This window comes from Aquarana catesbeiana, linkage group LG13 (assembly GCF_042186555.1).
Source record: "Aquarana catesbeiana isolate 2022-GZ linkage group LG13, ASM4218655v1, whole genome shotgun sequence".
NCBI classification, from domain to species: Eukaryota; Metazoa; Chordata; class Amphibia; order Anura; family Ranidae; genus Aquarana; species Aquarana catesbeiana.
The window spans coordinates 198,980,553-199,124,731 of NC_133336.1; the positions used below are offsets into that span (position 1 = coordinate 198,980,553).

General features: G+C 44.9%; 1 protein-coding gene across 1 annotated transcript; it reads right to left on the minus strand.

The window, feature by feature from the left end:
- Positions 1-2,603: 2,603 nt before the first annotated feature.
- Positions 2,604-118,788, minus strand: LOC141117607 (uncharacterized). Its single transcript, XM_073610540.1, has 11 exons — positions 118,655-118,788; positions 95,687-95,757; positions 75,812-76,162; positions 70,090-70,161; positions 53,580-53,674; positions 42,663-42,690; positions 38,452-38,483; positions 32,395-32,419; positions 28,073-28,104; positions 25,130-25,201; positions 2,604-3,670 (listed from the first exon to the last, which is right to left on the minus strand). The coding sequence occupies exons 2-10, from the start codon at positions 95,733-95,735 to the stop codon at positions 25,172-25,174; spliced, it is 714 nt and encodes a 237-aa protein (XP_073466641.1). The 5' UTR covers positions 95,736-95,757; positions 118,655-118,788; the 3' UTR covers positions 2,604-3,670; positions 25,130-25,171.
- Between the last annotated feature and the right edge of the window lie 25,391 nt (positions 118,789-144,179).

Here is a 144,179-nt window from a genome sequence, read left to right on the forward strand (position 1 = left end):
CTACTAGTGTATGGCCAGCTTTGGAGAAAGGGTCATAATGTTTTCTAAGCAAAGGGTTTGATCACTATCCTTCATACCTCAAAGAGGCTGAACTGTGGTCAAAGATTTCTGCCTGTGTAAGGACAAATATTGTGGGTGGGAGGAATAGTGTTTCCATTGTTTGTCTCAGTTGGACATATAGTGCCCCATCGTTGATGTCAGTGGGAGAAGTGCCCCATCATTGGTATCAATGGAAGGAACAGTGCCCCATCATTGGTATCAGTGGGAGGAATAGTGTCCCATCATTGGTAACAGTGGGAGGAATAGTGCTCTGTCATTGGTGTAAGTGGAAGCAATAGTGTCCCATCAGTGGTGTCAGTGGGAGGAATAGTGCCTCATCATTGGTATCAGTGGGAGAAATAGTGCCTTATCATTGGTGTCAGTGGGAGGAATAGTGCCCCATCATTGGTATCAGTGGGAGGAATAGTGTCCCATTATTGGTATCAGTGTAAGGAATAGTGTCCCATCATTGGTATCAGTGTAAGGAATAGTGCCCCATCATTGGTGATATCGGTGGAAGGAATAGTGCCCCATCATTGGCATCAGTGTAAGTAATAGTGTTCCTATAATTGGTGACAGTGGAAAGGACAGTCTTTCCATCTATTGTGTTAGTGGGAGCTGTAGTGCCTCATCATTAGTGACAGTGGAAGAGCTGAGGTTTATTTACTAAAACTGAAGAGTGCAAAACCTGGTGCAGTTCTACATAGAAACCAAACAGCTTCCAGGTTTTATTGCCAAAGCTTAATTGATTAAGCTAAAGTTGGAAGCTGATTGATATCAGTGGGAGGAATAGTGTCCCATCATTGGTGTAAGTGGGAGGAATAGTGTCCCATCATTGGTGTCAGTGGAAGGAATAGTGTCCCATCATTGGTATCAGTGGGAGGAATAGTGTCCCATCATTGGTATCAGTGGGAAGAATAGTGCCAAATCATTGGTGTCAGTGAGAGGAATAGTGCTCCATCATTGGAGAAATAGTTTCCCATCATTGGTGTCAGTGGGAGGAATAGTGTCCCGCCATTGGTGTTAGTGGGAGGAATAGTGCTCCATCATTGGAGAAATAGTATACCATCATTGGTGTCAGTGGGAGGAATAGTGTCCCGCCATTGGTGTTAGTGGGAGGAATAGTGCTCCATCATTGGAGAAATAGTATACCATTATTGGTGTCAGTGGGAGGAATAGTGTCCCATTCTTGGAGTCAGTTAACAAAATAGTGCCTCATGGTTGGTGTCAGTTGGAGGAGGAATAATTTCCCCCATTGGTGTTGATTAGAAAAATAGCCCCCCCATTGTTGGTGTCAATGAGAGGAATAACGCTTTATCTTTGGTGTCAGTGGGAGAAGTAGTCCCTTCCATTGGTATCAGTGAGAGAAATAGTGACCCAAGGGCCAGTTAAAGGCTAAATTTACTAAAGGCAAATAGACTGTGCACTTTGCAAAGTTCAGTTGATCCGGAGCTTGGTAAAAAAGCCCACATATTGTGTATGCCTTTGTTCGAAATGGTACTTTTTGATCCGAGGGTTGCTTCATCAGAGTAACAAGGCAATTAGCAACTCACATAAATAGAGCTCTATTTATGTAAATTGCCAATTTTGTAAATTAAAGTGCTTTACCAAACTTATTACATTCAGATGGTGCTGCTTGTCTCTTTCCCTTGACTATTTATAAGGACTATATACTGGACTTATTTACAGTATTTTATTTATTTTTTCTTAATCCTATTTCATCCTTTACATTTTATAATTTAACAAGTTGGTACTGGTTTTCTTCCCTCCTCTTAGAGAGTCACTATCTTTTGTTTTTTGTACTCACCAGTAGGGATGAGCCCGATGTTCGAGACGAACGTAAGTTGACTCGAACATTGGGTGTTCGCCCGTTTGTCGAATTGCAAATATTATGGGGCGGTCGTGGGAAGTTCGAGCGCTGCGGAACACCCCATAATGCACTGCGAAATTGCAGTGCATTGACGTCTCGCAGCAGAGCGCACTGTGATTGGCCAAAGCATGCACCTGAAAAAAAAATATATATATATAGAAACCGCACTAGGGAAACCAAAGTAGTGGTGGCAAAATAATTACCAACCATCCACTAGATTGGGAGCCGCAATAAATATGTACAACATCAAATACAAAAGATATAATGGAAAAAATAAAAAATCGCGCTACCCATAGATAACTAACCAAAAAATGTGCAATTGATACTGAATGTGATCCCAAATCAATATACAATCCTATGTGAAATTGGTCAGCAGTGCAAATAATGCATATAAGTGACTAAATAAATACCACATGAGAAACAAACAAGAAAAGAACATATGAAGTGAATTAGTGTTAAACACTAAAATTCATTGGCAATTAATAAATTAATTGGCAAATAATAAATTAATAAGTAAAACACACTAGGTGCACAAATAAAATTAATGTAAAAAAAAATATATAAACAGTGTAATATAGCATACACCAGTGATTGGTGAAATAAAAGTCCATGAATAGAGAACGAACTGTTTTCAAACACCGTGTGAAATTCACCACCAATATCAACAGGAATGCGCCCTTACCAAAACACTGTGGATCAGGGAGAGCATGTATTAAACCATAGACTGGCTCCACAGGACAGCAGGCAATATCCCAGGTACTGGAAGGCCACCTCACAACCACTCAGATCAGCATATGGATGACATGGTACATGGAAGAAATAGACGCTCCAAATAGTGTAAAACCAACGACAATTTATTATTTAAAAAAAGTAATGCACTTACAAAATAGTAGAACAAGAGAAGCAGAAAGTCTGATGCGCCGACCAGAGCGCAAGCAGACAGCCTGTTCCTTCTGGATACACGAATGGAGTACGAGGTGACGTCAGTGCATCGCTTGGACGGGACCTCCCCCCGGGCCAACCACCAGTTCTAGACCTTCTGTTCCCCCGGTAGCCCAGATGAACAATAGAGAAATGAGAAATCTATATTGACAGCCTCAGCTGTGCATGTTTCCCTATGAGACTGTATAGAGGGGGTGTGTTCATTCTCTCCACTCAAATTACACTCATTGGCTAATGGTAAGCCCAATCGCAAGGCCGTCTTAGAAAAATGTGATGTCTAACGCAACTGGCCAAGTATGGAATGTGCAGATTAAACATGATGGCTGAAGACAGGTCAATAAAGCTTGTGATCTCACAGATGTCAGTGGATATCACAGTCCTATTCCAACTGCGCACATCTAAGGTCTTCATTGAACAGTACAGCGGAGAGAGTGCTGTTGTTCTTTGCTAAAGTGACAAACCTACGAGCAGCAATCACACCTAATATTTTTGTGGGGTATTGATGAACTTAGCTGCCTTGCCCTCAAAATGGCTCATCTGCTTGAGAGTTATTTCCAATGATATCCACTGCAGACTCGTGACCATGTGAGATGCTCTCTGTATTCTAGCTTCAGTGGATTATAGAGGAAGCATGGCCTTTTTTTGTTTTTTTATTAGTACAGTTGGAGTCTTGCCTGGATGGCATTGCTTAGCAATTAGCTCACTGATGGGTTCCAGAGTTTGCTTCACATAAACATGACTTCAAGTTGTCCAGTCTGGCGGTAGATGAAGGCCCCATCAAATACTGACCACCAAAAAGTAACAGGTTGTTCATTTGCTCTAGAAAGAGAAAAGAAAAAGTAAAAAACATAAATATAAAAAGATTACATTATTATTGTTAATACCCAAAGTTGATATTTCTGCTATGGAAGCTTGCTTATTGAATGCCACCCCAACCCAGCTTCTCGTCTTTTAAAGACTACAAAAGATATATCTTCCCCATTGGGCGTCTGCCTGTGCTATATCTGACCATAGCCCAGCCATTGCAAAAAAACACAGTCTCACTTCTTATTCGGCACTGTATGTGTTGCAAAATGGTTGCCACACGTAAGCCGACATTTCATTGACTCCTGGGGAAAATAGGAATTATTATTTGATACCGATATAGCAAATTTGGGTGCAATGATCCTTCAACAGTTTAGCGCAGCCTAGAATAGGATAACAATAAGTTCAAGGCTTACTTTGATTGGTTAAGTTGGACAAGTGGGCAGATGATGTCTCAAACTTCACCTTGGTCAATCAGAGGAAGCCTTGTATTTCATTGATAAAAATAAAAGGCTTCTCCTAAATGGCAGAGATGCAGCACAGGCGACTTTATCTACATCTGACATCAAAGAGGAAGTATATCATACTGTTGCATCTTAAGCTGGCCACACAACAATAACTGCCCGACTCCATCGATTTTTTTTATGTTGGATGGGAACATAAAAAAGCCCCCACCCCCCCATGCTGATGGCATGTGACCTAGTATGGTTCAGGAGGGGGGGGGGGCGCTCACTCCCTCATCCCTCCCTTTCCTGACCTGCCGGGCTGCATTCCTGGATAAGGGTCTGTTATGGATTTTGGGGACCCCACGCCGTTATTTTCTTTCTTTTTTTAAATAGCCGGAGCAATTGTAACCGCGAGTCAATTTAAATGTGATTTGACTTGGTTTATTTTCTTTAGAAATGTCATTTTTGCTGCAGCATGTGTTATACATACTACAGATGCGTCACTTTACAGACAGACTAAGAGGACCCCCCAGGCACTGTATTTAACCACTTAACCACTTAAGGACCGCCTAACGCCGATTTACGTCGGCAAAGCGGCACGGGCAGGCAAAATCACGTTCGGACCCCCCCCCGGTGCCCGAGGCGGTCCCGTTCTGTTCCCCGGCGATCCGAGATGAGGGGGAGGCCATCCGTTCGTGGCCCCCCCCTCGCGATCGCCGCCGGCCAATGGGAACATTCCTTTGCTGCTGTATGCTAAACAGCAGCAAAGGAAATGATGTCATCTCCCCTCGGCTCGGTATTCCGTTCCAGCGCCGAGGGGAGAAGACATCAATGTAAGTGCACAACACACTACACACACAGTAGAACATGCCAGGCATACAAAACACCCCGATCCCCCCCCCCGATCGCCCCCCGATCCCCCCCCAATCACCCCCCCCCCTGTCACAAACTGACACCAGCAGGTTTTTTTTTTTTTTTTCTGATTACTGCATAGTGTCAGTTTGTGACAGTTACAGTGTTGGGACAGTTAGTATTACCCCCCTTTAGGTCTAGGATACCCCCCTACCCCCCCCCTAATAAAGTTTTAACCCCTTGATCACCCCCTGTCACCAGTGTCACTAAGCGATAATTTTTCTGATCGCTGTATTAGTGTCGCTGGTGACGCTAGTTAGTGAGGTAAATATTTAGGTTCGCCGTCAGCGTTTTATAGCGTCAGGGACCCCCATATACTACCTAATAAATGTTTTAACCCCTTGATTGCCCCCTAGTTAACCCTTTCACTACTGATCACCGTATAAACGTTACGGTTGACGCTGGTTAGTTCGTTTATTTTTTATAGTGTCAGGGCACCCGCCGTTTATTACCGAATAAAGGTTTAGCCCCCTGATCGCCCGGCGGTGATATGCGTCGCCCCAGGCAGCATCAGATTAGCGCCAGTACCGCTAACACCCACGCACGCAGCATACACCTCCCTTAGTGGTATAGTATCTGAACGCATCAATATCTGATCCGATCAGATCTATACTAGCGTCCCCAGCAGTTTAGGGTTCCCAAAAACGCAGTGTTAGCGGGATCAGCCCAGATACCCGCTAGCACCTGCGTTTTGCCCCTCCGCCCGGCCCACCCAAGTGCAGTATCGATCGATCGCTGTCACTTACAAAACACTAAACGCATAACTGCAGCGTTCGCAGAGTCAGGCCTGATCCCTGCGATCGCTAACAGTTTTTTTGGTAGCATTTGGTGAACTGGCAAGCAAGCCCCAGGCAGCGTCAGGTTAGCGCCAGTACCGCTAACACCCACGCACGCACCGTACACCTCCCTTAGTGGTATAGTATCTGATCGGATCAATATCTGATCCGATCAGATCTATACTAGCGTTCCCAGCAGTTTAGGGTTCCCAAAAACGCAGTGTTAGCGGGATCAGCCCAGATACCTGCTAGCACCTGCGTTTTGCCCCTCCGCCCAGCCCGGCCCACCCAAGTGCAGTATCGATCGATCACTGTCCCTTACAAAACACTAAACGCATAACTGCAGCGTTCGCAGAGTCAGGCCTGATCCCTGCGATCGCTAACAGTTTTTTTGGTAGCGTTTTGGTGAACTGGCAAGCACCAGCCCCAGGCAGCGTCAGGTTAGCGCCAGTACCGCTAACACCCACGCACGCAGCATACACCTCCCTTAGTGGTATAGTATCTGAACGGATCAATATCTGATCCGATCAGATCTATACTAGCGTCCCCAGCAGTTTAGGGTTCCCAAAAACGCAGTGTTAGCGGGATCAGCCCAGATACCTGCTAGCACCTGCGTTTTGCCCCTCCGCCCGGCCCAGCCCAGCCCACCCAAGTGCAGTATCGATCGATCACTGACACTTACAAAACACTAAACGCATAACTGCAGCGTTCGCAGAGTCAGGCCTGATCCCTGCGATCGCTAACAGTTTTTTTGGTAGCGTTTTGGTGAACTGGCAAGCACCAGCGGCCTAGTACACCCCGGTCGTAGTCAAACCAGCACTGCAGTAACACTTGGTGACATGGCGAGTCCCATAAGTGCAGTTCAAGCTGGTGAGGTGGCAAGCACAAGTAGTGTCGCGCTGCCACCAAGAAGACAAACACAGGCCCGTCGTGCCCATAATGCCCTTCCTGCTGCATTCGCCAATCCTAATTGGGAACCCACTGCTTCTGCAGCGCCCGTACTTCCCCCATTCACATCCCCAACCAAATGCAGTCGGCTGCATGAGAGGCATTTTCTTTATGTCCTCCCGAGTCCCCCTACCCAACGAACCCCCCCAAAAAAGATGTTGTGTCTGCAGCAAGCGCGGATATAGGCGTGACACCCGCTATTATTGTCCCTCCTGTCCTGACAATCCTGGTCTTTGCATTGGTGAATGTTTTGAACGCTACCATTCACTAGTTGAGTATTAGCGTAGGGTACAGCATTGCACAGACTAGGCACACTTTCACAGGGTCTCCCAAGATGCCATCGCATTTTGTGAGACCCGAACCTGGAACCGGTTACCGTTATAAAAGTTAGTTACAAAAAAAGTGTCAAAAAAAATATATATATATATAAAATAAAAAAAAATAGTTGTCGTTTTATTGTTCTCTCTCTCTCTATTCTCTCTCTATTGTTCTGCTCTTTTTTACTGTATTCTATTCTTCAATGTTTTATTGTTATTATGTTTTATCATGTTTGTTTTTCAGGTATGCAATTTTTTATACTTTACCGTTTACTGCGCTTTATTGTTAACCATTTTTTTGTCTTCAGGTACGCCATTCACGACTTTGAGTGGTTATACCAGAATGATGCCTGCAGATTTAGGTATCATCTTGTATCATTCTTTTCAGCCAGCGGTCGGCTTTCATGTAAAAGCAATCCTAGCGGCTAATTAGCCTCTAGACTGCTTTTACAAGCCGTGGGAGGGAATGCCCCCCCCCCACCACCGTCTTCCGTGTTTTTCTCTGGCTCTCCTGTCTCAACAGGGAACCTGAGAATGCAGCCGGTGATTCAGCCAGCTGACCATAGAGCTGATCAGAGACAAGAGTGGCTCCAAACATCTCTATGGCCTAAGAAACCGGAAGCTACGAGCATTTTATGACTTAGATTTCGCCGGATGTAAATAGCGCCATTGGGAAATTGGGGAAGCATTTTATCACACCGATCTTGGTGTGGTCAGATGCTTTGAGGGCAGAGGAGAGATCTAGGGTCTAATAGACCCCAATTTTTTCAAAAAAGAGTACCTGTCACTACCTATTGCTATCATAGGGGATATTTACATTCCCCGAGATAACAATAAAAATGATTAAAAAAAAAAAATATGAAAGGAACAGTTTAAAAATAAGATAAAAAAAGCAGAAAAATAATAAAGAAAAAAAAAAAAAAAAAAAAAAGCACCCCTGTCGCCCCCTGCTCTCGCGCTAAGGCGAACGCAATCGGCGGTCTGTCGTCAAACGTAAACAGCAATTGCACCATGCATGTGAGGTATCACCACGAAGGTCAGATCGAGGGCAGTAATTTTTGCAGTAGACCTCCTCTGTAGATCTAAAGTGGTAACCTGTAAAGGCTTTTAAAGGCTTTTAAAAATGTATTTATTTTGTTGCCACTGCACGTTTGTGCGCAATTTTAAAGCATGTCATGTTTGGTATCCATGTACTCGGCCTAAGATCATCTTTTTTATTTCATCAAACATTTGGGCAATATAGTGTGTTTTAGTGCATTAAAATTTAAAAAAGTGTGTTTTTTCCCCAAAAAATGCGTTTGAAAAATCGCTGCGCAAATACTGTGCGAAAAAAAAAAATGAAACACCCACCATTTTAATCTGTAGGGCATTTGCTTTAAAAAAATATATAATGTTTGGGGGTTCAAAGTAATTTTTTTGCATAACTTTTTCATGTAAACAATAAGTGTCAGAAAGGGCTTTGTCTTCAAGTGGTTAGAAGAGTGGGTGATGTGTGACATAAGCTTCTAAATGTTGTGCATAAAATGCCAGGACAGTTCAAAACCCCCCCAAATGACCCCATTTTGGAAAGTAGACACCCCAAGCTATTTGCTGAGAGGCATGTCGAGTCCATGGAATATTTTATATTGCGACACAAGTTGCGGGAAAGAGACACATTTTTTTTTTTTTTTTTTGCACAAAGTTGTCACTAAATGATATATTGCTCAAACATGCCATGGAAATATGTGAAATTACACCCCAAAATACATTCTGCTGCTTCTCCTGAGTACAGGGATACCACATGTGTGAAACTTTTTGGGAGCCTAGCCGCGTACGGGACCCCGAAAACCAAGCACCGCCTTCAGGCTTTCTAAGGGCGTGAATTTTTGATTTCACTCTTCACTGCCTATCACAGTTTCGGAGGCCATGGAAAGCCCAGGTGGCACAAAACCCCCCCAAATGACCCCATTTTGGAAAGTAGACACCCCAAGCTATTTGCTGAGAGGTATAGTGAGTATTTTGCAGACCTCACTTTTTGTCACAAAGTTTTGAAAATTGAAAAAAGAAAAAAAAAAATGTTTTTTCTTGTCTTTCTTCATTTTCAAAAACAAATGAGAGCTGCAAAATACTCACCATGCCTCTCAGCAAATAGCTTGGGGTGTCTACTTTCCAAAATGGGGTCATTTGGGGGGGTTTTGTGCCACCTGGGCATTCCATGGCCTCCGAAACTGTGATAGGCAGTGAAGAGTGAAATCAAAAATTTTCACCCTTAGAAATCCTGAAGGCGGTGATTGGATTTTGGGGCCCCGTACGCGGCTAGGCTCCCAAAAAGTCCCACACATGTGGTATCCCCATACTCAGGAGAAGCAGCTAAATGTATTTTGGGGTGCAATTCCACATATGCCCATGGCCTGTGTGAGCAATATATCATTTAATGACAACTTTATGCAAAAAAAAAAAAAAAAAGTGTCACTTTCCCACAACTTGTGTCAAAATATAAAATATTCCATGGACTCAATATGCCTCTCAGCAAATAGCTTGGGGTGTCTACTTTCCAAAATGGGGTCATTTTGGGGGGTTTTGTGCCACCTGGGCATTCCATGGCCTCCGAAACTGTGATAGGTAGTGAGGAGTAAAATCAAAAATTTACACCCTTAGAAATCCTGAAGGCGGTGATTGGTTTTCGGGGCCCCGTACGCGGCTAGGCTCCCAAAAAGTCCCACACATGTGGTATCCCCGTACTCAGGAGAAGCAGCTGAATGTATTTTGGGGTGCAATTCCACATAGGCCCATGGCCTGTGTGAGCAATATATCATTTAGTGACAACTTTTTGTAAATATTTTTTTTTTTTTTTGTCATTATTCAATCACTTGGGACAAAAAAAATAAATATTCAATGGGTTCAACATGCCTCTCAGCAATTTCCTTGGGGTGTCTACTTTCCAAAATGGGGTCACTTGGGGGGGTTTTGTACTGCCCTGCCATTTTAGCACCTCAAGAAATGACATAGGCAGTCATAAACTAAAAGCTGTGTAAATTACAGAAAATGTACCCTAGTTTGTAGACGCTATAACTTTTGCGTAAACCAATAAATATACGCTTATTGACATTTTTTTTACCAAAGACATGTGGCCGAATACATTTTGGCCTAAATGTATGACTAAAATTTAGTTTATTGGATTTTTTTTATAACAAAAAGTAGAAAATATCATTTTTTTTCAAAATTTTCGGTCTTTTTCCGTTTATAGCGCAAAAAATAAAAACCGCAGAGGTGATCAAATACCATCAAAAGAAAGCTCTATTTGTGGGAAGAAAAGGACGCAAATTTCGTTTGGGTACAGCATTGCATGACCACGCAATTAGCAGTTAAAGCGACGCAGTGCCAAATTGGAAAAAGACCTCTGGTCCTTAGGCAGCATAATGGTCCGGGGCTCAAGTGGTTAAGGACCGTTTCTTTATTGTGAAAGATAATGTTACGCCGAGTAAATTGATACCCAGCATGTCACGCTTCAAAATTGTGCCCGCTCATGGAATGGCGACAAACTTTGACCCTTAAAAATCGCCATAGGCGACATTTAAAAATTTCTACAGGTTACCAGTTACCAGTTTTGAGTTACAGAGGAGGCCTTTTTCTTTCTTTGATATGCGGACGCGACTTAAGTATGCGCTCGCTTCTGCGCATGAGCTCGGTGGGACAGGGCGCTTTAAAAACTTTTTTTTTTTTTTTTTTTTACTTTTTATTTTGACACTGTCCTTTAAAAAAAAAATGGGTCACTTTTGTTCCTATTACAAGGAATGTAAACATCCCTTGTGTAGCAGGTACCTCTCCAGGCTGATTGCATCTATGAGGGAGAGAGATGCCTGCTAGCAGCTGTGTGGGCTTTTCACCCCCTTCCTTTTCTCTCACATACACAGAGACGCACAGAATTGCTTGCTCTGTAGCCTCCCCATTGGAAGAGACTGACAGCCAATCCCAAGGAAAGTGCAGCCAAGGGAAATGCAGCAAAGCATTGTGGGCTATGTAGTCTGGAGAAGGAAGTGACTCTGTCAGCTGGATCAGCCCTGAACTACATGACAGACAATGCAAAGCACACAGAACTGCCTACTGGGAAAAAAGGGGGGTTTTAGGAAGTGCTGAGGTACAGTAAATGAGGAGAGGGAAGTGCTGAGGTGAGAGAAAAGAGAGCGGGACAGGTTTTCCACACAGCACTATAGACAGGCCTGTTTTCAGCCTCTCTGGACACCATTCAAATACTGTCAGGAGAAGGTCTGTGTGTGTCCAGGAGTGAGAGACTGCGGCCTATACCTCAGAGAGCTGCATCACCTGCCTCTGAGGGATCTATGGAAGACAGCCCTGCTATTCTAGCAAGCGGACCGGGCTGTGCTTCAGAGTAACTGGAAGCCACCTGCACTTCAGTCATTTGGGAGTGGCAGCACGGCATGACGGCGCCATTTTCACCAGACGGGAGACATCGGGAGGGAAGTCCGGACGAAGCCTCACAGCCTCTGAGTCTATTGTGGTGAGAGGGCACCTGCCCATTCCAGTAGAGTGCACAGTAGAGTGCACCAGACGGGAGACATCGGGAGGGAAGTCCGGACGAAGCCTCACAGCCTCTGAGTCTATTGTGGTGAGAGGGCACCTGCCCATTCCAGTAGAGTGCACAGTATTGCTGAGTGAGTTCTTTTACAGACTGCTGGTGAGACTTGTAGTTCCACGGAGGTGAATCCACTTCTTCACAAGCATCATACAGCTGAACTCTGGGGTTTGTTTGTTCCCTGTGCTGCAAGTTATTTCTTCTCCTTTGCCTTGCGGATTACAAATACTGCAGTTTAAACTACAGGCTAGCTGAAGATATCTAGAGTCAAAGAACTTTTACCATCTTCCTTTTATGCCAAGCTCTGCTGCTCCATGTGCAGGGTTGATTACGGTATTACAACCTAGGGGGAGCCATTTTATTGGGACATCCTAAAAACTTTGCACGGTGTTATTGTGTGCATCTGTTGTGTTCGTTTATGCTGGTCTGTGTGCTGAGGCCTCAGGGGACGAATATCCAATACATGCGTTGAGGTTGTTGGATATTCACCTCCCTGTGTACCTGTTCACATATACCTTTTCAGGTAACGAAGGTACACATTCTGTAGATTGGAATTAGGTGATATTTCCTATCAGTTATAACTTGTGTGTTCATGCCATTTTATTATGTCTATTCTTTATCTCAAGTAAATATTTTTGAGTGGTTCATTGATATTGTGTGAGTCTCTATTTACTACCATAGCTGGTGACGTGACGGAACCCAGGGCCTCTGTAAATATACTTCATGGTTTATCTTTACTGTGTTTCCTCTCCATTGCTGGGTTCCACACTAATATTATCAAGTAGATGTGCCAGAGGCGTTGGGCCCGTTCTTGGGGTTAATGCCCGTACACACGGTCGGACATTGATCGGACATTCCGACAACAAAATCCTAGAATTTTTTCAGGACGGATGTTGGCTCAAACTTGCCTTGCATACACACGGTCACACAAAGTTGTCGGAAAATCCGGTCATTCTGAACGCGGTGATGTAAAACACGTACGTCGGGACTATAAACGGGGCAGTAGCCAATAGCTTTCATCTCTTTATTTATTCTGAGCATGCGTGGCACTTTGTGCGTCGGAATTGTGTACACACGATCGGAAATTCCGACAACGGATTTTGTTGTCGGAAAATTTTAAATCCGATGGAAAATGCGTGATGGAGCCTACACACGGTCGGAATTTCCGACAACAAGGTCCAATCACACATTTTCCGTCGGAAAATCCGACCGTGTGTACGGGGCATAAGAGGCAGAGTACAGAACCAAACATACATTAACCACCTCAATACAGGGCACCTTCACCCCCTTCCTGCCCAAGCCATTTTTCAGTTTTCAGCACTGTCGCACTTTGAATGACAATTGCGCGGTCATGTTACACTGCACCCTAATGAAATTTTTATCATTTTTTCCCCACAAATAGAGCTTTCTTTTGGTGGCATTTGATCACCTCTGCGGTTTTTACTTTTTGCGCTATAAACAAAAGAAGAGGGACAATTTTGAAAAAAACACAATATTTTTTACTTTTTGCTATAATAAATATCCAATTTTTTTTTTTTTTTTTAACAAATGTTTTCCTCAGTTTAGGCCGATATATATTCTTCTACATATTTTTGGTAAAAAAAAATTGCGATAAGCGTATATAGATTGGTTTGCGCAAAAGTTATAGTGTCTACAAAATAGGGGATAGATTTATAGCATTTTTATTATTTATTTATTTTTTACTAGTAATGGCGGCGATCTGCGATTTTTATTGTGACTGCGATATTGCAGCGGACACATCGGACACTTCTGACACATTTTTGGGACCATTCACATTTATACAGCGATCAATGCTATAAAATTGCATTGATTACTGTGTAAATGTGACTGGCAGGGAAGGGGTTAACACTAGGGGGCGCTCGAGGGGTTAATGTATGACCTAAGGATGTGATTCTAGGCTATGTGGGGGAAGGGGCGTGACCGGATGCCGTTGTGAGCGGGTGCGCGTGTGAGCTCTCTCCTAGCTCCGGCCTACATGCTGCTCAGCCCTGTCCCTAGTAGCTCAACCCAGCCTGCTATCTAGCTTGCTGCCGGACTATTGGTTACTCGACCTGCCTCCCTGCCTCTGATGATTGCTCCCTGCCTCCGATGGCCACTGTGACCGGCCAGCTGCACCTTATCTTCGGGAGTGGGGGTGTACCATCACCGCTGCACCGCGCTGCCGTGTACTGGCCTGGTTTCTGCCCAGCTCGCTTCTCGCACGGGCCGTGTTGCGGGCCCCCCCCCCGCTGTAGCTGGAGTGGTCGCTTAGCAACGCCCGGGGCTCCAGCGAGAGCCGAGAGAGCCTCCTGTGATCCAGGCAAGGAACCTGGGAGCCTCAGCCAAAACGCCCTGCTTCAACTCCAGCGTCGGTCCCGGCCTCCCTCCCCTCGCTTCAGCCACAGCTACAGCAGTAGACGCCAGCTAACGGCAACAGACACCAGACGCACGTGGAGAGAGCTGCCTTGAAGCACTTCAGGACAGGTACGAGAGCTTTTTGGCTTAGTTTAAAAAGCCCTGGGGCTGTAGAGGAGGACTTTATGGTACCCTGTAAAAACCATACCCTGCCATACCTGCTAACGCTACACACCTTTACAGTAGTTGGTAAATGAGTTTCTGAAAGTGCAAAAGAAGGTGAAGCAGGGAGAGAGAGGGAAGAGGAGCGCAGAGCGCAGAGAAGAGTGTAAAGAAGCAAGGAAAGCGGTGGTTGAAGGGGGAAGGCAAGAAGGGAAAGAAAGAAAAGAAGAAAGTAAAGAGAAGTCCAATTAAGTCAGAGTTGGGGCCCCAAAGTCGTCACGGTTACCTCAGAGGGCGTGTTGCAGGGGGAGCGATAGTAGTAGCCTTTGGGCATATCACTCAGTAGATAAGGGGCAAATTACTGTTGGAACCTCGCTTTTTCAGTGTCCCCAATGATGACCAGGAAGAAGGGAGAGGAGCCCCAACAGTCAAACGAAAATACAACAACACAGGCAGCCCGCTCTGTTAAGGATAAGGGGGCCCTGGCAGCGTCAGCCCCCCTAGCGGCGACAGCTGCAGCAAAATTAGAAAAGTTTGTGCATACCCCTGCTCATACCCCCGTTAAAGGTAATCAGCTCCCTCATGAGAAGACACAGACAGGTCCACCTGGGGATCGGAAAAGCGTGGGCAGAATGTCAGCAGCTCCAGCTGTACTATCGGCTGGTACTAAAACCACATCAAATAAAAAAAGCCCAGAGATAGCCCCCCTGGAGAAAGTAACTGTACCAATCAGCGGTGCTTCATCTGGTCCTACTATAGCAGCTGAACCAGAACCCACATTAAAGGAGGTACTAGCCACAGTGAACTCATGTAAGGGGTCTTTGAACGACCTGTGTGACCAACTGGGGGGCCTCAAGGTAGAACTACGCTCTATGAGCCAGGAGCTTCAGAAGGTACTAGAAAGGACAGCCCTTATAGAAGAAAGACTGAGCCAACTTGAGGATACAGTGTTTCCGATGCAACGGGAATTTAAGAATATACAAACACAGTTTGAAACGTATAGAAATAAAATGGACGAAATGGAGAACAGAATGCGCAGATGCAATGTTAGGGTCTTGGGTCTCCCTGAGGGAAGTGAAAGCCCCCGTCCTGAAGTATACATGGAAAATCTGCTTAAGGGATTCTTTGGGTCTGATACATTCTCACCTTACTTTGCCATCGAGAGGGCGCATCGAATCCTCACTAGGCCTACCGCATCAGGGGGACGCCCTAGACCAATGATTCTTAAGCTGCTCTGCTACAAGGATAAGGTGGCGTTAATGCAAAAATCAAGAGAGAAAGGAGATATCTCCCACAATGGCAGCAGGATTTCACTGTACCCCGACTTCTCCCCGGAATTGCAAAAAAGAAGGGCAGGCTTTGTGGAGGTGAAGCGTGCTTTATGGTCCCATAAAATTCCATATGCCCTGCTATACCCAGCGCGATTGCGGGTAGAAGTTTTGGGGACAGTCTACTTCTTTGATGCAGCTGACAAGGCCTCAGCATGGCTGGAAGACTACAAAAAGAACTTATAATCCTAGGAAATCAGGAGAGCTGCAAAAGAGGAGAACGAAAAGGGCAAATTAAAATGTTGCAGTATTAAAAGATAAATAATGGGATGGGGCTGGGGGGCTGAGGGAGGGTTTATTAATTTCTTGTTATTTAGTGTGAGCCGGAGGTGGGGGGGAGTGTGGGTTGATGAGTTTGTGAAAGTTTTAAATGTGTGATGGTACACGATCAAGGCTGCGGGGTGTTTTGTTTTGCTTTTTTCTTTTGTTTTACTACTCTAGGGTTCCCCCTAAGGATGATGACATAAATATAGGGAGGGGGGGAGGGGGGCAGGAGGAGGCTAACGGGTGGGTATGGTTGGTATTAGGTGTGATAGGGAGGTATGGGGTAGATTGGGTCACAATAAAAGCTCCTAGGGCCAGCCGAAACAGGCATGGGTGGGGTAAGGGAAAGTCGCTAGATAAAGAGTTAACTAGTCCCCATGTGGGACCCAAACACATTAGTAAACAGAAGCAGGGGGGGGGGGAGGGTAATAAACTAAATAAGGGATTGTGTTACTCATATATGCATGCGGAGAGAATTGGAGTAGTGGAGGTTTGGGGGGGACAGGGGGGGAGGGGTTTTTCCCTTCTCCCTTTTCTCCTCGTGCCCCTAAAATATAGTTCCAGCACTGATGGTAGGCCTAGGAATCATAGAAGAGTCATAATAAATGTTAAGAAGCTTGGCGTGTTTAAGTGGCTTATATTGTATACCTCACAACATGGTTGTTTCTTATTCTCCTGCTAAAAATTTTTTTTTGTTTTCTTATTGATGCTTAGTGTGATTGGAATAGGTTCATGGAACGTTAGGAGATTGGGCGATCCCGATAAGACAACTGCTGTATTATCAGAGTTGGAGGCCCAGGGTGTTGATCTGCTCTGCTTGCAGGAGACGCATCTGACAAACGAAACCAGGACAAAATTTGGGGGTAGGAAATTCCAATCGCAATTCCACTCTGTCTACTCCTCCTACTCGAGAGGAGTGAGCATATTGATTAAAAAAGGGGTGTCATTTACCTGCAGGAGTGCGCGGATCGACACGCTGGGCTGCTATATTTTTCTACACTGCCTGTTAGACGGTAGAGAATTTGTTATTGCAAATATATATATATCCCTCCTCCTAGTAAGTTGGAAATCCTATACTATCTGTTAGAATATATGGAGAACAAGACAGGGATCCCATTGATCTTGGTTGGCGACTTTAACACAGTCCTCGATAGTCGGCAGGATAGACTTACACCTAGTACCCGGACAGGGAGGGCAATGGAGGGTAGGCTTAAGCAGTTTTTAGAAGAAGTGGGGTGGTGCGACCTGTGGAGAATCCGCAACCCAAATGTTAGACAATATTCTTGCTATTCAGGGACGCACTACACACTATCTCGAATAGACCTAGCCATAGGCAATAAGGAAGCGCATCCCCTAGTACATAAAATAGACTACGGCCCAAGAGGATTATCAGACCATTCACCCTTTAAACTGCTGTTACGCACCGGGGATAGACAAATATATAGGCCTTGGTCAGTAAACCCAGTATGGTTGGAGGTAATAGGGAACATGGAAGAAATTTCTACTTGTCTAAAGGAGTTCATGTTGTGTAACTCAGGCACAGCGGCAGGGGGGGTGGTCTGGGACGCTCTAAAGGCCTTCCTCAGAGGGCTCTTAATCCAGCAAATAGCAAGGGCAAAGCGGAAAACAAAAACGCAGGAAGATCGCATTAGAAAGGAGGTTACAGACCTGGAAAGGCAGTATGTTTTGGGCCCCACCATAGAGCTAAGGGAGTTATGGGTTAAGAAACAACAGGAATACAAAGCGGTAACAATGAGAAAAGCTAAAAATAAAAGACTTTTCCAGAGGCAGAGATTTTTTGAGGAGGGGGAAAGAGTGGGCCGTATGCTGGCCGTAGTGGCTAGTACCAACTCCCTGTCCTCAACAATCTCCGCGATTAGATCCCCAAAGGGGGAGATCGTGACGGATCCTGTGAAGGTCAGGGAGATATTCTTCGACTTCTACAGTTCCCTGTACAAATCGAAACAGCCCACAGAAAGAGAGCACTGGATAAACTACTGGAGGGAATTACATTACCAACCTTAACCACACTAGATAAAATTAATTTAGAGGCCCCTATAACCCTAGAGGAACTAAGAAGCGCTGTGGCTGCTATGCCCAATCATAAGTCTCCAGGCCCAGACAGACTCCCCCTGGAAATTTACAAATACTATGGGGAGATTCTGCTCCCCACTCTCCTGAGGACACTAGAGGAGGCGTTCACAGGCGGAGGCCTCCCTTCCTCAATGTCAGAGTCTAATATTACACTTATCCAAAAGGAAGGGAAGGATCAACTAGAGGTAGCGTCATACAGACCAATTTCTTTGCTTTGTTCGGACATCAAAATCCTAGCAAAGGTATTAGCAACCAGACTAAGCAAATGTATTAACAAACTGATACACCCAGACCAAACAGGATTCATCCCCCATAGGTCTACCAGTATTAATATTAGGAGAGCATATTTGAACTTGCAGACCCCAGTTGTAGACAGGGACCCTAGAGCAATTATGTCTCTGGATATTGCTAAAGCTTTTGATAGCTTGGAGTGGGGCTACCTCTGGGGAATAATGGACAAATTTGGGTTTGGCCCGATTTTTGTCAATTGGGTAAAAATCTTGTATAGTCATCCATCAGCTAAGCTAAAGATCAACAACGAGTATACAGATAGTCTGACATTGGAGAGGGGCACAAGACAGGGGTGCCCGCTATCGCCCCTCCTGTTCGCCCTGGCAATGGAGCCGCTGGCGGAGGCTATAAGAAGGGCACCGGGCTTACGGGGTTTTAGGAGGAAGGGTAGCGAAGAAAGAGCCGCACTTTACGCAGACGACGTCTTGGTATTCCTGGGTGATACGGGTCCATCTCTGGAAAAAACGATGCAACTGGTAGAAGGATTTGGGAAGGTATCGGGCCTAGTAGTTAACTGGGACAAATCTTCATTACTACAGATCGACCCAATCAATAACCCCCTCCTTGATGGTCTCCCTGGGCTAAAAGCAACCGATAGGATAAAGTACCTGGGAATAGTAATGGCTAGCGACCCCAACGATTACATTCGGGATAACCTGGTCCCTCTACTTGCAAAGTTTAGAAGAAAATGCGACATCTGGTGTCGGCTTCCCCTGTCGCTGGCAGGTAGTTCAAACTTGATCAGAATGATCTGGCTGCCACAAATTCTCTACATTCTCCATAACTCCCCGGTATGGATCGGGAGAAAATGGTTCATAAAAATAGACTCTTTATTTAGGGATCTTATCTGGAAGAAAGGCCAGGCTAGGATTAAATTGCAGATACTGCAGCGACCTACCTGGGAGGGAGGTTTAGCAATTCCCCATCCGTATGGATATTATCTAGCTGCCCAAATGCAGCATCTAGGGGGCTGCGAATTCTTGGGTGAACCAAGTGCTAGCAATAAAATAATGCTGGAAGGCAGCCCACACAGACGCTTGGTAGATGCACTCGAGGCCGGCTCTCTCCAGAGAAAATTACCAACATTTAAACTAGTAAATAAGACCTGGCAGACAGTTAAGAAGATCATGGGGTACAGGGGCATTACTGAGTATTCGCCCATATGGTCTAATGAATCCCTGGGGGAATTAAGGGCTATAGAAAAGAACCCTGTTTGGGAAAGCCATGGAATCTATAGACTAGCGCAGCTGTACACCGACACTAACCTGAAATCCTTTATGGAACTGAGAACGAAATTTGGAGTCCCATACAATACATTCTATAATTATCTGCAGATCAGGCACGCTCTGAGTACCCAATTTAGGTCCTCCCCTATGGAGCGAAGTAAAACACTGCTTCTAAATAAGGTTGTTAAAGAAACAAACACTAAGGGGTTGATTGGAGTCATGTATACACAGCTAGTGGACAAGATATTGGCTCAAGGTGTGTCTGTTGGGTCCAGAGTGGGTTGGGAGGCGGACATGGGGGAGCTGTCGGACGCCCAGTGGAAAAAAATACTGGAATTTGGGCAGATGGTGTCCGTCTCTCCCTCACAGAAGGCCTCACACCTACTCCTTCTACATAGAGCATACTACACCCCTAGAAGATTATATAGATTTGGGAGTAGACCAGACGACAGATGCCCTAGGTGCTGCAGGACAGGGGATCTCATACACATGGTTTGGAGATGTCCAAAATTGGTAAGATACTGGACGGAAGTGGTCAGGACAATAAACCGCAGATTCAAAGTTAGCTTGGAGTTAGACCCCAGGGTATGTGTGCTGGGACTGGTGGGAGATAATATGGGTCACACCAGCACAACCACTGCCATAGATAGATGCCTATATCAGGCGAGAAAGCTGATAGCACAATCCTGGCTCTCAAAAAAAAACCCCATCTATGGAGGAATGGCTTAAAACAATGGATTCCTTGGTCTGGACAGAAAGGACAGTATACACTAAAAAAGGGAACTACAGAAAATTCATTGGTATATGGAAGCCCTGGCTGCAGGAGCTGAACACTCGATATTTATTCTGAATCAACTATCCTAGAACCTCCGACGAATGCGGGGGCGAATAATAGCCCAAGCTGGAAAAGCCAGAGTGCTGGAACAGGCCCCATTGGGGCTTAAACAATTATAGTATGCCGCGAGTCCTAGTGTTCTCGATCCTAACTTATGCGCTGACTATAAGATAAGGGAGGGGAGGGGGCTGGCAAGGGGATTAGAAGATAAAGGGGGGGGCGGGAAAAGTAGGGAGGTTAAGGGAAAGGAAAAAAGGGGGTAAAAGTAGCACACTGTAAAATACTACCACTTATATATATATCAACGTTTGCAATCACCATAGGGCACAGCAGACATGCGAGGTATTGTGTTTTACTATAGTGTTCGAATTATGTCTTACTGTTTTTGATAAATGCACTTTAAACCTAATTTGCCACGTAAAGTATGTAATTTTTTATATTGCTACAAAAAAATAAAAGTAATAAAAAAAAAAGATCCAGGTAAAGATTTTTTTTCAGACGTAATAAAAAAAATGTGATGAATGGGGGCCCTGCATTTATGTTAATGTTTTGTGTCCATACGGTATCCTGTACACTGTATAAGACAAAAATATAATTAAGACACTTTGTATGGAATATATGTTGAAGGAGTCCCATACAGTGACATGCTAAGTGGAATACAATTGCTGTTTTATCTACAATGTACATTCAAGACAGTTTGTATAATATATTATCAAAATAGAGTCTACATTAACATCTGTAAGGTACTATCACTTTTTTTTTGTAACACAGAATTGTTAAGACAGTACACAACTGGTTTTGGCAACAGTGTAACACAGCTATTTCTTCATTTATGAAGCAACAGTTTCTTTTGCATGAGTTTGTGTCAAAAAATAATTACAATCATTCAAAGAAGACATCCATTTATTGATTAATTTGTTTTCACCAGTGAAATCAATAAAATGATACACCTCAAAAAAAAAAAAAAAAAAAAGGAGGTGATTCTAACTGTGGGGGAAGGGGACTGACTGGGGGAGGTGACCGATCGGTGTCCCTATGTACAAGGGACACGCCATCGGTCTCCTCTCCTCTCTGACAGGACGTGGATCTGTGTTTACATGCACAGATCCACGGTCCTGCTCTGTTACCCGGCAATCGCGGGTGCCCGGCGGACATCGCGGCCGCCAGGCACGCGCAACGGGTCCCGAGCGAAGCAGCGGGCACGCGCGTGTGCCCCCTAAGGGCGAGGACGTCATATGAACTCCGCCCAGAATAACAGAAGCCTCGTCCCGCCGTGATATGACGGTGGGCGGTGGCTTAGTGGTTAAGCAGCTCCTCCGGGGGTAGCGCAACACTTGTAATAGAAAAAAAGCATGGCAGGACATCTTAAATGTGAAATATTGGGTCAAAAAGACGTTATATTTACACTAAAATGCAATTTAAAAAATTTAAATGTCATTTTTTTTTTTGCAATAATTTTTTTTTTCCCCCCATTAATGGTGTAGAGCCCAGTGGGGGCCATCTTTCCCTCACTCGGCTCAATGGCTGTCAGGGGAAAGGACGTGATGGTGGGAGGGGGGGGGCCCTCTCTCGCCCCTGATAAAAGTGATCTTGTGGCGAATCCGCCGCAGACACCACTTTTATCTGAAAACAGACCGCCGCTGAAGAAGAGGATACCGGGGTTATGGCAGCTAGCAGCTAGTTGCTGCCATAACAACAGTATTTCTTTTCAAACAGCCGACGTACAACTACGGCAGGCGGTCCTTAAGTGGTTAAAGGAATTATTCATTTCTATTGTTTCACTTACAGTGGGGTTCCCACTGTAAGTGTAACAATAAAAATGAAAAATTCCTTTAAAGGATAACTCCACTTTTGTGGGGGGAAAAAATTGCAAAAAAAGAAAAAATAATATAGTGTATATGTAGCACTAACTCACGGTGGAGCTGCTGATTTCTAGCGGGCTGTTACTGTCACCTTTTTTACCTGTAATTTCACCAACACCAACTTAGAGTCCATGCTGAGCTTATTATCGGACAATATAGGCACCAGTCACTTGGGTACGTTTCCAATGCTTTAATAGGAGATAACTGGAAGAAGTTGCAGGAAAGAGGTAGAAGAAGAGTTGCAGGGAGATTCAAATACCTTTTCTTGGTGTAGCAATAAGGAATTGAAATCTCAGGGATGAATGTATCCTCAATTCAGGATTGAATCTTTGCCCGCCCAGGTAGGTCTCTCTCACTAACCTAGCAGCCGGAACGCAGCACGAACAAAAGTCTCTGCCACAGACTTGGGTAGAACAAAACTGCACGATCCTCTGCCACAGGATGTAGTAGTTTCCGATGAACAGCAAACACAGTACCAGAACCTTTAAGCCGACCCAGCAGTACTTGTGCGGTAGATTAATTCAAGATGCGTCCTCCAATCGAGTCACCAGGCCCTTCTTAAGACCAGCCTCGCATGGTCCCTTCCAAAATGGGTCCTCCCCTGGATCTTCCCGATTGTCCGGCTTCTTCCCGCAGGACAGACAGCACAGGACAGGACCATCCCAGCTATAGCAGGCCCCAGAGAGGCTTCTGGGCTTATCCACGCGGCTGCAGTGACGCAACCCTCCAGCCCGGAGGGCTGCAAGGTTTGGACTCCCGGCCCTGGGGGCCGCGAAGTTAAGACTCCAGACCTCCACTCTCCCTAAAACACGGCGTCTGTCCCATAAATACCCTCTCCCAGAATGCAACCCGGAGGACCACCTCCGCCGAGTTGTCTATGGGACAGAAGAGCACTCATATACTTTAGCTTGTTGCTTTCCAACACCGACCCATGGCGACAACGACACCCACAGGCAGAATGCGGAACTGCATGTAACACAGCCAAGCTGGAACAGAGGCTAATCTAACAATAAATTGAATCTGAACTATGTACAATACAGGTGACCCATTAAATTTACCTAAGTGGTAAATTAGAAAATCTACCAGCGCTACATATACAATTGCGACACAAGTCATATTGCAATTGAATGTTATTAAAAATGACCTTTCCTTTTCAATCTGCAACCACTGTAATTTTTTAAATGCAATATGGCTACCTGGAATTGTTCTGTTCACAGAGTGTGTACTGACCACTCCCCAGAAACATCATTTCCTGCTTGTGTGATTGGCTCACCAATTTTCCCAGAAGACTGCACTAAGATACAATTTAGATTTAAGGCATCCCCTGCAACAAAAATGTCATTTTTGGTGAGATACTCCCTGTAGGAACACGTCTAAAGGGATGCAGGCCCAGCAGATTTCCTCATTAGTGCTCTGCAGGTGCACAGCTGACTAATAATTATGAAACCACTCCCATTAGACTCCCACTGAGCACAGAGACACAGAGGAACAAACATTGATTTCTTCAGAACAACAAAAGTTAGGAATCTGCAAAAAGGTTGTTAAAATCCTTTACAATATACATAAATCACCCAGGGGGAATGTTTTTTTTTCTCAACAAACGTGAAGTTATGCTTTAAATAAAGTGCCTGGGAGGTCCCCTTAGTCTGCCCGTAAAGTGGCGCTTCTGTAGCATGTATAGAATATGCTACAGCAAACATTAAATTTCTAAGGAAAAAAAATGCATGAAATGACATTTAAATTGCTGGCAATACATTACCATTGTACCCCCCACCCAAGTCCATATCAGGCTCTTTGGGCCTGGAATGGATAATAGCAGGAACCCCATGCCAAAATTTAAAAAAAAAACAATGTGCCCCCCCAAAATTCATAACAGACTCTTATCCGAGCACGCAGCATGCAGCCCAGCAGGTCAGGAAAGAGGGGGATGCGAACACACCCCCCCTAAACCATACCAGGTCACATGCCCTCAACCTGGGGGGTGGGTGCATTGGCGCAGGGGGGGCTCTGCGCCCCCACCCTAAAGCACCTTGTCCCCATGTTGTTGGGGACAAGGGCCTCTTCCTGACAACCCTGGGCTGTGGTTGTCAGGGTCTGCGGGCGGGGGGCTTATCGGAATCTGGAAGCCCCCTTTAACAAGGGGGCCCTCAGATCCCACCACCCCCCCCAATTTGAATGGGTATTGGGTACATAGTACCTGTACCCATTGATCAAAAAAGTGTCAAAAAATAATAAAAAAACACACACACAGTTTTTGACAAATCCTTTATTAAAAAATTAAAAAACAGTGTCCCCCGATGTAGATCCATCGTCAATCACGACGCCCACCGACCCAAAAAAAAAGAAAGAAATTGCTCTTGCTGACACAGAGGCTCTATGCCTAGTGCATTCTTCTCCGTTTGACAGTTCTTTTATAGGTAAGGGGCGGAGCCACCTGTCTATGTCACCCAGTGGCACCACCCCCAATGTCATGGAGGGCATGTGAACTGGTATGGTTCAGGAAGGGGGGGCACTCGCATGTCCACCCCCCTTTCTTGACCTGCCGGGCTGCATGCTCGGCTAATGGTCAGGTATGGATTTTGGGGGGGGCCCCCATGCTGTTTTTTTATTTTTTTATTTGGCATGGAGTTCCCCTTAAAATCCTTACCAAATTTGAAGGGCCTGGTATTGACTGGGGGGGGATGTTGTTTAACATTCTTCTGTTGCCGGGCAATGCCGGCATTCTTTTCTTTACATTCATCTGTCATTGGGGAAGCCCGCTGTCAGATGATGACTCATCGGTTGTTAAGGACGCGGGCGGCCGGCTTAACAACCGGCTATTACTTCACATAGAATTCGAATCGGTCGATCTTATTTCAATACCAATCCGAACTCTAATCGTTCTGAAAAGTTTGAATTCGTTAGAAAATTAATAAACGGAACTAACTTTAACGAAAATTAAACGAAATTTACCGAAAACGGAACAATTTCCGAAAACTAACAAAACAAATTCCAAAACGAAACGAAATTAGTAACATAACAAAATTAATCCAAAACGAAACTAAACAAGTTTTTCCGTTCTGCACCTGTCTAAATTTACTTTTACCTGGAAGGGCCTAATATCATGGAATCATTGTAAATGATTGATCTATTCCTCTTCCTTTACTCCTTCCTCATTCTGTCAAAGGCAAAAGAAAACACATGATAGATACCTTCGCTCTGCAATTATCACCTGGACATTTAACTTTAAAATAACTGCACAGTTGTCTCAGCGGAATCACTAATTTTCTTTGCTTACCAAAAGGTGAGGGACATACAGGCTAAACAGTTGAGTGTGGGGATGAAGGAGAGTAATCCACTATTCTGAACCCCTTTGCACCCAGTCTTGCATCACAATAAATGGGACTATATGCCCAAGGGTGGGACAGACTTCCCAATCCTGTGACCAGTGTGACCGGCTGTCACAATATTTTCATGATTGGGAGCCCGTCTCGCCACCCCCCCAATCATAACTAAAGACCGCAAGCTAGAGTATCTATGACAGCTTGGTCACTGTGCTGGGAGCACACAATGACCATGGTCTCAAAATAAAAAACTTCTAGAAGCCATCCATATGTGTGGCATGTGGGTGTTAAAGCCCACCATCTTTGTCATTGCACATATGCATTATTTGGGCGGAGTTTAAATTACATAAAGTTGCACCAGTAATTTGGGTTCAGGTCTCTGATCGTTTAATTCCAGATACAGTATAGCAACCCTGTTCTCATAGTATACTTAGAATTTATTCTGGAGATGGATACAAAGTAGGATATTTAACCACTTCAATACCGGGCACTTTCCCCCCTTCCTACCCAGACAAATATTTAGCTTTCAGCGCTATCGCGTTTTGAATTGCACGGTCATGCAACACTGTACCCAAACTACCTTTTTTCCCCACAAATAGAGCATACTTTTGGTGGTATTTGATCACCAAGCATTGTTTTTTTTATTTTTGCGCTACAAATAAATCTTACTGAAAATTTTACATTTTGTTTTTTGTTTCTGTTACAAAACTTTGTTAATAAGTATGTTTTCTCCTTCACTGATGGGCACTGATGAGGCAGTACTTATTAGCACTATTGAGGCGGCAATGAGGAGGTGGCACCGATGATGAGGCACTTATATGCAGCACTGATGGGCACTGATAGGTGGCACTGATAGGTGGCACTGGTGGGCACTCATAGGTGGCACTGATGGGCACTGATAGGTGGCACTGGTAGGTGTCACTGGTTGACACTTATGGGCACTGATAGGTGGCACTGATGGGCACTGATAGGCACTCATGGTCGGCACTGATAGATGGCACTGTTAGGCAGCACTGATCAATTGGCACTGGCAGGCATCACTGATGGGCACTGAGTGCCATTCCTTTTGGGCATTGTTTGGCATCCCTGGTGATCATGGGTGGGCATCCTCGGGAAGACTGCGCTGATAAGCAATCAGCACAGACCCCCCTGTCAGGAGAGCAGCCGATAAGCTATCCTCTACTCGCGTCTGTCAGTGCAAGTGGAGGAAAAGCTGATAAACGGCTCTTCCTATTTACACTGTGATCAGCTGTGATTGGACACAGCTGATCACGTAGTAAAGAGCCTACGTCAGAGGCTCTTGACCAAGATCAGAGATGCGGTGTGTCAGACTGACACAGCACACCACCGATCTCCTCGCTGCGCGCCCTCGTGGGCGCGCGCTGGCTTTTTATCCTGCTGAACGTCATATGACACCTAGTCAGGATAACTCAACCACTTTCTGGCCATCATTCTGCATACGGAGGGCGGGAAGTGGTTAAAGAAGCAGTTTAGAACTGATGGGACTGGGACCACTGGGACTTGTGCCACTCTCACAATGGTTTTAGCCCATTAGTAATAGGTAGTGGTAGAGGGGTGCTTGACATGGATTTTCACGGCTTATCAAACTGTGGACAAGGTCATTGCTTGAGTCCAATTGACCTGTATTCAGCAGCTCACAACAAAAATGGGGACTCCCCCAGGAGACGATATTTGCCCGAGTTGATAAATATAAGTGTAATAGATGTGACAAGTTGGGGTTTCTTAGCTCAGTGGTAGTGCAAAAACAGTGAGTGAGTTTACTCCACACCAGATATAGTTTTCAAGGCTTTCCTTTCCACTTTTAGTTAAATGCACATCAAAACTTCACACAGGTATGTCTTCCCACTCAGGGAGTTCTCACCATCACTGCAAAACATAATATTCAGCCTCCTGGCTCTCTTGTGGCAGCTTTACTGCTCCAAGTACTTCTTCGGGGTCCCTCCTGAACTTTAATACCTTTTTGGTCCTCTTGACTATGGAATGCATGTCAGGGTTTATGCACAGACGCTGCACCTCAGCTCTGCATCTTCCTTACAGCTTCCTAGATGTTTCTGTCCCTCGTGGACATTCTCTATAGCTTCCTAGCTGCTCATCTGTCCCTCATGGACTTCCTCTCAGGCTCAGGCACTTCTCTGTCCCAACCTGGACACAATGCATGGTGCATAGCAGCACCTTACACTGCTCCCTTCACACACTCTGACCTCCCTCGGTTGGGTGGGGCTCAGAGCTCTATCTCTGGTTTGCATAAAAAGCCAGCACATGCCTGTGCCATCAGTGTGCTCGCTTCTCACACAATCTGGCGTAAACCACCATTTTACAGAGTAGCACGGGGTCACCCTGCTACATAGGCCAAAGATGAAAGATAATAGATGAAAACTCATCAAGTCCAAAACTATATTGTTTAACTGGTTATAACAAGAAGAGCAAGGGACAGCCAACATGTTTTTTTCGTGAGCCCCCGAAACTCGTTGGCTGTTGCTTCCCCTGCTTGTTTTAACCAGTTGAATAATAAAGACCTTGGACTCCTAAGGATTTTTCATTGGGCACTCTTGTTGACTTATTGCAGTAATAAAAGATGGATTCTTTTTTTTTAAAGAAATTCAATTTCAGACAAAACTATTTCATTTTGGAAAAATAGAGAAAAAGAATTATAAGAATTTGCATTGATAAATGTATTTGCTTACCTGGTGAGAATTGTTGGATAAAGGTACCATCTCTTTGAAGGGAAAAATAGAAAAAATTGGTTACAGTACTCAAAATGTCCAAAACTTAGCAAATGTGAAGGATACACTTTATTATGTCATCTTAAAAAGAAAAAAAAATGAAGTCTTCCCTTTTTAAACAGTAGTGTTTTCTCTTTAGTATTATTTTTTACCTAGTTTGTTTATTTTGAGTAGAATTTCAGTATGCAGCAATGCACATTTTTATACTTGTCCCCTGCCTCAGCTTTTGTTTTTCATTATACCCATATCTGAAATTTTCTACTTTACAACCGTAGTGAAAAAGATGTTACTTGACCATCCTTCATTTTTAATCTTGTGAAATGGTTAGTGGGAGGGGTTAGGTCGGTGAAATCAGCACATTGCTGCTGTGACACCTACGGCAACAGTTTTTGACATTTTGCAGACATCTTGACTATCTAAGTTTTGCAACTTTATCACGTGTTAGTAATCCTCACAACTACTTTGTGCATCAAAGTGGATTATACCGTGTTTTGTTCAGGACAAATTGGGCTTTTATTTGGTAGTAAATGGTAATCAATATCTCCTGATTCTTTTTTATTATCAAACGAAAACTGGGCCAAAATAGTAAAAAAAAAAAAAACATTTTTTTTTTAATTTAGCTGTATATATCTTGTTACTACCATAACCTACCACCAAAGAACAATTCAAAATAAATTCTCCTGTTCCTGAAGAATCACAGCGATACCACATGTGTGTATGTTATTTGTTGTTTGTACCCGTAGTACAGCTCAGAAGCATTTTGCTTTTAAAAAAAATAAAAATCCTAGCCAAAATATACTGACCCTGACCTTTGACCCGAACACTAACCCTGGCACTAATCTAGATCAAACCTTGATCTAGTTATTTTTTTCTTTATTATTTATTTATTTATTTTTTACACACACTTTTTTCCCTCTCTGCAAGGAAAGAGAAATATACATTAGGGGTTAGTTACGAAAGGCAAATCCACTTTGCACTGAAAGTGCACTTGGAAGTGCAGTCGCTCTAAATCTAAGTAGATCTGAAATGAATGGAAGCTCTGCTGATTTTATCATACAATCATGTGCAAGCTAAAATGCTGTTTTTTTTATTTTCCTTGTATGTCCCCCTCAGATCTACAGCAACAGCACTTCCAAGTGCACTTTCAGTGCAAAGTGGATTTGCCTTTATTAAATATCCCCCATTGCATCGTTCTTCTCCATTCACAGAGAGAGAAACACAGGGGTGGGATTCACAGTGACTGATCACTCTGGTAGCCAATCAGAGGCTACCACAGCAATCAGGTGACTCGGAATAGGAAGTTCTGGGTCCCAATCGTTAGTACGGGGCCCGGGGCTCTGTGCTGGGAGCGCACTGTATGGCCTTCCCCTCACTTTCCTCCTCTGCTCTATCCGGCACTCAAGTTGTGTCAGGAAACTCATCATCATCACTCCCTCCATCCTCATCATCACTGGAGCCAACTTGGGGGGGACGGGATGGACATGACTGCCAATTTGTTGTTTATCAGTGTTCTCCCTTCTCTGTAGGCTCATTTTACTCCCTTCCTCTACCCCAGAACCAACATCAGAACCAAATAATGGCTGTGCATCCTCAATAAGCAAGTGGCTGACACTGTGTTTTAAGTTCAGATGACTCCTCCATGCATGATGCTGAGTAGCTGTGGACAAGGAGGCAGAATAGGCCACTCTGGCAGCTGCGGTGGACGGTGCACTTGTTTCAGCTTTGGTCATGGAAAATGAGGTGGATGATGATGGTTTAGCAAGCCAGTCCACCACCTCCTCTGCATGCTGTGGCTGGATAGCACGGGCAACACCACTAAACAGAGAAAATGATGCCCTGGCTGAGGACGGACCACATCCACCTTTGCCTGTGCCATGGGAATGTCTACCTCTCCTTGTTGGCCTACCACACATGACTGAGGGGGGCTTATTACCCAAATGTAAAAGAAACTGGGAAATGTGTGATTGGGTGCACTCTTGTGAATGAAAAGTGGAGTTTGGTGCACTTTAAATTGAGGACTGCCCCTGACAGAAATGTAAGAACGATAAAAAAATAATAATAATAAAAAAAAATAATGAAAAAGGGGAAACACCAGCATCGCAGTCAGAAAAACTGTGTCTGACAATAAAAAAAAAGGGGGGGGGCAGGGGACAAAAAAAAAAAAAAACAGATGCAGCAGCCGAAAAAAAAAAAAAAAAAAAAGGTATACAGCAATGTATACAGCACTAAATGTTATGTAATGCTCTGTTAAACACTGCACTACACTAACACTACACTGTGCTCACACTATACTAACACACTATACTCACACACACTACGCTGACACTACACTATACTCACACTACACTAACATTCTACACTCTGAGTCACAATAACGCAAACTCACTAGTAGCAAACTGAGCCCTGCTCTATCTCCAACTTCACACTGCAAAAAGATCTGGTGTGAAACAACCTTTTATAGTGTGGGGTGGGACTATGAGCACTAAGCCATGGTTCTGACATCATGACTTTGTCCAGTCATGGCTCTGACAGTGCTCTGTGCCCTGATTGGGAAAAGCCCTGCACCCGACCAGCGGTCAGGCCTTCCTCCCGATGGAGACACCAAAAGTCAACTTGTTGACATTTGGAATGCAACTGACAGCTCCACATTGATCTGGTGTCCCATAATACTGTATATGTCACCCATATAAAAATATTAAAGAATGATCAGTACACCTAGTTGCTTAGGATCCTCCAAAAATTTTGTTTGATGTTTGAAGATCTATAGACAGTTTACAGAATTCTGACACTGTCCATGGTGGGTGACGGGCTGTCTTATAGGAAAGCTCAATTAATATAAAAAAAGGTTGGCAGCAAGCTGATCAAGTTGTTTTACAGGATTCTCCAAGATGCTCCATTTTCTTTCCTTGACCCAAGGTTTACCTAGTAAAATGGGAACTGCACAAATTGTCCCTAGAACTTAGTCCCCCTTCCTCCCCTTCCTATTTCCCTTTCCATGTTTTCTGTACTTCAGACAGTGAACTTTTCTATCATTAACAATTAATTGATTATTCTCAAAAGGGTATAGAAATGTAAGTACAGTATGGTAGCCTTTTTTGAAAAATATAATACAGTACAGTGGCATGGTCAACTTAAAGTGTTGATTGACCCCCGTACACCCGAAGAGTATGTCCAGTGTATAAGCTTCCCTTGCCCGGTACCAGCATGGTCCAAGATCCCTCAGCCCACCCAGTCACTTGTCGAGACACCAGTGTAAGGCGTATAAAAGTATAGGACTTTTATTGAAGAACAGACACAAGTATATACAGTATCTCAAAAGTGAGTACACCCCTCTCATTTTTGTAAATATTTTTATTCTATCTTTTCATGTGACAACACTGAATTAATGACACTTTGCTACATTGTAAAGTAGTGAGTGTACAGCTTGTATAACAGTGTAAATTTGCTGTCCCCTCAAAATAACTCAACACACAGCCATTAATGTCTAAACCGCTGGCAACAAAAGTGAGTACACCCCTAAGTGAAAATGTCCAAATTGGGCCCAAAGTGTCAATAGTTTGTTTGGCCACCATTATTTTCCATCACTGCCTTAACCCTCTTGGGCATGGAGTTCACCAGAACCACTGGAGTCCTCTTCCACACCTCCATGATGACATCACGGAGCTGGTGGATGTTAGAGACCTTGCGCTCCTCCACCTTGCATATGAAGATGCCCCACAGATGCTCAATAGGGTTTAGGTCGGGAGATATGCTTGGCCAGTCCATCACATTTACCCTCAGCTTCTTTAGCAAGGCAGTGGTTGTCTTGGAGGCACATTTGGGGTAGTTATGTTGGAATACTGCCCTGCGGCCCAGTCTCCGAAAGGAGGGGATCATGCTCTGCTTCAGTATGTCACAGTACATGTTGGCATTCATGTTTCCCTCAATCAACTGTAGCTCCCCAGTGCCGGCAGAACTCATGCAGCTCCAGACCATGACACTCCCACCACCATGCTTGACTGTAGGCAAGACACACTTGTCTTGTCTTTGTACTCCTCACCTGGTTGCTGCAACACATGCTTGACACCATCTGAACCAAATAAGTTTATCTTGGTCGCCCTCAGAGGGATGCAGAGGGATTAGGGAGGTGGGGAGGGGGCAGACTTTAAAAGGAAAAGAAGCAGCTGATTGGTTGTTTTGTGCATAAAAGATACTATCCTTGCTCTAGTTTTTGTAACGGAAGTCAGATATTAAAGGAAAACTGCCATATTTGAGTAAACAAATGTAGTTATAGGTTTACTTACTGGTGTTGTTTCCAGAACTGTGTTGCTGCAAAAAGAAAAGGGAAGAATTAGGAAACATTCTGAAAATGTAACTGGTAAAAATTAAAATAGCTGTAAAATTAATAAAAGGACAAGCTTTAAAAATTTGGAACATCCAAATTGAGATGGTCTTGTAACTACTATTGCACATTCCACTATATTACAAAAATAATAATGGAGTAGGGATGGTGGGGGCCCATTAATAATAGCAATAGCTATAGCATGTGTGCAGACCTGGAAACTCAGAGATCTCACCACCAAATTTTGCAAAATGGTAACCCCAATCTCTGCCCGCTCTATCCCCTTTCTAATCCTACCCCCAAGCTCCTCCATCCCCTGTCCATGGTCATGATCCCCAATCTCCTCTATCCCTTTTCCATGTTTACCTCCATCTCTGCCTCCTCTAAGCCCTGTCTATAGTCTTCTCCATATTTGCCCCTATATCTCTTGTTCATGGTCACCTCCATCACTGTCTGCTCTATGTCCTGTCCATGGTTGCCTCCACCTCTGCCTCTTCTATCTGCTGTCCATGGTCACCCAACTCCTCATTGCCCAACCTCCTCTGTCCTCAGTCATGCCTCCTCTATCCCTTGTTCATGCTCACCTCTGTCTCTCTTTCTTTATGCCCTGTCCATGGTTACCTCCATCTGTCCCTCTACTAAACGCTGCTCAGGGTCCATCAAACCCCCCCCCCCCCATGTCCCAACCTTCTCTATCCTCTGTCCATGATAACCTCCATCTTTGCCTCCTCTATGTTCTGTCGGTGGTCACCTCCATCTCTGCCTCTTCTATCCCCTGTCCATGGTCACCCAGCCTTCCATTCCCCAACCTGCTCTATCTTCAGTCCATGATCACCTCCATCTTTGCCTGTTCTATGTCCTGTTCATGGTCACCTTCGTCTCTGTTTCCTTTATGCCTTATCCATGGTAACCACCATGTCTGCCTCTGCCAGGGGGCGTGACTTCCGCTGATACGACCGGATGTGAGCGGCAGAAGCTCTGAGTCAGCCTGAGTATCCGACAGTATCCTGATTGGTATCTACTACAAACGAGACCCCGACAAGCGAACGAATCCGGCAGCGAGATGAGTACTAAGCAATAGACAGCTGATCGCCTTAAAGAGTACGCGAGGACGGAGAAAACTGTCGGCGTGCGGAGCCCTCCGCAGACAAGGAGCAGCGGACCATCGGCACTAGAAACCCAGAAAACTAGCATGCTTTCGTCCCAAGCTGAGAAGCCAGAGAAAGCCACGAAGCTAACATTGGAGCAGGTGAGCGGACAATTAATGGTGGCCATCCAAGCAAGCAGTGCCGGACTGACAGGTAAAATGGATGAGATTAAAATGGACATTGGATTTATTAGGCAAGATCACCTCCATCTTTGCCTGTTCTATGTCCTGTTCATGGTCACCTTCGTCTCTGTTTCCTTTATGCCTTATCCGTGGTAACCACCATGTCTGCCTCTTCTATCTACTGCCCATGGTAACCTCCATGTCTGCCTCTTCTATCCCCTATCCATGGCCACCCGACCTAACACTTTCCAAGCTTCTCTATACTTAGTCCATAGACACCTTCATCTCTGCCTCCTTTATGCTCCTTTCATGGTCATCTCCGTGTCTTAATGATAGGGGGTGCTGAGTGATTATATTATATTCCTTATATGTCATATTTTACTATATACTACTCCTAATGTCTGGGTACATCGCACCAAACCCCGGCCCTCCCACACCCAATTCCCAACACCCAAATTGGCCATCTACCTGCTCCAACAGTAGTCGTAACTTCAACCTTCTCATCCCAATTCCCCTGATTCCACAAGTTGGCTCCCCTCTTTCATGTGCCCTCTGGAATGCCCGCTTGGTCTTCAACAAACTAGCTTCTGTCAATGACCTTTTCTTCTCCAAATCCCTTAATCTATTTGCTATAACCGAAACTTGGCTCCAGGAATTCGACACTACCTCTCCAGCTGCCCTGTCCCACAGTGGCCTCCTCTGGACTCACTCCACCAGACCCACTGGACGAAAAAGAAGGAGGTGGTGTCTTTTAACCTAACACAATGGACACAAACCACCACTCACTCCAACAGCAACACTCTCGACCTCGTATTCTCCCATCGCTGCACTCCCTGCAATCTCTCTAACACACTCTTTCCTCTATCTGATCACAACCTTATTCGTTTCACACTCTCCTTGTCTCCTATAGCCCATGCTGCCAACCCACAAACCACTACCCGCAGAAACCTTCGCAACCTCAACCCTTCTCTTCTTCATTCTGCTACTGGTGGCCTTTATGACGAAATCCTGCCCAGACCTAACCACTTCCATCTACAACAACATGCTGTCATCCTCCCTAGACATACTTGCTCCTCTTTCTGCACGCAGAACCAGGCCCCATCTGCCACAACCCTGGCAAACAGACAACACCAGAAGTCTCAAGAGACACAGCCGTGCTCTTGAGGGAGCACGCCGTAAATCTAAATCCCTGCAAGACTTTACCCTCTACAAATCTGCCCTTCTCAAATACAACTCCTGCCTCCACACTGCTAAACAAACCTATTACAACACTCTCATCAAAACCCTCTCATCCAAACCTCGTCAACTATTTTCTACCCTTAATTCCTTACTGCACCCCCCACTGCCCCCACCCACCAACTTGCTTACCGCTCAACAGATTGCCAACCATTTCAATAGCAAAATTGACACAATTCACAAGGAGATATCCAGCATTCAAATTCCTCCCCTACCCAACACATCAGGTCCAACACCACACTCAATACTCTCCTCCTTTTGCCCAGTTACCACAGATGAAGTTGAAAAACTCCTCTCCATAGCCCACCTCACGACCTGTCCCCTGGACCCTGTCCCCTCTCAATTACTGCGACCACCTTCCCACTCTATCCTCAACTCCCTAACCCACATCTTCAACCTCTCCCTCTCCTCCGGCACCTTTCCTTCCCCGCTAAAACATGCACTGGTTATTCCCATACTCAAAAAACCCTCACTAGACCCCACCTGTTTAAATAACTTAAGACCCATCTCCCTTCTCCCGTTTGCCTCCAAGCTCATCGAACGCCTTGTCCATGACCGAATGAGTCGCTACCTCATGGACAACAACCTTCTCAACCCCCTACAGTCTGGCTTCCGCCCACAACACTCTACTGAAACTGTCCTACTATAACTCACCAATGACCTACTAACTGCTAAAACCCATGGGCACTACTCCATACTCATACTTTTAAACCTCTCTGCTGCCTTTGACACAGTTGACCACCTGCTCCTTCTCAGCAAATTACACTCCCTTGGCCTCCGTGATTCTGCTTTATCTTGGTTCTCCTCCTACCTATCTCAGCGCACTTTCAGTGTCACTTACAACTCCATCTCCTCCACTCCCCTTCCACTTTCTGTTGGGGTATCCCAAGGCTCCGTCCTTGGGCCTCTCCTATTCTCACTCTATACCTTCCCTGGGCCAGTTGATAAACTCCCATGGCTTCCAATACAACCTCTATGCCGACGACACCCAGATCTATCTCTCCACTCCTCAACTCACCCCCTCGATCTCCTCACGGATCTCAAACTTACTGAATGACATATCGATATGGATGTCACACCACGTCCTCAAACTCAATCTTTCTAAAACTGAGCTTGTTATATTTCCTCCTTCACGGTCCCACCCCCCCGTGACTTCACCATTAATATCAACAACACAACGTTGGTCCCTCTACACATGCCAGGGTGCTGGGTGTAATCCTTGACTCTGACCTCTCCTTCAGCCCCCATATCCAATCACTGGCTAAATCCTGCCGCCTTAACCTCCACAACATCCCCGGAATTCGTCCCTTCCTGACTAATGACACCACAAAGCAACTTATTCACTCCTTGGTTATTTCCCGCCTTGACTATTGCAACTCTCTCCTTAATGGCCTACCCTTACGCAGGCTATCCCCCCTTCAGTCTATTATGAATTCTGCTGCTAGACTAATACACCTTACTAACCGATCCATGACTGCTGCTCCTCTCTGCCAATCCCTTCACTGGCTTCCCCTACCCCACCGTATAAAATTCAAAATGCTAACCATAACATACAAGGCCATTCACAACATCGCCCCTATCTACATCGCTAACCTCATCTGCAGATAACGCCCAAATCGTCCCCTCCGCTCCTCCCAGAACCTCCTGCTCTCTAGCTCCCTTGTTACCTTCTCCCATGTTTGCCTTCAGGACTTCTCCAGAGCCTCTCCCATCCTCTGGAACTCCCTGCCCCAGTATGTCCGATCAGCCCCCAACCTGTCCACCTTTAGGAGATCCCTGAAAACTCATTTATTCAAGGAAGCCTATCCCACACCCACCTAACAACTGTCCCCAAACCACCCCCATCAAATCATTCCCTGCATCTATTACCTTTTGTACCACCTCCCCCTCCCTTTAGAATGTAAGCTCTACGAGCTGGGACCTCCTGTACCTTTTGTATTGAACTGTACTGTAATTGTGTTGTTCCCCCCTATACATTGTAAAGCGCTGCGTAAACTGTTGGTGCTATATAAATCGTGAACAATAATAATAATAATAATAATACATTTCCAAAAAATAAAGTGAAGATATACATAAAGTGCAATGAGAAAAAAACATATATAAATTGGTAGTGATCAAAAAATCATTAATCAAATTATATTTTATAAGTCCATATTTCCAATGATGTGTCTTGATTAGTAGACCCACACCGAAAGCAAGAAGAAATTCCTTCACCATATATATTGAATCCACCCAATGTGCTCTAAATTGAAAGCTGCTCACCAGATGGATGTGACAACTTTATTTAAAAAAAAGGGTCTAATGTGCTTTTGGGAACTCCTGGATAGGATACCCTAGGTTACCAGATGGCTTCCCTGTAATGTGACCTGCTCTCCACCAAAATATCCCATATGGAAGAAACAAAGAGACACTGCAATACTGTTTATTTAAAATCATAAATAAGACATGAAGGTTGTCTGCTTACATTTATGTGTGCCTTAGCTTGGCACTGAGGATAGCCTGCAGAGATTGTATTATAGAGCCGCTTGCCGCTGGGCTCACATCCAGAGCCGGCGTGCGTTCCACTCAGCATGGAAGAAAACTGGAAGTTGGGACCCAGAAGTGACATGACCGGAAGCGCCTCGACGTACGTTTCGTAGTTAATACGTCATCTCTTCCTGGTGAGCAGCTTTAGAGCACATTGGGTGGATTTAATATATATGGTGAAGGAATTCCTTCTTGCTTTCGGTGTGGGTCTACTAATCAAGACACATCATTGGAAATATGGACTTATAAAATATAATTTGATTAATGATTTTTTTGATCACTACCAATTTATATATGTTTTTTTTCTCATTGCACTTTATGTACGGTATATCCTCACTTTGTGTATAATATTTGTTTGATATAAGGAATTATTGCACTTTATGCACATATTCACTTTATTTTATGGTATATGACATATAAGGAATATAAAATAATCACTCAGTGCCCCCTATAACTTAATCTTGTTTTCAATAGCACAGTGACGGGTTCACTGTTTTTTTTTTTGGGAGCAGTTTTGTACAAAAGGTTTTAGTATATTTTTTACACTGTTTGGCGCAAGTTTTCTTTTTTTCTCATCTTCATCTCTACCTTCTCTATCCCTTGTTCATGGTCACCTCCATCTCTGCCTTCTCTATGCCCTGTCCATGGTTACCGCCATCTCTGCCTTCTCTAGTTTGAATAGGGTGAGGAAGAGTTAGAACCCCTGTGGAGTTTTGTTTGTATGTCTCTATGTGTCCGGCTTCCCCTCATTTTCTGTTCAGGGAAAAGATGTCAGCAGAGTAGGAAGTGAAGGAGGATCTCCCGATTGGTGGACAAAGAGAGCAGTAAAAACCTGACAGGGATTCCAACCCTTTCACTACTCTCTAAAACCAATAAAAAAAAAGTTTTCACTAGAATTGGGATTTAATGAAATTGGTAAATATGAGAAGCTAAAGGGAGGAGAGAAAAACATTTTTTTTTTATATATATACATTCTTAGATGCTTACCTGAATAGAAACGCTAGCTAATAGGACCATCACTTTGAAGGCAAAAACAGAGAAAAAAATTATTTAAAGTACGCAAAATGTACAAAACTAAGCAAATGTGAAGGACAAACTTTACAGCAATGAGAGAAAAAGGAGAAATTCCTATATTTACACAATATTATTTTTACTTAGTTTTGTAATTTTAGGTAGAACTCCATTCTGGAGCAATCCCACTGGCTGGTGGGAGGAGTCCGGTGAAATCAGAACATCTCTACAGTGACACCCACTGCAACAGTAACATTTTGTAGACCTCATGACTATCTAAGCTAATACACCCAGATTTGCCTAATTGCGAATTACAGAAATTGGTAAATCAGTTGCTGTGTGTTACTGCTGCAGAGGATTTTTTAAAATCCACGATTTTGTGTACACAGAAAGGGGGTGGTTTCTGTAGGAACTTTTTCCCATCTAGAAGAAAATGGCTCTATGGAAGTTGTATGCACCACACAGCAGCAGTAAATGATGACCTTTGCAGCACAGGAGTAGTGATGAGTGAATCTGCTTAATTCAAGGGCAGGTCCTGCAAACATCCAAAGCACCATGTTATTGAGGACAAGGACCTCTTTCCCGAATCCCTAGCTCAGTGGATGTGGGGATCTGCAGGGGGGACTTATCATAGATCCCCCCCCCCCCCTCTATGTGAATGGAAGGAACACATATTACCCTAGTGTAGTATTACACCTAGTTATTCATTCACACAAACAGAATTCAAATAAATACACAGAGAGCTGCCGAAAAAAGTGGGACAGAATTAAGTGAGGCTGCAGTTCTGCCTTAAGCTTGCAGGGACTTTTAAACATGTACTTAGAGTCACTAGCCCAGAAAAATCCTTTAGGAAGTAAGAATAAAAAAAAAAAAAAAAAAACTCAAAAAAAGTAAGAATGAAGTCACATATCCTGATTTGCAAATTTGTTCTTGCACAGTGACCAAAGTTCTAGCTATGTCTACGACAAAAGTGATTGAACCTGTTCCAGATGGAGCCACCAAAAGTCGGCGTATTGACATTTGGAATGCAACTGTCATCTGGTCATTGATTTGGCTTCCCACAATATGTGTCACCCATTAAAAATACTAAACAATGATCAGCATACCTAATTGCCTGGGGACACCTAAGAATTGGTATACCTTTCAGAGGTTTTGACCTTGTTTACAGAATGCCAACACTGTTAAGGGTCAGGTGACCAACTGTCTTACAGGAAAGCCTGATGAATGTAAAATAAAATGATCAACAGCAAGCTCAGAGCCAGTGGATACTGTTCCATTTAGCCATCTAAATTGTTTGCAAAGGATTCTACAAGAAGCTCGATTTTCTTTCCTCAGCCAAGTAAATTGGGGCCTGCCCAATTTGACCCTAGACCTTTGCCCCCCCCCCCCCTTCCCCAACTCCCATGTTTTCTGCACTCATTACATTAAACTTTTCTATTATTAACAATGACCTCATTATTTTCAAAAATGTATAGAAATGTAAGTATGTTGGACCGTTTTGAAAAAATATAAGGCAGAACAGTGGCATGGTCAACTTGGAGTTCCACCCACTTTTACAACTCTTCAGCATTCCTTACTAAACTGCGCACTGTAAACGAATTGGATATTTTTAATTTTTTTTCTCAGCACCTCCTGTATATTTGCTGTATTCATTTTTCACTTCCTCCTCCCTGGCCGCGGCCCATCGCATCATTTCCTGTTTGCAATGCCTTCTGGGAAGGGGCGACAACTTCCTCTGACACTGCTGTTGCTATGGAAACCTGACCTGAAACCTAATACACTGCTTGTGCTGCACTGAGCATGTGCGAGATCTGCAAAGTTGAGATCCAGGAAGAAATACAGTCTGGCTTCAGATGCCCACACTTAAGATGGCCACGGCCTGCTGTAAGATTGTAAAATAACAAACTACTGCTATAAACTAACAAAACAGACCTTAGTTTACAGACTAACTTTACTAGAATACATTAAGCTTGTGTATTATAGGGGTATTTTTATTTAAAAAGTATAATTTCGGCCGGAACACCACTTTAATAGTGTAATATTAATTTTACATCTTGACATCTTATGTCTCTTTTTAATATAGACAATGGTAACAGAATTATGAAATTTGTTCCTGCAAGTTAAATAAGTTGTGCATATTCAAAAAACTTTCTATATTTTTTACTATTAATAATGTACTATCCTTTACTGTATCTTGAGATGTACATTCATTCTGATCATGATCTGAAATAGAATTAAACAAAAGTATTGCTTTTTATTTTATAGTTTTCTTTTACTATGAAATGTTTGAGGGTCTGTAAAATCTCAGGTTCATTTAAAGGGGCCCTGCCCTTGTAAGGTAACGATATTACTTTGGTTTCTTTATGCTTCTCACAAGTCTTTGTTCAGTCCCTTTATGCTTTATGGCCTCAACCCTTCAAGGTATGATTCTACCCCACCCTTTCCTGGCTTCTGCTACCCATTGAGACTGCAGCCTTTGACAGCTGACTGACATGAGGGCAAAGCTTAATCCAAACTTGGAGAGAATAAAGTTCCAACTACCATCTGATCCTTATGCTGATCATGTGCTATACATTCTGATTGTACAATCTTCTTTAGATCTACCATCAGCTATGTAGTACATGGGTCTGCCTTACTGGATACTAATTAAATAGATTTGTGAGGTTTGTCCTCATATTATATAGTTTGAGTATATAGTTGAATTTACACCAATCAATCACAACATTATGACCACCCACCATAACCCATCAAAGTATGGACTCCCCTAGACCTCTGAAGGTATGCTGTAGCATCTGGCACCTAGCTGTCAGTAGAAGATTCTTTAGGTCCTGTACGTTGCAAGGTGAGGCCTCCGAGGATCTGACTTTTTTGCAGCACATTCCACAGATGTTTGATTGGATGTTTGATTGGATTGAGATCTGGAGAATTTGTAGGCCAAGTCAACACTTCAAACTCATTGTTGTGTTCCTAAAAGCTTTCTTGAATTCATCAGTCCAGGCCACCTTCTTCCATTGCTCTGTGGTCCAGTTCTGATGCTCACATGCCCATTGTAGGTACTTTTGGCTGTGGACACAGGTCAGAATGGGCACCCTGACTGGTCTGCAGCTACGCAGTTCCAAACACAACAAACTGCGATGCACTGTGTATTCTGCCATCTTCCAATCAGAATCAGTCTCAACTTTTCCAGAAATTTGAGCTACAGTAGCTCTTCTATCGGATCAGAAAACAAGGGCCAGCTTTCTCTCCCCATGTCCATCATTGAGCCTTTTATTGCAGAGTCTACCAGACAGGTGTTGCCTGACATAAAACCTTAGGTGGTCTGTTGGTCCTGCCGCAGCTGCTGTCAGCCTCTCACTGAGTTCTACAGGCTGCCAGCAGGGGGACTGGATGGTGCACCTGTGCCTTTGGCCCACACCTAAATGCTGGAGCCACATGTACAGAGGCAAAATAGCCATGGGGCCTAAAGCAGGAAAAAGTGATCTTGAAGCATAAAAATTGTCTATACTTTCCAGATGACTTCTCCTACACTCAGAAAAGCTAAATGTAGGCATGCCAGTGTGAATAAGGTCTAATGCCCCGTACACACGGTCAGATTTTCCGACGGAAAATGTTCGAGCTTGTTGTTCTGGCTGTGTGTAGGCTCCATCGGACATTTTCCATCGGAATTTCTGTCACACAAAATTTGAGATCTGGATTTCAAATTTTCCGACAACAAAATCTGTTGTCGTAAATTCCGTTCGTGTGTACACAATTCCGACACATAAAGTTCCACGCATGCTCGGAATCAAGCAGAAGAGCTGCACTGGCTATTGAACTTCATTTTTCTCAGCTCGTGTTGTACGTCACTGCGTTCTTGGCGGTCGGAATTTCCGAAAAGATTTGTGTGACCGTATGTATGCAAGACAAGTTTGAGCCAACATCCGTCAGAAAAAATCCATGGATTTTGTTGTCGGAATGTCCAATCGTGTGTACGGGGCATTAAAAGCATCTAAAAGAAGAGTGTTGGTAGTGCCCAATAAAATTCTAACTGTTGATTTTTTTTTACTGCAGAAAGGAATAAGGAAACCGATTGGTGGTTATATGCAGCAATGATTCTATTCTGCCTCTAGTTTTATAACGAAAGTCTGGTATTCATAGAAAGCTGCCTTATGCCAGAGTAAAAAAAATGTGGATGAAGATTTACTTACCATATCCGTTTTCATTTTTTTTTTTCTGCTAAAAGGGAACAGAAGAATTAGGAAACATTATATGTACATAACTGGTAAAGGTTAAAATACTTGTGGCATTTCCTTCTTAGTTATATGCTGAAATGGTATGACTCTTGGAGACTTCAGCAGTGAAAACCGTCTGCCATAGTTTCTGGCTGCCTCAGGAAATGTATAGGTTCTGCCAACCTTGATGTGGTTTTGTGACCATGGTTGTGCATTCCACTACATTAAATAAATAATGTGGCTGGGGTGGTGAAAGCCTTTATAATAGCCACAGCATGTGTGCAGACCCGGGAACTTAGCCCAGAGATCTCATCACCAAAGTCTGCAAGACACACTGAAATATTACTTTTGCACATAAAGGAACTTTGAGCAAAAAAATAAATACATATAAACAAGAAAGTATCCAGACAATGAAACCTGTGCAATAATGTTCAGTTCTAGTCAATTGACCCTATAAATAAGGCATTGTTACATTTAAATGATAATAATCTAAATTAAAAAACTTCAAAACATCCTCAGTGAATGATTGTCTGCTACTCCTCTCTCTTCTTCTCCTGTTAGCTTTCATCAGCTTTTATATTGACTCATTTATCCTTTGTCCCATGGTCACCTCCGGTTTTGCCTCCTTTATGCCCTGTCCTTGGTCACCTTCCCTGCCCCTTTATTCTTTGTCAATAGTAACCCTTCTGTTGGTTCACCCAAGTCTTCCCCTTCTATTCCTTGATTATTGTAACCTCTCACTTTGCCTCTTCTATCCCCTGTCCAAAGTCAACCCCCCCTCCCCATTCTAACCTCCTCACCTCCATCTCTATCTCCTCATCACAGGCGTGCGCAGCCTATTGCATTAGGGCGTGCACCTGAAAGCTCAAGCACACATACGTGTGTATATGTATGTATGTGTATGTATATATATATATATTAATGACATCCCAGTCTTATGCCCTGTACACACGGTCGGATTTTCCGACGGAAAATGTGTGATAGGACCTTGTTGTCGGAAATTCCGACCGTGTGTAGGCTCCATCACACATTTTCCATCGGATTTTCCGACACACAAGGTTTGAGAGCAGGCTATAAAATTTTCCGACAACAAAATCCGTTGTCGGAATTTCCGATCGTGTGTACACAAATCCGACGCACAAAGTGGCACGCATGCTCAGAATAAATAAAGAGATGAAAACTATTGGCTACTACTCCATTTATAGTCCCGACGTACGTGTTTTACATAATCGCGTTCAGAACGATTGGATTTTCCGACAACTTTGTGTGACCGTGTGTATGCAAGACAAGTTTGAGCCAACATCCGTCGGAAAAAATCCATGAATTTTGTTGTCGGAATGTCCGATCAATGTCCGACCGTGTGTACGGGGCATTAGTCCATAGGGTTCAATATTGATTTGGCCCACCCTTTGCAGCTATAACAGCTTCAACTCTTCTGGGAAGGCTGTCCACAAGGTTTAGGAGTGTGTCTATGGGAATGTTTGACCACTCTTCCAGAAGAACATTTGTGAGGTCAGGCGCTGATGTTGGACAAGAAGGTCTGGCTCGCGGTCTCCGCTCAAATTCATCCCAAAGGTGTTCTATAGGGTTGAGGTCAGGACTCTGTGCAGGTCAGTCAAGTTCCTCCACCCCAAACTCACTCATCCATGTCTTTATGGACCTTGCTTTGTGCACTGGTCCAAATAATTTGGTGGAGGGGGTAAATGGTGTGGGGTTGTTTATCAGGGGTTGGGCTTGGCCTCTTAGTTCCACTAAAGGGAACTCTTAAAGTGTCAGCATACCAAGACATTTTGGACAATTTTATGCTTCCAACTTTGTCGGAATAGTTTGGAGATGGCCCCTTCCTGTTCCAACATGACTATAATGGTGTGAACCTCCTAACTAAAAAGTTGTTGCACTTGAAGGTAATTTGTATTGCAAGTATCTGTTTCCACCATCCCTGCTAAGGCAGCACTGATGGGCACTAATAGGCTGCACTGATTGGCAGCACTGGTTAGCAGCGTTGATGGGCACTAATTGGTAGCACTGATGTGCACTGATAGGTGGCACTGATAGGCAGCACTGATTGGCACTGATAGGTGGCATTGATGGGCGGCACTGATTGTCAGCACTGATTGGCACTGATAGGCTCTGATTCGCAGCACAGATGTACACTGATAGGCTGCACTGATAGGCAGCACTGATGGGCACTGACTGGCAGCACTGATGGGCACTGATGGGTGGCACTGATGGGCACTAATTGTCAGCACTGATTGACACTGATGGGCACTGATATGTAACACTGATGGGCACTGATGTGCAACAATGATGGGCACTGATATGCAGCACTGATGGGCTTTGATTGGCAGCACTTATGGACACTGATTGGCACTTAAAGGCAGCATTGATGGGCACTGATATGCAGCACTAATAGGCAGCATTGGTTGGCACTGATTGGCAGCATTGGCTGGCACTGATTTACAGCATTGGTTGGCACTGATAGGTAGCACTGACTGGCACTGGTTGGCACTGATAGGCAGCATTGGTTGGCACTAATAGGCAGCACTGGTTTGCACTGATAAGCAGCACTGGTTGGCACTGGTTGGCACTGATAGGCAGAATTGGTTGGCACTGATAAGCAGCACTGGCACGGATAGGCAGTACTGGTTGGCACTGATAGGCAGCATTGGCTGGCATTGATAAGCAGCAAGGGCACTGATAGGCAGCATTGGTTGGCACTGATAAGCAGCACCAGCACTGATAGGCAGCATGGGTTTGCACTGATAGGCAGCATTGGTTGGCACTGATAGGCAGCATTGGTTGGCACTGATAGGCAGCACTGGTTGGCACTGATAGGCAGAATTGGTTGGCACCAGAAGCGTCGTCAGGGGGTGGCTATTGGGGCTACAGGCCCTAGCCTGGGGCCAATAGCCCCGAGTCTCTTGTCCTAGTCCAGAATGCAGGGGACAGGGGCGGACTGAGCCGTGGTATCGCTGGCTCCGGCTCCAGCTCCGCCCCCGTCTCCACCTGACTAGGCCGTTAAGTGGCTATAGCAACCAGTGACGTCACTGCCCACTGTGCCCACACTGCCCAGCATTCAAAGTGGAGGAGGATTGCACTTCCTCCTCCTCCGCGCTAGTGCTCATGGGGCCTGCGGCTTTCCGGACTGGAGCATCCCTCTGGTGGCGGCGTGGAGTGCAAAGCAGCAGGGAGAGGGGTTCCTGGGCAGCCGGGAAGAGCCCAGGAGGGAGAGAGAGAAGACACCGCCACCCTGAGCAACATCCCCAGTGCCTCCCAGAGCCTGCACTCCACCTATCAGTCCTCTCCCAGCGCGCTGTGACTGGAACAGGAAGAAGGCGGGAATTACAATTCGGCCACCGTGAGACATCGATCAGCGCTCGGGCGGGCGGCTCTCCTCCTCTTCTCTGACTGCCTCGCACACCAGCACCACGGCTGAGCTGCTGCTGCAGGACCTGGACACATGAAGTCTGTCTGCTTCTGGTCAGGTAGGTCAGTCAGTGTGTGTATGTCAGGTACCAGGTCAGTGTATGTATATCAGGTAGGTCAGTGTATGTAGGTCAGTGTGGGTCAGGTAGGTCAGTGTATGTCAGGTAGGTCAGTGTATGTAGGTCAGTGTATGTCAGGTAGGTCAGTGTATGTAGGTCAGGGTAGGTCAGTGTATGTAGGTCAGTGTGGGTCAGGTAGGTCAGTGTGGGTCAGGTAGGTCAGTGTATGTAGGTCAGTGTAGGTCAGTGTGGGTCAGGTAGGTCAGTGTATGTCAGGTAGGTCAGTGTATGTAGGTCAGTGTATGTCAGGTAGGTCAGTGTATGTAGGTCAGTGTATGTCAGGTAGGTCAGTGTATGTAGGTCAGTTTTGGTCAGGTAGGTCAGTGTATGTCAGGTAGGTCAGTGTATGTAGGTCAGTGTAGGTCAGTGTGGGTAAGGTAGGTCAGTGTATGTCAGGTAGGTCAGTGTATGTAGGTCAGTGTAGGTCAGTATATGTAGGTCAGTGTGTGTCAGGTAGGTCAGTGTATGTAGGTCAGTGTGTGTCAGGTAGGTGAGTGTAGGTAGGTCAGTGTAGGTCAGTGTGTGTCAGGGTGTGTAGGTCAGTGTGGGTCAGGTAGGTCAGTGCATGTCAGGTAGGTCAGTGTATGTCAGGTAGGTCAGTGTATGTAGGTCAGTGTATGTCAGGTAGGTCAGTGTGTATCAGGTAGGTTAGTGTATGTAGGTCAGTGTATGTAGTTCAATGTGGGTCAGGTAGGTCAGTGTAAGTCAGGTAGGTCAGTGTATGTAGGTCAGTGTGGGTCAGGTAGGTCAGTGTATGTCAGGTAGGCCAGTGTATGTAGGTCAGTGTATGTCAGGTAGGTCAGTGAAGGTCAGTGTGGGTCAGGTAGGTCAGTGTATGTAGGTCAGTGTGTGTCAGGTAGGTCTGTGTGTGTCAGGTAGGTCAGTGTATGTAGGTCAGTGTATGTAGGTCAGTGTGGGCCAGTGTAGGTCGGTGTGTGTCAGGTAGGTCAGTGTATGTATGTCAGGTAGGTCAGTGTGTGTGACAGGTAGGTCAGTGTATGTCAGGTAGGTAGGTCAGTTTAGTGGTCAGCATTGATGGGCACTCACCGGTAAGCCAGGCAGCAAGTGAGCTTACCCCCCTTCACACAACCCCTCCGCCCAACCAAAAAACCCAGCGCCATTAGAGGCCCCCCCCCTCCCGTGCTGGCCTTGGACTTCAGGATGAAGCCCCTGGTCTTTTTGCCACCTAGCAACGCCCCTGGTTGGCACTGATAAGCAGCACTGGCACTGATTGGCAGTACTGGTTGGCACTGATTGGCAGCATTGGTTGGCACAGATAGGAGAGAGGGGGAGTTTCACATTCAGGAGATCGTGAGAATTGCCAGAGCTGTTCAATGTATGAAACTGTCAGATAATGACACTGCATGCAGGGAGAGAGATCAGCTGTTAAAAGTCAGCAGTGATGTTGGTGGTGGGCGGGACTGAACAGTTACCAAACACCAGCCAATGGGTCTGGGCGGGTCACTACATTTCTCTGGCTCCGCCCCCTCTATAACGCAGCCCAATCATTGGCTGGTGTTGGCGCTTGGTACATCGTGGCTGAGTTGTGATGACTTACAACTCAACTGCGATGTCGGGGGTGGGCGGGACCAAGCATTATAAACACTGCTGCTTGAGCTGCTTCAGAGAGGGGGCGGGGCCACATAAATGTAGCGGCCCGCCCAGACCCCATTCCATTGGCTGGTGTTTGATTGCCATTTGGTCCCGCCGACCCCCGACATCACCCCGACATTTTGACAGCTGATGTCTCTCCCTGCATGCAGTGCCAGTATCTGACAGTTTCATACACTGAACAGCTCTGGCAATTCTCACAATCTGCTGCCTATGAAACTGTTTCACAGGCAGCGTGAGCCACACACTCTCTTCGATGCAGCATTTTGGGGAAAATCTCTGGAGACAGCATGGGGTGATTAGGGTGTGCCCAGGAACACCCGGCACACCCCGTGCGCACAGCCTATTAGGGGTGCTGAAATTAATCGCTGCACCGATGCATCGCGATTCGGGTGTCCCCGATGCGGCATCGATGCATGCGACCGGTAAAATCGATTTCTTGCCCCGCCCCTCCCGGGAGAGCGCTCCGTGCGTAAAGCTGTTACTTAGTGTGTGTATATGCCGCTCATGTGACTCCCGGCCCGCCTCTCTCCTCTCACGTCTCTCCTGATGTCAGCCCCGCCCACTGACTGGAGCTATCAGGTCAGAAGAGAGACGGGCGGGGCTGACATCAGGAGAGACGTGAGAGGAGAGAGGCGGGCTGGGAGTCACATGAGCGGCATATACACACACTAACAGCTATACGCACGGAGTGCTCTCCTGGGAGAATTCCCTGCTGACCTCAGGAGAGACGTGAGATGCGAGAACACCGGCGGCTGGAATGGAGATCGGGGGGGAGATGGTGAGCAGGCAGATTGCCCTGCTCATTACAGGCTGCCACCAGCACCGGCAGAGCAGCATGCAAGTACAGAGGGGGGCGCTGTGATCCGGGGACACAGGCATGTAGTGGAATCTGAGGTGTCACCTGTGATGAGTAATGTCATTGTCACTGCAGGGGAATGGGCTGTAAGGAGGAGAAATATAGACAGGAGGAGGAATGGTGTGATATCTTTCTGAATGTGATGACAGCTCAGGAAGGGACACAGGACACCATTAGATTGTCAGAAATAAATACACAAATGTCTGCTCTTATTATTCCCAGTATGGTGCTGGGGTGATACACACTGTGTTTTGCTTTCTTTTACCAGTCTGACCATCTGGCAGGTTGTGTCACAATCACCATTCAGCTGATCTACATAACCCAACACAAGTCCATATCAGAATTGTCTTCTATGTGCCTTCATCACACCACAACTCTGCATTATTGTCCGCAGTCTCTGACCATCTCCTGTGCCATGTCCGCAGTCTCTGACCATCTCCTGTACCATGTCCGCAGTCTCTGACCATCTCCTGTGCCATGTCCGCAGTCTCTGACCATCTCCTGTGCCATGTCCTCAGTCTCTGACCATCTCCTGTAGCATGTCCACAGTCTCTGACCATCTCCTGTAGCATGTCCACAGTCTGACCATCTCCTGTATTATGCCTGCAGTCTTTGACCATCTCCTGTACCATGTCCACAGTCTCTGACCATCTCCTGTATTATGATGCGCACCCCTACAGCCTATGCTGCTCATCTTCTGTCCATAGTCCCCCTCATCTTTTCCTCCTCTCCCCACTGATCATGGTCATGGTCAGGTCACCGCCTCTGTTCTCCAGGATTACTTCTCTCCCTGCCTCTTCTTTCCCATGCCCATGTTCACCTTATTCTCTGTCTATCCTGTTCCTCTCTCTATGGTCACTTCCCTCTCTGCTTTCTCTATGACCTGTCTATGGTTATCTTCATTTTTGCCCCCTTTATTCAGTGTTCACGGTCACTTCCTTCTCTACACCCTGTCCTTGGTCACCTTTCACTCTGCCCTCTGTATTCCCTTTCCATTTTTTTCTCCTGATCTGACTTCTCTGTCCCTTGTGCAATTCTTATATCTATGTCCATGGTGATCTCCCTCTTTTCCTTCTCTATTCTCTGTCCATAGTCACCTGCCACTCTGCCTAGTCTATTCCCTGTTAATTGTCATCTCCCACTCTGCCTTCTCTCTCACCTATCCATGGACACCTCTTCTATTAATAGTCGCTTTCCCTGCTGCCTCTTCTATTTCCTGTCCATTATACCTTCCTGCTCTGGATCCTTCATCCCATTCCAGTGGTCACCCCCATCGCTACTACACATTGTGCATGGTCACCCCCTCCTCTGCCTCTTATATGCCTTGGCTATGACCACCTACATCTCTGACTTTATCCCTGTCCTTGGTCACCTCCAATTCTGGCCCATTTTCCTTTAGCCAAAATTCGCCTTTCTCTCTAGTCTTCCATATATTGCCAGCTCTCACTCTGCTCTTTTCCCAATGGTAGACAATGACCTCCTGATACTCTATCACCTGTCACCAAGTGGGTCTCATTCTACCTTCTATTCTAGTCTTTCATTTTTTTAACACATTCAAGTCCTGCTTTTTAATCTATTGGTAACATTTTATTATTGGCTTCTGTTTTTCCTCTTTTCTCTATGCTTGTTGTTTAGTAAACAGCTCTTGGTTTGCCTCCTGTCCAATATTATCACAGAGATCTCACCAACAGACTCCCATAGATACAAGAAACTCTCAACTGGATTAACTCTCCAGCATCCACCAAAAACTAAATTAAAAGCTTTGGGTTGAATGACCCTGCAAAGTAAACTTGTGCTTGTCCATCACCAGGCCCTAATGCTTTCATATGGAGGTGGGGTGAGTGTGTACATTTATTTTGTAATGTAGCAAGGTCCTGGCCTCCTTTGGTTTAATAAGAAACTCCAGGGCCAGAGACAGCTGACATCCTTTTGTATAAGGTGGGTTGTGAGGCATGGTGGATATAAAGTAGCTAAAGTTATCGGGTTCCAGACACTTCTTGAATGCAAAAGAGAGTTTATTTCTATTAACAAACTTTTGAGGGAGAGAGGGTTAGGGACAGGACACCCTATAGGTAGTTGCAAGTGCAAGACTCCGAGACTTCAACAGGAGGACAGCCATGCAGGAAAAGGCATCCAGCAAGATGCCACATCTGCATGTGCAGGAATGCTGTCTCCTATGGCAACAGACTTTAACAGTTCCTAACACAAAGTGTAACAGTTCTTTCACTTCCACTACAATCACTCCTTGTAGTTTTTCAGCCGACTGAGCTCCCGGTCTCTCACTAGACTAGACTAGACTAGTCGATTCACTGCCACTGAATTCCTTGAGCTCCTCCAATCTTCACGGTGGTATCTTCCTCAAGCGTCACCCCCGTCTCTCTGCTGGGTCCCTAGCTTGGCACTCCAGATAGCTCTCAAGCTTCACCCCACTGGCCTGCTTGGTTCCTGGCTTGACACACAAGGCTGCTCTGCAAGCGTCACCTCCGCTGGCTGGGTCCCTGACTTGATACCCACTGAAGTTTCTAGATTCTTCACCATCCCCGGTTGGTGAGAATGCTGCTCCGGTACTTGCTTCATTTACTCACTGCGGTCCCTGGTAATAAGATAGTTGGTCCCTTAGTGGCGACAGCATCCCCTCTACCTCTGACCACAATAGGTTCTCGGCAGAACCGTCACTTCTGTTTGGACTGCAAGCCGCAATCCCAACCCTGCGCTGTTCTCTTGCTTCTGGGTAGGCCCTCAGACAGCCTAGCAGCCAGATGTGCCCGGGATAGGCCCAATCTCCGGCCTAGCAGCCTGGGTAGTACAACACACGTCCACCCAGACAGCCATCTAGGTGGCACAGAACACAGATGACCTGACTCCACCCAAATATATAGGTTCTCCCAGCAGGCCAAGGAATTCAAGAAAACCCCTGCCCACAGGCTGAGATACCCCATATACCCATAATCTGACCTTACATTGCCCTTCTCGTATTTAATACCACCAGGTACCTGGCCACCTAGCGGTGGAAGAGAAAAGTGCAACAAGGCCAGACTTAGGGAGAAATCAATTGATCTCTAACAATTAGCCAAGATGACTATTCCTGGAGAGTAAATTGTGAGGAGCAACCCTGAGTAAACTCCAGGGTGCTACAGTAAATGACCCTGGCTTGGGCAGCGAGGCTTTGTACGCGCAGACGCACTGCGACCTGTGTTTGCAGTGCCATTAAGAATACATAGGCACCTGCATACAAGGGTAGTAAAGTCATCTGCGATGTGGGAAAGGTGCATGGAACGCACTTTTCCCACACCGACATTCTGGTGTGAACTGGCCCTGAGGCAGATAGAGAGGCAAATGAAGTGAAGATGGGTACATCCCCTACCATCCCAGCATCTCACTAGGGGATATTTTGTCCTGATGTACAAGTAAATCAGAACCTATATCAATAAAGTTTACATCTTTAGCAGAATGTCGGTGTCCACCTTTGACAGCTTACTAACTAATGTTAGACCACGTCTGCAAAGAATGAATACTAAAATTAGGATGTTTGAGAACCAACATGAGAAGAAATGCCAACATTTCAGGAAGAAAAGGGGGAAGTGTGTCATTTTCTGCTGCTAAACGTACCATAGCTATCTGAAGCAAAATGCAATGTGCGTTTATCTGTAGATAGCTGTAAATGGTCGGCCTTGGACACAGCACTTAGCTTAAGGCAAACCTGCCATGGATGAAACATGGAGTCAACATTTTGAAAAAGCCAGCAATGGCAGCACCCATATTTCTAGCTTGAAACAAATGAGTTTAAGGCCCCTTTCACACGGGTGGATAGAATTCAGCTTTTAGCTACGGATAGATGAAGTTATCTACCGCAGCTAAACTAAGATAATGCTTTCCTATGGCCCCATTCACACACTGCGTTTAGCGACGGTTTTGTTACATGGGGTTTTGTGTGGTTAGAAAAAATAAATTTGATTGGGTCCAGGACCGATTTATCACAGCTATCTGTACATAACTGCAGGTAATCGCAGTGTACTATTTCACCTGCGGATAGATGAGTCAACAAAGAAAGAAAAACAACAGGAAGCACATCAGAAATGGCAAGAATGTTCCACCACAGCTAAACGCAGCTAAACACATGTAATCGCTGCTAATCGCAATGTACAACTGCAAGTGATCGCTGTGCCTGAAGACTAATGCCCTGTACACATGGTCGGACTTTGTTCGGACATTCCGACAACAAAATCCTAGGATTTTTTCCGACGGATGTTGGCTCAAACTTCTCTTGCATACACACGGTCACACCAAGTTGTCGGAAAATCCAATCGTTCTAAACGTGGTGACGTAAAACACGTACATCGGGACTATAAACGGGGCAGTGGCCAATAGCTTTCATCCCTTTATTTATTCTGAGCATGCGTGGCACTTTGTCCGTCGGATTTGTGTACACACGATCGGAATTTCCGACAACGGATTTTGTTGTCGGAGAATTTTATATCCTGCTCTCAAACTTTGTGGGTCAGAAAATCCGATGGAAAATGTGTGATGGAGCCTACACACAGTCGGAATTTCCGACAACAAGGTCCTATCACACATTTTCCGTCGGAAAATCCGACCGTGTGTACGGGGCATTAGAATTTCAAAATAACAAAGCATGCTTTTAACAGCAACAGGACAGTCCCCGTGTGAAAGAGGCCTAAGTCCAAGGTAGAGTTATTCAGAGACATGATGTTTGGTAGAACCATGTAAAAATTGTAAGAACAGACGGAGATGACAAGACAAGTAACACATAAAAAATCTCTCTACTAATAATGACTACATTCAATTCATTAGTGGCACAGAAACCAAGAACAGATAATAAAATTGTGATTAGAAAAAAGCAAAAAAAAAGCAACTTACCTTGCATTTCTTTTTATATACACATATTAAGATGATTATGAATATGAATATGAATATGCAGACTATGATCCCAGCGATGGCACCTGTATTGTCACCTGTCATATAAATAAAAATTTATAAAATGTATATTTTTTGCAAACACAGAAAAATGTTTATATAATGTAATGTACACCCTAAAGAGACACTGCTGAATTGAGTCCTATTTCCCCCTAATGCCCCGTACACAATCGGGGCATCAATGCACCGTACACATCGGAATTTTGGCCCACAAAAGACCGATGAATGCGACCTTGTGTATGCTCCATTGGCCCTTTGCTGGCCGAATTCCAGCCAGCAAAAGATTAAGAGCATGTTCTTAATTTTTCGGTCGGAAAAAGTTCCTATCCGAAAATCGTCTGTGGCAATTCCGACGCGCAAAATTCCTACGCATGCTCGGAAACAATTTGACGCATGCTCAGAAGCATTGAACTTCATTTTCTCGGCTCGTAACTTCAGCAAACTTTTGCGTGTCCATGTGTATGCAAGGCAAACTTGAGTGGAATCCCAACAAAGCCGTCATATCTTTTTCCAACGAGAAGTCCGATCGTGTGTACGCGGCATAAGAGCACAAAACCAGAATTTCCGGCACTCTTCCATTGGCTCCAAAGAACATTCTAGAGGGGATCTTTTGGGGTTTTTTTTATTGGGGAATGATGAACATGGATAGAAATGGGGAACATGGGATACCCCTAAAATGCTCCACTTCTGGCTTTACTGCACAGAACCTCTGACTGCACTGGACACAAAACAAAGAATGTCCCACTGGATCTCTATGTTACTGGTGATCTGTACTCCTTCCAGACGCAGTCACTGGTCCTCAGCACTGAAGATTATTTACTCACATAGCCACTGGATCATTGGTTTCCTCCTGCTGATATTCATCAGCCTCTTCCTAGAAAGAGATGTAGACTCACACCATCATAGGAAAGCTGTGCTCTCTCTCACAATTTCCTCTTGGCTTTCTTCAGTGTGCTTCTCCTAAACCAAATTGATCTCTGGCTGGCTTTCTTCCAGACTTCTGCCCCAGGGGGCAGAGCCCCTGCACAGGGGTCTCCTCCTGCAGAACTGGACACAGGAACACTGCCCCTGCTGCTCAGGCCTCAGACTATTTATGTGCTCTCTCACTACCTTCTGGGCACACCTCCTCAGGTATTGGCTGGAGTTCCTTAAATACTCAGGCTGCAGACTCTGTACTTCCTCCCTATATGTTCTAGAATTCTCAAGAAAACATGGGGAAGTAACAGAGCAGCAGCCTGTGAAAAACTGAGCAGCCCTAAGCAATCCACCCCTGCACCTCTGATTATAGTAGGGCTAGCTACATTTACCTAGCAAAACATCAAAAGTGTGCTAGTGCTACAATAAGTCATCAAAATTGCAACAAAGTACACTGTTTATATACAGTTGGGCGAATAGTTCGGGCCAAGCAAAAGTTCGGCCCAAACATCGCCTGTTCGCCCGTTCGGCCAACACCTGAATTTGCGGGGCGCTTGGCGGAATGTTCACCCGCTGAGCACCCCACAATGCACTGCCTGCTGCACAGTGCATTCTAGGGCCCTACCTGGATAAAGTCTTTGCCAATTAGGGCACAGAGCACTGTCAGAGTCCTGATTGGACAAAGTGATGATGACTTTGTCTAATCACGGCCAGGGGCGTTGCTAGGTGGCAAAAACCAGGTACCCGAAGTCCAAGTCCAGCACCGGGGGGGGAAGGTGTGTTACCTACCTGACATACACTGACCCACACTGACCATTACACTCACCTACCTGACATACACTGACCTACCTGACATACACTGAGCTACCTGACCCACACTGACCTACCTGACATACACTGACCTACCCGACATACACTGACCTACCTGACCCACACTGACCTACCTGACATACACTGACCTACCTGACCCACACTGACCTGACTGACCCACACTGACCTACCTGACTTCAGGTGACGTGACCTCCTCCTGCAGCTCAGCCGTAGTGTGTGGCACACCCGTAGAGTAGACAGCAGGCACTCCAGGCAGCCAGAGCCATGACACACGAGAGGAAAGGAGAGGAGAGAAGAGCCACCCGCCCGAGCGCCGAGTGGGGATCTTCTGACAGTGGCGCGGCGGCTGCATTGTAATCCCCGCCTTCTGGAGCCTGCAGCGCCTATGATGGACGTCACATGTCCCCTGGTCCCTGCATTGGTCCAGTGGGACATCCATTATAGGCACTGCAGGCTCCAGAAGACAGGACCTGCTATGTCACTCGGCTGCGCTCTGGTCAGATCGGTACCCGCTTGCCAGCGGCTCTCGGGCTCGGGGCTAATAATATAACCGTGCATGCCTGAGACCCGGGGCTTTTTTGGGGACCCACTTGGGGCTCCAGCCCCCTGCCAACGCCACTGATCACAGCTTAATGCTCATAGTCCCACCCCACACTATAAAAGGTTCCTTCCCAAAGGAAGCTTTTGCAGAGTGTTGCTGGAGTGGAGATAGATAGAGCAGGGTTCTGTTTGCTACTAGTGTGCTAGTGTGTTCACTTGTAGAGTGTTAGTATAGTGCAGGTTTTCTCAACCAGGGTTCTGTGGAACCCTTGGGTTCCTCTAGAGCAGTGGTTCTCAACCTCCCTAGTGCCGTGACCCCTTGATAAAATTTCCCAAGTTGTGGGGACCCTAACAGTAAAATTATTTTCGTAGCGTGGGTTGTCAGCACCCAAGGCAAGACAAGTAATTTGTGCCCCTAACCAATGGCATCCCTGGGGGGGGGGGCAGAGGGGGCCCTGACCCCCCAACATTATGCTGTACCCCACCATGTGCCCCCCCCCCCCCCCCAATTTAAAAAAATATTTTTTTTATTTTTACAAAAAGGCAATGTCTAAGAGGGAGAGCGTTCCCAGTCAGCTCCTGCGGGTGATTCCTCCCCCTTCCCTCTGCTCGCTGACACTGCATAATGCGAGCACTCACACAACCACGGCTGCCCGATCTGCTCCTTCCCCTGCATCCTCATTGGCAGGGAGAAGAGCGAGTTGCAGGAAGGACTCCACCAGGACTCTCAGTTACTGAAAAAACAGACTGATTTCTCCCGTCCTTAGGACAGGAGAACCAGCCTGTAAATTCCAAGAGATGCCAGACCAGCGCTGTCAATAGCAGGGGCAGGACAGCAAGAGCAGGCTGGGGAACCCCACAGTGGCAGAACACCAGGGCCCGGTGGCAAGACAACCTTTGCAACCCTGATATTTCTCCCACTGCTTTGGACCCTTATATTTTGGTATGCTGGTGACATATATCTCTTGTTTTCTGCCACCCTGGGGGGGGCCCAATAAAGTAGGAAGGGAGCTCACTGCACAACATGTGAAAGGGCTGTTGTGGGATCGTAGTAAAGGGCCCCAGTATATATATAATATATATATATATATATATTTGCATTTCATAGTTGCTCCCCAACTTTTGTCCCTGTCCCCCCATGTGCCCCCCCAAATATGAAAGCTGGAGATACCACTGCCCCTAATCCATGGACATTTAGCACTCCCTGAGTCCCTTCCACTTGTACAGTATTAAAACCCCTTATGGTACATTTTAGGATGTACCACTCTTTCTCTTTGTTCTCCTTTTATCCCTCTCTATGCTAATTACTTGGTTTTTTTCGCCCATCTCTCTCTAGCCATCTTTCTTGTTCTTTCTCTTATTCTTTCCTCTCCCTCCCATGTATTCTCTATTTTTATTCCTTCTCTTACTCCTTTGTGTGTGTGTGGGGGGGGGGTAATGGGATGGGTGGCAGTGCTGGCGGGAAGTTGGGATGAGTGGCAGTGCCAGTGCTGATGGGGGATGGGATCGGTGGCAGTGCTGGGGGGGGGGGGGGGGAGTTCTGATCAGCCAACTTAGGTGCTCTTGATCAAGGTCATCTGCTGATCTGAGAACTGTAGTGGGGACTTTTAATGGCAACAGTATTCACAGGTAGTGTTACCGACTTTGTGGTGTCTCGTAGCATTGACACCTATGCCGAAATCAGGAGATAGAGTCCTGCTGGGCGGCCGCGAAAAAGGCTGGGAGAGCAGCGTGGGCTTCAAGAACAGCCCGGGATCCGGTGACCCCTGGCAAATCGTCATTCGACCCCCAGGTTGAGAACCACTGCTCTAGAGGTTGCTAGGGGTTCCCTGAGCAATGGGTAATTTATGCCTCTCAGGTAAGTTCTCAAGGGCAACATTGATCTTTTTAGTTATCTGTAAGAGGGTAATTCTTCCCAAAAGGTTGAGAAAGGCTGTTATAGTGTGTAAGTATAGTGTAGTGTGAGGGAAAGTTGACACATGTACCATGCCTGGCACATGTCCTAAATTTGGCGGTGCAGCATTTCTTAAACAGGTACCCAGGGTTGCAAGATCTTCTAAGGCAGGCCAGAAGAGTCTGTAGCCTTTTCAGGCGGTCATACACAGCCAGTGTTCAGTTGGCTGATATTCAGTGAGAATTCCACCTGCCCGTAAACCGCCTTATTTGTGAGATGCCCACCAGGTGGAACTCAATTTTGGCAATGCTGCAGCGACTGCATATGCAGCAGAGGGCCCTCAACAAGTACCTGTGTGAGTATGGCACAAGGACAAGCTCAGGGCAGTTCGACTTTTTTTCCCCACACCAATGGCTGCTGATAAAGGATGCATGCACTGTACTGTCACCCTTTGAGGAGGCCACAAGGATGTTGAGAAGTGACAATGCATGCATCAGTGACACAATCCCCCTTGTGTTCCTGCTAGAGCATACTCTGCATGGCATTATGGACAGGGCACTCAAGGCAGAGCGGGGGGAGGAAGAGGAGTACTTTCTTTCCTCTCAAGGCCCCTTTTATGCAGACACTGGATTTGTGACGCAACAGAACACTCAAGAGAAGAGGGAGCAAGAGGAGGAGCATTCTGGCAGTTTTGGAGGCATTGAAGCAGAGAAAGACATACATCAAACCTTAAGAGATGGTTTTTCAGTCCCCAGAAACCTTGGGAGTAGTACATGGCTGGGATGCAGCAGTTCCAAATATTATAATCCTCAGTGGCTCCAAGGACTCACAAACTTGCGGTGCATGGGCTCCCTCATTCTTCAAAGCCTTCAAAAGGACCCGAGAATTTGTGGCATCAAGGAGGAGGATCATTATTGGTTGGCAACCCTCCTTGACCACCATTACAAGGGAAAGTTTAATAACTCATCCTGCCCTCGCAGAGGGAGCACAGGATGAAATATATTGAGGACATGTTAAAGAGGAGTCAGCAACCTCCCACCCCACCTATGATAAGGGAGGGTGAAGAGAGGGAGGATGAAGAAATAGTGCAATACTGGTTGTGGCCTTCAACTGTGGAGGTTGATGTGGGGACCAGTGTCCCAGAAAGGGAAACAGCAGGAGAGAGCCCTTCCAGTTCAGGAGTTGAGATTCTTCCACATCCTGAGAAGGCTGGCAAGATTGAAGTTGAATGCACTAGTCCACCCCCCGAATGTGGTGTAGAAGACTTTATTAGTTTTTTTTTACGGAGATTTACTGCTACCTGAGCCAGATTGCCCCCTGAAGCTGAGATCCTATCACCAAGTGGAGAGGCTGGTGAGGGTCAGGTGTCTACCTTTGATCCCACTGAAGAAGCTGATCTTTCCATCCCAGGGTTTAACCCTGCAGTCTTACCTACCAATTTTACGTTGGAGCCTTGTGCCTCTGTTGACGCTGAAAACCCAAAGATGGACTCTGTTTCCGTGTCTGAAAGTCAGTCACCTATTGGGTTGAGGCGGAATATAAATCCCCAAAAGACTTGACTATGAAGTCCTGGGAGAGAACTCTGATGAATTCATCCCAAGACACACCTCTAAGCCTGATCCCACTACCATCAATTGGGGGTGACCTTGATCCGACTTCTGACACTACTGGGTGGGCCACAGCAATTCCCCTGGCCTGCCAACAACCTGATTATAATTTGACTAATAATGTATATAAATGGTTCCAGCAGAATCCAAAAGTGCGTCACTATCTACTAAGCTTAAATTGTGGTTGATGTTGTTATAGATTGTGTAGCATATTTTTATTAAGTTTGACTAAAGAGTTCTTTATAGCATTCCTGCCTCTTTGGAGGACCAAAGATTTTAAGTGGGGGGAGGATGTAGCCAGGAGCCTGCACTATCAGGGGACACTCTGCAGCACTCACTACAGCATGGTTGTTCACTCTAGTGTTCAGCCTGGATCCTATGTTGTCATGTCCTGAATGCAGAGGGGAGCAAAGGATATAGGGACATGTAGTCTGAAAAGCCCAGTCTACACTGAAATCATGATGCCATGGACTACAAGTATCAGCTGGCTGGATTGGGAGAATAGAATATTGGGAGAGATAAAATAAGAAACAAATGGCCCCTTACAGGCCAGTTATTGTTTGTTATTGATGTTATACTGGTGAGGGGACACACTTGATGCCTTTTCTGCTATTATGCTATGTGCTAGGTGTCCCGTGTGCCCCTGTGCCTTTAAGGAGGGGTGGGGTATCTCTGGCTCACCTGCCCTCTAGCTGTCCATTAGAATGCATGTGCTTCCACTGTGGAGGCTCTAAAATATTTCAAGAGTTAGGACTGCAGAAATGTTGGGGTGCCTTGGAGTGGCTCTTCAGCTTACGCATGTATTTGCTAATGTGTGCTAACCTACCCCTGTTTTTAACGCAAACTGTTAGGATAATTTGGTTGGTAGCAGACTGGTTGATGAGTACAATTAGGAATTTACTTTGGTTTTGTTTTGTATGCATTGCACTTCCATGTGCTCCTTGCTGTGAAGGCCAGTTATAGGTGGGGGCAAGGGCCATTTGTTAGTTATAGATGTTATACTTGTAAGGGCACACACTCGACACCTTTGCTGCAATTGTGCTATGTGCTGGGTGTCCAGTGTGCCCCTGTGCCTTTAAGGAGGGGTGGGCTACCTCCGGCTCATCTGTCCTCTATCTATTTATTAAAATGCATGTGCTTCCACTGTGGAGGCTCTTATAAAATTTGCAAGAGTTAGGACTGCAGAGATATTGGGGTGCCTTGGAGCTAACCCCTGTTTTTAACACAAACTGTTAGACAGGATAATTCGGTTGGTAGCAGACTGGTTGGCGAATTGAGCTGGGATTTTTTTTTTGGTTTTGTTTTGTAGAGGTAATATAAGGCCTGTGCGGGTGCAGGATCACTCTCTTGGTACCACAGCCGGGATCTGCAATCAGTGACTCGGCCGGTAAATTGTGCTATGACCGGGTGGCAGCCTGTGCTACAGAAAGAATCATCATGAGCGGGTGCATCTATTGCCAGCAACATCTGATCCACTCCAGATCCATCTGATCGGTGACAGCGCGGCAATGGAGGGCTTTAATTTCAGGTAAGTTTCACATAATGTGCTAGTACGCGATGCATACTAGCACATTATGACATTACCTTGCAGGTTGCAAAAAACAAAACAAAAAAAAACGCAGTGGTTTATTACCACTTTAACTTGAGTTCAAAGTTTACACCTTACTGGGGCTGTGGTGTCAGGAGATTAAAGGGAGAGGGCTGACTGAAATCTAGTCATTCCTCTACCTTATTTCTGCCTGTAGCCAAAGACTATATTCAGAAACAGACTCTGCTGATTATATGTTCCCAAAGTGTTCTAATTGTTAATTTCTTACTTGGCTTTGCCATCAGGTCTATTACCATATCTAATTACAAGGGATGAGCCGAACATACCCCCCCCCCCCCGCTTCTGGTTTGCACCAGAACATGCGAACAGCCAAAATTTGTGCGAACACCGTTAAAGTCTATGGGACATGAACGTAAAAAATTAAAAGTGTTCATTTTAAGGGCTTATATGCAACTTATTGCCATAAAAAAGTGTTTGGGGACCTGCGTACTGCCCAAGGGGACATGTATCAATGCAAAGCATTGATTTTAGGAATGCTTAAAGTGAAACAATAAGAATGAAATATTCCTTTAAATATCGTGCCTGGGGGTCCCCTTAGTCTGGCTGTAAAGTAGCGCCTCTTTCCCGTGTTTATAACAGTACCGTAGCAAAATGACATTTCTAAAAGGAAAAAATGTAATTCAAAATTGTTTGCGGTTGTAATGTATTGCCGGATCCCGGCAATATACATAAAACGTCATTGAAAAAAACGGTTCCCTAATATCCATACCAGACCCGAAGGGCCTGGTAATGGACTGGGGGGGAACCCACACCGTTTTTTTCAATGACGTTTTATGTATATTGCCGGGATCCGGCAATACATTACAGCCGCAAACAATTTTGAATTACCGTACTTATTGGCATATAACATGCACTTTTTTCCCTTAAAATCAGGGGAAAATCGCGGGTGCGTGTTATACGCTGATCCCCTGCGATCCCCCACTGACTGAGCGGAGCGACCACCTACCGAGATTTGAAAATGGCGCCGCCGGCGCCGAAATACACAGAGCCGGTCCTCGGCTCTTCTCGGCCACTTTCGGCTTCACTCGAGCGCCGCCCGAACCTAGCCGAGTGTACTCGGCTAGGTTCGGCTAGCTCTGCTCACAGTCACGCCCAGTCCCGCCCTATGTTGGACACAGGGACTGGGCGTGACTGTGAGCGAAGCTAGCCGAACACCTCGGCTATCTGTATATTTGCGGCGCTCGGCCCCGCTCACAGTCACGCCCATCCACGAGTGGCCGAAAGTGAACGAGAGCCGCCGAGAAGAGCCGAGGACCGGCTCTGTGTATTTCGGCGCCGGCGGCGCCATTTTCAAACTGCAGTGACACTGACATGTCACTGCAGTTTAACTGCAGCCTGGGCAAGGCTGCAAAAGGACACAGAAAAGCTTCAGATCGGCACTGGCAAAGCTGCAAGGCTGCAAATGGACACTGATAAGGCTGCAAATGACACCAAGGCTGCTGACTGCAAGGCTGCAAATGACTGCAAGGCTGCAAATGACACCAAGGCTGCTGACTGCAAGGCTGCAAATGACTGCAAGGCTGCAAATGACACTGGACAAGCATGCAGATGGAAGCTGTGCAAGGCTGCATTGATGGGCATTTAAATGTAAGTTTTTTTCCTTAAAACATTTTTTTCCTTATAATTCCCTCCTAAACTTGGGGTGCGTGTTATACGCCGGCGCGTGCTATACGCCGATAAATACGGGTACATTTATTCCTTTAGAAAAAAAAATGACGTTGGGGTCCACCCAAAATTCATACTAGACCCTTATCCGAGCATGCAACCTGGCAGGCCTCAGGAAAAGGGGGGGCAAGACAGTGCCCCCCCTCCTGAACTATACCAGGCCACATGCCCTCAATATGGGGAGGGTGCTTTGGGATCCCCCCAAAACACCTTGTCCCCATGTTGATGGGGACAAGGGCCTCATCCCCACAACCCTTGCCCGGTGGTTGTAGGGTTCTGCGGGCGGGGGGCTTATCAGAATTTGGAAGCCCCCTTTATCAAGTCCCTCCTATGTGAATGGGTAGGGGTACATTGTACCCCCTACCCATTCAACAAAAAAGTGTCAAAAAAGTAAACACGACAGCAGACAGTTTTTGACAATTCCTTTATTAAAAAAAAGTCTCCCGCGATGTAAATCTATCATCAAACACGACACCGACGGTCCTGAAAAAAAACAAAACAGGAAAACGCTGCCTCCTTGCCACTGACTGCAGCCTTTTCGCGGTGACAGCTGTTATATAGCCATGGGCCATGGGTTACCATGGGTTATATAGCCATGGGAATCAAAAAAGGGGGACCAATAGGGAAGGGTAGGGGAGGATGCTCTTGATATATAGAATATCAAGTGGAAAAGCGGTTACTTAGGCAATGATTGACCAGAGATAATTGCATAAAAATACTCAATTTATTAAATGATTTAAAATCCACAAATTGTGTTAGAGGCAAACAAAGAGGACATGCTGACAGTATGAATATGGTACAAAAAACAACAAAAGTTCCAAGGTATGGCTATACCTTAGGCAACATTAAAAACGAACACACATACAAGACGACACCGACACGGTCCGGACTTCAATATGCTGTTCGGCAGCTATTGGGTCGAAATTAGTATGGACAAGCACAATGGCTAGACCGTCAAATTAATGGTATAGATTTGAGTTATGCTGCCGAGAAGCATATATGGGAGGCGGGGAGGGAGGAAGGAGAAGGAACTGTAGGGGGTCGTTGGGGTTGATGGCTTGACAGCCGGCTGTCAGGAGGGATGGTTGACGTAAATAAAGTTCCTAGCTGTGTCCAGCTGTGGCGGATTAATTGTTGTTGTTGCACTTGATGTATTGAGAATGTATAGCTAAGTACACTTATTGGTCAAGATAGTCTGCTAAGGAGATGTACATAGCTCAGGTCACCACATCGTCCGGAACACACTTCCAATAGTAAAGCACTGCTCACAAACATAGGATTTGAGTGTAGAGCCGATAATAGTGACAGCTGTATAGACAGTTGGCAGCAGTGCTTATAATATAGTAAGGCAGAAGTATGGTTGTTTCCGCTCATACGTTACCACTCTACTCGGTTCAATGAAGGGAGAGGGAGCCCCGGACACTCTGGAAACAAATCCTCTTCAGTGATGAATGGAGTTCCGCAGGCTTCGTATGAGCGGCTGGTGGTAAGGATCAAGTACTGTGCCTTTAGTTTCGTGGTGGATAGGCGTCCGTCTCCTGCCTGGCCGGTCAGGCTTCCTGGATCATAGCCCGTGTGTGGTGCTTGACACCCAGCTGATAATCTCAGCTGTTCCGCTCCTCACAACCCGCCTGGTGGAGCGTGGCGGCGTCGTGATGACGTCAACGCGTTTCGCTGTACTTGGTAGCGTAGCTTCTTCCTGGACGTTTGATTGGTTAGGCCAACGCAAACGTTATATTGTGTGCTTGGCAACCGTATAACCAAGCAGCTGTGTGATTAAACATTAAACGTTGTCCTTTGCCATAGTGTGATACGGAGCAAACGTCCATTTGTTATTGGTAATTATCTTCAAAGTCAAATATAGCCAAGACATGCTTCTATCAGGAAACATTTACTATATTTTTAAGTACTTAATAAGACATTTTGGACGATATGCTATATGTAGGGGGAAGAAAACATAGTAAAGGGAGTGCGGACTGCTGCTGGTTTAAAGGAGGGGGAGAAGGAAAAAACATACAGTCACACAGAGTATCACATTGTGGAACAGTGAAGACAGATAAGGGGCTCGGGGCCAATTTTAAGAAGTAGTCATTTAGAGAGATGGTTCACACCTTCTGCTGCATTATTAAGGATGCGTAATTGGTGCACGTAAAGGTCATTTATGCCCTATGAATAGGGTCACTTTGCTCTTGGGTGATCATTAATGCTCTAAAAAAGGTTGTAAATTCAGCTCGGTGTTAAGGCCTAGGGGGACAAGGGACTTTAGCCGGTACACCCAGCGCTTTTCTTTTTGTAGTAGCACCCGGTCAAAATCGCCTCGTCGACTTGACAGCTTGAGTGCATATATACCTTTTACCTGCATACCTTTGACGTTTCTGTCATGTTTTATTGCAAAGTGTTTGGCTAACGGTTTATCCGGAATTTTTTCTTTGTCTTTGATCTCCCTTAGGTGCTCACCAATACGGACTTTAAGGGGTCTTTTGGTCTTACCCACATAAATTTTCGGACAGGGGCAAGTTATCATATATATGACCCTAGACGTAGAACAATTAATCAAGTCTCGTATTTGGTAGTTTTTTTGTCCCAAGGAGTCAGAAAAAGTAGCTGTTCTATGGACAAGTGGACAGATCTGGCATTTATTGCAAGGGAACATCCCTTTACTACGTGGGTAGTTGGTTAGCCAGTTGGAGTCAGGCATTTTAGTAAATTCGGATTTGACCAGCAGGTCTCCCAGGTTTTTAGCTCGGCGGGCCACCAACTTTGGTGAAGTGCCAACTATATTAAGCAGAGTTGGTGAGATGGCGAGGACCCCCCAGTGTTTTTCCAATATGGAGCGAACCTCCATCCATTGGGGACCAAAGGTAGTAATTAGCCTATACGAGACTTGATTAATTGTTCTACGTCTAGGGTCATATATATGATAACTTGCCCCTGTCCGAAAATTTATGTGGGTAAGACCAAAAGACCCCTTAAAGTCCGTATTGGTGAGCACCTAAGGGAGATCAAAGACAAAGAAAAAATTCCGGATAAACCGTTAGCCAAACACTTTGCAATAAAACATGACAGAAACGTCAAAGGTATGCAGGTAAAAGGTATATATGCACTCAAGCTGTCAAGTCGACGAGGCGATTTTGACCGGGTGCTACTACAAAAAGAAAAGCGCTGGGTGTACCGGCTAAAGTCCCTTGTCCCCCTAGGCCTTAACACCGAGCTGAATTTACAACCTTTTTTAGAGCATTAATGATCACCCAAGAGCAAAGTGACCCTATTCATAGGGCATAAATGACCTTTACGTGCACCAATTACGCATCCTTAATAATGCAGCAGAAGGTGTGAACCATCTCTCTAAATGACTACTTCTTAAAATTGGCCCCGAGCCCCTTATCTGTCTTCACTGTTCCACAATGTGATACTCTGTGTGACTGTATGTTTTTTCCTTCTCCCCCTCCTTTAAACCAGCAGCAGTCCGCACTCCCTTTACTATGTTTTCTTCCCCCTACATATAGCATATCGTCCAAAATGTCTTATTAAGTACTTAAAAATATAGTAAATGTTTCCTGATAGAAGCATGTCTTGGCTATATTTGACTTTGAAGATAATTACCAATAACAAATGGACGTTTGCTCCGTATCACACTATGGCAAAGGACAACGTTTAATGTTTAATCACACAGCTGCTTGGTTATACGGTTGCCAAGCACACAATATAACGTTTGCGTTGGCCTAACCAATCAAACGTCCAGGAAGAAGCTACGCTACCAAGTACAGCGAAACGCGTTGACGTCATCACGACGCCGCCACGCTCCACCAGGCGGGTTGTGAGGAGCGGAACAGCTGAGATTATCAGCTGGGTGTCAAGCACCACACACGGGCTATGATCCAGGAAGCCTGACCGGCCAGGCAGGAGACGGACGCCTATCCACCACGAAACTAAAGGCACAGTACTTGATCCTTACCACCAGCCGCTCATACGAAGCCTGCGGAACTCCATTCATCACTGAAGAGGATTTGTTTCCAGAGTGTCCGGGGCTCCCTCTCCCTTCATTGAACCGAGTAGAGTGGTAACGTATGAGCGGAAACAACCATACTTCTGCCTTACTATATTATAAGCACTGCTGCCAACTGTCTATACAGCTGTCACTATTATCGGCTCTACACTCAAATCCTATGTTTGTGAGCAGTGCTTTACTATTGGAAGTGTGTTCCGGACGATGTGGTGACCTGAGCTATGTACATCTCCTTAGCAGACTATCTTGACCAATAAGTGTACTTAGCTATACATTCTCAATACATCAAGTGCAACAACAACAATTAATCCGCCACAGCTGGACACAGCTAGGAACTTTATTTACGTCAACCGTCCCTCCTGACAGCCGGCTGTCAAGCCATCAACCCCAACGACCCCCTACAGTTCCTTCTCCTTCCTCCCTCCCCGCCTCCCATATATGCTTCTCGGCAGCATAACTCAAATCTATACCATTAATTTGACGGTCTAGCCATTGTGCTTGTCCATACTAATTTCGACCCAATAGCTGCCGAACAGCATATTGAAGTCCGGACCGTGTCGGTGTCGTCTTGTATGTGTGTTCGTTTTTAATGTTGCCTAAGGTATAGCCATACCTTGGAACTTTTGTTGTTTTTTGTACCATATTCATAATGTCAGCATGTCCTCTTTGTTTGCCTCTAACACAATTTGTGGATTTTAAATCATTTAATAAATTGAGTATTTTTATGCAATTATCTCTGGTCAATCATTGCCTAAGTAACCGCTTTTCCACTTGATATTCTATATATCAAGAGCATCCTCCCCTACCCTTCCCTATTGGTCCCCCTTTTTTGATTCACATATTATCCGGGTTACAGCAATAACACCGCATCTGGTGTGTGGTCAGAGGATGATCAGTATTCAGACTGATCAATAGCTTACACAGCACTTGCTTTTTTCCCATTTCCCCATCCCCAATCATTAGTGTTATATAGCCATGGGCCATGCTAGCCCATTTACTGCACCCCACATTGCTTTTTATCTACTTTTTATGATTTTGTGATCACTTTTAATTCTTGTCATTTTGATATATTCCAATAAACCTATTGGTTTGACCTGCACTATTTGGAGCCCTCCTTTTTTTTCCTATGTTTGTTCGTTGGAGCCCACAAGGAGTTGTCTTGAGGTACACCTAGCGGAATACCACAGTGCCCTTGGAGTTCGCTGCTGGGAAGTGTTGTATATGTTGTAATATGTTCACCGATTTATGTGGGACATTATATTATTATATGTATGTACACATACAGTCAATATTGACCAGGCCAGAATTCAATTGACAATGGTTGATTTGTCCGAGCCAACTGAATTTTAACATAGCAAGGGGACAGCTGAAGACCCTTTGATGTGTTAATCTTATGCAAGTCTATTTGAACATTTCAAAGGGTGTTCAGGTGGTATCTGTTAATCTAATCTAATTACACATATCTAAGGGCACTTGTTGATATTGATATGCGGGAGTGCAAATTGGGGCGGTTTATGACTACAGCTGTTCACGGCTGGGGGTGGTTGTCTGTCTGAAAGACTAAAGCAAATCAAAGTCCTAAACTGAAACGGCCAATCAAATTGCTCAGCCATTCAGTGTCTAGTGAAAATAACATGGCATTTAGTCTATAGTTTAGGATTCTCTGTCTGTTTTTTAATTATGAAGGCACAAATCTAGGAATATGGGACTCTAAGTTATAGTTACCCTGTTGGAATTTTTGTCATCTGTGGACTTTGGACCTTGTTCTGTGTTGGAAGTCAATAAAGTGCATCTCTCTGGAAGAATTGGGTTGCTGCGGAAGAGTACTTACTAAATTAATTATACTACTACACATATTAGATCACTACAGGAAGTTGAGGACCCCTCATCGGATCCACCTCCTGCATACAACACCTGACTTAGATCCTGCTGGATCACAAGCCCTTCCGACCCACTGTTGTATAACATGTGGGTCCAGAACAGCTGGTAAGAGTACCTATCTTATCTTTCTAGAACTACTACAGACAACTTGTTTTTACTGTCCACTATTTTGGTATCAACCCAACAGAAAGAAGCACATCCTGTCTACCACTTTATTTCTCGTGGACTTTATTTCTTATGATTTATCTCCGTTTTCCCACCCTTGGATGCATGCACTTCCCGTGTTTTGCATACTCTTTTTTATAATTAAAAATACATTTGTAACATTGTGTAATTTTATTACATTTCACTACATGTATTGGTATTTGAACTTTTACACCCATGCCACTATACACTGTGTAGTCACATACTATTGTACTCCGGCATTTGCACTTTAGAACGCTACACTATTTTTACCTCATATAACCTACACTGCCTGCATTGACTGAATATAGAGAATCTACACTGAATATCTAGTCTACACTAAATGCAGAGTATATATATATATATATATATATATATATATATATATATATATATATATATATATCTATATCTATAGATATATATATAGATAGATAGATAGATATACACACGCATACTAGACTGTATATATATATATCAAATACACTGCCACTAACTAACCTGCCTGCCTAATCTAGCCTAATCTATCTCCGTCCACACACTATACATGGCCGCTATGTAGGCAGTCTTATATAGTGTGGGGCATTGACTTAGTCCCCCTGAGCCATGATTGGCCAAAGGCACCCTGCCTTTGACCAATTATGGCTCTCTCAGCAGACTGCGCTGTAATTGGCCAAAGCATGTAGGTCAGGTGCATGCTTTGGCCAATCATCATACAGCAAAGCACTGAGATCTCGCAGTGCATTATGGGGCGTTCCGCAGTGCTCGAATTTCCCGCGAACACCCCATATGTTCGGTTCGTTTCTAGAACAAACACCCAACGTTCGAGTCAATTTTACGTTTGACTCGAACCACGGGCTCATCCCTACTAATTACTTGTATGTTACACATGCTTTGTTGCTGAATTAATTTACCATTAATCTGTCAGTAAACAAATCTAACTGGTTTACTTTACATGTGTGTGCCTTTAAGTTTCTTTGTTTACCACGAAAATGTCAGAAACCAGGGTGTCAGAAGTGTCGGTGGACTTGCTAGGTCAAGGCAACCAGTGGGGTACTGAATCTTTAAGCGGCTCTCACAGGGGTAGCGTTACATAAGAAAGAAAAAAAAATCTATTGTATTGGCCGGAGGCAGTTGTACAGCTATGAACTGTACCCCAATACATGCTAGGAGTCGAGCGGCTCCACAGGTTTCAAATATTCACAAAAATTAGAAAGCCACAAAATGTGTTTATTTGGCTATCAGGGAAAGAAACGATTTTTAACAGTTTGATTATTTCATTTGTGTTCTCTAAAAAACAAGAGATTCCCATCCATACTTACTGGAAGGTGGATCATTATAAGTATGATTATACCCCGGTGTAACCTTTGGCTCTACCACTTCTGTTTCATCCTCTTCATTTTAGACATGAAAAAAGGGAGAATGTATTAGTTTTGAGAGCAAGGGCAAACAATTCTAAAACACTGAGAAGCGTTCTGTCATATGTCTCTTTGCAGAGGTCCTACTACATGTCCCCTGTTGAGTCAAAGCTAGAGCTCTCCAGTCAAAGAAGCTCATGCTTCCTGGTCACTGTAGAGTCCTGCTCTGACTCAGCTGGGAGTATGTCACACCTCTACAGAGATACCACTGCTTCCACACAGAGATCAAGGGTCCTACTCTGCAGCCTACTGACGAGGACAGGCTTTTCTACTGTGGCGGCTTTCAAAAGAAAAGCAACTGTAAGCATTGGCGTCCGCAGAACTTTTTTTTAGGGGGGGCATCATTTTAAGGTCATCAATGCCCCACCCCTTTTTGACAATGTAAGGAAGGGGAGGAGTCTTAGTCATTATCACATAAGGCACAGGCATGCAAAGGTTTGAGAAACCTGATGCTTAATAGAGGGATCAAGCTGCCATTGTCTGATGAGCAATTTCTAATCGGTTTTTATGTTTACATAGGTTTCCACTACTGACTTTTCTTTCTGAAAATGCCAGCACCATGGCTCTGTTGTTCCAATATTTATATTCATTAACCTGGAGGAGGTATGCAGATAAGAATTTTTAACTTTCCTTAAACTTTTCTAATCTGCATACAGGCTCTGGCTTAGAAAGCATTCAGACCCATGGGTCAGCATTACAACCAGGTAAAAAGCATTTTTAGAAGGTTAGCAATGATACCTCCCGCATATCTATCATAAAATAATTAAGTTAACACCTTGACCGCAATTATACAAGTAGTGCTGTTAGATGAGCTCCAGAACATGGATACAGACTGCCTCCCCTCAGGCAGGTGCTGGTGTAGGTGGACAGCTCACACTCGGCTCTTTAGGCATTCTCCCTTCCTTCGTTCAGGCTCTGAGCTACGCTGCCTGGAGAAGATGGAGGAGGTAAAAATGACCAGGCGTGAAGGAGGAAGAAGTTCCTCCTCTGCTCTGAATGCTGGGGCCTCACCTCGGCCTCATGACCTGACGTCACTGGTTGCTAGACACCAGGCGGCAGGCGAGTCTAGCAACCAGATCAGCGGGCAGCAGAGAGCCCAGCAGACGGTGCAATAAGAGATTCGAGGGAGTCAGGCGGAGCCCCTGCTGCTGAATGTAACAGTAAGTGACTGCCACAGCTTTGGTCCCCCCCCCCCCGTTGCCACAGCTTGAGGTGCCTAGGCTCAGTGAACCCTGGGGACTTGCCCAGGATTGGCACTGAGTGTCCGTGTGCGGACACCTTCCTCCAGGGGTGGCACTTGCGCCCCCATGCAGACGCCCATGACTGTAAAGTGCCCCCCCATGCGGACGCCCATGACTAAGGCTTTGCACACCTTTTGTTTTGATTACTTATTTAGCTGTTTTAAATTGAAAAAAAAATGAATTGGGCTTTAAAGTGGACCTAAACCCATCGATATGACAGTTGCCAAAAAATGGTTACATTTCCGGCATGCCGGGAAAGCTAACTGTCACATTTGCTTGTGCCCTCAACCAAACTGTCAAACCATCAAATAACTGGTGTCATAAGTGATCACATGTGCAGCACCATGACAGTTGCAGATCAAACAGAGGCTACCATGGCAGCTTCCTTGGCTGAAAAGCATAGGAGGGTTTAGTTCTGCTTTAAGAAATATATGAACCCAGAGCAAATATCACAAGGGTGGGCCCCTTATTTCCTAAAATCACCACCAACCCCCCTCCCTCCCCGCACCTCAAAAAGATACGCACTCGAAGGGTATAGGCCTACTTTCCACTGTAATGAGCACAGCGGGATTCCACTTGCAATGGATGAAGTTTGAAAGGAGAGGTCCAACTGCACCAATTACAGTGACTGGCAGCTGGGCTTATAAGCACAGAGGGACATAGTTCATTATTATTCCAAAATTCAACAATAGCACCTATCTGTTTTAATGTACCATGTCTGCACTAGGTCATCTCTATAGTGGCCATACCATAGCATATGATCACTGAAGGGACTAGTATCTTCAAAGATGTGAGTTCTCCTACACCATCTCATATATAAGTTGCAATCAAAAATGATAAAAATGAACAACAAAAAAAAATTATACCCTGTTCATCCAGGTATTGGAATCATGTGATCTCCTCCCATGTAACAATGCTCGGGTCCAGCAGCCAATGGCACATGATAGAGGGAGTGACATCACCTTCTCCCTTCTTTTTTTGACACCAAATAAACCAAGGATTTTAGTGCCAGCTATAATGAAGTAGTAAGGAGTGGGGGAGCAAATAGAAGGAAGGTGTCAGTGGGTTTGGTGTGGGTGGCTTTTTTCACACTGACAGTTTGCTCAACAGTAATTGAGCCAGGTAACAGCGTCTCTTAAAAATCCATCAAAACTAAAGGCAAAAAGTTTTTCTTCATTTTGGATAGAGTAAGGGAGGGCTCTAACACCTGTCAGTTTTTGTCATCTGTGTCCCATTGGGAAAAATTTCCTTCACTTCCTGTCCAATAACCAACAGAGGAAATGGGCACAAATCCCTTCAAAATGAGGGGATCTCTGTTGTCACCAGACCTAGTGTCCCCCATTGGAAGATGTCCTAACTCTAATGCCCTGTACACACGGTCGGATTTTCCGACGGAAAATGTGTCGATAGGACCTTGTTGTCGGAAATTCCGACGACCTTGTGTAGGCTCCATCACACATTTTCCATCGGAATTTCCGACACACAAAGTTTTGAGAGCTTGCTATAAAATTCCGAACGTGTGTACACAAATCCGACGCACAAAGTGCCACGCATGCTCAGAATAAATTAAGAGACGAAAGCTATTGGCTACTGCCCCGTTTATAGTCCCGACGTACGTGTTTTACGTCACCGCATTCAGAACGATCGGATTTTCCGACAACTTTGTGTGACCATGTGTATGCAAGACAAGTTTGAGCCAACATCCGTCAGAAAAAATCCATGGATTTTGTTGTCGAAATGTCCGATCAATGTCCGACCGTGTGTACAGGGCATTACTGTTTTGGGGACAACCCAAAATTTGGGATTTTTGTCTTTTACTATCAATCATAAGTGTTTACAGGACAAATAGAGAGGGTGGATTTCCCTCAAGGGCACAGAAAGCAATACAAACCTGACAGGGGTTCTAATCCTTCTCCACTCGAAAACTAAGACAAAAGGTTTTGTCTTTAGTTATAATTTAATTTCTTCCTATCCCCATTAAATGCATGACTCTGATGCATTTAATCAAAATTTTGTAAAATTATCACAAGTAATAAGTCTCAATTTATTGCATCATTAGTGAGGTGCTGGAAAGATGAGGCTGCAGAGAGAAGATAGGAAGAGGAGGGAAAGCCTATGTGAGGAACTGGAAAAAGGTGGGGAGGTTGTTATGAGGAGCTCAGAAGAGAACAGGATGTTGTAGTGAGGAGCTGTGAAGAGTATGGGGAGGTTGTAGTGAGAAGCTGGGAAGAGAACTGGAGGTTTTAGTGAGGAGCTGAGAAGATGAGGGGAGGTTGTAGTGAAGAGCGGAGAAGAGGATGGGAGGTTGTAGTGAGGAGCTGAAAAGATGAGGGGAGGTTGCGGTGAAGAGCAGAGAAGAGAAGAGAGGTTAAGGTGAGGAGGTAAGAAAGGAGGGGAGGTTGTAGTGAGGAGCAAAGTAGAGGACAGAAGGGTGTATTGGGGAGCTGAATAGATGAGGGGAAGTTGTAGTGAGGAGCTGAGAAGAGGACAGGAGGTTGTAGTGAGGAGCTGAGAAGAGGACAGGAGGTTGTAGTGAGGAGCTGAAAAGATGAGGGGAAGTTGTGAGGAACTGAGAAGAGAGGGGAGGTTGTAGTGAAGAGCAGAGAAGAGAAGGGAGGTTATAGTGAGGTGCTGAGAAGAGGAGGGGAGGTTATAGTGAGGAGCAGAAAAGAAAGGGGAGGTTGTAATGAGGAGTTGAGAAGATGAGGGGAAGTTGAAAAGAGGAGTTGAGAAGAGGGCGGGAGGTTGTAGTAAAGAGCTGAAAAGAGAGGGGAGGTTGTAGTAAGGAGATGAGAAGAGGAGGGGAGGGTGTAGCGAGGAGCTGAGAAGAGGACGGGAGGTTGTAGTGAGGAGCAAAGAAGAGAGGGGAGGTTGTAGTGAAGAACAGAGAAGAGAAGGGAGGTTATAGTGAGGCGCTGAGAAGAGGAGGGGAGGTTATAGTGAGGAGCAGAAAGGAAAAGGGAAGGTTGTAGTGAGGAGTTGAGAAGATGAGGGGAAGTTGAAAAGAGGAGCTGAGAAGAGGGCGGGAGGTTGTAGTGAGGAGCTGAGTAGAGAGGTGAGGCTGTAGTGAGGAGCGGAGAAGAGGATAGGAGGTTGTAGTGAGGAGCTGAGAAGAGGACCGGAGGTTGTAGTGAGGAGCAAAGAAGAGAGGGGAGGTTGTAGTGAGGAGCGGAGAAGAGAGGGGAGGCTGTAGTGAGGAGCTGAGAAGAGGAGGGGAGGTTATATCAAAGCACTGAGAAGAGAGGGGAGGTTGTAGTGGGGAGTGGAGAAGATGACAGGAGGTTGTAGTGAGGAGCTGAGTAGAGAGGGGAGGCTGTAGTGAGGAGCGGAGAAGAGGACAGGAGGTTGTAGTGAGGAGCAGAGTAGCGAGGGGAGGCTGTAGTGAGGAGCGGACAAGATGACAGGAGGTTGTAGTGAGGAGCTGAGTAGAGAGGGGAGGCTGTAGTGAGGAGCGGAGAAGAGGACAGGAGGTTGTAGTGAGGAGCTGAGTAGAGAGGGGAGGCTGTAGTGAGGAGCGGAGAAGAGGATAGGAGGTTGTAGTGAGGAGCTGAGAATAGAGGGGAGGTTGTAGTGAGGAGCTGAGTAGAGAGGGGAGATTGTAGTGAAGAACTGAGAAGAGGACAGGAGGTTGTATTATGGATCTGAGAATAAAAGGAGGGGAGGTTGTAGTCAGGAGCTAAGAGGAGGAGTGGAGGTTGTAGTGAGAAATGGAGAGAGGAAGATTGAAGGTTGTAGTGAGGCACTAATAAGAGGTGGGGAGGTTGTAGTAAGGTGATGGTAAAAGAAGGGGAGACTGTAGTGGGGAGCTAGGAAGTATGGACCTGAGAAGAGGAAGTGAGGTTATAGTGAAGAGCTAAGAAGAGGGAAGGAGATTGTAGTGAGGACTGGTAAGAGGAGGGGAAGGTGTAGTGAGTAGCTTGAAAGTATAGAGAGCGGAGGGTAATGAGCTGAGAGTAGGATGGAAAGTTGTAGTGAGGAACAGGTTGCTGGGAAGTATAAAGAGGGTAGAATAATGAGCTGAGTAGTTGGGAGGAGAAGAGGAGGCTATAATGAGGAAATGGGATGGCAGTCATAGTTCCTCATTGTAGCATCCTAGAAAAGGAGGATAGATTGAGGACAGAGCTGTAGGTTAGTTTAAAGAGCTGGAAAGACAGAGGTTACAGTGAGAAGCTTACGACTAAGAAAGGAAAAAAGGAAGCTCGTTTTTTTTTTCCTTCCACTATTCAAGGTGTCTTTACATGGTGAGAAGGTAAAGGCAATACTCAATGGCTATGCTCTGTATATTCATGCCTAATAAACTCCAAAGTACATAAATTATTTTAACCTTCTTGATTAAAATTACACATTGTTTGTGTTGTATTTAGGTTTTCAAAATGATTACTCACCAGGAAGTTTTACAACATAATACCATTTAGTTTTTGAAAATGTGTTGTTTGTAGATGTATTCCTATAACGTATTTGTGCTGTGTACATTCCTTCATCTTCTCTGGTTGCGGGAAATATTGTGATTGAAGATTCATTACAGGAATAAACTCTTGGTTTATATTGTTCATTTAGAAAAGCAATAGGATTGTTCTTAGAGGTTTTGAAAAGAGCATTGTCTTTCTTTGCCCAGGACACCCTTTCCACCTCTATGACGGCATTATCTTCTGCTGGCACAGTCAAAGTAATATTTCCTCCAATCTTAAATGGTATTTGCTCCTTGTTTTCCGTACTTTGTGTATCAAAGAGCACACCTAATAAACAAAATGAATGTCTGATTATTAAAACAATATGTTACTTCTGTAGCGCACCACCTTAAGGGCCGCAGATAACTGGAATCCCCCACCCTGCACAGCCAGGCACACTGAATTTCCACCTTATTTCCAAAGTCAGAGAACAATCTGTTTTTTTGTTTTTGTTTTATTGAGGGATAATAACTGGGATAGTTCAGGGACAACTCTTCCTATATACAGTCATATATATATATATAGATATATATATATATATATATATATATATATATATATATATATATCTATAGATATATATATGTCTCTATACATGCTCCACTTCTTCCACCAGCACTCAGTTGCTTGCAGAACCCAGCTGAGACACTTTGAAAATCTGACAAAGCACTCAGTCAGATTTAAAAGCAATAGCTCTTTGTAGGAAGGAACCCGAGGGCCCTTAGTTATGTAGCAAAAGTTCAGTGCTCAGCTTTCATCACTCGTGTGGCTACTGATCCCAGCACCACCTCTTCAGGCACTGCCAATCCACCTGGCTGCAGCTGCCACTTTCACTAGCCCTCCATTTTAAAGGGGTTGTAAACATTAAGGTGACAAACCTTTTGTGATGCAGCAGCCCCTCAGAGCCCCCCTTTTACTTACCTGAACAAGTTCTTTCCAGCGACGGGGACAAGCACACCAGCTCCAGCCGGTGTCTCAGGTCCTGGTCGGATAGATTGATAGCAGCCTAGTAACAGCATGGTGTCATCTGCATAAAGCATGAGCTTTTAATGAATCTGGCCGTATTTAACCACTTAAGGACCGCCTCACGCCGATGTACGTCGGCAAGGTGGCACGGGCAGGCAGAATCACGTACATGTACGTGATCTGCCTCTCGCGGGCAGGGGGTCCGATCGGACACACCCCCCCCCCCCCCGGTGCTCGAGGCGGTCTGCTTTTGTCCAGCGGCGATCGGAGGTGAGGGGGAGACCATCCATTCGTGGCCCCCCCCCTCGCGATTGCCGCCGGCCAATTAGATCATTCCTTTGCTGCTGTATGCTAAACAGAGGAAAGGAAATTATGTCATCTCGGCTCGGTATTTTCCGTTCCGGCGCCGAGGAGAGAAGACTGCACTGTGAGTGAAAACACTACACACACACACAGTAGAACATGCCAGGCACACAATACACCCCCCTTTACCCCCACGATCCCCCCCCCGACCACCCCCCAATCACCCCTCCCCCCCCTGTCACACTGACACCAAGCAGTTTTTTTTTTTTCTGATTACTGCATGGTGTCAGTTTGTGACAGTTAGTGTGGTGGGACAGTTACTGTCAGCCCCCTTTAGGTCTAGGGTACCCCCCTAACCCCCCTAATAAAGTTTTAACCCCTTGATCACCCCCCGTCGCCAGTGTCGCTAAGCGATCATTTTTCTGATCGCTGTATTAGTGTCACTGGTGACGCTAGTTAAGGAGGTAAATATTTAGGTTCGCCGTCAGCGTTTTATAGCAACAGGGACCCCCATATACTACCTAATAAATTTTTTAACCCCTTGATTGCCCCCTAGTTAACCCTTTCACCACTGTATAACTGTTACGGGTGACGCTGGTTAGTTCGTTTACTTTTAGTGTCAGGGCACCCGCCGTTTATTACCGAATAAAGGTTTAGCCCCCTGATCGCCTGGCGGTGATATGCGTCGCCCCAGGCAGCGTCAGATTAGCGCCAGTACCGCTAACACCCACGCACGCAGCATACGCCTCCCTTAGTGGTATAGTATCTGAACGGATCAATATCTGATCTGACCAGATCTATACTAGCGTCCCCAGCAGTTTAGGGTTCCCAAAAACGCAGTGTTAGCGGGTTCAGCCCAGATACCTGCTAGCACCTGTGTTTTGCCCCTCCGCCTGGCCCAGCCCAGCCCACCCAAGTGCAGTATCGATCGATCACTGTCACTTACAAAACACTAAACGCATAACTGCAGCGTTCGCAGAGTCAGGCCTGATCCCTGCAATCACTAACAGTTTTTTTTTGGTAGCGTTTTCGTGAACTGGCAAGCACCAGCCCCAGGCAGCGTCAGGTTAGCGCCAGTACTACCGCTAACACCCACGCACGCAGCATACGCCTCCCTTAGTGGTATAGTATCTGAACGGATCAATATCTGATCTGACCAGATCTATACTAGTGTCCCCAGCAATTTAGGATTCCCAAAAACGCAGTGTTAGCGGGATCAACCCAGATACCTGCTAGCACCTGCGTTTTGCCCCTCCGCCCGGCCCACCCAAGTGCAGTATCGATCGATCACTGTCACTTACAAAACACTAAACGCATAACTGCAGCGTTTGCAGAGTCAGGCCTGATCCCTGCGATCGCTAACAGTTTTTTTTGGTAGCGTTTTTGTGAACTGACAAGCACCAGCGGCCTAGTACACCCCGGTCATAGTCAAACCAGCACTGCAGTAACACGTGGTGACGTGGCGAGTCCCATAAGTGCAGTTCAAGCTGGTGAGGTGGCAAGCACAAGTAGTGTCCCGCTGCCACCAAGAAGAAGACAAACACAGGCCTGTCGTGCCCATAATGCCCTTCCTGCTGCATTCGCCAATCCTAATTGGGAACCCACCACTTCTGCAGCGCCCGTACTTCCCCCATTCACATCCCCAACCAAATGCAGTCGGCTGCATGAGAGGCATTTTTATGTCCTCCCGAGTACCCCTACCCAGCGAACCCCCCAAAAAAGATGTTGTGTCTGCTGCAAGCGCGGATATAGGCGTGACACCCGCTATTATTGTCCCTCCTGTCCTGACAAATCCTGGTCTTTGCATTGGTGAATGTTTTGAACGCTACCATACACTAGTTGAGTATTAGCGTAGGGTACAGCATTGCACAGACTAGGCGCACTTTCACAGGGTCTCCCAAGATGCCATCGCATTTTGAGAGACCCGAACTTGGACAAAAAAAAGTGTAAAAAAAAAAAAAAAAAAAATATATATATATATATATATATATATATATATTAAAAAAATAGTTGTCGTTTTATTGTTCTCTCTCTCTCTATTCTCTCTCTATTGTTCTGCTCTTTTTTACTGTATTCTATTCTGCAATGTTTTATTGTTATTATGTTTTATCATGTTTGCTTTTCAGGTATGCAATTTTTTATACTTTACCGTTTACTGTGCTTTATTGTTAACCATTTTTTTGTCTTCAGGTATGCCATTCATGACTTTGAGTGGTTATACCAGAATGATGCTTGCAGGTTTAGGTATCATCTTGGTATCATTCTTTTCAGCCAGCGGTCGGCTTTCATGTAAAAGCAATCCTAGCGGCTAATTAGCCTCTAGACTGCTTTTACAAGCAGTGGGAGGGAATGCCCCCCCCACCATCTTCCGTGTTTTTCTCAGGCTCTCCTGTCTCAACAGGGAACCTGAGAATGCAGCCAGTGATTCAGCCAGCTGACCATAGAGCTGATCAGAGACCAGAGTGGCTCCAAACATCTCTATGGCCTAAGAAACCGGAAGCTACGAGCATTTCATGACTTAGATTTCGCCGGATGTAAACAGCGCCATTGGGAAATTGGGAAAGCATTTTATCACACCGATCTTGGTGTGGTCAGATGCTTTGAGGGCAGAGGAGAGATCTAGGGTCTAATAGACCCCAATTTTTTCAAAAAAGAGTACCTGTCACTACCTATTGCTATCATAGGGGATATTTACATTCCCTGAGATAACAATAAAAATGCTTTAAAAAAAAAAAAAATGAAAGGAACACTTTAAAAATAAGATAAGAAAGCAAAAAAATAATAAAGAAAAAAAAAAAAAAAAAGCACCCCTGTCCCCCCCTGCTCTCGCGCAAAGGCGACCGCAAGCGGCGGTCTGGTGTCAAATGTAAACAGCAATTGCACCATGCATGTGAGGTATCACCGCGAACGTCAGATCGAGGGCAGTAATTTTAGCAGTAGACCTCCTCTGTAAATCTAAAGTGGTAACCTGTAAAGGCTTTTAAAGGCTTTTAAAAATGTATTTAGTTTGTCGCCACTGCACGTTTGTGCGCAATTTTAAAGCATGTCATGTTTGGTATCCATGTACTCGGCCTAAGATCATCTTTTTTATTTCATCAAACATTTGGGCAATATAGTGTGTTTTAGTGCATTTAAATTTAAAAAAGTGTGTTTTTTCCCCAAAAAATGCGTTTGAAAAATCGCTGCGCAAATACTGTGTGAAAAAAGAAATGAAACACCCACCCCCATGTTTGGGGGTTCAAAGTAATTTTCTTTTCCATTTTGGAAAGTAGACACCCCAAGCTATTTGCTGAGAGTCATGTCGAGTCCATGGAATATTTTATATTGTGACACAAGTTGCGGGAAAGAGACAAATTTTTTTTTTTGCACAAAGTTGTCACTAAATGATATATTGCTCAAATATGCCATGGGAATATGTGAAATTACACCCCAAAATACATTCTGTTGCTTCTCCTGAGTACGGGGATACCACATGTGTGAGACTTTTTGGGATAGGTAGTGAGGAGTGAAATCAAAAATTTTATGCCCTTAGAAATCCTGAAGGCGGTGATTGGTTTTCGGGGCCCCGTACGCGGCTAGGCTCCTAAAAAGTCCCACACATGTGGTATTCCTGTACTCAGGAGAAGCAGCTGAATGTGTTTTGGGGTGCAATTCCACATATGCCCATGGCCTGTGTGAGCAATATATCATTTAGTGACAACTTTTTGTCATTTTTTTTTTTTTTGTCATTATTCAATCACTTGGGACAAAAAAAATTAATATTCAATGGGCTCAACATGCCTCTCAGCAATTTCCTTGGGGTGTCTACTTTCCAAAATGGGGTCATTTGGGGGGGTTTTGTACTGCCCTGCCATTTTAGCACCTCAAGAAATGACATAGGCAGTCATAAACTAAAAGCTGTGTAAATTCCAGAAAATGTACCCTAGCTTGTAGACGCTATAACATTTGCGCAAACCAATAAATATATGCTTATTGACATTTTTTTTACCAAAGACATGTGGCCGAATACATTTTGGCCTAAATGTATGACTAAAATGGAGTTTATTGGATTTTTTTTATAACAAAATTAAAAAATATCATTTTTCTTCAAAATTTTCGGTCTTTTTCCGTTTATAGTGCAAAAAATAAAAACCGCAGAGGTGATCAAATACCATCAAAAGAAAGCTCTATTTGTGGGAAGAAAAGGACGCAAATTTTGTTTGGGTACAGCATTGCATGACCGTGCAATTAGCAGTTAAAGTGACGCAGTGCCAAATTGGAAAAAGTCCTCTGGTCTTTAGGCAGCCAAATGGTCTGGGGCTGAAGTGGTTAAAGCCGGTTATTGAGGGGTTAGAATGAATCAAAGCAGCAATGGGCTCTATGACGATGGCAAATAGGAGGGGGGACAAAGGGCATCCCTGTCGGGTTCCTCTATTTAGTGGAAAAGACGTTGATATATGTCCTGCCTCTCTAATTACCTCTTTCGGAGAGCTGTAAAGTAGTTGAACCCAGGAAAGAAAAATGGGCCCAAACTTGCGCATTATAGTCCACAAATATTGCCACTCAATGCTATTGAAGGCCTTGTGGGCATCCAACGACAATGCCCTATCTCCTATATTGTCAGCTTGGGACTGTATGTTGAGAAATAGTCTACCTAAATTAATGCCTGTAGATTTCTCAGGTATAAAGCCAGATTGGTCTGAGTGTATGATGGATAATATAACCTTGTTAAGTCTCCGGGCTAAAACCTTTGCCAAAATGTTAATATCGATCTGTAAAAGAGATACAGTATCTCACAAAAGTGAGTACACCCCTCACATTTTTGTAAATATTTTATTATATCTTTTCATGTGACAACACTGAAGAAATGACACTTGTCTACAATATAAAGTAGTGAGTGTACAGCTTGTATAACAGTGTAAATGTGCTGTCCCCTCAAAATAACTCAACACACAGCCATTAATGTCAAAACCGCTGGCAAAAAAAGTGAGTACACCCCTAAGTGAATATGTCCAAATTGGGCCCGGTTAGCCATTTTACCACCCAGTGTCATGTGACTTGTTAGTGTTACAAGGTCTCGAATGGGGAGCAGGTGTGTTAAATTTGGTGTGACCTTTCTCACTCTCTCATACCGGTCACTGGAAGTACAACATGGCACCTTATGGCAAAGAACTCTCTGAGGATCTGAAAAAAAGAATTGTTGCCCTACATAAAGATGGCCTAGGTTATAAGAAGATTGCCAAGACCCTGAAACTGAGCTGAAGCATGGTGGCCAAGACCATACAGCAGTTTACCAGGACAGGTTCCACTCAGACACTGTGACTGTCTAGCTGCATTAAGGCCCCTTTCACACTGGGGCGGTGGGGGTGTCGGCGGTAAAACAGCGCTATTTTTAGCGCTGTTTTACCGTCGTTTTTGCGGCTGTATTCGGCTGCTAGCGGTGCGGTTTTAACCCCCGCTGGCGGCCGAAAAAGGGTTAAAACCCCTCGTATAGCGCGGCTATAGCCGCGGTATTACCGCGGTATAGCCGCGCTGTCCCATTGATTTCAATGGGCAGGAGCGGTTTAGGAGCGGTGAATACACTGCTCCTTCACCGCTCCAAAGATGCGGCTCGCAGGACTTTTTTTACCGTCCTGCCAGCGCACCGCTTCAGTATGAAAGCCCTCGGGCTTTTTTTTTTTTTGCACAAAATTGTCACTAAATGATATATTGCTCAAACATGCCATGGGAATATGTGAAATTACAACCCAAAATATATTCTGCTGCTTCTCCTGAGTACGGGGATACCACATGTGTGAGACTTTTTGGGAGCCTAACCGCGCACAGGACCCCGAAAATCAAGCACCGCCTTCAGGCTTTCTAAGGGCGTGAATTTTTGATTTCACTCTTCACTGCCTATCACAGTTTCGGAGACCATGGAATGCCCAGGTGGCACAAACCCCCCCAAATGACCCCATTTTGGAAAGTAGACACCCCAAGCTATTTGCTGAGCGGTATAGTGAGTATTTTGCAGACCTCACTTTTTGTCACGAAGTTTTGAAAATTGAAAAAAGAAAAAAAAAATGTTTTTTCTTGTCTTTCTTCATTTTCAAAAACAAATGAGAGCTGCAAAATACTCACCATGCCTCTCAGCAAATAGCTTGGGGTGTCTACTTTCCAAAATGGGGTCAATTGGGGGGGGTTTGTGCCACCTGGGCATTCCATGGCCTCCGAAACTGTGATAGGCAGTGAAGAGTGAAATCAAAAATTTTCACCCTTAGAAATCCTGAAGGCGGTGATTGGGTTTCGGGGTCCCGTGCACAGCTAGGCTCCCAAAAAGTCCCACACATGTGGTATCCCCATACTCAGGAGAAGCAGCTAAATGTATTTTGGGGTGCAATTCCACATATGCCCATGGCCTGTGTGAGCAATATATCATTTAGTGACAACTTTGTGCAAAAAAAAAAAAAAAAATGTGTCACTTTCCCGCAACTTGTGTCAAAATATAAAATATTCCATGGACTCAATATGCCTCTCAACAAATAGCTTGGGGTGTCTACTTTCCAAAATGGGGTCATTTGGGGGGGTTTTGTGCCACCTGGGTATTCCATGGCCTCCGAAACTGTGATAGGCAGTGAAGAGTGAAATCATAAATTTACACCCTTAGAAATCCTGAAGGCGGTGATTGGTTTTCGGGGCCCGTACGCGGCTAGGCTCCCAAAAAGTCCCACACATGTGGTATCCCCATACTCAGGAGAAGCAGCAGAATGTATTTTGGGGTGCAATTCCACATAGGCCCATGGCCTGTGTGAGCAATATATCATTTAGTGACAACTTTTTGTAAATATTTTTTTTTTTTTTGTCATTATTCAATCACTTGGGACAAAAAAAATAAATATTCAATGGGTTCAACATGCCTTTCAGCAATTTCCTTGGGGTGTCTACTTTCCAAAATGGGGTCATTTGGGGGGGGTTTGTACTGCCCTGCCATTTTAGCACCTCAAGAAATGACATAGGCAGTCATAAACTAAAAGCTGTGTAAATTACAGAAAATGTACCCTAGTTTGTAGACGCTATAACTTTTGCGCAAACCAATAAATATACGCTTATTGACATTTTTTTTACCAAAGACATGTGGCCGAATACATTTTGGCCTAATTGTATGACTAAAATTGAGTTTATTGGATTTTTTTTATAACAAAAAGTAGAAAATATCATTTTTTTTCAAAATGTTCGCTCTTTTTCCGTTTATAGCGCAAAAAATAAAAACCGCAGAGGTGATCAAATACCATCAAAAGAAAGCTCTATTTGTGGGAAGAAAAGGACGCAAATTTCGTTTGGGTACAGCATTGCATGACCGCGCAATTAGCAGTTAAAGCGACGCAGTGCCAAATTGGAAAAAGACCTCTGGTCCTTAGGCAGCATTATGGACCGGGGCTCAAGTGGTTAAGCAACTGTGGTAATATGGCTTCCCCGCACTGTTTATATACCTCAATCAGAATACCATCATCCCCAGGGCCTTAGAGTTAGGGAAGGAGTTGGCTACCAAGTGAAGCTCCTCCATAGTTATGGGGGAATCCTATAGGTGACTCTGAGAGTCGGATAGGCAATGCAACTCTATCTCTTGTAAGAAGTCTTGTAATTCCTTTGCGGAGTACTCCTGCTTAGAACGGTATAGATCAGTAAAACTCTACCAGCTCCTGCATAATGTTGGTCGGGGTATTTTCCACCTTCCCCACTCTGGTAGGTAAGGCCCCAATAAATTGGGAAGTCTGGTGTAACTGCATTATTTTTGCCAGCAACCTTCCTGTCTGTTCCCTCTCTTCATAAAAGGCCAGTTTGTTAAAAAAAAGTTTCTTGTCTGCCTTAGATGTGTCCAAGCGATTAACTGCGTCCTGAGCTGCTATTCAGGCTGCTCTAGTAAAATAAAACAGGATCCTGCGAGCCACCACTAACCAGATGCTAATATAATTAAATAAATGACAGAGAAGCTGCTAGTGTTAAACACGTCACATAAATTGTGCAAAGATAATTAAATAAAATATATACGCTGCGCTACCAGTATAGTATAATGAACACTCTGTCAGTGTAGATACCAAAATGCATACATTACTATTAAATAATGAAATAATTTAAATATATAACTATAATGAATAACTGTGTCTGAAATGACCAGTGAATATGTGAAACTATTTAAAAAAGATAAAAAAATATAAATAAAATACATATAAATTGTACAACTTAATCCAAAGTGCTCCTATGCGAGGTAGTGTTCAAAATACATGTGTTGATAATATATGAATTATTCATAAAATCAAAAGTGCTCATGTGCATAAGTGATAAACAACTGTGTCACTGGCAAACCCTGCCAAAAAAGTCCATATATCACAAAACTAAGAAGATTATTCATATATCACAGTGCTCATGCGTAAATACATGGTATCCAAATGCATCACTGAAGACCGTGGTGTGAAAAGTCCATATATCTCTAGCAATTCAAAAGGTGATTCAAAACATGCGATGGTGTCATCACTCAGGTGCTCCCCTTGGGTAGTGGACGCTCACCTTACAACTTACTCACCTTTGCAATTAAGCTCAGTCAATGCACGCATGTGAACCACCTCTGGGCTCTTTAATGGTACCAGCATCCTGGACTCCTCAGTGTGACCCTCCGCAGTATATAGGAATAAGAGAATTTGATAGTGTAATAAAGTTTTTAAAACCGTTTATTAGACATCCCCTTCAGGGGTACTCACACCAGTACGCGCCAGTGCACCACTCTATGATAAGCGCAAGCTGGTATATACCAGACTGGTATCGGAATGGTATGAGCCTCCTCCTCGGCAGACAAATTGCCTATCGTGCCATCCTGTCCCCTCCCCAACGCGTCTTCGATACAGGGATGACGTATCTTCTTCAGGGGGAAATCTAAATGGATGATAGATCTATCAATCCTATATAGTGTCGGTGGCCATTTTGCTGAAGACTGCAGACAATCTAGTGATTTGCCAATATCTTCAATGCGCATAATGCATTGAGAATGTCGCTCAGATACCAGTAATGGCAATAAGCAGCCCATACTCGTTCTAATCTACTCCATTATGCCTGTGATATACGGTGTCCTAGCTGACCCATACATGCTGTCGCAAATCTGGTAGATCTAATAATAATCAGGACGGCATTGGAGGATTAACATACCTTCCCTTATGGCACGGCATACTTAAAATATGCCCTACCATGTACAGATTATATATGTATAAAATTTGTTTTTATATATATATATATATATATAACAGGGTAGGTGGGAGGAATAGCATCTACACCCACCGTCAGTATCTGTATAAAAAAGTGAATACCTAATAATTACTTAAAAAGCATTTTAAATCAAATTCTTTATTTAACCCCCCAGGTGCTAAAGAGCCTAACTTGTGTATCCACCAGGATTCACGCTTACTAATTTCCCTCACATAATTTGAACCTCTCCAGTGGCATTTGGGGGCCTCTATGCCCCAAAATTGCATTCCTGTTGTGCTTTTATTGTGAACATCCCTAAAGTATATAGAAAGGTAATGCTTATCGAAACCCTTATTAATGTTCCTGACATGTTCCTCCATGCAATCCTTCAGCGCCCTTATAGTTCTGCCAGCATAAATCAGATTGCAGGGACATTTTACCGCATACACTACACCTACTGTGTCGCAGGAGATAAAATCCCTAATGGTGTGTGTTTGTTTAGACTGGGGGTTAACAAAAGTCTTTACTTTTTTAATATTATTTGGGACCTTTTATGTCCCAAAACATCTTGGGTTCCGGCGGGGGCGGTTCCACAACATTATACACCAGTTTGTCCCTAAAATTAGGCGCCCGCCTATATACGATTCTCGGTTTCTCTGGTAGACATCCTTTGAGGTGCACATCCTGCTTCAAGACATTCCAATATTTTTGGATGATCTTTTCCACCTCTTTATTTTGTAAGTTAAAGTCTAGAACAATGCAAGTACTCATATTATTATTAGTATTGTTATTTCTGGTACTAACTTTCAACAGATCTTCCCTATCCATATTTTCAATCTTATTTTTCTCCATTTCCAGGAAGACATCACAATAGCCTTTGTCTCTAAACATTTTACTCAACATCTCTGACTGTACCTCGAAATCTGTATCTTGTGTGCAGTTCTTTCTTATTCTCATGTATTGTCCTCTGGGGATATGTCTATCCATGGTCTATGGTGACAGCTCATAGTGGGGATATAAGAATTGCGATCAGTTGCTTTGAAAGAGGTCTTAGTTTCGATGCCCCGTGACGTATTACAGATCTCCAAGTCCAGAAAGTGTATCACTTCCTTAGTCACATTCCATGTTAGGGCAATATTTTAATCGTTGTCATTCATGGACTGGAGTTGGTTTTCCAAGGCTTCCATACTACCATTCCATATAATAAGCAAATCGTCTATGAAACGCCTATAGAGCATAATCCTTGGGTCCTTATTGTATAGGACTCCTTCAGCCTCCCACTTGGCCATGTATAAGTTTGCAACACTTTGGGACGAACTTTGCGCCCATGGCAACAACTTTGATCTGTAGGTAGAACGTGTTTTCATACCAGAAAAAATAACTCCAGATGAAAAAATTGTGTTCTAGACATAACTCCAGACATTTTAAAATACATTTTCTTTGGTGTCTCTTAATTTCACTGTTGCTTTCTAATGCCCACTTGACTGCCCTCATAGCTCCCCGATGGTCAATATTAGTGTAAAGCGAAGACACATCTCCCGTGGCCATCACAATATTTTCACTGTATGTACATTCTTTCAACAACTGCAAAGTGTGCTTGGTATCTTTTAAAAAAGCTTGCGTGTTTCTTACTAGAGGTTGAAGGATGTCTATATATTCACCCAGTCGACATGTTAGCGATTCTATCCTGCTCACGATTGGCCTTCCTGGGGGATTAGTCCTGTGCTATACATTGTGGCAAGTTTTTGTCCCACCTGGCACTCGCTAGTGTCGGCTCCTTTGTTGCCCATGTTTTTTACATCAAGTCTGACTTTATGCCTCTTTTTTACAGCGCAGCTTTTCTGTGCCATTTATATCATCTCCATTGACTGTACCCTCATAGCGCTAATTACTTTGAATAGTATTATTGGACCTAATGGATGAGTTTGTTTATCCTTCTCTATGAGGCACTACACCTCATTGAACTTCGTTCATATACTGCAACTATAATATCTCTTTGATGATGGTCTCATCACTATCTTTTATATGCCCTTACCCTTTCCTTTTTCCTCCCTACTTTTCAGTTAATTTTCACCAGCCATTCCAGTCAATATTTATGTCAGCGTACTGGGTGCCCTGATTTTTTCCTCTGTTAACACTTACACTGTGAGTATTGTTGAGGCTATGTTAGCCCGATGTTAGTCTGGCTTGTACACCCAGATTGTCTCTGGGGTTCACCAGAACCATATAATTCACATATAATTCTTTTTATTTGCCAGGCCCTCTTTTTTGCCCCCTGCAGCCTCCTATTTGCGCTGTGGAGCCTTGAATTCATCTGGGGGACTGTTACGCCCACCCCCTGCGACCCACTGGTAGGTATTTTACCATCTAGGACTATGAGGGTCCTTTCTGGGGTTATCCGTTGGGTGGAGAGCTGCTTCTTGGGTGATGGTGTCTGGGATGGTCATTCGCCCCAGCAATCTTTTCATGTGGGGAGATCTTTGATCATGTCTGACAGCCCTATAATACATATTTATTTCATTTTACTTGGTTAGCTTGAGATATACATTGTTATACCTTTTCTGACCGTCATTTTTCTATTTTAGAATTCAGGAAACTAATACAGGTATAACCAACTGTCCCTGAGGAAGCCAATGTTGGCGAAATATGTAGGATTTCAATACCTGTTTACAAGACCTGCCACCACGCCATAGGCTGGGTTTTGTAATATTGCTGTATAGTTGGTTTTGTATATTCCCCTTTTTGTATGATCACACCCTTGATGTGTATACATTTTGTATACTCTTTTAAATTGTTTGTTAATAAAAAATTATAACTTTTAATCAATGTATTTCAATAATTGTCTGGCACCACTATAATCCCCTTACCTCTCTCTACCATTGTTACCATTTTCATTGGGATGAGGTGCCGTATTATAACGAGGACTACCCAGTCATAAAACCCTTTTTTTTCTGTCCTTATGTATTTTTGGTACATAGCAGATGACTGGAATCCTACTAGCCGTGGGTACTAGATATTTCTCTTCTTGCTTACTGAGTAGTTCCCTTGGTGCCATATTGTATAATGGATTCCAGTTCAGTTTTGAATTGTTTAGAGGGATCTGATTTTAATATTTGGTAAGTACTTCTATCCTCCAAAATCCTATTCATTTCTGTTTTGTACTGTTCTAGAGTTAATACGACTATGAACCCTCCTTTGTCGGCTGGACGGATCACAATATCTTTTCTGTTTTCCAGAGATTTGAACCCCTTTTTGGTATCCTTTTGTTCAAATACTTTTTTGATTGGTAGTTGTTCTAAGTCTGTTTCACCAGTTTCTTAAATAGGTCCACGTACTTATTGTTTACTATGTGGGGATTGAACACCGAGTTATTCCTTAGCTGAGTAAAATTATATCCTATTGCTGCTTTTTCAACAGGGTTCTGGGCGTAGTACTTTTTCACGTTGAGTTTACATATGAACTTCTGTATCCCAATATACAGTATCTCACAAAAGTGAGTACACCCCTCACATTTTTGTAAATATTTTATTATATCTTTTTATATGGTAACACTGAAGAAATGACACCTTGCTACAATGTAAAGTAGTGAGTGTACAGCTTGTATAACAGTGTAAATTAGCTGTCCTCTCAAAATAACTCAACACACAGCCATTAATGTTTAAACCGCTGGCAACAAAAGTGAGTACACCCCTGATTGAAAATGTCCAAATTGGGCCCAAAATGTAAAATTTTGTATGGCCACCAATTATTTTCCACCACTGCCTTAACCCTCTTGGGCATGGAGTTCACCAGAGCTTCACAGGTTGCCACTGGAGTCCTCTTCCAGTTCTCCTCCATGACGACATCATGGAGCTGGTGTATATGAGAGACCTTGTGCTCCTCCACCTTCCGTTTGAGGATGCCCCACAGATGCTCAATAGGGTTTTGGTCTGGAGACATGCTTGGCTATTCCATCACCTTTACCCTCAGCTTCTTTAGCAAGGCAGTGGTCGTCTTGGAATGTGTTTAGGGTCATTATCATGTTGGAATACTGCCCTGCGGCCCAGTCTCCAAAGGGAGGGGATCATGCTCTGCTTCAGTATGTCACAGAGCATGTTGGCATTCATAGTTCCCTCAATGAACTGTAGCTCTCCAGTGCCGGCAGCACTCATGCAGCCCCAGACCATGACACTCCCACCACCATGCTTTACTGTAGGCAAGACACAATTGTCTTTGTACTACTCACCTGGTTGCCGCCACATACGCTTGACACCATCTGAACCAAATAAGTTTATCTTAGTCTCATCAGACCACAGGACATGGTTCCAGTAATCCATGTCCTTAGTCTACTTTTCTTCAGCAAACTGTTTGTGGCCTTTCTTGTGCATCATCTTTAGAAGAGGCTTCCTTCTGGGATGACAGCCATGCAGACTAATTTGATGCAGTGTGTGACGTATGGTCTGAGCACTGACAGGCTGACCCCCCACCCCTTCAACCGCTGCAACAATGCTGGCAGCACTCCTACGTCTATCGCCCAAAGACAACCTCTGTATATGACACTGAGCACGTGCACTCAACTTCTTTGGTCGACCATGGCGAGGCCTGTTCTGAGTGGAACCTGTCCTGTTAAACCCCTGTATGGTCTTGGCCACCATGCTGCAGCTCAGTTTCAGGGTCTTGGCAATCTTCTTATAACCTATACCATCTTTATGTAGAGCAACAATTCTTTTTTTCAGATCCTCAGAAAGTTCTTTGCCATGAGGTGCCATGTTGAACTTCCAGTGAGCAGTATGAGAGAGTGAGAGTGATAACACCAAATTTAACACACCTGCTCCCCATATACACCTGGGACCTTGTAACACTAATGAGTCACATGACATCGGGGAGGGAAAATCGCTAATTGGGCCAAATTTGGACATTTTCACTTAGGGGTGTACTCACTTTTGTTGCCAGCGATTTAGACATTAGTGTTGAGTTATTTTGAGGGGACAGCAAATTTACACTGTTATACAATCTGTACACTCACTACTTTACATTGTAACAAAGTGTCATTTCTTCAGTGTTGTCACATGAAAATATATAGTAAAATATTTACAAAAATGCGAGGGGTGTATTCACTTTTGTGAGATACTGTATGTCTCAAATTTGCGGAGGTATTAAGTTTGCACCAAAAAAGGGTCTCAACAAATTTGAGAAGCCTATTTATAGCAGAGGTCAATGCCATCAGTACATTGCCAACTTTGCAGATCCAGGTGATCTGCATGTCTCCGCCAATAATTAGAAATGTAATTTGCTATTTTATCATGCGAGGTAAAGAGATTTAACAAAAAAGCATTATGCTTCCATGGTGCTCTTGGCAAGGTTGTGACAGGTTTAACATTTAAATGGACTAAGAGAGGGGAGTGATCTAAGATACCTCTAATCAAGTATTGTATATCCTCTATAAGATGGGAGGCTGAAGGCGTGCACAGGCACAAATCAATCCTTTAGAGTGATAAGTGGGTTTTGGAGAAGCACGAGAATTGCTTTTGCTGTGGGTTTCAGAATCCCCAGGGATCTAACCAACCCACCTCCCCTAGAAATTTCAGTAAAGTAGATCTAGTATGCTGAAGACCCATGATGTGGGGGATGTTTGTCAAGAGCAGGGTTTAATGCCGCGTACACACGACCGGACTTTCCGGCAGAAAAGGTCCGACGGAACGAATCCGTCGGACATTCCGATCGTGTGTGGGCTTCATCGGATCTTTTCTGTCGAAAAATATGACAGACCTTAGAAATAGAACATGTTTCAAATCTTTCTGACGAACTTCATGCCTATCGAAAAAAACGTTCGTCTGTATGCTAGTCCGACGGACCCAAAACGACGCAAGGGCAGCTATTGGCTACTGGCTATTGAACTTCCTTTTCTAGTCCGGTCGTACGTCATCACGTTCGAAACTATCGGACTTTGGTGGGATCGTGTGTAGGCACGTTCGTTTCGTCGGAACTCTGTAGAAAAGTCCTTCGGAGTTCATTCAGACGAGAAGTCCGCTCGTGTGTACGCGGCATTAGAGACCGTTACATTTCAACTGGAAAAGTCTACATAACAGAAACACATCTCTTCCCTCCAAGTCAATCACTTTATCAAATAATTGAAAATTCAGGGATAGGTGAATCAGGACACTCACCCCCCTGAATAGGAGGTATGTGTAGAATGATACGCCCATCCCACCCAAGCAAAGTTCATACATGACAGAGTCTCCGGTGTCAGTTGGGTTTCTTGTAAAGCGCACACTGCGGGAAGGGGTTTCCGGAGGGCAGTGGACTCGATGGTACGCTTAAGGGAGTCATTAATGCCTCTAATATTCCATGAAACAATAGGAGCAGTGGTCATCATGAGTTTTCAAGAATAATGGCACTGTTAATAAGCATCCTGGGCCATGCATAATACTATCCAGGGATGCACCAGTTTGCCCGAACAAAAGGGTTTTGGGGGGCTTTGCATAGTCTAGGATACATTGAGCCTGGCCTCTTGCTAGCACCAGTAGTTTGGCGGGATACAAGATGGCGTAATAGGCCTGGAGTTGCTGGAGCCTTTTTTTTTACTTCCACAAATTTAGCTCTGCTGCGCTGTACTTCTGCTGAGAAGTCATGGTAGAAAGAGATTTTAATGCTATTAACCTGGTTACTGCGGTGCTCCTTGGGCCGGGGAAAGATAATCTCCTTGTCTTTAAAGTTGTGGAGTTTGGCCAGGAGGGAACGGGGTGGATGTCCCAGTGGAAGGGGTCTTGGAGGAACGTGCTTGCTCCACAGAGTTAAAGGGCGTGAACACCTCCTTACCAAATATCTCGACCAGCCATTTCTCCACAAAATCCGTGAGGTTCCTTTCCTCTGTCTTTTCCAGGAGCCTGACAATGCAGACGTTGTTCCGCCTTAGGCGGTTTTCAAAGACCTTGTTTTTGAGTTCATTGGCCATTGCAATTTGTGCGGTAGACTGTGTATCTCTGAAGAGCGGGGCTATCTTATCTTCCACATCACTGACGTGGCCCTCCACCGCAATGGTGCGTTCCCTGATCTTTTGCAAATTTGCGGAGCAGCCCTATCTCCTCTTTCAAGCCTCCAAAGTGTTCCTGAAGTGTATTCACAGATGCTGTGCACTTGTGGACTGCCCTAAGTATTTCAGCTAAAGTTGGCTGTGCAGCATCATCCTCACCATTCTCCTTCTCTGACTCTGCAAAGACCTGATCCGTTTCAGCCATGAGGCCCTGTGTGGATGGCTCCTCTGCCTGCTCAGTGTGAAGGATAGCAGGAGTAGCTTCTAAGTCCTTATCCTCTGACTCAGCATGCTGCTTTTGTGAGCTTATGGGGACACTTGTGGTGCCGTGGATGTGAGCTGTTCCGGATCCAAAACGAGCCGTTATGCCGACTGGGAGAAGGATCTTTGCAGGATTACTGAAGGGAGCTCTGTGAGACATGTCCCCTCACCTGCCGCTCTTGGCCACGCCCTCAATTTTTATGTTTTTTATTTTTAATACATTTGCAAAAATTCAAACAAACTTCTTGACTGTTGTCATTATGCGGTATTGTTTGTAGAATTTTGAGGAAAATTATGAATTTAGTCCATTTTGGAATAAGGCTGTAACATAACAAAATGTGTAAAAAGTGAAGCGCTGTGAATACTTTCCGGATGCACTGTATGCCTTGCAGCTCTAGGGTTACCAGTTTAAATGCCAACCAGGACACTCCCTGCATGTCCTCCTTGTGCTTTCATGGATTTCCTGCAGGTACCCAAGTTTCCTCCCATACTCCAAAGACATGCTGGTAGGTTAATTTGTTCCTGTCTAAATTGGCCTTGGTATGTGTATGCTTGTGCCTGAGATAAGGATCTTAGATTGTAAGCTCCTTGAGTGCAGGGGCTGATGTGAATGTATAGTATATAAAGCTTTTTATAAATAGTTGGCTCTATATACAGTAAATGCCTGTAATACAGCCATTCTCAACCAGGGTTCTGTTAAACTCTTATGGTTCCTCAAGAGGTTTCTAGGGGTTCCTTGAGCTGTAGCTGATTGACCTCCCATTTGATGGAGGCTGCATAGTTCCAGTCAGCAGTGTGACACCAATGATCTTTATAGCTATGGTTAAGGAGACATTCTAAAGACCACTGTAAGGGAGGAATTCTTCCCCCTGCTACTAACAATTTAAGATACATTCTTCCCACTGACCACCACCATAAGGGACATTCTTCCCACTGACCGCCAATGTAAAAAACATTCTTCCCACTGACCACCAATGTAAGGAACATTCTTCCCACTGATCACCAATGTAAGGAGCATTCTTCCCACTGATCACCAATGTAAGGAACATTCTTCTCACTGACCACCAATGTAAGGAACATTCTTCTCACTGACCACCAATGTAAGGAACATTCCTCCTGCTGTGACCACCAATGTAAGGAGCATTCTTCCCACTGACCACCAATGTAAAAAACATTCTTCCCACTGACCACCAATGTAAGGAACATTCTTCCCACTGATCACCAATGTAAGGAGCATTCTTCCCACTGATCACCAATGTAAGGAGCATTCTTCCCACTGACCACCAATGTAAGGAACATTCTTCTCACTGACCACCAATGTAAGGAACATTCTTCCTGCTGTGACCACCAATGTAAGGAGCATTCTTCCCACTGACCGCCTATGTAAGAAATATTCCTCCTGCTGTGACCACCAATGTAAGGAGCATTCTTCCCACTGACCACCAATGTAAAGAACGTTCTTCCCACAGTGTCCTCCAATGTAAGGAGCGTTCTTCCCAATGACCACCTACATAAGGGGCATTTTTCCCACTGACCCTTAATTAAATTGGTTTTAGCGAGGGTTCCCTAAGATCTGAAAGTTATTTCAAGGGTTCCTTTAATGTAAAAAGGTTAAGAAAGCCTGCTGTATTAAAATAAAAGCTACCAATTCTAGCCAACAGCCATGGTGTGACACCCCCATTACTAGTTTGAGGACAGGCCTGGAAGCCATACAACAGAAATGTGGCCAATGGAATGCTGCAGAGCTATAAGAAGGCAGTCGAATAATCTCATATTATAATAAAGCAGAGGTACCCTTTAAGTAAGGATGCACTCCTGCAATAGGTATTTGGTCTGTTATCAGTTTTGAAAGTGAACCTGCAAACTGTATGGCGAGAGTTGGCCATGCAATGAGATATTTGACTGTCTGCAACTGGGATCTGTATTTTAACATTTATTGGGGAATGATGTCGTAAGTAAAACCATAATGACGCTTTATACCAGGAATGGGCAAAAAAGATAACTGCATTTGAAGTCACAGATGCATTTTTTTTCAGAAATGAGAGATACAGAGGGATGAATAAAGTAACCTAACTTACCATTTATGCAGCTCAGAAAACATATCGGGGCAAAACATACACACTTCATAGTATCCGTTGGTACCACAGCTCTAAAACAGAAAAAGTAACTATATAATTATTATATATAGAAAATAATATTATTTTTATTATTATTATTATTATTATTAATATTATTATTCAGGATTTATATGGCGCCAACAGTTTGCTCAGCGCTTTACAAAATGGCGGCAGACATTACAGTTACAATGCAATTTGGTACAAGAGGAATCAGAGGGCCCAGCTCGTTAGAGCTTACAATCTAAAAGGGAGGGTCAAGTGATACAAAAGGTAATAACTGTGGGGGATGAGCTGATGGAGAAAGTAAAAACACAGTGTATTCGTTAGAAGCAGGATAGGCTTCTTTAAACTGGCTTTCAGGGATTATCTAAAGATGAATAGATTAGGAGACAGTCAGACAGATTGGGTTAAGGAGTTCCAAAGGATTAGAGACGCTCAGGAGAAATCCTGGAAGTGCACTTAAAAGGAGGTGACAAGGGAGCTAGAGAGCAGGAGTTCTTGGGAGGACCAAAGTGAGCGATTTGGATGATATTTTGACACCATGTTAGTGATGTAGCTGAGAACAGAGTTGTGGATGGCTTTGTAAGTTCTTGTTAGTACTTTGAATTTTATTCGTTGGGTGAGTAGAAGCCAGTGGAGGGATTGGCAGAGAGGGGTACTAGTCACTGAACGTTTGGTAGGGTGGATAAGTCTGGCAGCAGCATTCATGATGGACTGAAGGGGGGATAGCCTATGTTAAAGTAATCTAATGAGGGAGATAACCAGTACATGAATTAGAAGCTTTGAGCTGTCATTGATTAGGAAGGAGCATATTCTGGAGATGTTGCAGGGTTTGAGGTGGCAGCTTCTCCTTCGTGCAAGAGAAGAGCATGAAGGAGAAGCTGCTGTTATTGCTGGATGATGTGGAGGTTCTGTCCAGAGAATTGATCAAACTTTTGGCACTGTCGCGGAACCAGAAGCTAAATCAGCCTGGGGAAGAAAATCAAGATACGCTTATGGTCGTTCGTGGTGACTGCTGGTATCTACTCCAACTGCAGGAACGTTTGGCTTGTCAGCTACTGGAGGTGTCTGGAGGTTTAAAGGCCCTGGCTGGGTATGAGCCAAAAGCTTTGACAGCATGTTCAGCTGGTAAGCCTTCATTTCATTTGGTGGTGGATTCACAATGTCATCTTGATTTTAGAAGACTTCTCACTGGGTGTCCTCAATATTCACTGCTTTTCAGGAAGCACCTTGGAAGAGATTGTTATCTACTTACCATTATTTGTTTATTCCATTGACTTTTATCATTCATTTTTATTTTGCTTTTTCATATATGCATTTTATTTATTTTTGGTTCAATACTAGTTTACTCACCAATTTTTTAAGTACTATTGACGTTATTCACATCACGTGGGTAGCCTTTCACATTTTTACGAAGTTGGTTACGCCATTAGATTGGAACCAACTTTGTTTGTGCCTTTTTTCTCTTTTTGGTTTATTATTTTAGAGACCATGTTTATGGTTTATGGTTTATCCAGTCTGATATGTCTGTTAGTAAATCAGTGATGAATAGAAGAGGGCTAAGGACAGAACCTTGGGGGATCCAACGATAAGAGGAGTAGGGGAGGACTGGAAGTAGATTTGTAAGTGACACTGAAGGTGTGGTTAGATAGGTAAGATGCAAACCAATGGAGAGTACAGTCATGGAAACCAAGGAAGTAGAGTTTCTTGAGAAGGGGGGGGGGGGTGATCAACTGTATCAAAGGCAGCGGAGAGGTCCAAGAGTAAGAGTATGAAATAATGATCATTGGTTTAAGCTGTTAGAAAGTTGTTAGTTTTTAGAGCGCACTTTCTGTGGGTGTTGCGGGTAAAATCCAGACTGAAGGGGATCAAGAAGGTTATTCTCAATGAGGTGGCAGCTCAGCCAGTTGTAGACTAGACGTTCAAGGAGTTTGGAGGCGAAAGGGAGTAAGGAGATGGGTCTTAGGTTGTTAAGATTGGTGGGGTTCAGTGAGACCTTTTTTAAGTATGGAGTTGACTAGTGCATGTTTTAGAGGATTGGGGAAGATGCCAGTAGAAAGGGAGAGATTGAAGATATACGTTAAAGAATGTAGGACAGAGCCACAGGGTGACTCTAGTATTTGCGAGGGAACGGGGTCCATGGGGCAGGTGGTTAGGTGGGTGTTAGAAAAAGTTTAAACGAGAGAAGTTATTTGGGTTAAACAAGGGAAGTATTGTAAGGTGAGGGAGATATCTGTACTGTGGAGATCTTGTCACAAATTGAATCAATCTTATTTTTTAAGTGATTAGCAATCTCCTGGGCAGTGAGTAAGTTAGTAGGTGAAGGTAAAGAAGGAGGAAGTAGAGAGTTAAAGGTAGAAAAAAGTTGATGGGGACTGCATGAGAGGGTGTTAATGATAAAATAGGTGTGATAAAATAGTTCTGTTTGGCAGTGTGGAGGCAGGAATTGTATTTTTGGTGGGCAGATTGATATTGGTTGAAGTCTTGCTGGGACTTATGCCCCATACACACGGTCGGATTTCCCGACGGAAAATGTGTGATAGGACCTTGTTGTCGGAAATTCCGACCGTGTGTAGGCTCCATCACACATTTTCCATTGGAATTTCCGAAACACAAAGTTTGAGAGCTTGCTATAAAATTTTCCGACAACAAAATCCGTTGTCGGAAATTCCAATCGTGTGTGCACAAATCCGAAAGGCAAAGTGCCACGCATGCTCAGAATAAATAAAGAGATGAAAGCTATTGGCCACTGCCCCGTTTATAGTCCCGACGTACGTGTTTTACGTCACCGCGTTTAGAACGATTGGATTTTCCGACAACTTTGTGTGACCGTGTGTATGCAAGACAAGTTTGAGCCAACATCCGTCGGAAAAAATCCTAGGATTTTGTTGTCAGAATGTCCGAACAAAGTCCGACCGTGTGTACGGGGCATTAGTCTTATGGCACAGACACTCAAGAGCGTGGCTACATTTTTTAAGGCTTCTGGTATTGTCTGTTTGACAGGGTTGTAGCAGTTGGGGCCTAGTACTGTGTGTAGTGAGGGGGGTCAATGTGTCCAGGGGGGATGACAGTGAACTGTTGTAGACAGAAGTGGTCAGGTTGGGGCAGGGCAGGGTTGAGATTTTTTCATAGAGATGATCTGTTGCAGAAAAAAGAAGGGAAGGGTTAAGATGGCAAAGGTTTCTACAGGTAACAGTTAATTATTTGCAAGGCAAGGCAGAGGAAGACAATGAGGGAGGGAAGCTAATAAAGTAGTAATCAGAGTGAGGAAAAGGAATGTTGGAGAGGTTGCAAGGAGTGCGTACAGTAGGTAGGAGAATATGAGATCAAGGCAGTTGCCATCAGAGTGAGTAGATGTGTGTGTCCATTGTTTTAGGTTACAAGAGGAGGTTAGGCTCAGAAGTTTAGAAGTAGCAGGAGCATTGGTGTGCGCAGCCTATTGCATTAGGGTGTGCACCCCAAACAGAAGCTCAAACACACATGATTTTATATATATAGATATATAGTATATATTTCACAAAGACACACAGAACTCTGTGTACATAGGAATAGTGATCTGGTCCTTTCTTGTCCCTGAAAAGCAGGGAGAAAAAACAGCCAGATTAGTAAGTAAAAGCAGCACACTTTTTCACATCATTGGACACACAGTTAACCCCTTGATGTTAACCTTTTCCCAGCCAGTGTCATTAGTACAGTATTATCACTGTATTAGTGTCACTAGTGACATCAGTGTCAGTTCGTGACCCTGCCAGCCAGAGTCAATTAGTACCAGATTGCCCACAGAGGGGCACAGTGCCCCCTGACATCAGAGCATGGCACAGTGCCCCCTGACATCAGAGCATGGCACAGTGCCCCCTGACATCAGAGCATGGCACAGTGCCCCCTGACATCAGAACATGGCACAGTGCCCCCTGACATCAGAGCATGGCACAGTGCCCCCTGACATCAGAGCATGGCACAGTGGCCCCTGACATCAGAGCATGGCACAGTGCCCCCTGACATCAGAGCATGGCACAGTGCCCCCTGACATCAGAACATGGCACAGTGCCCCCTGACATCAGAGCATGGCACAGTGCCCCCTGACATCAGAACATGGCACAGTGCCCCCTGACATCAGAGCATGGCACAGTGGCCCCTGACATCAGAGCATGGCACAGTGGCCCCTGACATCAGAGCATGGCACAGTGGCCCCTGACATCAGAGCATGGCACAGTGGCCCCTGACATCAGAGCATGGCACAGTGGCCCCTGACATCAGAGCATGGCACAGTGGCCCCTGACATCAGAGCATGGCACAGTGCCCCCTGACATCAGAGCATGGCACAGTGCCCCCTGACATCAGAGCATGGCACATTCCCCCGACATCAGAGCATGGCACAGTGACCCCTTACATCAGAGCATGGCACAATGCACCCTGACATCACATCAGAGCATGGCACAGTGCCCCCTGACATCAGAGCATGGCACAGTGCCCCTTACATAACAGTTAAGTCATCCCTATGTGCTAGCTGGGCAAGAAATCAACTTGGCAGCTTCTGGAGGAAGGGGGGGAGGCAGATGGGGGAGAGATGAGGGACTGCTCATTCACCTGGCTGGTATCTGTAGGATCACACAGGACAATCAGTGTAGCAGCCCCCACAGATCTGCCAGCTGCTGTACATAAACTCCCCCTCCCACACATCTCCATTCTCAGACACAGGCTGCACACAAGGATTGCAGTGTGGGCGGGGCAGACAGAGGGGATGGGGGTGGGAGGAGCCAGAGAGGATCGAGTCCTCTCTCCTCTCCTGATCGTGCGGTGTGGGGGGGGGGATTTCTGCTAGCAAGAGCATTGTAAATGAAGTGAAATCTCCCCTCCTAGATTCGCCCATGCTCCCCACTACATGCTAGAGCTGCACAATTCTGGCTAAAATGAGAATCACGATTTTTTTGCTTAGAATCACGATTCTCTCACGATTCTCGTGGCGTAACATCATCTTTCACATTAAAAAAAAAAAAAAATTGGGCTAACTTTACTGTTTCATTTTTTTTTTTTTTTTATTCATTTAAGTGTATTTTTTCCCAAAAAATTGCGTTTGAAAGACCGCTGGGCAAATACAGTGTGACATAAAATATTGCAGCAATTGACATTTTATTCCCTAGGGTCTCTGCTAAAATATATGTAATGTTTGGGGGTTCCAAGTAATTTTCTAGCAAAAAATATTGATTTTAACTTAATAAACAAGTGTCAGAAAAAGATTTAGACTAAGTGGTTAAACTTCCTGCATTTACATGTTGTTAAAAAACTTGACAGATTGCCTGGATTTTTTCTCTTTTACACACAGAAGTTTCCCTTTGAACTAAGAAGCAAGAGTTAGTTACAATGTTTCATTTTAAAAACTTGGCAGACTGCCCTGATGTTTTCTTTTGACAGCTGAGTGAGCAGATAAGTCTCTCCACTTGTTATATGAAAGATTCGGCAAACTCTGCAAGTTAAATCGAGATCACGATTTTTTAACGATTAATTGTGCAGCTCTACTACATGCTGCTTACCTCCTATCCTACGACAGCAGAAGAAGCACTGAAGGGCAGGTGGAGTGCAGCTGTATCATTCCGCCGCCTACAGTAAGAGATCACTTGCCGAAACTATAGAGGTAGCATCGGGAAATGCAGCCAGCTGTCAGCTTACTCCGCGGCTGCATTTCTCATAGGGCGAGTCTAGGAGTATACATACCAATCAAAATTGTCTCACTGGCAGCACTGTCACTGCCAGTGAGTGTACATTAGCAAACCCAGCAGTTTAACCAGAAAAAGCCCTGGCTGGCACAGGGGGATTAGAGTGTGCCCAGGCACACCCGGCACACCCCGTGCGCACGCCTATGTTTAGAATCTTTGAATATCTAGCCTGTGTCTTGTACTATAAGATTAACCACTTCAGCTCCGGAACAATTTACCCCCTTCCTGACCAGAGCACTTTTTGCGATTCGGCACTGCGTTGCTTTAACTGACAATTGCGCGGTCGTGCGACGTGGCTCCGAAACAAAATTGACGTCCTTTTTTTCCCACAAATAGAGCTTTCTTTTGGTGGTATTTGATCACCCCTGCGGTTTTTATTTTTTGCGCTATAAACAAAAATAAAGCGACAATTTTGAAAAAAACGCATTATTTTTTCCTTTTTGCTTTAATAAATATTCCCCACAAATATATAAAAAAACTATTTTTTTCCTCAGTTTAGGCCGATACGTATTCTTCTACTTATTTTTGGTAAAAAAAATCGTAATAAACGATTATTGATCGGTTTGCGCAAAAGTTATAGCGTTTACAAAATAGGGGATAGTTTTCTGGCATTTTTATTAATTATTTTTTTTTTTTAAATGGCGGCGATCAGCGATTTTTATCATGACTGCGACATTATGGCGGACACATCGGACATTTTTGACACATTTTTGGGACCATTGTCATTTATACAGCGATCAGTGCTAAAAAAAAATGCACTGATTACTGTGTAAATGACACTGGCAGTAAAGGGGTTAACCACTAGGGGGCGGGGAGGGGTTAAGTATGTCCTAAGGAATGTTTCTAACTGTAGGGGGGTTGGGCTGTGTGTGTGACGTCACTTATCTCTGCTTAGAAGAGAGGTAGCAGAGATCCAGTGACACTGTCACTAGGCAGAACGGGGAGATGCTTGTTTACATTACATTCTTCCTCCCCGTGAGGGACCCATGACTCGACTCACAGAGCTTGCCACACCTAACAGCTCATCCCCCACAGTTATTACCTTTTATATCTCTTGACCCTCCCTATTAGATTGTAAGTTCTAATGAGCAGGGCCCTCTGATTCCTACTGTAAATTGTATTGTAATTGTACTGTTTGTCCTTATGTTGTAAAGCACTGAGTAAACTGTTTGCACTATATAAATCCTGTAAAATAATAATGCTGATATCCTGCTGCTTCTTTACAGCCTGTCCCTGCCCACATGTAATGGGCTGGACATACTTTCTAATCATTGCTGGCTGCCATTGCTTTTTTTTTATTTAACAAGCCATTTTTTTTAAATGGTGACAGTAGTGGTATTCCACAATAATTGGTAAGGTTTATTATCCCCAATTAAAACTGCTCTGTTCCTGGCCAGTTTTACACTGCTGAATCCTCTGTAGGATCATACTTCCTGTAAAAAAAGACCCAGACTGTGCTCTTTTTTTCTCTAGAAAATGGGGCACAGACTACTGCTATTTAAAATTGTCCTCCGAGCAGTGGCTCAGCTCAGGTGCCCTCATAGCAAGCTGCTTGCTGTGGGGGGTACTCGGCAGGAGGGAGGGGCCAGGAGCGCCAGAAAGGGACCCGAGAAGAGGAGGATTTAGGTTGCTCTGTGCAAAACCACTACACAGAGCAGGTAAGCATACCATGTTTATTTTTTTTAACCACTTGATCTCCGCGCTATAGCTGAATGACGGCCATAGCGCAGACCTCAATTTCCAGGAGGCTGTCATAGGACGTCCTCCCCTGTGCACGTGCCCCCTGCAGGGCGCGCAGTGCGCGCGCTGTGATCGGAGACTCGGGTGATCACAGATCCAAGTAAGGGGCCGATCCCGGCCCCTTACCATGTGATCAGCTGTCAGCCAATGACAGCTGATCACATGATGTAAACAAAAGCTCGGTAATCTTTTTTTTTCCTCCTCACACTAATAGCGTGAGGAGAAAAAAAAGCCGATCACTGGCTTAAGTTAAAGGGATATCGGTCCCGAAGAGGAAGGAGGCACATCTGCCTCATATGTGCCCACCAGTACCCCCTGCCAGTGCCCACAAGTGCCACCTGTCAATGCCCATGAGTGCCACCTATCAATGCTTACAAGTGCCACCTATCAATGCCCACAAGTGCCACCTATCAATGCCCACCAGTGGTGCCAATCAGTGCCACCTAGCAGTGCTGCCATCAGTGTAAGCAATCAGTGCCCATTATTGCCACCCATCAGTGCCCATTATTGCCACCCATCAGTGCCTATCACTGCCACCTATCGGTGCCCATCAATGTCGCCTCATCAGCGTACAATCAGCGCAATTGTCATTCAAAGTGCGACAGTGCTGAAAGCTGAAAATTGGTCTGGACAGGAGGGGTGTTTAAGTGCCCAGGAGGCAAGCGGTTAAACAAAAAATCAAGAATTTAATATCACTTTAAGCCATTTAGGCATAACCAGGGCAACTGTTGTATTTTGCGTGCAGGACGTATTTTCAAAACTTTAGGGTTTTTTTTTGCATATCGAGTGATCATATAGAGGGGGTAGGAAGGGGTTAACAGTATCCCAGAGATTAGCTTTAAAACCTAATTTGGTTGTCTCTGCAGTTCAGAAATGGTCTTCTTAACCCATTAGAAGCACATGGTATTGCTTGTAGCCAGCACCTCTTGCAAGGTGAATGTCTGAGAGCTGGCAATCCATGTCTAGCAATGAACCCCTTTTGAATTTGCATAGGGACAAGATGATCTGGAGGCCTAGGACTTACTTTTTCCCAGTTTGCATTGTAGTCCCTGCCTGAGTTTGCTTCACCATGGCAAGGATGGCCTTACTCCACATGCAGAACCTCTGCCTCTCACTTTAGGCCTGCCTGACCTTTTCTAATAAAGGGGATTGCTTAAAGGTAATGGGAGCTATGGCAATAGTGGGGACAAATGTGTGGCGCCTTGTTGCACTCTATTTTATTGCACAAGTTGAAATTAATTACATTGGGGTGCTGCTGTATTCAAGCCAAGTTACATGTACTGTAGAAATTAGAAAATCAATTACATGTCTAAAATACTGTATGTCATGTACATCCCTTTTTTGGGGACAGATATCGTTGTTATGGCAGCAGCTAGCTACAAGATAAAAGTGGTCTCTGCAGCGGATTTGCCGCAAGATCACTTTTATCGGTGGCGGGAGAGGGGCCCCCCTCCCACCGCAATCCGGTGCCCTCCGCCGCTTACCGGAGCCGTCGGCAGCGGCGGAGGCGATCGCATCTGTCCCTTTGCTGGGTATGGACATGAGTGAGGGGAAGATGGCCCCCACCCGTCTCCATACCATAGCAGGGCGGAAGCAACGTCAAAACTTCACTTCCGCCCATACGTCTTAAAGGCACATTTTTCTGTTGTCATTTTTTTAAATGACAATTTTTTTTTTTTTTATTGCATTTAAGTCCAAATATGAGATCTGAAGACTTTTTGACCTCAGATCTCATATTTAAGAGGTCCTGTCATGCTTTTTTCTATTACAAGGGATGTTTACATTCCTTGTAATAGGAATAAAAGTGACCCAATTTATTATTTTTTTTTAAAACTGTGTAAATATAAATAAAATCAAGTAAAATTAATAAGAAAAAAAAATGTTTTAAAGCGCCCCGTCCCGACGAGCTCGCACGCAGAAGCGAATGCACACGTGAGTAGCGCCCGCATTTGAAAACGGTGGTCAAACCACACATGTGAGGTATCACAGCGAGTGAGAGCAATAATTCTAGCCTTAGACCTCCTCTGTAACGTAAAACATGCAACCTGTAGAATTTTTTAAACGTCGCCTATAGAGATTTTTGCAGGTAAAAGTTTGACGCCATTCCACAAGCAGGCGCAATTTTGAAGTGTGACATGTTGGGTATCAATTTACTCGGCGTAACATTATTTTTCACAATATGTAAAAAAATTGGGCTAACTTTACTGTTGTCTTATTTTTTTATTCAAAAAAGTGAATTTTTTTCCCAAAAAAGTGCGCTTGTAAGATCGCTGCGCAAATACGGTGTCAAAAAAAGGATTGCAACGACCGCCATTTTATTCTCTAGGGTGTTAGAGAAAAAAACAATATATAATGTTTGGGGTTCTAAGTAATTTTCTAGAAAAAAAAAAACTGTTTTAACCACTTGAGCCCCGGACCATTATGCTGCCTAAGGGCCAGAGGTCTTTTTCCAATTTGGCACTGCGTCGATTTAACTGCTAATTGCGCGGTCATGCAATGCTGTACCCAAACGAAATTTGCGTTCTTTTCTTCCCACAAATAGAGCTTTCTTTTGATGGTATTTGATCACCTCTGCGGTTTTTATTTATTGCGCTATAAACGGAAAAAGACCGAAAATTTTGAAAAAAAAAGATGATATTTTCTACTTTTTGTTATAAAAAAAATCCAATAAACTAAATTTTAGTCATACATTTAGGCCAAAATGTATTCGGCCACATGTCTTTGGTAAAAAAAATGTCAATAAGCGTATATTTATTGGTTTGCGCAAAAGTTATAGCGTCTACAAACTAGGGTACATTTTCTGTAATTTACACAGCTTTTAGTTTATGACTGCCTATGTCATTTCTTGAGGTGCTAAAATGGCAGGGCAGTACAAAACCCCCCCAAATGACCCCATTTTGGAAAGTAGACACCCAAAGGAAATTGCTGAGAGGCATGTTGAACCCATTGAATATTTATTTTTTTTGTCCCAAGTGATTGAATAATGACAAAAAAAAAAAAATATATATATATATTTACAAAAAGTTGTCACTAAATGATATATTGCTCACACAGGCCATGGGCATATGTGGAATTGCACCCCAAAACACATTCAGCTGCTTCTCCTGAGTATGGGGATACCACATGTGTGGGACTTTTTGGGAGCCTAGCCGCGTACGGGGCCCCGAAAACCAATCACCGCCTTCAGGATTTCTAAGGGTGAAAATTTTTGATTTCACTCTTCACTGCCTATCACAGTTTCGGAGGCCATGGAATGCCCAGGTGGCACAAAACCCCCCCAAATGACCCCATTTTGGAAAGTAGACACCCCAAGCTATTTGCTGAGAGGCATGGTGAGTATTTTGCAGCTCTCATTTGTTTTTGAAAATGAAGAAAGACAAGAAAAAACATTTTTTTTCTTCTTTTTTCAATTTTCAAAACTTTGTGACAAAAAGTGAGGTCTGCAAAATACTCACTATACCTCTCAGCAAATAGCTTTGGGTGTCTACTTTCCAAAATGGGGTCATTTGGGGGGGTTTTGTGCCACCTGGGTCTTCCATGGCCTCCGAAACTGTGATAGGCAGTGAAGAGTGAAATCAAAAATGCGATGGCATCTTGGGAGACCCTGTGAAAGTGTGCCTAGTCTGTGCAATGCTGTACCCTACGCTAATACTCAACTAGTGTATGGTAGCGTTCAAAACATTCACCAATGCAAAGACCAGGATTGTCAGGACAGGAGGGACAATAATAGTGGGTGTCACGCCTATATCCGCGCTTGCTGCAGAGACATCTTTTTTGGGGGGGTTCGTTGGGTAGGGGTACTCGGGAGGACATAAAGAAAATGCCTCTCATGCAGCCGACTTCATTTGGTTGGGGATGTGAATGGGGGACGTACGGGCGCTGCAGAAGCGGTGGGTTCCCAATTAGGATTGGCGAATGCAGCAGGAAGGGCATTATGGGCACGACGGGCCTGTGTTTGTCTTCTTGGTGGCAGCGGGACACTACTTGTGCTTGCCACCTCACCAGCTTGAACTGCACTTATGGGACTCGCCACGTCACCAAGTGTTACTGCAGTGCTGGTTTGACTACGACCGGGGTGTACTAGGCCGCTGGCGCTTGCCAGTTCAATAAAAAGCTACCAAAAAAACCGTTAGCGATCGCAGGGATCAGGCCTGACTCTGCAAACGCGGCAGTTATGCGTTAAGTGTTTTGTAAGTGACAGTGATCGATCGATACTGTACTTGGGTGGGCTGAGCTGGGCCGGGCGGAGGGGCAAAACGCAGGTGCTAGCAGGTATCTGGGCTGATCCCGCTAACACTGCGTTTTTGGGAACCCTAAACTGCTGGGGACACTAGTATAGATCTGATCGGATCAGATATTGATCCGTTCAGATACTATACCACTAAGGGAGGCGTATGCTGCGTGCGTGGGTGTTAGCGGTACTGGCGCTAATCTGATGCTGCCTGGGGCGACGCATATCACCGCCGGGCGATCAGGGGGCTAAACCTTTATTTGGTAATAAACGGCGGATGCCCTGACACTATAAAAAATAAACGAACTAACCAGCGTCAACCGTAACACTTATACGGTGATCAGTGGTGAAAGGGTTAACTAGGGGGCAATCAAGGGGTTAAAACATTTATTCGGTAGTATATGGGGGTCCCTGTCGCTATAAAACACTGACGGCGAACCTAAATATTTACGTCCCTAACTAGCGTCACCAGCGACACTAATACAGCGATCAGAAAAATGATCGCTTAGCGACACTGGTGACGGGGGGTGATCAAGGGGTTAAAACTTTATTAGGGGGGGTTAGGGGGGTACCCTAAACCTAAAGGGGGCTAACAGTAACTGTCCTAACACTGTAACTGTCACAAACTGACACCAATACAGTAATCAGAAAAAAAAAAAAAAAAACCTGCTTGGTGTCAGTTTGTGACAGGGGGGGGGGGTGATTGGGGGGTGATCGGGGGGGCGATCGGGGGGGGATCGGGGTGTTTTGTGTGCCTGGCATGTTCTACTGTGTGTGTAGTGTTGGTGCACTCACAGTGATGTCTTCTCTCCTCGGCGCTGGAACGGAAACTACCGAGCCGAGGAGAGATGACATCATTTCCTTTGCTGCTGTTTAGCATACAGCAGCAAAGGAATGTTTCCATTGGCCGGCGGCGATCGCGAGGGGGGGGCCACGAACGGATGGCCTCCCCCTCACCTCCAATCGCCGGGGAACAAAAGACGACCGCCTCGGGCTCCGATCGGACCCCCCACCCGCGGAAGGCAAATCACGTACATGTACGTGATTTTGCCTGTCCGTGCCACCTTGCCGACGTACATCGGCGTGAGGCGGTCGTCAAGTGGTTAAGCATGTAAACACCAAAATCTCAAAACGAGGCTGGTCCTTAAGTGGTTAGACATAATTGTTTAATATGAACACAATTTAGGCTATTAAGCCCTAAATATAACAGCATGGGTCTACCTTATTTTGTCAGGATCATAAAAAGATAGTGGATTTCCATTGAAACTTGAGGGCTGCTAATTGGATAAACTTTGAGCCCGGGTTCACACCTATGCGAATTAGATGCGACTTACACCGCATCTAATTCACAGGACATTTTAAAATACATTCATATGAATGCATCTGGTTCACATATGTGCGTTGCATTCGCACTGCGCATTGCACAAAAAACGTGTGCGTTTTTTGGGCATTGCGGTGCGAACTACAAGCCTATTATCTCCTATGGGAACGCATCTGATTCACAGATGCATTGCGTTCTGAACAAGGATTTTCTACTTCTCCTCACTACACCCCCCCTCCCTCCCCCTCTCCCTGCTCACTGATCCTGAGCTAAAACGCAATGATTCCTTTGAACAGGAGATTTTTATCTCCCCAGTGAAACCTGAGCTTCAATTCGCACCGCACATGTGTGAAACCGGGCTTAAACCGGACAACCCCAAATAGTTTGTCATCTTAGCGCACCCTGTTTTAAAGCTGAACTCGGGGGGGCAAAAAACCTTCATTCTTGCAGTGAGTCCCCTCCTCACTCCAAGGGTTAATTGTTAATTTTGCTTAGGGGATAATGCATAAGACATACTTTATTTTTCACTCCCCTGGCAGCCGGTGTAGTGACACATATGGCGACCCATCACATTTGGCTACCCGCTGGAGTGTGCATGCGCGACGCAGCCATATGCGTTCCAACACTGTGGCGATCTGCGCTTGCGCAGAATTTTGTGGCCACACCCCTGAGTTCATGCCCCAGCATCCAAGTGGACATAGAGTTAGATTATAATTATGCCAAGTGAAGCGAGGCCGTGCCTGAAGCGTGGTGAGTGAAGCGAGACCGCGAGGGGCCCTGTCTTACAACAGTGTTGGATCGCATAAGGCGGCGTCGTGCATGTGCAGTCCAGCGGGTATACAAATGTGATGGGTCACCGAATGTGTCGTGACACCGGCATATTCCTCCTCTGTCCGACGCTCAGGATGTGAGGTGGCTCTCAGTGTCCTCCCATACAATGCAATACTGCTGGTGGGGCAGATGTGCAGGGTAGTACAGTGGTGGGGCAGATGAGCAGGGTAGTACAGTGGTGGGGCAGATACATTGTACAAGATGATGTCAGAGAGCTGTGACTGGCCAGGCAGCGAAGGGAAGAGGTTTCAGGGGACCAGTGGTATGAAAAGGAGTAAGCCTGCAGGAGTGATGCATAAGCGAGGTACCGTATATACTCGAGTATAAGTCGTTCCGAGTATAAGTCGAGGCCCTAATTTACCATAAAAAAAATGGGAAAAACTTATTGACCCGAGTATAAGACGAGGGTGAGAAATGCACAGCTGCTGTAAGGGGAAAAGAGGGTCAACAATGCCCATTTGCAGCATCACTGTGCCCATTTGCATGCCTCACTGTGCCCATTTGCAGCCATAGGTCCCCTGAACTTCAAACTCGGTAGTTAAGGGTTCCTAGATGCCCCCTAGCTGCAGCTAAAATTTGGGGTCTCTGAACCCAAAGGGTCCCGAAATGACATTGCTGCAGATGGACACAGTTGACCGAATTTGGGGCCCCGTATTTCGGGGCCACTTAGTGCTAAGAACCCCAAGTTTGGTGTGCAAACCCAGTGGAACTAGCACCATAAATCTTCCAAAGCTGGGGTTTCTAGCATCAAGTGGCCCCGAGATACAGGGTCCCAAAAATCAGTTCAGAAAATGTCAAGCACTTTTCTGCAGTAGAGAATGACATTTACTGAACCGGATTTGGGGCCCCGTATCTCAGGGTCACTTGGTGCTAGGAACCCCAGCTTTGGATATGTTATGGTACCAGTTCCACTGGGTTTGCACTCCAAATTTGGGGTTCCTAGCACCAAGTGGCCCTGAGATATGGGGCCGCGAAGTCGGTTCAGAAAATGTCAAGCACTTTTCTGCAGCAGAGAATGACATTTTCCGAACCGGTTTTGGGGCCCCGTATCTCAGGGTCACTTGGCGATAGGAACTCCAGCTTTGGATATGTTGTGGTACCAGTTCCACTGGGTTTGCACACCAAAATTGGGGTTTCTAGCACCAAGTGGCCTTGAGATACGGGGCCCCAAAGTCGGTTCGGAAAATAATTTTTTTTGCTGCAGAAAAGTGCTTGACTCGAGTATAAGTCGAGGGGGGCACTTTCAGCACAAAAAAATGTGCTGAAAAATTCGACTTATACTCGAGTATATACGGTATATCACCATATTCATCTAGGCTAAATGAGCAGATAACCCTTGAAGTGGGAAGGGGGACCCACTGCAAAGGTAAAGATTTTTTGTCTCTGCAGTTTTATAGTCAGTGGAAGCCCTGCTTTGTCTTTTTCCACAAATGAAACTGACAGCTATTACATACTGATGAACCCAAACTGTCACACTTGCTTATAATATTTTTCAAAGTGAATTTATAGAAATTCTAACCTGTACTCACTTTAAAAAAAAAAAAGAGTTCAAGCTTTAATTATTCACTGTGTATGTGTTTTCTTTTTTTTTAATACCAGATATTACCAGATTGTAAAAATATGGCCAGGTTTAGAAGATACATATAGTATCTTTTCATGATTTCTGCAATCTAAAAGCACTTTTGTTTTATGGTTCTATGAAGGATAGAATAAAAATATGATTCTGCATAATTTCTGCAGAATCATAAATTAGCTGAATATAAATAAATGCATCCTGGGAATTTTCTGAATGAAGAAAAAACTGGTGAGCCAATATATAGTGATGTAATTGAAAAACAAAAATGCACTGTCCTCATATAGCTGAAACTGGATCTTTAACTTCCCCACATTCCAACCATGTCTATGTCACACACCCACTAGTCCTTTCAACAAAGAGACTTGTCCTACTCAAATTACTACAATAAAATGCATAAATGTACAGTATTTATGCAGGATTACAAAATACAATTCCTGTAGACCAATGGGAGGCAACCTTTTGAGCACAGTGTGCCGAAAAATGTTTTCAAAGAAATTGAGTGTGCCAATTTTATAACAAAAAAATGTCAACTTCACACCCTTAATCACGAAAAGGATTTTTTATAATGTAAACTACTTTAGTGGTGAGAAAATGACATCCTGCACTCTCACGCCTCAGATCAGCCCCAATTCATGCATCTTCACACCTCAGATCACTGTACCCCCTGCTCATCTGTCCCACCACTGTACCCCCATGTACATCTGCCCCACCACTGTACTACCCTGCATATCTGCCCCACCACTGTACTACCCTGCTCATCTGCCCCACCACTGTACCCCCTGCTCATCTGCCCCACTACCAATACACCACCTTTCACATCTGCCCCACTGCTTTACCCCCCCCCCCAGCTTTTCTGTCCCACCACTGAACCCCCTTCTCATCTGACCCAACACTGAACCTGCTCACCTGGCCCAACACTGAACCCCCCTGCTCATCTGACCCAACACTGAACCCCCCTGCTCATCTGACCCAACACTGAACCCCCTGCTCACCTGGCCCAACACTAAACCCCCCTGCTCACTTGGCCCAGCACTGAACCCCCCTTGTTCACCTGGCCCAACACTGAACCCCCCTGCTCACCTGGCCCAGCACTGAACCCCCCTGCTCACCTTGCCCAACACTGAGCCCCCCTGCTCACCTGGCCCAACACTGAACTCCCCCGCTCACCTGGCCCAGCACTGAACCCCCCTGCTCACCTTGCCCAACACTGAACCCCCCTGCTCACCTGGCCCAGCACTGAACCCCCCTTGTTCACCTGGCCCAACACTGAACCCCCCTGCTCACCTTGCCCAGCACTGAACCCCCCTGCTCAACTTGCCCAAAACTGAACCCCCCTGCTCAACATGCCCAACACTGAACCCCCTGCTCACCTTGCCCAACACTGAACCCCCCTGCTCACCTGGCCCAGCACTGAACCCCCTTGTTCACCTGGCCCAACACTGAACCCCCCTGCTCACCTTGCCCAGCACTGAACCCCCCTGCTCACCTTGCCCAACACTGAACCCCCTGCTCACCTTGTCCAACACTGAGCCCCCCTGCTCACCTGGCCCAACACTGAACCCCCCTGCTCACCTGGCCCAGCACTGAACCCCCCTGCTCAACACTGAACCCCCCTGCTCACCTTGCCCAACACTGAACGCCCCTGCTCACCTTGCCCAACACTGAACCCCCCTGCTCACCTGGCCCAACACTGAACCCCCTCTGCTCACCTTGCCCAACACTGAACCCCCCCCGCTCACCTGGCCCAACACTGAACCCCCCTGCTCACCTGGCCCAACACTGAACCCCCTCTGCTCACCTTGCCCAACACTGAACCCCCCCCCCGCTCACCTTGCCCAACACTGAACCTCCCTGCTCACCTGGCCCAACACTGAACCCCCCTGCTCACCTGGCCCAACACTGAACCCCCTCTGCTCACCTTGCCCAACACTGAACCCCCCCCCCGCTCACCTTGCCCAACACTGAACCCCCCTGCTCACCTGGGTCAACACTGAACCCCCCCTGCTCACCTTGCCCAACACTGAACCTCCCTGCTCATCTGACTTGTCCTACTCAAATTACTACAATAAAATGCATAAATGTACAGTATTTATGCAGGATTACAAGATACAATTCCTGTAGACCAATGGAAGGCAACCTTTTGAGCACAGTGTGCCGAAAAATGTTTCAATGAAATTGAGCGTGCCAATTTTATAACAAAAAAATGTCAACTTCACACCCTTAATCACGAAAAGGATTTTTTATAATGTAAACTACTTTAGTGGTGAGAAAATGACATCCTGCACTCTCACACCTCAGATCAGCCCCAATTCATGCATCTTCACACCTCAGATCACTGTACCCCCTGCACATCTGCCCCACCACTGTACTACCCTGCATATCTGCCCCACCACTGTACTACCCTGCACATCTGCCCCACCACTGTAACCCCCTGCTCATCTGCCCCACTACCAATACACCACCTTTCACATCTGCCCCACTGCTTTACCCCCCCCTAAGCTTTTCTGTCCCACCACTGAACCCCCTTCTCATCTGACCCAACACTTACCCGGCTCACCTGGCCCAACACTGAACCCCCCTGCTCACCTGGCCCAGCACTGAACCCCCCTGCTCACCTTGCCCAACACTGAACCCCCCTGCTCAGCTTGCCCAACACTGAACCCCCCCTGCTTACCTTGCTCAACACTGAACCTCCCTGCTCACCTGGCCCAAAACTGAACCCCCCTGCTCACCTTGCCCAACACTGAACCCCCCCTGCTCATCTACCTCAACACTGAACCCCCCTGCTCATCTGCCTCAACACTGTACCCCCCTGCTCTTCTGTCCCACTGCTGAACCCCCTTCTCATCTCTTCCACCACTGTACCTCTCGGCACATCTGCCCCACCGCTGTACCCTCCTGCTCATCTGTCCCACCTCTGAACCCTTCCTGCTCATCTGCTTCACTGCCTCTTCTCATCTATGATATGTGTGATGTGCAGAGTGGTGAAATGAAGCAGAGATGAGACACATCTACCTGTCCTGGCACACTCATCCTGCTGATCCACCTCTCACATCCAACCCACGTGCTTGTATGTGATGTATGGGATGTATGTGATGTATGGGATGTATGGGATGTATGTGATGTCACATACAAGCATCAGGAATGGAGCTCAGGTCAGGTGTATTCTCTAAAAAACTGTGGGCCTGTGTGCAGGATCATAAGTTGAGCCCCCGCAGCTGAGAAAGTGCGGCGCTCTGCACTACAGGAAAAGTTGGGTGTGATTTTCATTGCGCTGAATACTGGCTTAAAGGGACACAGAGTGCCGGGGTTCAGTAGTAAGTAGTAAGGTTCATGAATAATTTTAACAAAGTTCCCAGAAGCTCAACAGTAATTCCACAAACTGTCACCTGATTGTGGTTTTCTCAATCACAGTGAAATCCCTTCTTTCTGAGATTGGTAGTGGCAACCAAGCAAATCATCTTCCTCCAGATGGTGGGCGGGGCTAGCAGGACTGATTGGCTTTAGCAGTGGCCAATGACAGTCCTCCTACTCCTAGAAACAGGGATCGCCCCCCCCCCCCCCCAGCAGAACTGCACCCAATCTCCTCCCCATCACAAAAGCTGACGATCGCAGCTACAGCAAAGTTAGAGAACCAAACAATATTTCCCATCCTTTACAATGTGTGGGGGCACAGTGCCTCCCCCTCAGTGCAGGTGCGGTGTGGGGAATTCTGAAGTTGGAATGCATTAGTGTCTCACTAACCTAGTGCATTAGCACTGATAAACTTTATTGCAGCATAAAAACAGCAAAAATTATACTCACAAACGAGCTATCAAAACCAGCTTTGAAAAGGGCGCAAATGCGCTGTTCTGTGGATCGACACACCAGGACCTATTGCCAAGAGGGTCAGACCGGTGCAAATGGCCAATGGCTATTTGCACCGGTCTGACCCTCTTGGCAATAGGTCCTGGTGTGTCGATCCACAGAACAGCGCATTTGCGCCCTTTTTAAAGCTGGTTTTGATAGCTCGTTTGTGAGTATAATTTTTGCTGTTTTTATGCTGCAATAAAGTTTATCAGTGGTAATGCACTAGGTTGGTACGCCCTCCTTCTTTTTCTGTTTTTTCTAGCTTGAATGCCCATTGTTCAGAGGAGGGCTGCAAGACGCTAGGCAATACCTTGTTGTAGGTGGTCGCACCACATGTTCAGTTCCTGGACACCTGAGCACAGGAGAGATTTCTTTTAGTGTCTCACTGACATTTCCCTGCACTGCTCTGCTGATGGGGAGGGAGTTGAGTGCCAGCAAAAGAGGCTTTGTGTACTGCTGGTGGCACCAGTGCCGGGGGTTGCCTACCCCTGCTGTAGACAAAAATGATCCGTTATTTTTTTTTTTTGTTCAATATTACTTACTTAAAAAAACTTAAACAAATTACAATTGGGGTAGGTTTATAAAGCAATGATTTTGACATTCACCAAACAATTACTGTAGGTACTGTAAATGCTCCTGGTGAGAGCATCTCAATATACAGTGAATTATTTACCACCAGTGAAGGTTTGCTAAATGTAACATTCACTGATTTATATATATACCTCTAGGAGTTATAACTACAACCAGCTTTTTAAAGCTTACGGTTGTTAACCCCTTGCCGACCACCAAACGCCGATATACGTCCTCACTTTGAGGACGGATATCGTTGTTATGGCAGCAGCTAGCTGCCATAACCCCGGTATCCTCGTGTTTCGGCCGGCAGTCGGCTACAAGATAAAAGTGGTCCCTGCGGCGGATTCACCGCGAGATCACTTTTACCGGCGACGGGGGAGGCCCCCCCCCTTCCGCCGCGCTTCGGTGCCCTCCGCCGCTTACCGGAGCCGTCGGCAGCGGAGGAGGCGATCTGGTCCTTCTCCTGGCTGTGCATGGAGACGAGTGAGGGGAAGATGGCCTCCACACATCTCCATTTTTTTTTCTTAAAACAGTGTAAAAATAAAAAATAAAAAGGTAAAATAAATAAGAAAAAAATTGTAGAATTTTTTAAACGTCGCCTATGGAGATTATTAAGGGTAAAAGTTTGTCGCCATTCCACGAGCAGGCGCAATTTTGAAGCGTGACATGTTGGGTATCAATTTACGCGGCGTAACATTATCTTTCACAATATATAAAAAAAATTAGGGTAACTTTACTGTTGTCTTATTTTTTAATTCAAAAAAGTGTATTTTTTCTAAAAAAAATGCGCTTGTAAGACCGCTGCGCAAATACGGTGTGACAGAAAGTATTGCAACGACCGCCATTTTATTCTCTAGGGTGTTAGAAAAAAAATGTGTAATGTTTGGGGGTTCTAAGTAAATTTCTAGCAAAAAAAAATGTTTTTAACTTGTAAACAACCAATCTAAAAAAGAGGCTCGGTCCTTAAGTGGTTAATAACAAATGCCATAATTGCTAGAGATGCAAGCATCACTAAAAAAATCATTAATTACAGAGGTTAAAGAACTTTCTCAGTATGCTGGAAAATCTATGTGACTAACTTCTCATAGGAAAGATAAACATCTATCTAATGAAACAGAGTATTATGCCGCGTACACACGGTCGGACTTTCGTCTACAAAAGTCCGAAGGACGCCGGCGGACAAAATACGGCTGACAATCCGATCGTGTGTGGGCTTCCCCGGACTTTCAGCTGACTTTTCCAGTCGCAAATCTGACGGACTTTAGATTTGAAACATGCTTCAAATCTTTACGTCGTAACTACGACGGACCCCGAAATCCGCTCGTCTGTATGCTAGTCCGACGGACAAAAACCCACGCTAGGGCAGCTATTGGCTATTGGCTATCAACTTCCTTATTTTAGTCCGGTGTACGTCATCACGTACGAATCCGTCGGACTTTTGTGTGATCGTATGTAGGCAAGTCCATTCATTAGAAAGTCTGCCGCAAGTCCGCCAAAAGTCCGTCGAAAGTCTGTCGGACGGGCTGTCGGACTTTTGTAGACGAAAAGTCTGACCGTGTGTATGCGGCATTAGACCCCATACACACTATACAACTTTTGTTGTCTGATTTCCTTTATGCTGCGTACACACGGTCGGACTTTTCGGCTACAAAAGTCCGACAGCCTGTCCGACAGACTTTCGATGGACTTTTGGCGGACTTTTGGCGGACTTGCGGCAGACTTTCTAACGAACGGACTTGCCTACATACGATCACACAAAAGTCCGACGGATTCATACGTGATGACGTACACCGGACTAAAATAAGGAAGTTGATAGCCAGTAGCCAATAGCTGCCCTAGCGTGGGTTTTTGTCCGTCGGACTAGCATACAGACGAGCGGATTTCGGGGTCCGTCGTAGTTACGACGTAAAGATTTGAAGCATGTTTCAAATCTAAAGTCCGTCAGATTTGCGGCTGGAAAAGTCAGCTGAAAGTCCGGGGAAGCCCACACACGATCGGATTGTCAGCCGTATTTTGTCCGTCGGCGTCCGTCGGACTTTTGTAGACGAAAAGTCCGACCGTGTGTACGCGGCATAAGATTTACCAAAACCATGTAGTGCAAGGGCCTGCCTGAGTACATACAAACTGAAACCCTAATGCCCTGTACACACGATCGGAGTCGGACATTGATGGGACATTCCGACCACAAAATCCGTCTGATTTTTTCCGACGGATTTTGTGCCAAATTTGTCTTGCATACACACGGTCGCGAGGAAAGAGAAAAATATCCTGGACGGCCGCACACCATAGAAGGCATCTTTATTGATATGAAGAAATAAAATCCAAATGCAGTCACCTCATGTACAGGGAGGAACAGGAAAGATAGCTAACATGTTTCACGCCCCATCATGGCGCTTATTCATACACACGGTCGCACAAAGTTGTCGGAAAATCCGATCGTTCTGAACGCGGTGACGTAAAACGCGTACGTCGGGACTATAAACGGGGCAGTAGCCAATAGCTTTCGTCTCTTAATTTATTCTGAGCATGCGTGGCACTTTGTGCATCGGATTTGTGTACACACCATCGGAATTTAAACGGATTTTGTTGTTGGAAAATTTTATATCCTGCTCTCAAACGACGGAAAAAGTCAGATGGAGCCCACACACGATCGGAACTTCCGAAAACACAATCCGATCGCACTTTTTCCGTCGGAAAATCCGACCGTGTGTACAGGGCATTATGACCCTTACCTGAAAGTTAATATAGTTTGTTAAATTGATAGTTCAAAACAAAATTTGGCTGTGTTGCTGGGATTAGTCATCTATACCACAAAGCAACAAACAACTAAAGCAACAAACAAATTAAATGAAATCAATAAAGCTATTATTAAGTGTGTATACACACACACACAATATGCACAGCAGTGACACGTGTAATAGTAAAAGCTTTTACATCAGCAATAACAAAATGCTGGTCTATTTACACAGCATAAATGCTGGGAATGATGATATTCTGATGAGAGAGAGAGGAAGAAAGAAACAAAGAGAGAGAGCGAGAGAGTATATATATATTGGTATATACAGTTAAAAAGTTTCTCCAAATATATACTTACATTGGGTGCACTGTACTAAGTGTAAACTGCTTTAACTATTAGATGTCGCCTACAGACTGAATGAAAGAAAGCCGGGTTATAGACAGGAAATATCCACACTACTTTATAAGGTATGGGTTAGGGGGCGGGAGAGTGGAAGGGAGGAAATCATATAGGTCAGACTCAGAACAGAGGCGAACACGTGATAATGCCTTAAGGAAAGGCAAACTGGAGGCACATGTAGCAACCTACACTGAACACTGAACAGGTTGAACAGCTAGAAAAAAAAAATTGTATACAGTCAACAGCAGAAAATGGTTAAAAAGATATAAAGAAAATAGTAATCAAAATATCGTGCTGACTGCAGAAGCAGAAGAAAAGCCAACTTCAATAAAAAAAAAATATATATGTTTAATTCTCATACAGATTTGTAGCTGAAATGAGCAAAGTGTAACAAGGGCCCACGACAGAGAAGAGATTGGAACTCAGATTGGAAAAATTGGCTACATTCATTGTACAGTAGCGCTTACAAATTTGAATTTAATAGCAAGGTACCCATAAATTAATCTGAAATTATATCAAAACGTTTGATTGATAGAAAGGTCATATAAAGTCATATGAATTAAGCATAAAAACATTTTAATTACAAATTCTTATTCAGATTTGTAGTTGAAATGAGCAAATGGCAGAGTACAGATTGGAGCCAACCAAACTGGAGAACTTGGCTAAAATATACACTAGATGCTTAAAAATTTGGAATTTAATGTTAGGGCCACGAAAGAATAAAATAGAGAAGTGGCCCCATGGGATTGTCACCCCTGACACCCATTTGTTTTATAAATACATTTTACTCTTAATAGAGGGCTATGGTGATTGTTAAGTACAAGACTCGCTTTGGCTGCTTTGCTGGTTCTTTCTGTTTTGTGTTTGAGGTGACAAGCTGCCTGCTAGGAAGATTTACCTCAGCTGCTGAGCACTGGATTGGTGACAAATCCTTTGGTGGGAAACATCTAGCCAATGAGTGTAACCTGTTACCTCTATCCTCTCCTGTCACTGGGCGGAGTCAGCATTTACCTCAGGTCTCTCAGCGGGACTCACCTCTGGATTTTCCTCAGCCTTCCTTTTGCATATTTTGAGCCGCTCTCAGCCCAGAATGGATATTGTACTTCATGAACTACTTCAAAAGACTAATTCCCCTGGAGGAAGGATCGCCTCAGTCATTTCATTCATTCATTTTTTTACTTTTCCCCCCTCAATTTTCACTGGTGACAGATGTATCATCACTTCCATCTGTGGGCCCTGGGCCTGTATTGTGCCTCTCATTCCTGATGTGTCGGGGCTGCCCTGTATACTGATGGTAATGGGTTCTCTGAGGTCAGACAGGGAACTTTTCATCCACCTGTAGGCAGAACAATACTTGAGGCAAGACTATAGGAGCGTCACATCACCACTGGGACTTTACAGGGACCAGAAGAGGAGGACCGCTGGATGGAAGCATCAGCATACAGGCCGACAGGACAGGAGATACCGGGAAAGAATATGCAGGATAAGGAGGCCCTACTCTTCTTCAGACACCCACAGAGCCACTGATCCTGCCAGTGGCAGCCAGGGAGGCAGGGAGCCTGAAGCTACTACCATGAGCTGACAGTGTGATCAACACCTTTCCAACAGGATCAACATCATCATCATCATCATCATCATCACAGACTAGGGGTGAGTGAAGGCTCTGAGGGCTGGGAATGTACACAGACTTCATTCTGTTCTGTCTGCTTCAGTGTCCTCTGTGTCAGTATCTTCCCTGCTCAGTGTCCTCTGTGTCAGTGTCTTCCCTGCTCAGTCTCCTCTGTGTCAGTGTCTTCCCTGCTCAGTGTGCTCTGTGTCAGTGTCTTCCCTGCTCAGTGTCCTCTGTGTCAGTGTCTTCCCTGCTCAGTGTCCTCTGTGTCAGTGTCTTCCCTGCTCAGTGTGCTCTGTGTCAGTGTCTTCCCTGCTCAGTCTCCTCTGTGTCAGTGTCTTCCCTGCTCAGTGTCCTCTGTGTCAGTGTCTTCCCTGCTCAGTGTGCTCTGTGTCAGTGTCTTCCCTGCTCAGTGTCCTCTGTGTCAGTGTCTTCCCTGCTCAGTCTCCTCTGTGTCAGTGTCTTCCCTGATCAGTGTCCTCTGTGTCAGTGTCTTCCCTGCTCAGTGTCCTCTGTGTCAGTGTCTTCCCTGATCAGTGTCCTCTGTGTCAGTGTCTTCCCTGATCAGTCTCCTCTGTGTCAGTGTCTTCCCTGATCAGTGTCCTCTGTGTCAGTGTCTTCCCTGCTCAGTGTCCTCTGTGTCAGTGTCTTCCCTGCTCAGTGTCCTCTGTGTCAGTGTCTTCCCTGCCCAGTGTCCTCTGTGTCAGTGTCTTCCCTGCTCAGTCTCCTCTGTGTCAGTGTCTTCCCTGCTCAGTCTCCTCTGTGTCAGTGTCTTCCCTGCTCAGTGTCCTCTGTGTCAGTGTCTTCCCTGCTCAGTTTCCTCTGTGTCAGTGTCTTCCCTGCTCAGTGTGCTCTGTGTCAGTGTCTTCCCTGCTCAGTCTCCTCTGTGTCAGTGTCTTCCCTGCTCAGTGTCCTCTGTGTCAGTGTCTTCCCTGCTCAGTGTCCTCTGTGTCAGTGTCTTCCCTGCTCAGTGTCCTCTGTGTCAGTGTCTTCCCTGCTCAATGTCCTCGGTGTCCGTGTCTTCCCTGCTCAGTGTCCTCTGTGTCAGTGTCTTCCCTGCTCAGTGTCCTTTGTGTCAGTGTCTTCCCTGCCCAGTGTCCTCTGTGTCAGTGTCTTCCCTGCTCAGTTTCCTCTGTGTCAGTGTCTTCCCTGCTCAGGGTGCTCTGTGTCAGTGTCTTCCCTGCTCAGTCTCCTCTGTGTCAGTGTCTTCCCTGCTCAGTGTCCTCTGTGTCAGTGTCTTCCCTGCTCAGTGTCCTCTGTGTCAGTGTCTTTCCTGCTCAGTCTCCTCTGTGTCAGTGTCTTCCCTGCTCAGTGTGCTCTGTGTCAGTGTCTTCCCTGCTCAGTCTCCTCTGTGTCAGTGTCTTCCCTGATCAGTCTCCTCTGTGTCAGTGTCTTCCCTGCTCAGTGTCCTCTGTGTCAGTGTATTCCCTGCTCAGTGTGCTCTGTGTCAGTGTCTTCCCTGCTCAGTCTCCTCTGTGTCAGTGTCTTCCCTGCTCAGTGTCCTCTGTGTCAGTGTCTTCCCTGCTCAGTGTGCTCTGTGTCAGTGTCTTCCCTGCTCAGTGTCCTCTGTGTCAGTGTCTTCCCTGCTCAGTCTCCTCTGTGTCAGTGTCTTCCCTGATCAGTGTCCTCTGTGTCAGTGTCTTCCCTGCTCAGTGTCCTCTGTGTCAGTGTCTTCCCTGATCAGTGTCCTCTGTGTCAGTGTCTTCCCTGATCAGTCTCCTCTGTGTCAGTGTCTTCCCTGATCAGTGTCCTCTGTGTCAGTGTCTTCCCTGCTCAGTGTCCTCTGTGTCAGTGTCTTCCCTGCTCAGTGTCCTCTGTGTCAGTGTCTTCCCTGCCCAGTGTCCTCTGTGTCAGTGTCTTCCCTGCTCAGTCTCCTCTGTGTCAGTGTCTTCCCTGCTCAGTCTCCTCTGTGTCAGTGTCTTCCCTGCTCAGTGTCCTCTGTGTCAGTGTCTTCCCTGCTCAGTTTCCTCTGTGTCAGTGTCTTCCCTGCTCAGTGTGCTCTGTGTCAGTGTCTTCCCTGCTCAGTCTCCTCTGTGTCAGTGTCTTCCCTGCTCAGTGTCCTCTGTGTCAGTGTCTTCCCTGCTCAGTGTCCTCTGTGTCAGTGTCTTCCCTGCTCAGTGTCCTCTGTGTCAGTGTCTTCCCTGCTCAATGTCCTCGGTGTCCGTGTCTTCCCTGCTCAGTGTCCTCTGTGTCAGTGTCTTCCCTGCTCAGTGTCCTTTGTGTCAGTGTCTTCCCTGCCCAGTGTCCTCTGTGTCAGTGTCTTCCCTGCTCAGTTTCCTCTGTGTCAGTGTCTTCCCTGCTCAGGGTGCTCTGTGTCAGTGTCTTCCCTGCTCAGGGTGCTCTGTGTCAGTGTCTTCCCTGCTCAGTGTCCTCTGTGTCAGTGTCTTCCCTGCTCAGTGTCCTCTGTGTCAGTGTCTTTCCTGCTCAGTCTCCTCTGTGTCAGTGTCTTCCCTGCTCAGTCTCCTCTGTGTCAGTGTCTTCCCTGCTCAGTCCCCTCTGTGTCAGTGTCTTCCCTGCTTAGTGTCCTCTGTATCAGTGTCTTCCCTGCTCAGTGTCCTCTGTGTCAGTGTCTTCCCTGCTCAGTGTGCTCTGTGTCAGTGTCTTCCCTGCTCAGTCTCCTCTGTGTCAGTGTCTTCCCTGCTCAGTCTCCTCTGTGTCAGTGTCTTCCCTGCTCAGTGTCCTCTGTGTCAGTGTCTTACCTGCTCAGTGTCCTCTGTGTCAGTGTCTTCCCTGCTCAGTGTCCTCTGTGTCAGTGTCTTCCCTGCTCAGTGTCCTCTGTGTCAGTGTCTTCCCTGCTCAGTGTCCTCTGTGTCAGTGTCTTCCCTGCTCAGTGTCCCCTGTGTCAGTGTCTTCCCTGCTCAGTGTGCTCTGTGTCAGTGTCTTCCCTGCTCAGTGTCCTCTGTGTCAGTGTCTTCCCTGATCAGTGTCCTTTGTGTCAGTGTCTTCCCTGCTCAGTGTCCTCTGTGTCAGTGTCTTCCCTGCTCAGTGTCCTCTGTGTCAGTGTGTTCCCTGCTCAGTGTCCTCTGTGTCAGTGTCTTCCCTGCTCAGTCTCCTCTGTGTCAGTGTCTTCCCTGATCAGTGTCCTCTGTGTCAGTGTCTTCCCTGATCAGTCTCCTCTGTGTCAGTGTCTTCCCTACTCAGTGTCCTCTGTGTCAGTGTCTTCCCTGCTCAGTGTCCTCTGTGTCAGTGTCTTCCCTGCTCAGTCTCCTCTGTGTCAGTGTCTTCCCTGATCAGTCTCCTCTGTGTCAGTGTCTTCCCTGCTCAGTGTGCTCTGTGTCAGTGTCTTCCCTGCTCAGTCTCCTCTGTGTCAGTGTCTTCCCTGCTCAGTGTCCTCTGTATCAGTGTCTTCCTTGCTCAGTGTCCTCTGTGTCAGTGTCTTCCCTGCTCAGTGTCCTCTGTGTCAGTGTCTTCCCTGTTCAGTGTCCTTTGTGTCAGTGTCTTCCCTGCCCAGTGTCCTCTGTGTCAGTGTCTTCCCTGCTCAGTGTCCTCTGTGTCAGTGTCTTCCCTGCTCAGTGTCCTCTGTGTCGGTGTCTTCCCTGCTCAGTGTCCTCTGTGTCGGTGTCTTCCCTGCTCAGTGTCCTCTGTGTCGGTGTCTTCCCTGCTCAGTGTCCTCTGTGTCAGTGTCTTCCCTGCTCAGTGTCCTCTGTGTCAGTGCCTTCCCTGCTCAGTGTCCTCTGTATCAGTGTCTTCCCTGCTCAGTGTCCTCTGTGTCAGTGTCTTCCCTGCTCAGTGTGCTCTGTGTCAGTATCTTCCCTGCTCAGTCTCCTCTGTGTCAGTGTCTTCCCTGCTCAGTGTCCTCTGTGTCAGTGTCTTCCCTGCTCAGTGTCCTCTGTGTCAGTGTCTTCCCTGCTCAGTGTCCTCTGTGTCAGTGTCTTCCCTGCTCAGTGTCCTCTGTGTCAGTGTCTTCCCTGCTCAGTGTGCTCTGTGTCAGTGTCTTCCCTGCTCAGTGTCCTCTGTGTCAGTGTCTTCCCTGATCAGTGTCCTTTGTGTCAGTGTCCTCTGTGTCAGTGTCTTCCCTGCTCAGTGTCCTCTGTGTCAGTGTCTTCCCTGCTCAGTGTCCTCTGTGTCAGTGCCTTCCCTGCTCAGTGTCCTCTGTATCAGTGTCTTCCCTGCTCAGTGTCCTCTGTGTCAGTGTCTTCCCTGCTCAGTGTGCTCTGTGTCAGTGTCTTCCCTGCTCAGTCTCCTCTGTGTCAGTGTCTTCCCTGCTCAGTGTCCTCTGTGTCAGTGTCTTCCCTGCTCAGTGTCCTCTGTGTCAGTGCCTTCCCTGCTCAGTGTCCTCTGTGTCAGTGTCTTCCCTGATCAGTCTCCTCTGTGTCAGTGTCTTCCCTGCTCAGTGTCCTCTGTCTGTCAGCCTTTAGTCATCTCTCCTGTTCACTTTCAGCTCTCTAGTATTTTCATTTATATTTCATTTCTCACACTTCTGACCCGTGAAATGTCTTTATTGTGTTTTCATTTGCTGCAGTTATTGCAGGTACTGTATTAGAATGGTAGTGATCCTGTCCAGCATATAGCATTACAGGGTTGTTAGGCACTCATGTAACCCCAAAACCTCCCATAACAGGCTGATCAGTCAGCTTATCATCATTGGCTTTTCTGAGGGTTTTATTTACTTCCTTCACAGGAATTAGGCTGTTTAAGGCATGTAAGTTTTAAATTAGTGAATGAGTTACCTAAATATTGTTTTTTATACATCATTTTTCCTACTTTGTTTTATTATGAAAAGTTAAAGAGCAGTACAATTACAGTACACCCCATATGTCACAGAAAATTACTTGTTAGCATGATACTGTTTTTAAAAATTTCAAAAGAAATTTATAAAGAGAGGATCCCACCTCATATAGTTCCTCCATTTGTTTATTTAAGCTATCACCTCTAGCTGTGATTCCTGAAGAATCCAACGAGTTTATTCATTTGTCAGTTCCTAAGGGTTCCTGTTCTTTATTGATCCAATTGGTGATAGCTTATTCTCATTGATATACCTACATCTACAATATATCAAGCTCTTTTTGTGATTAGATCATTTGGTCAGATGCCCTTTTAGTCAAATCTGACATGAAATATTAAATCTTTTTTGTTTATTCTATGCTTTTGGTGTGGAGCGTGTAACTCCCTGGTCATTCTCTTCTTACTTCATCTCAAATGTATTTTTTTTTGATAAGCAGCATGAAGATTGAAATAGTGAAGCATTGTAAGGCTCTTGGTGTAGCTACATCATCCCATCTGTGGCTCAGCTAAAGAGATCTGCATTCTCCAATGCTCCTCTTCCTCTTAATTCAGTTCAGAGCTCTGCTTTTCTTTTAGCAAATCACAGTGTATTTCTACTACAGTGCTGCAGAAATCTGCTTAGCAAGGTACTGTTTCCTGGTAGGAAGTTTGTTCTCAAAGCCATAGTCCAATGAGCATGGGGAAAGTGATCCCCTGGTCTTCCAGTTTGATGGTCAATGAATCTTATCATGTCTCTTTGGCTGCTGAATCACAGTTCTGCCTTGCTCCACATTATTTCCTGGGTGTTGTTATAGAGTTGGCCAGGATGGAGTTTTAGACTCCTACAAAAGACATGGTATCTTTTCAGAACCACCTTATCAGAAACTAGTATACTGTTTATGTGATGCAGTTGTCCTTGGGCTTTTTGGTGTTTGTATCAGGCATTATGTCTATGAGCAGATTTTTACTAGTGGACTGGGTGCTTCTCATTTCAGGCCTTAAATTTTCTTATTGGCATGTTGGTTTGGTTAGAAGGTAAAAGAGTATTTACTGGTTTTGGTGCAAATTTATTTCAACGTAAAATGTTGGCTCTATGTGGCAGGGTGAATTTTGTTTTAGATGAGCATTTTCCAGTTGTCTACAGATGCGACGAAATCTATTGAATGTGGTAATTTCCAGTCTGGCAAATAGTGTTCAGCGTTTTGACCAGAATATTATATTTACATGGTATCTCTAAAAATATTGTTCACTTGCGCTCTTCCCTGTTGTTGTGGCTGTTGCACTTTGGAGCAAGCAGTTCACCGGCCAGAGCCTCTTATCGATGAATGTTAGAAAAGCGTTTTTATGCAATTAATTGTCTAAGATATATGGTTCTTCCTGGTCTTCATTTAACCACTTAAGGACCGCCTCACGCCGATATACGTCGGCAAGGCGGCACGGGCAGGCAAAATCACGTAAATATACGTGATCTGCCTCCCGCGGGTGGGGGGTTCGATCGGACCCCCCCCCCGGTGCCCGAGGCGGTCCTCTTTTGTCCCCCGGCGATCGGAGGTGAGGGGGAGGCTATCCGTTCGTGGCCCCCCCCTCGCGATCGCCGCCGGCCAATCAGAACATTCCTTTGCTGCTGTATGCTAAACAGCAGCTAAGGAAATGATGTCATCTCTCCTCTGCTCGGTATTTTCCGTTCCGGCGCCGAAGAGAGAAGACATCACTGTGAGTGTAGAACACAAACACACAGTAGAACATGCCAGGCACATAAAACACCCCCGATCCCCCCCGATCGCCCCCCGATCCCCCCCCAATCACCCCTCCCCCCCCCCGTCACACTGACACCAAGCAGGTTTTTTTTTTTTTTTTTCTGATTACTGCATGGTGTCAGTTTGTGACAGTTACTGTGTTAGGGCAGTTAGGGTTAGCCCCCTTTAGGTCTAGAGTACCCCCCTAATAAAGTTTTAACCCCTTGATCACCCCCCATCGCCAGTGTCGCTAAGCGATCATTTTTCTGATCGCTGCATTAGTGTCGCTGGTGACGCTAGTTAGGGAGATAAATATTTAGGTTCGCCGTCAGCGTTTTATAGCGACAGGGACCCCCATATACTATCTAATAAATGTTTTAACCCCTTGATTGCCCCCTAGTTAAGCCTTTCACCACTGATCACCGTATAAGTGTTACGGGTGACGCTGGTTAGTTCGTTTATTTTTTATAGTGTCAGGACACCCGCCGTTTATTACCGAATAAAAGTTTAGCCCCCTGATCGCCCGGCGGTGATATGCGTCGCCCCAGGCAGCGTCAGATTAGCGCCAGTACCGCTAACACCAACGCACGCAGCATACGCCTCCCTTAGTGGTATAGTATCTGAACGGGTCAATATCTGATCCGATCAGATCTATACTAGCGTCCCCAGCAGTTTAGGGTTCCCAAAAACGCAGTGTTAGCAGGATCAGCCCAGATACCTGCTAGCACCTGCGTTTTGCCCCTCCACCCGGCCCAGCCCACCCAAGTGCAGTATCGATCGATCACTGTCCCTTACAAAACACTAAACGCATAACTGCAGCGTTCGCAGAGTCAGGCCTGATCCCTGCGATCGCTAACAGTTTTTTTTGGTAGTGTTTTGGTGAATTGGCAAGCATCAGCGGCCTAGTACACCCCGGTCGTAGTCAAACCAGCACTGCAGTAATACTTGGTGAACTGGCGAGTCCCATAAGTGCAGTTCAAGCTGGTGAGGTGGCAAGCACAAGTAGTGTCCCGCTGCCACCAAGAAGAAGACAAACACAGGCCCGTCGTGCCCATAATGCCCTTCCTGCTGCATTCGCCAATCCTAATTGGGAACCCACCGCTTCTGCAGCGCCCGTACTTCCCCCATTCACATCCCCAACCAAATGCAGTCGGCTGCATGAGAGGCATTTTCTTTATATCCTCCCGAGTACCCCTACCCAACGAACCCCCCCAAAAAAGATGTCGTGTCTGCAGCAAGCGCGGATATAGGCGTGACACCCGCTATTATTGTCCCTCCTGTCCTAACAATCCTGTTTTTTGCATTGGTGAATGTTTTGAACGCTACCATTCACTAGTTGAGTATTAGCGTAGGGTACAGCATTGCACAGACTAGGCACACTTTCACAGGGTCTCCCAAGATGCCATCGCATTTTGAGAGACCCGAACCTGGAACCGGTTACCGTTATAAAAGTTACAGTTACAAAAACAGTGTAAAAAAAAATATATATATATAAAATTAAAAAAAATAATTGTCGTTTTATTGTTCTCTCTCTCTCTCTATTCTCTCTCTCTATTGTTCTGCTCTTTTTTACTGTATTCTATTCTGCAATGTTTTATTGTTTTTATGTTTTATCATGTTTGTTTTTCAGTTATGCAATTTTTTATACTTTACCGTTTACTGTGCTTTATTGTTAACCATTTTTTTGTCTTCAGGTACGCCATTCACGACTTTGAGTGGTTATACCAGAATGATGCCTGCAAGTTTAGATATCATCTTGGTATCATTCTTTTCAGCCAGCGGCAGCGGTCGTCTTTCATGTAAAAGCAATCCTAGTGGCTAATTAGCCTCTAGACTGCTTTTACAAGCCGTGGGAGGGAACGCCCCCCCCCCACCGTCTTCCGTGTTTTTCTCTGGCTCTCCTGTCTCAACAGGGAACCTGAGAATGCAGCCGGTGATTCAGCCAGCTGACCATAGAGCTGATCAGAGACCAGAGTGGCTCCAAACATCTCTATGGCCTAAGAAACCGGAAGCTACGAGCATTTCATGACTTAGATTTCGCCGGATGTAAACAGCGCCATTGGGAAAGCATTTTATCACACCGATCTTGGTGTGGTCAGATGCTTTTAGGGCAGAGGAGAGATCTAGGGTCTAATAGACCCCAATTTTTTCAAAAAAGAGTACCTGTCACTACCTATTGCTATCATAGGGGATATTTACATTCCCTGAGATAACAATAAAAATGATTAAAAAAAAATGAAAGGAACAGTTTAAAAATAAGATAAAAAAGCAAAAAAATAATAAAGAAAAAAAAAAAAAAAGCACCCCTGTCGCCCCCTGCTCTCGTGCTAAGGCGAACGCAAGTGTCGGTCTGGCGTCAAATGTAAACAGCAATTGCACCATGCATGTGAGGTATCACCGCGAAGGTCAGATCGAGGGCAGTAATTTTAGCAGTAGACCTCCTCTGTAAATCTAAAGTGGTAACCTGTAAAGGCTTTTAAAGGCTTTTAAAAATGTATTTATTTTGTTGCCACTGCACGTTTGTGCGCAATTGTAAAGCATGTCATGTTTGGAATCCATGTACTCGGCCTAAGATCATCTTTTTTATTTCATCAAACTTTAAGGCAATATATTGTCTTTTAGTGCATTAAAATTTAAAAAAATGTGTTTTTTCCCCAAAAAATGCGTTTGAAAAATCGCTGCGCAAATACTGTGTGAAAAAAAAAAATGAAACACCCACCATTTTAATCTGTAGGGCATTTGCTTTAAAAAATATATATAATGTTTGGGGGTTCAAAGTAATTTTCTTGCAAAAAAAAATAATTTTTTCATGTAATCAAAAAGTGTCAGAAAGGGCTTTGTCTTCAAGTGGTTAGAAGAGTGGGTGATGTGTGACATAAGCTTCTAAATGTTGTGCATAAAATGCCAGGACAGTTCAAACCCCCCCAATGCCAATGGGCATTCCATGGCCTCCAAAACTGTGATAGGCAGTGAAGAGTGAAATCAAAAATTTACGCCCTTAGAAAGCCTGAAGGCGGTGATTGGTTTTCGGGGTCCCGTACGCGGCTAGGCTCCCAAAAAGTCTCACACATGTGGTATCCCCATACTCAGGAGAAGCAGCAGAATGTATTTTGGGGTGTCATTTCACATATTCCCATGGCATGTTTGAGCAATAAATCATTTAGTGACAACTTTGTGCAAAAAAAAAAAAAAAAAATTTGTCTCTTTCCCGCAACTTGTGTCAAAATATAAAATATTCCATGGACTCGACATGCCTCTCAGCAAATAGCTTGGGGTGTCTACTTTCCAAAATGGGGTCATTTGGGGGGGTTTTGTGCCATCTGGGCATTTTATGGCCTTCAAAACTGTGATAGGCAGTGAAGAGTGAAATCAAAAATTTACGCCCTTAGAAATCCTGAAGGCGGTGATTGGTTTTCGGGGCCCCGTACGCGGCTAGGCTCCCAAAAAGTCTCACACATGTGGTATCCCCGTACTCAGGAGAAGCAGCTGAATGTATTTTGGGGTGCAATTCCACATATGCCCATGGCCTGTGTGAGCAATATATCATTTAGTGACAACTTTTTGTAAATTTTTTTTTTTTTTTGTCATTATTCAATCACTTGGGACAAAAAAAATAAATATTCAATGAATTCAACATGCCTCTTAGCAATTTCCTTGGGGTGTCTACTTTCCAAAATGGGGTCATTTGTGGGGGTTTTGTACCGCCCTGCCATTTTAGCACCTCAAGAAATGACATAGGCAGTCACAAACTAAAAGCTGTGTAAATTCCAGAAAATGTACCCTAGTTTGTAGACGCTATAACTTTTGCGCAAACCAATAAATATACGCTTATTGACATTTTTTTTACCAAAGACATGTGGCCGAATATATTTTGGCCTAAATGTATGACTAAAATTGAGTTTATTGGATTTTTTTTTTATATCATTTTTTTTTATAATTTTCGTTTTTTTTCCGTTTATAGCGCAAAAAATAAAAACCGCAGAGGTGATCAAATACCATCAAAAGAAAGCTCTATTTGTGGGAAGAAAAGGACGCAAATTTCGTTTGGGTACAGCATTGCATGACCGTGCAATTAGCAGTTAAAGCGACGCAGTGCCAAATTGGAAAAAGACCTCTGGTCCTTAGGCAGCATAATGGTCCGGGGCTAAAGTGGTTAATATTTAGGTTAAAGTAGGACATTTTCAGGGTAGCAAAACATTTATTAGCTGATGTTTTGTTTTGCTATGTTTCCACTGTTTCAGGACACTGGTTACCCCAGCGCCATTCAAAGGCCTACAATGTCCTTAAAACCATTTTTTCGCTTGCAGTTATATCCAATATTATATTCCATTCCCTTGCTGAAACAACCTGCATTATCTATGTCATTGGTTGCTTCTCCTTTGAGGACTCTGCAGAACTCTTTTGGCCTTTATATGACATGTATCAAAGTGGTTGTTTCCACACTCTCATCAAAACTGTTAGTAGGAGTTTGAGACACAATGACTTTGCACACAATTCTTGCTTTTGGTGAGGAGTTCTGAAAAGGTTTTCAGAAGCTATGTTTATATTGCTATTGAGTCACAAATTGCATTCAACGTGTCATGTAATTTCGCTACTGCTATGGAATCAATCTGTTCTTCTGCATATAAAATACTTTAGGACTGCTTTCCCACTAAATTCAGTCAGGTTAGTTGAAGTAAGTTGATAATTTACTGGACAAAAGTGTTTGCCGAATTGGATTAGCAAGACAAGGATAGGCAGTTATTTCTTGCCTTAGGCCATTCTCATTGCCCAATAGAGCTGATTCAGCCATTTTAACTATTCGCGGGGCTTTCCTTTCTTTTTCTGTTGCATTTGAATGGCTCTCTTTTATCACAATCATAATTTTAAATCTGTCCTTAAAAGATGTTGATGGTGCAGGATATGCAGCTGCTATATAGGGAATACATCAGAATATAGATGGGTGCCCTGATCTTTATGTCCATCCTGCTCTTTGAATTTATTACATATGTCCCCGCCTTTTATAATAATAGTAATAATAAAAAAATAAAATAAATAAATAGTAATTTAAAAAAATATATATATAAAAAAATAAAATAAAATAATAGTGTGAATAGTCGACATTCATATGTTTTTTGGTTCGAAGGATTTTATTATCCTCCTGTTAAAATTCCTTTTCTTTTGCAGGGTATATGGGGAAGGTATTTAGAATAGTTGGCTGATCATTTTCCCTATTTACAAGTGTGAGCTGTATTGGATATGCTTGTTCACCTGGAAGGGAATTATTTAGGTGGATTCAAAATCTTAGACCTTCTAAATAAAATAGGAACTGTTCTGTCTACAAATAAGTGGTTTTCTAGGCCTGGGCTTCTGTTTATGGTACAGTTACCATAAAATGTGAATTGACGGATATGCTGATTTACTGTATACTCATTAGTGACTTCATTTTCCCTATTGTAAACTGAAGAGTTACATCAGAGGTCTAGCAGTGTTTGGCATAGTGCCCAGTTGTCCCTCCTTTGGGACCAAATCCCTCTGTCCCTCATACAGCTTTAGTTGTCCCTCATTTTGGTCTGAGGTGTTCATCTCTATATAAAATGTACTATTTTACTGCCAAGAGTGTTATGCTGCACTAAATTTTTTATCCAGATTACTGCATTTTTTATTTTGAAAAGCCATTATAAAAGGTAAAGTAGAGGTAAGAAAAAAGCACTTGTGTTGTTTAGCCAATCATTTCTGCATAATAGATCTTTGAGGTCCCTGTAACCAGGGACATGTTCTTTGCTACGTACTGTGTAAAAGGGTGTCCCTCTTTATCATTTCAAATTTGAGAGGTATGTTTTGGTGCATTTTCTCAGTGATTGGCAAGGGCATTTTCAATGCTGGATTGTAAAAAGCGATTGTTTAGGCCGCGGTGGTGGGGTGGGGCCAGATTGGTAATCTGGCTTTTGGGTAATGTCGCCCACTTTGTGGGTGGACAGTGGTTGGTAAACTGTTATTTGGTTGATATAAGATATTGCTGCTTGAGTCTTAGTGACTAAGCATGTTGGTCTGTTAATGGTTAACAGCGGTTGTTTGGTATTAAAGGTTTTTAAATTGTTTTGAACCCAATAAAGGGGCCGCGGTCTAAGCTTTTCCACAATCCTTGTTGTGTGTTTATTTTATATTTTAGGTATGTTCTTATGGTATGATGGGTGTTAATGGGGTGTACAATCCCATGTTAGGGCCACGAAAGAATAAAATAGAGAAGTGGCCCCATGGGATTGTCACCCTTGACACCCATTTGTTTTATAAATACATTTTACTCTTAATAGAGGGCTATGGTGATTGTTAAGTACAAGACTCGCTTTGGCTGCTTTGCTGGTTCTTTCTGTTTTGTGTTTCAGGTGACAAGCTGCCTGCTGTTGCTAGGAAGATTTACCTCAGCTGCTGAGCACTGGATTGGTGACAAATCCTTTGGTGGGAAACATCTAGCCAATGAGTGTAACCTGTTACCTCTATCCTCTCCTGTCACTGGGCGGAGTCAGCATTTACCTCAGGTCTCTCAGCTGGACTCACCTCTGGATTTTCCTCAGCCTTCCTTTTGGATATTTTGACCTGCTCTCCCACCCTCCCTCCCCTTTGTTATTTATCCTCCCCTTTGTTATTTCCCCTCGTCGCGGTCCCTCTTTATGTGGGTAATGTCGCCCACTTTGTGGGTGGACAGTGGTTGGTACGCTGTTACTTGATTTGTATAAGATATTGCGGCTTGAGTTTTAGTCACTAAGCATGTTGGTCTGTTATTGGTTAACAACAGTTCTAAATGATATTGAAGGTCTATCTTTTGGGTAATGTCGCCCACTTTGTGGGTGGACAGTGGTTGGTAAACTGTTATTTGGTTGATATAAGATATTGCTGCTTGAGTCTTAGAGCCCTTGCACACTGGGGCGGTTTGCAGGCGCTATTGCGCTAATAATAGCGCCTGCAAACCGCCCCAAAAGTGCCGCTGCTGTCATCCCAGTGTGCAAGCCCCGAGGGCTTGCACACTGGAGCGATGCGCTGGCAGGACGGTAAAAAAAGTCCTGCCAGCAGCATCTTCGGAGCGGTGTGTATACCGCTCCTTTACCGCTCCTGCCCATTGAAATCAATGGGACAGCGCGGCTATACCGCCGGCAATGCGCCTCTACAGAGGCGCTTTGCGGTGGTATTTAACCCTTTCTCGGCCGCTAGCGGGGGGGTAAAACTGCCCCGCTAGCGGCCGCATACCGACGGTAAAACGCCGCTAATAATAGCGGCGTTTTACCGCCGCCGCCGCCCCCCGCCCCAGTGTGCAAGGGCTCTTAGTGACTAAGCATGTTGGTCTGTTAATGGTTAACAGCGGTTCTGTTTGGTATTAAAGGTTAAAGTTAATTTCATAAATAAAATTGTTTTAAACCCAATAAAGGGGCCATGGCCTAAGCTTTTCCACAATCCTTGTTAAGTGTTTATTTTATATTTTAGGTATGTTCTTATGGTATGATGGATGTTAATTGGGTGTACAATCCCATAGCAATTTACAGCTGTACCCAGATCAATAATAAATTAATCATTGTCTGATGCCGTGTACACACGAGTGGAATTTCCATTGGAAAAATCTTGGATGGTTTTTTCAACAGAATTCCGCTCAAGCTTGTTTTGCATACACACGGTCACACCAAATTCAGACCGTCAAGAACGCGGTGATGTACACCGACACATACGACGGGACTAGAAAACGGAAGTTCAATACCCAGCGCGCCACCCTTTGGGCTCCTTCTGCTAATCTCGAGTTTATCTCGTGTTAGTAGAAGTTTGGTGAGAGACGATTCGCGCTTTTCAGCCTCGTGCTTTTCAGATTGTTACTGCTCTCCAGTTTGTGCTTGTGGGTTTGTATCTGGTTTTCAGTGCGTGTAGTCAGTTCATATCTGTTTTTCAGTGCGTTCTTGTCCGCTCATTTCTGATTTTCAGCTCACTCTTTACAGGCCTTTCTGTTCTTCAGTGCATTCTGTTAGTTCGTTCTGACCAGCCGACCATTTTGAAGCCATGTTACGTACTCGTCATAGAGTTCTTGCTGTGCGGGGACTTGGTGTTGGGCTTCTTGCTTTGACCCAAGCCCAGTCCATGAACAGGGTGGGGAGGAGTTCATGGACCAAGAATTGGTTGCTCCAGCGTGACCAATTCTCTCATATGCCTTTGCTGAGGGAGAATAACCCTGATGTTTTCAGGAATTTTCTCCGGATGACAAACCCCGTTTTTCACTGTCTGTTGGCTTTGCTGACCCCTTATATTACCAAGCAGGACACCTGCATGCGGCAAGCCATCACTCCCGAGCAGAGGCTAGTCGCCACGTTGCGGTACTTGGCGACGGGGAGAAGTCTACAGGACCTCAAGTTCTCGACAGGCATCTCCCCCCAGGCTCTGGGGATCATTATTCCAGAGACCTGTTCTCGCCGTCATACAGGTCCTGCAGAGTTTTGGGGTCCAAAACTATATTAGGGTAAGTTTTCTCCTTTAACATCACATTCTATGTATTTAATGTATGCTAATGTATTGTATTTATTTCATCATTCCTTAATTAAAATGATTGTAATATGCTGTGAATGTCCCCTTTGTTCTCATGCATGCTGCAAGCTTTTAATGCTCCTTTTTTGTCCTTCATGCATATTTGCCTGCACTAACCTCCCCAGCATGCTATCCTGGGCCCATACACACCTAGCCTAGTCACTTAACAATGTATTTTGTAACCTCCATTGTAGTGCTTTACCCTAAACACCCCTAAAATGTGTCCAAATCTTATTGTTGTCCTTAAATTCAGGCAGAGTGCCAGAGGCTTTTTTTTGGGGTCCAAAACTCATTTATAACCCTCCCCCCTAAAATTTTTACAATGGGCCAGAGGGGGGGAGGAATCTGATAAGTGGACCTTATATTTTTGTCTTCAAATACTCCTTAACCACTTGCCGACCGCCGCACGCTGATGTATGTTGGCAGAATGGCACGGACAGGCATATGGGCGTACCTGTACGTCCCTGCCTCCCAGCGGGCGGGGTGCCCGATCGGGCCCCCTCCCCAGTGCCTGCGGCAGTCGGAATCGCTTCAGGAGCGATCTGTGCTGAGGGGAGGCCACTGATTAATGGCCACCCCTTCGCAATCGCTCCTGGTGAATGAAATGCTTTCTCTGCTTCTGTAATGTAAGCAGAGGAAGTGATGTCATCTCTCCTCGTGTCGGCCTTTTCGTTCCGGCGCCGAGGAGAGAAGACATCAAGTAAGTCTGCACCAACACTACACCTACAGTAGAACACGTAGGCACACAAATCACCCCCCGATCACCCCCCGTGCACCCCCTTTCACAGTGACACCAATGGCAGTTTTTATTTTTTTACTGATTACTGCATTGGTGTCATTTGTGACTGTTATAAGTGTTAGGGCAGTTAGTGGTAGGCCCCTTTAGGTCTAGGGTACCCCCTAACCCCCCCTAATAAAGGTTTAACTCCTTGATCACCCCCTGTCGCCAGTGTCACTAAGCAATCTTTTTTCTGATCGCCGTATTAGTGTAATAGGTGACGCTAGTTAGCCAGGTAAGTATTTAGGTTCACCGTCAGCTTTTTATAGCGTCAGGTACCCCCATATACTACCCAGTAAAGGTTTTAACCCCCTGATTGCCCCTTAGTTAACCCTTTCACCAGTGATCACCGTATAACTGTTACGGGTGACGCTGGTTAGTTAGTGTGTTTTTTATAGTGTCAGGGCACCCGCCGTTTATTACCCAATAAAGGTTTAACCCCCTGATCGCCGGGTGGGTAATATAAGTTAGGTTTTAGGGTCAGATAGGGTCTGTGTTGCCCCAGGCAGCCTCAGGTTAGTGTCAGTACCGCTAACACCCACGCACGCAGCATACACCTCCCTTAGTGGTATAGTGTCTGAACGGATCGATATCTGATCTGATCAGATCTATACTAGTGTCCCCAGCAGTTTAGGGTTCCCAAAAACGCAGTGTTAGAGGGATCAGCCCAGATACCTGCTAGCACCTGCATTTTGCCCCCCCTGCCCAGCCAAGTGCAGTATCGATCGATCACTGTCACTTACAAAACACTAAACACATAACTGCAGCGTTCGCAGAGTCAGGCCTGATCCCTGCGATCGCTAACAGTTTTTTTGGTAGCGTTTTGATACAGTCGCTAACAGTCAGGAGCTTTTTTTTTTCAAATTTGTTTTTTTTTTTTTTTCAAATAACGTTTTTATTATTATTTCGTTTTTGCAGTACATTATGCATTAACAAGTGGTAAATGTAACAGTAGTACAAAAATGCAGGTTTTCTGTATAGAGTGCTGGTGTTCAATTGCTATGTTCCAATATTTAAACTTTGCAAAGTGCCAACTGAGCGTCATCGTCTGTCATTTAATATATCTATTGGCAAGTTTATAACTTTAATGTGGTTGCAGAATCACCACCTAGTTCTCTGTAACTTATAGAAATCACAGGTGTACATGGTATAGAAAAGTAGAAGGGGATAGTAGGAAAAGAGGAAAGTAGAAGGGGGGGAATAGTAGGTATATCAACGGTGGTGTTACCTGGTCATGGTGGGTCCTCCTGGAGGTGCCATAGCTCCCAGACCCTGTTATGTGCTTCCAGTCTATCTTGTAGTCTGGCCGTCATCTTTTCCATCACCTCGATATCCTTTATTCTAGCATATAGATCCTCAGCAGAGGGGGGGGGAGAACGTTTCCAGTGTAGTGCTATAAGGCATCTTGCCGCCGTTAGTATGTGGCGTACCAGCTTTTTATATGGAGTGGGAAGTTTAAGTGGCGATAGGCCCAATAGGAAGAATTTTGGGGACGCCTGGACCTGCGTGTCCAGGAGGCGTGCTAGTAATTGTTCGACTGTGGACCAGTAGGGAGTTAACAGTGGGCAGCTCCAGTATATATGTATGAAGGTGCCCCTTGCTCCCTGGCATCTTCAACATCTATCGGAACTATTGGGGAAGATGGCATGGAGAACCTCTGGGGTCATGTACCATAACAAGAGGATTTTATAAGAATTTTCTTTGTATAAAGAACATAGTGAGCTCTTTGCTGTTTGATTCCATATGATCTGCCATTGTGAAATAGGGAGTTCCTCACCGAGGATCCCCTCCCATTTAGTCATATACAGGTGTTTACCCTGGCCATCCTCAGAGAAGACGTTCAGGATCTTGTATATGCTCGATATAAGCCCCTTCTGGTTGTTACCTGCCAGGATAGTAGTTTCAAACGGTGATGGTGGTGAGAATTGTAGGGTGGGTGTTATAGTAAGTGCATAATGCGGAATTTGTAAATACCCGTAAAATGCCTGTCTGGGGAGGTCATGTTTGTTTTGTAGTTCGGCAAACGGCAATAGTTTCCTAGTCCTGGGGTCCACCAGGTTCCCAAAGTGGAACAAATTCGGGGACGTCCAATGATGTGACATTTGGTAAGTTAGACTATCTGGCACTTTTGGGTTACAGATGAAAGAGGTCAGAAGCGATTTATCTGATGAAAGATCATGTTTAGGGGCCAGAGTGCGCCACGTCCGTCTCAAATGGGACATGGGACCCAGCATACGTTCAGGGGCTACGTCCGCATTCGCACTCCACAACAGATTATTTGGATGTATGGGAGCAAGCCATAATTTTTCAATTTCTGTCCATTTGTTGTAAGATTTGTGGGTGTACCAGGAGGCTATTTCTCTCAATTGAGCTGCGTAATAATATTTAGTAATATTAGGGAATGCTAGTCCTCCTTCATTGCGAGACGCCATCAGCACCGATCTCGGAACCCTGTGTCTTTTGTAATTCCATGTATAATGAAGTAGGTCGGATTGGAGTTTTTTCAGTTGGGAAATCGAAATTGGTATGGGTAGTGTTTGGAAGAGGTATAGAAGCCTCGGAAAGATAGTCATTTTTATTGAAGCTATTCGGCCTAGTAGTGAGATGTGGTGTTTTTTCCATTGAGTCAGTGAGGATCTTATGGATCGGAACAGTGGTGGAAAGTTTTCTTGGTAAAGCGTATTGAATTTAGGTGTGATATATGTACCCAGATATTGGAGGTCGTCTTCCATGTGAATGGAAAGTTGGATTTTAAGAGTGAGACCTCCGTGGGAGGGATATTGATGGGAAGGGCCTCCGATTTTGATGTCAGGAGCTTTTTTACCTGTGAGTCTCACTAGTGTACCAGTAAATTTAGAGCCCAAAATGGCAAATCGAAGGTACACTAGTGAAGAGGTCTACACGTTTCTGAGCATGACAGATAGTGAAGAGGAAGTCACTCATCTATCAGACTCAGGCTCAGAATACGATCCTGTAGACGACAGCGGCTCCATGACAAATAGCTCTGACGACAGAGTTGTGATTCCTGCCAAGGTCAGGCGTACCAGACCCCGGTCTTCTTCTGCTGTTGAGGTGCAAGAACCGCAGGGCTCTCGTATGGAGCAGAAAAGTACTAGCGCCGCTATTCCTTCAGGTGAAGTGGCAAGCACCAGCGGCCTAGTACACGCTGGTCGTAGTCAAACCAGCACTGCAGTAACACGTGGTTATGTGGCAAGTCCCTTAAGTGCAGTTCAAGCTGGTGAGGTGGCAAGCACAAGTAGTGTCCCGCTGCCACCAAGAGGAAGACAAAGACAGGCCCATCGTGCCTACAGTGTCCTTCCTGCAGAATTCTCCAATCCTAATTGGGAGCCCACCACTTCTGCAGCACCCGTACTTCCCCTGTTCACTGGCCAACCCTGCATTCAGGTGGAAACAGTTGATTTTACATCACTTGATTTTTATTCACTGTTTTTCACCGAAGATCTCTATAGCTCTATTGTGGACCAAAGCAATTTGTATGCTGGTTAATACATCGCCGCTAATCCCCAGTCCTCCCTTGCCAGAGATTGGAAACCAATTACGGTTTCCGAATTTAAGACCTTTCTTGGCCTATCCCTTGACATGGGCATAGTTAAAATTAGTATGTTGCGGTCATATTGGTCCACTGACCCAATTTACCATATGCCCGTGTTCTCTGCTTCCATGGCCAAGGCACGATACGAGCAGATCTTGCGGTTCATGCACTTCAACAACAATGAACTCTGTCGTCCTCGTGGAGACCCTGGGTATGATCAGCTCTACAAAATTCGGCCCCTCGTAAACCACTTCAACCAACGTTTTGCAGACTTATTTACTCCCCATCAAGTTGTCTGGGTTGATGAGTCCCTGATTAAGTTTTCTGGCCGCTTGTCATTAAAACAGTATCTTCCCAGCAAGCGTGCCAGATACGGGGTCAAGATGTATAAGCTCTGTGACAGGGCCACAGGCTATACATGTAGTTTTATGGTTTACGAGGGAAGAGATAGTCACGTAGAGCCGACAAACTGCCCTGACTGCATAGGAAGTGCTGGCAAGATTGTGTGGGACTTGGTGTCACCTTTATTTGGAAAGGGGTACCATTTGTACGTAGACAATTATTACACGAGCATGCCACTCTTTAATCACTTGTTTGATCATCAGATTGGAGCATGTGGCACCGTGCGACCTAATCGCCGGGGCTTTCCCCAGCGGCTTGTAGATTCCCATCTTAGGCTGGGGGAGAGAGCCTGCTTCAAGTGTAATAATTTGCTTGCTATGAAGTGGAGGGATAATAAGAATGTTTTCGTTCTTACCTCTCTTCATGCAGACACGATGGTCCAAATTCCTACAGCGACTGGTGTTGTGGAGAAACCCCTCTGTGTCCACGAATATAACCAAAATATGGGAGGGGTGGACCTCAACGACCAGTTGTTGGCGCCGTACCTAGTTGCCCATAAGGCCAGACGCTGGTACAAAAAATTAGCTTTGCTAAATGCTCATGTGCTATACAGAGCTTCAGGACGGATTGGATCCTTCCTTAAATTCCAGGAAGAGATCGTCAGCGCCCTTCTGTTTCCAGACAGTGCTCCACCTTACCTTCCCCAACCAAATGTAGTAAGCCGGCTCCATGAGAGGCATTTTCCTTATGTCCTCCCTGGTACCCCTACCCAATGAGCCCCCCAAAGAAAATGTCGTGTCTGCGCGGATATAGGCGTGACACCCGCTATTTTTGTCCCTCCTGTCCTGACAATCCTGGTCTTTGCATTGGTGAATATTTTGAACGCTACCATACACTAGTTGAGTATTAGTGTAGGGTACAGCACTGCACAGACTAGGCACACTTTCACAGGGTCTCCCAAGATGCCATCGCATTTTGAGAGACCCAAACCTGGAACCATTACAACAGTTACAGTTACAAAAAAAGTGTAAAAAAAAAAGTAAAAAAAAAAACACAAAAAATATATAAAAAAAACAAAAATAGTTGTCGTTTTATTGTTCTTTCTCTGTCTATTCTCTCTCTATTGTTCTGCTCTTTTTTACTGTATTCTATTCTTCAATGTTTTATTGTTATTATGTTTTATCATGTTTGCTTTTCAGGTATGTAATTTTTTTATATTTTACTGTTTACTGTGTTTTATTGTTAACCATTTTTTTGTTTTCAGGTACGCCATTCAGCTGCAGCACGGATTTATTTATCTTGACAGCAACAGCATTTGCTCCCAGGATACATAAAGCTGTGACTCCAGCGCTGTTGGAGGTGATTTCACCACCATAGTTAAAAAAAAGAGCATATATACTGAAGCATGGGGGCAGCAGGGGCGGAGGAGCAATTTGCTCCTAACTTTTGTGGACGGATGCCCCCATGCTTCGGCATATGTATATTTTAGGTACAGATTGCGTTAAAAAATGTTTTATTTTTTACTATTTTTTTGTATTTGCTTTGCAGGTATGGTATGTCTTACTGTTATACTATAATGTTACTTTGTTTTATTGTTAACCATCATTTACTTAGCAGGTACACCATTCAGTTGCAGCATGGATTTATCAATCTTGACAGCAACAGCATTTGCTCCCACAATACATAAATCCGTGACTCCAGCGCTATTGGAGGTGATTTCACCACCACAGTTAAAAACAAAATGGTGCATGTATGCCCATCATTAGAAGTGGGTGGATGAAGGGAGGTATTCTAATGGTGGGCATACCCACCGATCAATCTCTTTTTTTCGTTCAGCCCACAGGCTGCATGAAAAAAAAGATTACAATATATGCCCAACAAGGACCAGCAACGTACTGGTATGTTGCTGGACTTTGAGTGGTTATACCAGAATGATGCCTGCGGGTTTAGGTATCATCTTGGTATCATTCTTTTCAGCCAGTGGTCGGCTTTCATGTAAAAGCAATCCTAGTGGCCAATTAGCCTCTAGACTGCTTTTAAAAGCAGTGGGAGGGAATGTCTCCCCCCTCCCACCGTCTTCCATGGTTTTCTCTGGCTCTCCTGTCCCAACAGGGAACCTGAGAATGCAGCCGGTGGTTCCACCAGCTGACCATAGAGCTGATCAGAGACCAGAGTGGCTCCAATCATCTCTAAGAAACCGGAAGCTACGAGCATTTCATGACTTAGATTTCGCCGGATGTAAACAGCGCCATTGGCAAATTGGGAAAGCATTTTATCACACCGATCTTGGTGTGGTCAGATGCTTTGAGGGCAGAGGAGAAATCTAGGGTCTAATAGACCCCAATTTTTTCAAAAAGAGTACCTATCACTACCTATTGCTCTCATAGGGGATATTTACATTCCCTGAGATAACAATAAAAATAATTACAAAAAAAAAATGAAAGGAACAGTTTAAAAATAAGATAAAAAAGCAAAAAAAAAAAAAAAAAAAAAAAAGGTCAGATCGAGGGCAGTAATTTTAGCAGTAGACTGTAAACCTGTAAAGGCTTTTAAAAATGTATGCAGTTTGTCGCCGCTGCACTTTTGTGCACAATTTTAAAGTATGTCGTGTTTGGTATCCATGTACTGGGCATAAGATCATCTTTTTTAATTCATCAAATATTTGGGCAATATAGCGTGTTTTAGTGCATTAAAATGAAAAAAGTGTGTTTTTTAGCAAAAAAAAATGCGTTTGAAAAATCACTGCGTAAATACTGTGTGAAAAAAAAAAAAATAAACACCTACCATTTTAATCTGTAGGGCCTTTGCTTTAAAAAAATATATAATGTTTGGGGGTTCAAAGTAATTTTCTTGCAAAAAAAAAAAATTTTCATGTAAACAAAAAGTGTCAGAAAGGGCTTTGTGGTTAGAAGAGTGGGTGATGTGTGACATAAGCTTCTAAATGTGGTGCATAAAATGCCAGGACAGTTCAAACCCCCCCAAATGACCCCATTTTGGAAAGTAGACACCCCAAGCTATTTACTGAGAGGCATGTCAAGTCCATGGAATATTTTATATTTTGACACAAGTTGCGGGAAAAAGACAAAGTTGTCACTAAATGTTATATTTCTCAAATATGCCATGGGCATATGTGGAATTACACCCCAAAATACATTCTGTTGCTTCTCCTGAGTACGGGGATACCACATGTGTAAGACTTTTTGGGAGCCTAGCCGCGTACGGAACCCCGAAAACCAAGCACCGCCTTCAGGCTTTCTAAGGCTGTTAATTTTCATTTCACTCCTCACTGCCTATCACAGTTTCGGAGTCCATGGAATGCCCAGATGGCACAAAACCCCCCCAAATGACCCCATTTTGGAAAGTAGACACCCCAAGCTATTTGCTGAGAGGTATGGTGAGTATTTTGCAGATCTAGCTTTTTGTCACAAAGTTTTGTGCCACCTGGGCATTCCATGGCCTCCGAAACTTTAATAGGCAGTGAAGAGTGAAATCAAAAATTTACGCCCTTAGAAAACCTGAAGGCAGTGCTCAGTTTTCGGGGCCCCGTACGCAGCTAGGCTCCCAAAAAGTCCCACACATGTGGTATCCCCATACTCAGGAGAAGCAGCAGAATGTATTTTGGGGTGTAATTCCACATATGCCCATGGCATGTGTGAGCAATATGTCATTTAGTGACAACTTTTTTCCCGCAACTTGTGGCAAAATCTAAAATATTCTATGGACTCACCATGCCTCTCAGCAAATAGCTTGAGGTATCTACTTTCCAAAATTGGGTCATTTGGGGGGTTTTGTGCTATCTTGGCATTTTATGGCTTTCAAAACTGTGATAAGTAGTGAGGAGTGAAATCTAAAATTTACGCCCTTAGAAATCCTGAAGGCGGTGATTGGTTTTCAGGGCCCCGTACGCGGCTAGGCTCCAAAACAGTACCACACATGTGGTATCCCCGTACTCAGGAGAAGCAGCAGAATGTATTTTGTGGTGCAATTCCACATATGCCCATGGCATGTGTGAGCAATATATCATTTAGTGACAACTTTGTGCAAAAAAAAAAAAAATTGTCATTTTCCCGCAAATTGTGTCTAAAACTAAAATATTCCATGGACTCAACATGCCTCTCAGCAAATAGCTTGGGGTGTCTACTTTTCAAAATGGGGTCATTTGCGGGGGGGTTTGTGCCATCTTGGCATTTTAGAAGTGAGAAATGAGATAGGCAGTCATAAGC

Bases quoted from the DNA above. Each gene is read 5' to 3' on its own strand.
- LOC141117607 (XM_073610540.1), bottom strand. From the start codon at position 95,735: ATGAAGTGTGTATGTTTTGCCCCGATATGTTTTCTGAGCTGCATAAAT. The intron at 70,162-75,811 runs GTGAGTAATCAT...TCTAAAATGAAG, and splicing joins TTATGTTGTAAAACTTCCTG to AGGATGAAACAGAAGTGGTA. The intron at 28,105-32,394 runs GTAAGTAAACCT...TTCCCTTCAAAG, and splicing joins CAGTTCTGGAAACAACACCA to AGATGGTACCTTTATCCAAC.